We start from the raw sequence: 144179 nt of genomic DNA, 5'->3' as shown, positions 1-144179 counted from the left end.
GACCGCATTCCACCGTCTAACCGAAGAGGAGACAGAGCCGGCAGCCTTTTAAAACTGGAGACGAGATGGATACACTGTCTCAACACTGTAAAACCATGGGGCCTTAATGACCGGTTATCCTTGTCTGTGTTTCTTTGAATTTGGCTTCAATTAATATCCATTCCAGGTTTTCTGACAATAGACCATTTTCCATCTCCTTTTTCACCCTAATATTGCTTAGTGTTCTAGTTACCCTCTGAATTAAGCAAGGTCTGATAAACAGACCATGGACATTGCGATTTGCTTACAGCTTACAGTTTGATAATACACTGTATTTTCGGAGTATAATATATCATGACACCATTGTCAAATGCATGAGGCTTTCCTTTCTACATTTTATTTCTTTATCCTGCGCCTTTCCTATTTTTACACCTGTCAACCTATTTTCTTTTATGTGCACAGGCTACAGGTTTGCAAAGGTGATATAATTATTGCATGCTCAGCTTATCATCTCGTAAATTAATTATTCCAGGACTATTGCGCATCGATCCACTGGTCACCATTTTAATGTTTATTTCTCATTAATTCCTTATCTTCACTATATTCTCCCTTCAGGGAGATCTTATTCCTTTCACTTTATTATGTATACCGATTCACTTCCAATATGCACTATGTTTGATTCACAGCACCGAGCTCTGAAGAAACCCGATGGCTGACGCATACCGTTAACAGCAAGGAGCAATACTCTGTTCCAGGAAGCGTCTCCCTGACAACAGGGAGTTTGTGTTCCACACACCCCAGCGACTACCGGCGGAACTATGCCACACATGCTCTGACACACTTCCGGCAGCGGGGTTTGCGGCGAGCGCCAGCCGCTGGAAGATTGGGTCTCGGTGCCATCCTTATTTAAGGGTAAGCCACACAGTTTGTTGTTTGATTGCAGTTTATTCACTTGTATGCCTTGGCAAAGGGGTGTTGTAGCCCTGAAACATTGGCCGTTTTTATGCTGTGAAATACATATTTTTATCACCATTGAAAAGACCCTGGAGTGCCATCTTTTTTCATCTGGATATATATATATATATATATAGTATTTGCAGCTATTTGGAGTGGCAGCTTGGGAGACACAGCTGTACTATCGAGAGGATTGATGGACAAAAACCTCTCCATATCGCCCATTTGCCCCGTTCCATTTTGAAATTGAGATACTGTTCTAGTCGGTTCAAGAACTAACTGAGGAACCAGCCTAGTCGTTTTTAATTGAGAGCTTATGCCTATTTGATTCATGTATGTTACACCCCTGATGAAGTCTGTGTGACGAAACGCGTCGGGTTATTGTGACTGAAAAAACTCTGTTTTATGAAAGTGTTTATCTCCATCTGAATTTTAAAGTGGTGGTGGTGATACAACAGAAGGCGCACTCTATATCCTCTTTGCTCATATATATATATATATATATATATATATATATATATATATATATATATATATATATATATATATATATATGACAATGTTATAATAATAAACATCGAAAACATTTGATCTGCATACCGCAGTTTTGTTGTCTATATTCATTTGCCTCCGGGTGCCCCTATACGAACCTGTCCTACATTTGAGGTGTCTTATCACTCTAGGAGGGCACATATATATTATGCAATTGTTCTTGATAAAAGACTGGAACCATTGAGTTCTGTGGTGTGAATTCCTCCTCACATCCTGTGGGTGCCGCCATCTACATCATATATATATGGCTGAAACCTGCGGAAGTCGCCATGTTTGGAGGGGTGAATTAAGTCACCCCAACTCCGGTGCAACCAGGGCTTAGGAGGTGACAAGGTGACAGCGATCGTCAGAGGTAGTGTCAAGAGAAGATCTAACTACAAGGGCCTACCTGGGAAAACAACCTGCCTAACAGCACCAGGCCAAGGACGGGGAATGTGACCTAGTGGCAGACACCTGGCGAACCTCCAGCAATACCTATGCTGGAAATACAGCTAACCAATAACGTAAACAATAGCACAATAAACCGGTACCCCAAAACTACCAAACCAAGGAGAACAACGTGCCTCGCCACACTGGGGAGGACTGAACAGAGATAATCCCAAATTAATGAGACAAAAGGGAATTGGCTGCTTGCCCAATAACAAGAATAAAGAGACAGAACCAGGCTCCAATGGAGCACTTACATGACCTCACCCAGGTACGGGTGGACCTGGAGACTTCCAGCAGCTGTAGATGGGAAGAATCAAGCTCAGACAGACAGGAGCAGACTGACAGAATTCCAGAATAGAATGGAAGCAGGCTGAAACTGCAAAAGGCCAGGAAAGACTGCACTAGGCTATGACCAGGGAGAAACAGGCTAAGGACCAGCAGATGGCTGGTGAGCTCCGAACAGAGCAGTAACCTGACAGGTGACCAGCAGGAAACAGGAAACGATCACCGGTGGGGCAGTGCTGGGGAGAATGCCTTAAAAAGGGCTCAAGTGATCAATCACCTGGGAAAGATCCAGCCCAGCTCCCCAGTCCTAATGCTGCCAGCTGAAGCTAGGATAACGAGGTCATTATACCACCGCCTTGTGCATAGAGCAACTCACAGCGGATTATGCTGCAAAGGCACAGACTCACCACCAGAGGCCACCAGAGAGTCCATTACCAGAAACAGACTGGAAAGACCACAGAAATGACATGAAAGTAATGAGCCATAATAATGGCTCATGACATATATATTTATATATACAGTTGTGCTACTAAATTTACATACCCTAGCAGAATTTGTGATTTTCTGGCCATTCGACAGATAATATGACTGATAACTCACAAATTTTTTCTTTCACTCATGGTTAGTGGTTGGGTGAAGCCATTTACTGTCAAACAACTGTGTTTACTCTTTTTAAATCATAATGACAACAGAAACTAACCAAATGACCCTGATCAAAAGTTTACATACCCTGGAGATTTTGGCCTGATAACATGCACACAAGTTGACACAAACAGGTTTGAATGGCCACTAAAGGTAACCATCCTCACCTGTGATCTGTTTGCTTGTAATCAGTGTGTGTGTGTATATATATATAAAAGGTCAGTGAGTTTCTGGTCTCCTGAAAGACCCTTGCATCTTTCATCCAGTGCTGCACTGACGTGTCTGGAGTCTGAGTCATGGGGAAAGCAAAATAATTGTCAAAGTATCTGTGAGAAAAGGTAATTTAACTGTATAAAACAGGAAAGGGATATAAAAATATACGCAAGCAATTGAGAATGCCAGTTAGCAGTGTTCAAACTATAATTAAGAAGTGGAAAATGAGGGATTCTGTGGAAACCAAATCACATTCAGGTAGACCCACAAAAATTTCAGCCACAACTGCAAGGAAAATTGTTCGGAATGCAAAGAAAAAAATCCAGAAATAACTTCAGCTGAAATACAGGATTCTCTGAAAAAAAGTGGTGTGGTTGTTTCCAGATGCACAATAAGGAGGCACTTATTGGCTGCATGGTTGAGTTGATAGAAGAAAACCATTACTACACAAATGCCACAAAGCATCCTGCTTACAATAATTCAAACAGCACAGAGACAAGCCTCAAAACTTCTGGAACAAAGTCATTTGGAGTGATGAGACCAAAATTTAACTTTTTGGTCACAACCATAAATGTTACATTTGGAGAGGAGTCAACAAGGTCTATGATGAAAGGTACACTATTCCTACTGTGAAACACTGAGGTGGATCACTGATGTTTTAGGGATGTGTGAGCTACATAGGCACTGGAAACTTGGTCAAAATTGATGGCAAGATGAATGCAGCATGTTATCAGAAAGTACTGGAGGAAAATTTGCACTCATCAGCCCGGAAGCTGCGCATGGACATCCTTGGACGTTCCAACATGATATTGATCCAATACACAAGGCCAAGTTGACCTGTCATTGACTACAGCAGAATAAAGTGAAGGTTCTGGAGTTGCCATCTCAGTCTCCTGACCTCAATATCATTGAGCCATTCTGGGGAGATCTTAAACGTGCAGTTCATGCAAGACAGCCCAAGAATTTACAGGAACTGAAGGCTTTTTGCCAAGAAGAATGGGCAACTTTACCATCTGAGAAAATAAAGAGCCTCATCCACAACTACCACAAAAGACTGTCATTGATGTTAAAGGGGGCAATACAAAGTATTAAGAACTGGGGTATGTAAACTTTTGATCAGGGTCATTTGAGTAGTTTCTGTTGTCATTATGATTAAAAGAGCAAACGCAGTTGTCTGACAATATATGGCTTCACCCAACCACTAACCATGAGTGAAAGAAAAGTTTGTGAGTTTATGAGCACAACTTATGAGCACAACTATGTGTGTGTGTGTGTGTGTGTGTGTGTGTGTGTGTGTGTATATATATATATATATATATATATATATATATATATATATACACACATACATACAAACAAAATCAGAGATCATTTGTATTTAAAGTTTTCAAAAATGTTAAAGTATGGGAGCACAGAAAGAAAAGGAGAACAACAAAATGTAGATTCATAAACTATGCAGACACCACATAAAACAAACAAGAACAAAAATAGAAGAAAATTAAATAACAATATAGTATATGATCCCTATCTAACACTGAAAGGAGATCATTGGGACCTGTGAGCCAGGGCGGTGATCTCTTGCATTACTAGTCACATTTTCGTGCCATAGAAACCAACAGACTATAGGAGAAGAGGCAGTGTTGGAATATGGGAGGCCAGAAGTCTCATTTAATGTTTAAGTTTATAAAAACATTTTGCTGTACACGATACAGTCTTCACATTAAATAATGTAAACATTATTGTATGTAATAACTTACCACTGGTTTACCAAAGATTTTCGCTAGCTCTTCTGATGCAAGCAGGTCTCTCAGTAAGAAAGGACAGTTTTTACCAACAGTTAAATACACCTAAAACAAAGTTAACATACAAAGTGAACTATAAGATAAGTAGGTACTTGTTTAGTTTCACAGCGGCAGATATATCGCATGCAATATCGCATGCGATCGGATGCTATTTTTTTACCTGTTCATAACCCCACTATCCACTACGCATGGAGTTGATTGTATATAGTGTGGCGAGCGCAGCGAGCCACCAAGCCCGAAGCGTGGCGAGCGTAGTGAGCCCCGCGAGGGGATGCGGATTACTTTACATGTATTCCGTGCCGAGCACCGCGAGCCCCGCAAGGGATTTGGGTGGGGTTTTACTTCAAAGTGAGATCTATATTGCAGTGTAAAAATAAAGCAGTCAGTATTTTCCCTGCACAGAAACATAATAATTCACCCAAATCTAATTCTCATTGCACATTTTACATCTGCCCCCCTGCAGTGCACATGGTTGTGTCCATCTAAGAATGAATTTGTCAGAAAGAGCCAAAATAAGAACCAAAATAACCCCCTTAGCCTCACTTATTTTCTCTTTCTTTACCTTCCCAACCTCCTGACCCTAGGCCAACATTGTTGTGGGACCATATTATGACCATATCATACAGCCCACCAAGAAATTTTGCTTTTATCGGACCATAATGAAAGAGAGAACACATTTTCTTGTATATCATTGCCAATTTGCCTGTATATTGTAAGATTCTAAGCTTGCAGCAGGGCCCTCCTAACTCCATGTCTATCTGGTTTTAGACAGTTTGTTCTATCACTGTCTACAATTGTAAAGCACAAAGGAATTTGCTGCGCTATATAAGAAACTGATAATATATTGGTTTGGGTGCACATCAATTCTAGCGGATCATGAAAAGAAAAGGGATGGAATACTCACATCCCCTAAAGAAAACTCCAAGCACGATGTCATCTTCATCAAGTGTAAGGAGATTTGTGTTCCATCCAAGCTCTTCAGTACACCCAATGCTCTAAGAAACAACTGAGAAATCAAAAAATTATAACATTTGCATGATACTAGGAAGTAATAAATATGTTATAAGAATTTAGGCACTCAAAGTGAATCCATAGAAGCGACGCATCACGGATCCATAGACCATAGGGGATCCCAGTTTTAAGAACCTTTTCATTTAACCATTGGACTTTAAGTTGATTACCAGACCTACTACACCAGGCATGTCCAAACTATGGCCCTGTAGCTGTTGTGAAACTACACATCCCAGCATGCCTTGCCACAGTTTTGCTATTAGGGAATGCTAAAACTATTGCAAGGCATGCTGGGATGAGCAGTTTCACAACAGCTGGAGGGCCATAGTTTGGACATGCCTGTACTACACTATAAAATCCTTCACTTATTTTTTATCTTTTATGTATGAGAAATCTGCATTACGTTGTTAAAAGATTTAGAATATATTAGAAGGCTGTGCCCCACCCGGGAGTCTTTTTTCGATATCCTCCCTTGGATATCTAACCCTTTTGACTGTTGTTAAAAGATTGTCAGATTTGGAGTCTGAAATTGCACATATGTATATTTGATGTATGTAATCACACAGTCGGCGCAACCACAGGTGGTTTTATTCTTTTGCTTTTTTGTATCTAGTTCATGTTTTTGGTGACACATCTTATATTGCCACCACTGTTTCTGCCCACTGCAGTGTTTCTGTTCTATCTGTATTGGAGTGCGTGAAACAGCCCTTAGGGACTGTGTGACTGTAGTATAAACAGCAATCCCAAACCCCGGACAACAGTCAGCCTACTCTGTCCCTGGCTGTCAGCCCGCAATCATAATTGGCTGCCAAAGCCTGATACCATTTCAAATGTAGCACCACTAACAAATTTTGACAAAACGGGAACGGCTGCATGCATGCGGTCTGAACGGCAACGGGTGGGCACCATTAACTCCTTGGGCCCGATACGCTGCACTGGCAGTAGTCCCCTATCTCTCCCCCTGCGTGCCTCTCTCGCTATCTCTCCGGGCTGCAAAACAAGGGGCACTGCTGGGGGCATTATGTGTAATGGACACTACTGGGGTCATTTTGTAAGGGGCAATAATGGGGGTATTAACTGTATAATCAGGAGTACATGTAGCATATTGTTTAAGAGGCATTACAGTGTGTGTTATGATGTATAATGGGCATTACAATGTGTGGCATAATATGTCATGGGCATTATTGTGTGCATCATAATATGTAATGGACACTATGGTATGCGTTATAATGTGTAAATTGCATTACAGTATGTAACAATGTGTAGTGGACATATGTGTGTATTGGCATTCAGGGAAAGTGGGCATTACATGTGTGGCATAATGTGTAATGGGCATTACAGTGTGAGGCATAATGTGTAATTGCCTTTAAATTTTACGTAAACAAAACATAAAAAGACACAATGAATTTTTTACGTGTGTGTTTGGAGGGCCCAAACCATATTTTTGCACCTGGGTCCACAACTCGCTTGTTCTGCCTCTGAACTAATAAAAAGTGGGGAAATGAGCGCTAATTAAAGATGAAAGGATTAAGGAAAGGAAAATAAGGAAAGGAAAATAAGTAAGAAAAACACCTGAAATAAAAACGGGTAAGTATAAAATGCTTACAGCTCTTCTGAGCCGGTGTGAGTGTCCGTGGAGCGTGCTTACTATCTTTCCCTACCTCTGGTTTCAGCACCAAGTGTTGCGGGTTGGAAGATCAGTGTTCTGCGGCTGGTTGAGACGCCGCACGTCCTCTCTCTTCTCCCGTCGGCACGATCGGTGTGTCTTGGACGGCGGGTGCCGTTTGAGCTCTGTTGGTGTGGAGCTTTCTTCCAGGGGTGGGGAGCACACTTGGGGGACCACGGAGCAGCCTTCAGAGAAGGCTGCTCCGTGGTCCCCCAAGAAGAAAGCTCCACACCAACAGAGCTCAAACGGCACCCTCCGTCCAAGACACACCGATCGTGCCGACGGGATAAGAGAGAGGACGTGCGGCGTCTCAACCAGCCGCAGCACACTGATCTTCCAACCCGCAACACTCGGTGCTGACACCAGAGGTAGGGAAAGATAGTAAGCACGCTCCACGGACACTCACACCGGCTCAGAAGAGCTGTAAGCATTTTATACTTACCCGTTTTTATTTCAGGTGTTGTTCTTACTTATTTTCCTTTCCTTATTTTCCTTTCCTTAATCCTTTCATCTTTAATTAGCGCTCATTACCCCACTTTTTATACGTATTCAAAACCAATTGAGCTGCTTTTTCTTTTTCACTCCAGCGCAGTGAGTAACCCCCTTATTTTATACTGCCTCTGAACTAAGTTTATCTATATTTAAAAAAGCCCTACACATGTGGAGTCACTATTTTTGTAATATCTTCTCACCACAAACAAATCTCTTTCCTGCAGTTATTAAATGGTTTAACTCTCATACTGATATTCTTAATTTGTTCTTCAGGTAACAGGGACTAAAAAATCCACTCAATAAACTGGGCTGTCAGGACAGCGCTGACTGCATGAGACACAAAACTTTATACAAATTGGGCTACTGAAACCATCAGAATTGTTACTTGTGCCAAAGAATATTCAGAGAACTTCCTCTTACCTCACACTTGTTAGTCCACTGAAAATAATCTTGAAATGCTTCCTCATACTTCGCATCAGACAATGACATTAGATGTGTATGAACTGCGTCACACAGTGGTCCCAGCTGCCTTACACTTTCAGCATAATCCAAACCCTGATCTGGACAGAAAATACAAATACAGAATGTTTTTAATCACTAGCAGTCTGTTACTTGCAAATAGTCTAGACTTTTTATTATAATTGATCAATTCATAGATAGGTAACCAAATATGAACTGTTTTAGGATTACTTGTTATAAATACATTTTAACCCCCCCAAAAATAAACAGTACTAGTCTATATGGCAACTCTCTTTACTGATTGTTACATTAGATTGTTAAACTAAACATTACTTTTAGGAATCTAGAAATTCAAAATTAAATCCTAAGGTTTATTAATACACTCCTAAAATAACAAGCAAGTAAAGAATTTTGTGACAAATGTGAAAAGAGGGAGTGTGTGGGTGTTGAAATAAAAAAGGTCTCCAATCATGCGTATTGTGGTTTATACCTACTGAACTGGCATTCAAGTGGTGTCTGGAAATAACTAACAATATTTGGTGACCTTAAAATCATACGTTTAACCTTCCATGTCTGGTAAATTGTCTTTCTTACTAAACAGGCTAATTAATAAACCCGCCATCGATTCTCATAACACCTTGTTAGATAAGTCCTTATATAGAAGATATCAGTACAATTGAGTACAATTGTAAAAGTGCAGTATCACCTTAAGTTGTATATTCCATGCGTACCATGTGTGTTTGTAAAGTATATTCATCTTGTATACCATCATCACATTACATGATTAAGGGCATGGATGATAAAACTCGGTATCACTGTTGCTACTTAAGCTGCTCATACTGTACATCAGCAATGGACTGGGGCTATTTGACATATGATTGCCATAAACCACTACTGATGTATGGGCTTCCCAAATTGATGATTGTGGCCAAAAAGTGATCCCAATCGCCACTGCAGATTTCCCAACTATCCACTACGCATGGAGTATATTTTATATAGTGTGGTGAGCGCAGTAATCCGCATCCCCTCGCCACGCTTCGGGCTCGGTGGCTCACTGCGCTCGCCACACTATATAAAGTCAACTCCATGCGTAGTGGATAGTGGAGTTATGAACAGGTATAAAATCGCATTGGATCACATCGGATCGTCTGATATATCGGCCAATATCGCATTCGATATATCGGCCGCCGTGAAACTAAACAAGTACCGAAGATCCTTATGTGAAGATAAAATAAATAAATGGTAAATATCTGTAGTGTATGGAGGCAGATCGCAAACTGTGCAATCGTGGAATAAATTGCAAATTATGGATTGCAGATTGCGGATGTATTATGGATTGCAGATTGACAGTGTGCTATTTCTCATTCAAAAAAATGCAAAGTCTTCCGCCGTGAGTAAGTGACTTAGTTTAAACCAGTGAACCCGAACTAGTTATGAAAATGCTGTCGCTTCCCGTTTATTGCTGCTGTTCTAAGGGGGAAAGCTCAGTGCCCCGAGGTAGCAAGCAAAAAAAGACAAAAATAGAACTGCGCAATATGGGGGGTAACAGCACTTGCAATTTATTTGCTCTCTACAATGGAAAAAACATACAACATATCAAACATACATGTAAGTAGTAAAAATAAATATACATACAATTGTAAAATATTAGATAATCTAAAGAATTATGCACGACCGGTTGTGTCTATATATAGCATGCAGAGGTTTTTGTTAAAACATGATAATTAGAGTTGCACTTCCCTTGAGGGTATTCACAGTCATGTTAGTTTCTCAAGGAGAAAGCCGCTGATTCCGTGACTGGAGGCGGGGAAACGCGTTGGTACACTACAAACACCGCACCAGAGGGAGACCATACAGAATCAAAGCAGACCACCCTACTGCTATTCTTTTATTTTAGAAATAACTTTGATCCATTTTTAAACAAAATCGACATTTGACAAACATAAGATGACCGCCAGAACAGTGGATCCCAGACAAACAAAAGATGGCTGCCAGAATAGAGCATCACAAGCACATGACCGGATAAAACCATGTGATCGGGCAATGGAACGCAATATTGAGGAATTAATGAGCCTCATACACCAGGTAAATGAAAGCCGCGGCGGATATGACGTCACCGGAAGTGACGTATCGCAACTACACGGCAAAAAACGAAAAGAAGATGGCTGCTAGAACAGAGAATTAGAAGCACATGACCTTAACAAGTCATGTGACCAGAGAATGGAACGCAATACCCAGGAAACGATGAGCCGCATATACTTAGATATGAAAGCTGCGGCGGATATGACGTCACCGGAAGTGACGTATCGCAAATACCCGGAAATACGCCGCCAGAACCCCGAAATCTGTTTCAGATAAACCAGAACGTTTTTCTCTATGGGAGACCCATTACATATACATTGTACTAATGAGGACTGTCCAGGAAGTATGCTGCCGGAACCCCGGAGCATGTTTTAGTAAAATCAGGACGTATTGTCTGTATGAGGAACTTATTATGAATACATTATACATTACAGCTGCCACACATTAGATGATCAGTGTGCTATATAAACCCCTAACAGAAGAGTACCTACACACCTTGACAAAGATCTATAACAGATCGAAACGCGTTGGTGGGGACTCTTCTGTTGCCATTGCAGTGTTGGGGACTGGCTCTTATTGGAAGCGGGAAGGACATCGGGGCCCCGATTTTTTACTGAACTTTACATCTTGGGAAATACCTGACCAAACCATTAGAGCTAAGTACCCCCATCATATTTTTATCAATGTTCATTTGTATATTTTATGAATAAAAATCATTTTAAAAGATCTACTTCAGCACCTACTTTTTGCTCTAGAAAATTCATTGGGAGCATAAGAGTGGAGTGGAGAGAGAAAAAGACCCCCATGACATGCTGTTTTCCCAGTGATCCACTGTGAGTAGATTGTGTAGGAGGGTTACCTCCGCACTCCAAAACCACATATCGGTGGTCCATATACTTGCATTATTCCATAAAAATTATAGTATACAACCCTTGAATACCCCATTCAGTATTGCACGAAGATACGTGCGTTGTGTTCCCTTATATCTTTCATATATCCCGAGAGGAGAAAAACACAGGAGAGAGGAGGGGACCGTAAAAGACATTTACAGGGGAGTAAGAAATTTTTCCTTTTATTTCCAAAGCGCCTATTGTTAGTGACACTGAGATTTACCTTTTTTCCATTAGATCAGAATCAGAATCTTTATTGGCCATGTATGCTTGCGCACACTAGGATTTTTTTGTGGATTACAGTGCAGCCTCAAGCGAGGAAGAAGGGGGGGGAGACATTACACGCAGGGAACACATGCCCGCCAAGCTGCACTGCACCTAGGCAGCCATCAGCGGCGCCACTGGTCGCCACAACAGACAGGTAGGTAACAATACAAATAGATACGGTACAGTTAGGTTGCTATGCAGTGTATGAGACAGGGGGAACACACAGGGGGTACATGTGGCTGAGTTGCACAGTTCCTAGGCAGCCATATGCGGCACCATCTTAATCATGCTGCTCACGGGTAGCAGCAGAAGGGCTCAACAGACCATCTCAGGGCCCTGGCTGGAGCACGCGCAAGGAGAGGGGGAGACAGTGAGGGAAAGTCAGTCAGTGAGGCCGGGGCAGGAGGTTGAGTTTGGGCCCTCACACGGCTGGGGACCACTGACGGTGCCGGAGCTATACCTTCTCCTCCGAGGCCTCCTCCTTGTACCCAGATTGAGTGGGGGGAGGGTGACGGGCTCCCTTGGATCACGGCCGGAGCCCTACTCTGCACACCAACAGGGCATGATGGGTGCCCTTCTCGCCACTGTCTTTCACCTTTAGTAAGGCCAGGGGAGCAGCCCGATGCAAAGGGCTGTAGAGCAGTGGAGCAGCCTGAAGCAAGCAGGGCATGCTTGGTGACCTTCGCGTGTGGCGTCCCGGCCGATGGGGGGGGCGCCGCCGCATCCTTCCACTGGGGGAAGTAGATAGAAGTACAGCCAGGAGAGGGCAGTATCACACAGACCGAGGGAGTAGCAGGAGGTGTCAATAGCAGATGTACCAAGCCGAATAAGCAGAGAATAAGCCGAATAAGCAGAGAATAGTGGAAATTGGATTTGGAGGCAGTGGGGAGGGGGGGGGCGCATTGCAGCCTTGCGAATTTCTGAACATCCTGTCACAATCACCCATCACTTGCTCTCCCCCAAAACAGCTGGTTTTGTCTGTGTTTTCCCTCATCACTCCTTTAAAACCGCCTGGTGCCAACCCCAAATTCTGTCTGCCTGTCAGTCTCCCTGCATAAGGCTAGCATTGAAAATCTGATACTGGCTTTTAAGCACAGGGAGACTATGATCCGTAGGCATGCACAAGAGTTCTATAATTATTTGGGCAGCGAAGTCGCAGCCCAACTATCGGGTCTGAATTAGGCCCAAGATCACTGCATACTTTAGCGATGTCAGGTTTGGTGGAGTGGAGTGGAGTGGAGCGGATAAAAGCCAGACTGAAATTAGTTAAGAAGGGAGTCGGAGGAAAGAAAGATGGTAAGGTGGTTGTAGACAATCCAGGGGGCCAAATGTAATAGAGTGCCAATTTTTATCTGTCCAGATGCCAGTGAGAAGGAAGTCAGAGTAGGTAACATTGAACGGGAAGATGAGGAAAGGCAGGCTGTGAAAAGAAAGTATAGGATCCACCAAAGGCAAAAAACTGGTAAGCCGGGGGCAGGGTATAGGCGAGAGTGGAGCATGCTGGGTACAAATGTGTAACCCTTTAGTGTCCGCACTGCTACCTCACCTCTCTACCCAGCGTAATGCATACTGTTCTCCCTACTGGATGATAAAAAAAAACAGTGATAGGGACCATATATGGCAGCTGCTTCAATGTTAAGAGGCTGTAAGAGGCCAATAGAACAAAAGGGGTACTACTCCTACCAAATCTAAGATAATGATTTGGTAGGAGTAGCAGGAGGATAGGGCAACACCTTCACCACCATGCTTATCCATCTGCATAGGTGGTAACCAGCTCTGTGCCGTTATTCCTTTTTAGATAGAAGGGAAGCACTGTTCATTTAACATCAACATCACAGAGTTTCAGGTGATAACAGTGAGTGACATATCTCTCCACCAATGTACACAACGATAAAACTGACCTGTTGCCAGATGTGATACCTTCCCACAGATTGTGGGCCAGCACACCTGATTGTCACCGTCTAAAATATTGGATATATCAACACTGCCTTGGACCTCAAATCCAAGTTCACACACCATCTTATATACTGCTGGAGACAGACACGTGGTGAGAGGATTAGATTCCAGCATCTGAGAAAGCAAGGATAGTCACCAAGAAGAGACAAAATAAGATATGTGTTAATATGAAAGTTTATATTTTAATCTTGCTAAATATTCAGCACATTGTTACAGGAAACTGTCCTTTACCATACATAAGCAGGTTATGCGTGGGGGTGTCCACACATTTTTGTGTCAATGTGGACAACTGTTAACATGGACCCCCAATTAGCGTAATGTGTACCCTTGCGTGGTCTCCCTCTATACCAGGCTTTCCCAACCACGGTCCTCAAGGCACACCAACAGTGCAGGTTTTAGTGATATCCAGGCTTCAGCACAGATGGTTTAATCAGAATCCCTCAGATACTAATTAAGTCACCTGTGCTCAAGCCTGGATATCTACAAAACCTGCACTGTTGGTATGCCTTGAGGACCGTGGTTGGGAATGCCTGCTCTATACCAACATGGATGGTAAAGTAAGAACAAGTCATTTTTTTGTGAAAAATTCATGAAAAAGTAATGTCGACACGTTCACCCTGTTGACCTATTGCATGTTGACCTATTGACTATCTTTTTAGACATTGTGGGGGAAATTTACTAAAGGAAATTTGTAAAAAATAGGTGTAAAAATAGGTGTATTTGTATCCAGAAATACACTTATTTTTGACATTTACTATCCCGAAAATACCACAATTCGTATTCGTATTGATAGCACATCAATACGAATACGAATTGCCGTATTTTCGGGATAGTAAATGTCAAAAATAAGTGTATTTCTGGATACAAATACACCTATTTTTTACACATTTCCTTTAGTAAATTTCCCCCTGTAGATCTATCAACCGGAACCAACATGGAGGACAATGTTACACAGCATTAAAAAGAAGTGCCTTAGGGCCTTATTCTAATTCACTCTTTCTGACAAAATCCTTCCTAGATGGACAAAACCATGTGCACTGCAGGGGGGCAGATGTAAAATGTGCAGAGAGAATTCGATTTGGGTGAGTTATTTTGTATCTGTTCAGAGTAAATACTGGCTGCTTTATTTTTACACTGCAATATACAAGGTAGATCTCACTTTGAAGTAAAATCCCACACAAATCTAATTCTCTCTGCACAAGTAACATCTGCTCCATCTGCAGTGTACAGATGGGTCTGTTCCCATCTTTGCAGGGGATGGCGCTGGCATCGCCAGCCGCCATCCCCCGCCAGCGCCATGGCGATCGTGAGAAGGGGACGCGCGCGCACGAGAGGCGCGCGCGCCCCCTTCCGACGGCGCTTCCAAACGTTTCCCCGGGTCCCCGCCGGCTTGCCGGCGGTAACCCGGGGTCCCCGCCACCTGCCCGCATCCCCCCTAACCCCCCCCTAACCCCGTCCGTCTCCCTGAGGCGGAGACGGACAGGGTTTCCGCCACGCTAGCGACGGAGACTGAGACGCACGCGCGTCTCAGTCTCCTCGCTGGCGAGGCTGCTGGCGGGTCGCCAGCGCGTACGTTCTGGCGACCCGCCAGCAAGGATGTGCATAGGCACATACTGTACATGGTTTTGTCCATCTAAGAAGGATTTAGTCAGAAAGAGTGAACTAGATTTATGCCCTTAGTATGGTAGATTCTAGTTATCCAAAGGGCAACAGGATTAGTACTTTCATTCAGTAGCTAAGGGTCCATTTATCATATAATATTTGCAGCTAATTAGTCAAAGATATTAAATATCCCCCATATCATGGAGGGACCGCAGCAGGAATCTCCGATCCCTGGTGCAATGACTCCTTCCCCGGTATGGGTTTCTATGGGGGATGCGATGCTGCTCGATGTATGAATATTAGGCAGCATCACATTGGGTCCGAGGGCTACCGCCATTCTGAGATGGCAAGAACCTATTGACCTATGAGCTATAGACTGCACCGCTGGCGGGGCTGTACGGTCAGCGATAGCTGCGCATGCACAGACCCCCGGTGAAGCCCCTGCCCTGCATCAGGGAACATACATTCATCCGAAAGGATCGCATATTGCAATGTGATCCCGGGCTGTAGAGCCTTTAATAAATGCGCCCCTTAAGGCCCATACACGCTGGGCGATTTTGAGTGTAAAGCAGCTCAAAAGCCACCCAGTGTGTACGGCCCGGCGATGAGCACTTATTCGCGCTTCTGCATCATACTCGGCCACCGTTCATCTGCTGGTATTATGATGGGGGGATATGCCCCCCACCCCCGGGAAAATCGCTCAGTGTTTTTATGCAGAGAAATTTTCAGCCCAGCGATTTACCCCATCATCGCTGTGTATACAAGCTGGGCAAAAACGCTCAGTGTGTATGGACCTTTAGAGAGGGATGATTTGCTAATGTTAAAGTAACATGAAAGCATATAGAGGCAAATGTACTAAGGCATACCTCCCAACTGTCACGATTACAGCGGGACAGTCCCGATTTTTGGGTCCTGTCCCGCTGTCCTTCCCGCGGCAGGCATTGTCCCGCTGCGGGGGGTGGCAGTTGGGAGACCCCCCAATCTAATAGAATAGACGCTGTGCGCATGCGCACAGCGTCTATTCTCGTATGAAAATGATGTTGCGGCTAATTAGCATAAGCCGCACCCTCATTTGCATATCAGCACAGAAGTTGGGAGGTATGACTAATGCAGCCCACACACGCACCGATTCCAGCGTGCGTTGTGGGCTTAACTAGCACACACAGCATCGCATCGTATGCCTTGTGCATACGATGTGCATGCGATGCGATGCGATGCTGTGCTAGAAAAAGCTAGTACAAAAAGTATGTGCAGCACATACTTTTTGTACTGTACGATGAGGTGCCGCGGGAGCGCGCACCCCATCGTACAGCATCGCACTGCCGGCATCGGCGCGTGTGTGGGCTGCATAAGCCACGACAAAGAGATCAAGTGGCCAGAAAGAAGTTGCAACCAATCAGCTTCTGACATTTTTCAAACACAGCCTGTAGTATGGCAATTAGTAACAGATTGGCTTAGTAAATATGCCCCCACTGTTCTGTAGTAGACATCTAGTCTGCATACCAGTCTTCCATACACAAACTATTCTCCTGCATTTATCCAATAATTATATAGCAGCCCCCCATATTATGAGCACCTACAGTTAAATGGGTTTTCATCTGCTGGAACCATAGCTATATTTAACACGTGTCTATGTTACAGGAAATGTGTTGCATAGTTAGGGAGGACTACACATACTATCTGCTACAACTAACGTTAGAAACCAGACACAAAGCCGTATGTGGGTCATGCCTGCAGTGCAGACATCTGCAACTTCAAAACCAACTATATGTGATCTGTCAAAATTCAGTACGTAAGAACCAAAACAACACACACCTCTCACTGTGTTCTGGGTAGTGTCTAGTTCCTTCTCTTTACTCGTATCAATATGATGTCACATACCATGTGACCACACCATGTGACCATCATTTTCAACCAGGAAGTCAGTTTACTAGCTGTCTGATCTGCTGTTCTGCTGTGGACTTCTTCCCATGACAGCACTTTTAATTACATGAGCAGGCTGCAGGGCAGAGGTTTCCAAACTTTTTTGAATCACGGCACCCTAGAGTATCAGAATATTTTTCAGGGCACCCCTAGGCCAAAGTTTGTTACCAAGATTAAAAAAATAATAATTTAATGAAATAAGCTGTGCTTAAATGTCATCCATTGCCCATAAATAATTTGAGGTACCCCTGTAAGTGCTCCTAGGCACCCCAGGGAGCCTAGGCGCACAGTTTGGGAACCACTGCTGCAGGGGATAGCACATGGGGAGCAGGCTGGACAGGGGGAGCACATGGGGAGCAGGCTGAAGGGGGGAGCACATGGGAAGCAGGCTGCACAGTGAGGGCACATGGGGAGGAGGCTGCAGGAGGGAGCACATGAGGAGCAGGATACACAGTGGGGGGGCATGGCGACAAGGTCGATAGGTCATTAGCCCGACACAAGCATTAGGTCGACATTTGGTTTTCCAATGTTTTTTGAGCCGACATGTGCTGACAGGCGGTATTTCATTCCCTACCATCCACTAGGGCGTGGTGGGAGAATAAAATAGTGTGCCCGAAGCATGGCGAGCCATGCGAGGGGATGCGGTGGTACGTTTCGGTGTCCATGTTGACACGACATGTGCCGACAGGCGGTGTTTCATGCCCTACCATCCACTAGAGCATGGTGGGAAGCATAGCAAACGCACGCGGGGCACTTAATCCTGTGTCCATGTCGACTGTGTCGACATTCAGGGGGGAAAAAAACAGTAAAAAAACCCCATGTCGACCATTATATAAATTGAGCTACATACCTTTCAAATTTAGTATCTGACCAGCAGGGGGGCTAAAACTTACATAAACAGAAATGATTCTAGACACATTATATTAATTTGGCTAAATCCACTTCAGCTTTAGTATCTGACCAGCAAGGAGGAGGAACTAGCTGGGATAATTAGGAAGTGCTATTACACAATGCAGTAACTGTAACTGAAGGGGAACTATCCTTCTGTGTATGTTGTTCCTGCCTCTCCTCCCATACTCAGGGTAACGTAGTGCACATGCACTGATGCAGCGCAGTCCTTTAACACAGCGGTAGGGAGTAGGACAGCAACGCTGATCAGTGATGAGTAAGCGACACGGCAGTTTTACGTGTTGAAGGATTTCTAATAGAAATTATATGTGTCCTATATTTCTAAAGATAATAATATTTTTGTTTTCGAGGTAGGCTTATGCAATAGTGGAGATTAAAGAGCATGCACATAGATTCTGTGTTTAACAGGATTTATTATACTGCATAAAATAAGGGATTGGGTGACAATTGTAACGGTGCTGACCTGCTCCCTGTAGTAGTTATGGACATCAGAGTACGGTTTTTATTTTATTTGATGTTAGTGTTTTTACCATTAGATGGCGGTATTCCGATGTTTGTTGCTATCAAATGGCAAACATTAAGGGGTGTTCCTGCCATGATGATTAGATCTCATGATGATGATCGGATGTCTCATTAATGGACATTTGCGCATATGCAAATCAAATGAATGATGTTTTTTGCAATTATTTTTATGCAAGCTTGTAATGTCCATTCCTACCCTGCAATGACTTCAGCTGCAGCTATTACCACGTCTGTCCTGTATTTTGACATTTCCCATCATACTTTGGGTACTCGTAGAGACACTGTGCCTAACACCTCGAGAGGGCCTCTAATAACGTCACATCCTTGTCAAAGAAATGAAGTGGATCTAGTCCACATGTTCTCAATCTCAGTCCTCAGGACCCCACACAGTGCATGTTTTGCAGGTCTCCTCACAAAATGACAAGCAAAATACTTAGCTCCACCTGTGGCTCTTTTAAAATGTGTCAATGAGTGGAGGGGGGCGGGGCCACGGTGGCAATGGAGTAGCACAAGTGTTGCTGTGCTCCTCCTGCAAATCCACCTTTACATCCTGATATTCGACTCCCCGGGGCTCGGAAGCCTCCTCTATTGCTGGGGGACTGTGTGCTCTGCCTCCCGTGGTGCCAGCTGCCTGCTCTCCCTCCAGACACCGCACTCCCTTCTCCTGGAAGACTCTGCGCAGTCCGCGCCCGGTGACACGCTGCCTCCTCACATCAGCGGCGGCTGGTGATCGGTTCCTACTCTCCCCTGCTGCTCTGGGCCCTGGCCGTGCTGCCTCTCCTCGACCTCTGCAGGACCTGCTGTGTCAACAGGTACCTGGGGTTGTCACCCCCACCCTTGGGCTGCGGCTCTTGGGCCTATGGTGTAGGCTGACTCCCACAGGTGGCTCATTGTCTGCTGATCTGCTCTGCCAGTCCCTCCATTGGTTGCATATATGTTACCGTATTCAATATAAAATACTTCTACTCACATCTTTACTTATCGCAAAATATCTCCCCTCTCGACTGCTCTGCGCAAGATCTGAGTCTCTCTTCTGCATGGATCACCAGCTCCCATTCACTATTACAGGACTTTCATCGGGCTGCTCCCACCCTATGGAATGCCCTTCCATGCACAATAAGACTCTCTACTAGCCTCCAAACTTTCAAGCATTCCCTGAAAACTCACCTCTTCAGGCAAGCCTCATATTTAAGTACTACACGCATAACCCTCTGAGGCACTTATGTATTATATAGCTTCCCTTCTGGACTTGCAACTTGACTGCCATGCTATTACTGGTGCCTGTCCTTGTGTTTCCCTCCTATATCCCTATAGATTGTAAGCTTGCAGCAGGGCCCTTTTACCTCTAAGTCTGTCTGTTAACCCAGCTTATTTTATGTCTACAATTGTAAAACGCAACAGAATCTGCTATATAAGAAACTGTAAATAAATAAAATATAAACAATACATCATTAACATACTTATTTTACGCAAAATCTATATAGGGACAGCCTGGATGGTGACTTCAGGTAGTTAATGGTTAACTAAATTATAGGCCATGAGTGATATGTGTATACTAGCTGAAATATTTTAAATAAATCTGACTGTATATGACTAAACACCATATGTTATTATGCAGTACACATGATCCAGTGAACAGTGTGTCAGTCAACCACCTGCCACATCATACAGTATATCTCTTAAGCTGGCCATCCACTAGTGCGAGGTATTGCATGCGATACCTCACATGTGTTACCTCGGTAGCTCCCAGGTGACTGGACTGCCCCCTATACATTTTATGCGGCCCTTTTGCTTACAATGTATCATATGTGATTCCAGTCATGACTGCGGAATACGATAAATATTCAATGCAGCCATGACAATCTGCGACTCCAATCCGAGGAGAACAGGAACACGGCTCGGATAAGAGTTGGGAGGAAAATTATAAGGGATATGGCCGCTTTTCATCTGATCCCTCACTCAGGAAGCTCGGAATCAGATGAAAAGTGATCATATCACAATAGTAGATGGGGGCCACAAAGCCCCATGCACACTAGAGGATATTGTGAACAATATCGCTCAGAAAGGGCAGTCTGAGCAATATTGTTCACAATGTCTTCTAGTGTGTTCACCCAATATCGTTAACGAAGCACGGTCCCGTGCCCATTAATGATAATTCAGGTGTTTTAAACATGCATCTCAATTTGGCTATATAGCCAAATGTCCTGACTGTCCATTAGGTCCAAGGGAGGTTACCGAACGTTATCATTACCAATATTGTTCATTATATCGGCCGCGGACCCTGCTGTTTAGTGTGTTGTTTTGCCAATAATGCTTTGACTTCCTACTGTTGCATTGAAGGATATAAAAATCTGTAAAGTGATATGCTGGAGGAATGGAGAAATGTGAAACACTTTGCTTGTGTACATGGAATTCTAGAGAGAACATACCAGCTAACTCTCCAATTATAAAGTATGCTGTGCTAGTTTGGAGAGGATCCGGAATCTTCCCCTTCATACTCAACACTATTGCGTTAGTTCAGGTAAGAACTTTCCTGCTACTTTTTAACAAATATTTAACTGTGATTTCCCCATTTGAATGAATCTATACAGAAATATGGGATATGACTACATGAATATTTTTTATTTATTTTTTAGCCGCTTAGTAGTTGACTACATGGAGCGAACTTGTACACATGGTGCAGCGGATTAGAGCGTTTCAAAAGAATGTAGTCATATGCAGTCTTCATGCTGATGGTGGTAGAAAAGACATTGATCCTTTATCTTATTCAAGATTGACCTTACATGAAAAATAAGCAGATCACACTTCTGAACGGATTATTTAATACCGAAAGTGTAACGCGATCGAAAACACCTTAAGGTAAGTTTTTTTCTTTTTTACATGTCACATTTCTGAGGAAGATAATGGAGTTGTCATTCTGATCACCACCAATGGTTCTTTATTGAATAACATCTATCATTGTTTGTATTTTCCCATGTAAGTTTAGTCTGCATTTCATTTTTGTCCATGGCAGGTATCATACTCGTCATTGTTGAAGCCCTTTATTGTAACATATGCTGCTTCCTCTGTACTAAGCAGTAGCACTGGCCTTGCTCAATATCAGTGGCCAAACTGAATCACCTTGAACTGGTAATGGTGGTTCTGAACAACAAATCGGAGAATGCACAGATGATCCACCCTAATTAGAATATGTAAATATGAATCCTTAATGTTAATCATAACAATTAAGTCACATTTCAATATACTGTTTAAGACCTTAGAGACTTAAGAGGTCTATGTACTTAGCCTTGGAGAGAGATAAAGTAGCTGGAGATAGAGGGTCTGATTCAGATCTGTTAACAGGGCTGCAATTTACCCAGACAAAACCATGCTGCACTGAAGGTGGGTCAAAAGTGACATGTGCAGAGAGAGTTCGATTTGGGTGAGGTGTGTTCAAACTGAAATTACTGTGTAAAAATGAAGCAGCTAATTTTAACCCTGCACAGAATCAAAACCCCCACCCCCAAATCTAACTCTCTCTGCACATATTACATTAGCCTCACCTGCAGTGCAGCATGGTTTTGTCTATCTGCAAAAATTGTAGCCTTGCTAACAGATCAGAATCAGACCCAAAGTACCAACCAATCATCTAACTGCCATGTCACAGGCTACCTAAAGTACCAACCAATCATCTCCTAACTACCATGTCACAGGTTGTGCTTGAAAAATGAGTTAGGAGCTGTCTGGTTAGTACCAGGGCCGAAAGTAGAGGGGGGCAGCGACCTGGGCACTGCAGCAGTAGGCCGCAATCTGGAGGACAAAGGAGCGGGAGGGACCAAACAAGTGGCACTAGGGGAGAGGAGAGCTGCAGACTGCGAGCTGGAGAACCCCGGAGAGGGCCAGAGCAGGGGGACCAGGTAAGTAGCACCAGAATTTGAAACAAATCTAAAGTTTAAAACAAACCAAACAAATCATCCTTATTGCTAACTCTCTTGAAGAAGAAATTGCTAATCTGGAAAGGAATGACTCCTAAGGGATAAAATTATCATAATCGGAAGTCTCTAATGGGGCCTATACACATAGAGATTTGTGCCAACAGTTTAGCATGAGAGATTTCCCTTGAGATTCCCCTAATCTAGATTGCTCAGTAAGTGCCAGCAATGTGCATCAGCGATTAGGCACAGCTATTAAGCATGGGAGATTTAGTTAAGCAAATTAATGCAGGTTGCTGATCTCTATAGCCCACTGCTAAGCAATCTGAGTCAATTTATCCAGCAGGCTGATTATACATTTCCCAGCACTCCAAAATGTGGGGCAGTGTATTAATAGTCAGTGGTACTGACCGTCCAGACACCTGCAGCCAGGGCTTAAAGTGGTCCTGGAGAGGTGGTGGAACTCCGCTCCCCTAACACCGCCCCCCCTCCCCCCCCCCCCCCCCCCCCAATTAGGCAGAGCCTAGAACAGTGCTCAGGAATTGTGCCCTACCACCCATAAAGGGGTAATGGTCCCACCATACATGGTAGCACAATCGTATACACATTACACTGCATGTAGTGCCCATGATTCATATTAAATCACACAGTAATTCCCCTTATACACATAGGGCCAAATGTAATAGGGGGAGAGTTTCAGAAAGTGAGAGATTTTGGGAGAGTTTTCCCATGTTTTTTAAAGCAGCAATCAATCACATGGCAAAATCAACCTGGTTTTGCAGTGTAATTGATTGCTGCTTTAAAAAAAAGGGGAAAATTCTCCCAAAATCTCAAATTTTCTGAAACTCTCACCCTATTACATTTGGCCCATAATGTCCACAGTTGTTCATCTTAACTTTACATTATATACGCCGTGCCAGAAGAAGAAGCCGACGGGACAGGTTTTCTGTTGGAGTTACTGTTCAGGGCTGTGGTGGAGGTGGAACTCAGTTCCCCCTACCATTAGAGATGGTGGAACTCAATTCCACCCAGTCCCCCCTCACTTTAACCCCTGCCTGCAGCTATCAATTTCTACAGCAGAATGTGTCGTTGCCCATTCACTAGAGCAAGCTGGGGCGCCTGCCTTCTCCGGGCTGTACTGTATGTGAGATTTTGTGATAGTAGGGAAATCTTTCACATGCCCAGTGGAACTGACTGGGGGGGGGAGGGGGAAGAGAGTCACAGCACATCAGAACTTGGCTGGTGCACTGTGGGCTATACAGTGATCGCAAGAGAAGGTAGTTTTCACTCCTCAACTTCAGCATCCAAGTTGTTTATGCTGCTTCGCCTTGGTAAATATGCAAAGCAGGAAGCACTATACCCGCATGATAATACATCTCTCCCAGGGTGCTTCCGATCAGAGGGGAGAAACTTTTGACTGGTGCCGGACGGGGTCCCGACAGGCATTTACCTGACGTTGGGATCCCGACTGTCAAAACACGATAGCCGGGTTCCCGACGGCCACCTGCTATTTTCCCTCATGGGGGTCCACGAGAATAGAATAGGTGGTGAGCGTAGCGAGCCACCGTGCCCGCAGAATGGCGAGCACAGCAAGCCCGCAAGGGGCTTTGTTGCACTCACCATGCTGTCGGAGTCCGGCCAGTCGGGATCCCGATGTCCGGCTAATGACTGTCGGACCCCTATACCACACCCCTTTTGACAGGTAGCACAGTTTTAAATTTCCCGGACTCCCACCAGTGCCAATATACCATAACACTATTAGGTGAAATAAAAAAAGGATCACTTAAGATCAGAAGCCTCACATTAAATATTTCATGGTATTATTTTCATATCAATTCATTATATTTGCTTACATAAAAAGGACCACTAATTAGTAATAAAAAATTAACACAATTTCCTTAGAACTTAATTATACACAAAAAAACATATCATGCCATGCTTCAGTACTCACCTTACCATAAAAATTTGTGAAATATACATTTAAAAAATTTGTATACAGTATTTTGAAATAAAAATGATTCAGTTGTGTTCAGTTTGTTCATACAATGACATAACTATACACAGTGGGGTATCTACAGGGGTCGCAGCGGTCGCACCTGCGACCGGGCCCCTGAGCCAGGGGGGCCCAGCCCCCGCCACTGTCCGGCCGTCCTGGATGAGGGTAGTGAACAGTAGCACCCGTTCCCAGTGGTGCTTTGCGGGCCCGGCCAGCGTGCGTCGCGCTGACGTCACGCGGCTCTGGCACGTACCCTCCCGTACTCCTCTGTTGGCGTATGGTCTGCTGAGGCGCCATGGATTAGGAGGACCTCCCACACTCCTCCGCGGGCGCATACTCTGCAGAGTATACAAAGCGCCGTGGAGCAGAAGGACTGTGGAGCACCTGCGGCGGCTGGCGGGAGTCTGGACACAGTGAGAGGGGAGCAGTGAGCAGAACACAGAGTGAGTGGGCAATTGCATACATATAAATGTTGGAGGCTTCACCTTAAACTATAATTTTATCTTGCCTGCACCTTTGTGAAGGATAACACATTAGTTACAGACAGTGTTATGGGGATCTCACATGGAACTTGGAAGAGACTAGTTAGTGGTAACAATGCATGCACTGGACATTCTAATGGGAGTAATTGCTTGTTGCCACTATCATTGCATGCAGTGCTGCGATGTCACTGCAGACTGTCCTTCCCTACTAGGATTGCATTTTGAAAAGATTGAAAGCCAGGAAACTGCTAACCTGGGCCTCTCCAGTTTTATAATCTTTGTTCTTTTAATATTTTATTTAAATAAACTACTATCCTATGTTTAAATGTTAGTTCTATTATTAACATAATATACTTGATGTATTAAAATATAAACAGACTGAGATTTTAACCCCTTACCGCCGCAGCCTGTTTTTGCCTTCCTGACAGAGCCCTTTTTTTCAAATCTGACATGTATCACTTTATGTGGGGATAACTTTTTATTGCTTTTACTTATCCCAGTGATTTTGATACTGTTTTCTCGTGACACATTGTACTTCAAGTTAGTGGTAAATTTTGGTCGATACAGTCTGTGTTTTTTTGTGAAAAATACCAAAATGTCGTAAAAAAATTGAAAATTTAGCAATTTGCAAAATGTTAAATTTTCTGCTTGTGAGACAAATAATCCTACCACTCAAAATAGTTAATAACTAACAAAGACCATATGTCTACTTTATGTTGCCATCATTATTTCAACCTCCTTTTAATTTTTTTGGACACTAGGAGGCTTAAAATATGAATAGCAAATTCTCAAATTTTCAAGAAAATTTCAAACACTGATTTTTTTAGGGACCAGTTCAGTTCTGATGTGACTTTGAGGGACTTGTATGTGAGACACCTCCATAAATGATGCCATTTCAAAAACTGCACCCCTCACAGTATTCAAAACAGCATTTTGGAAGTTTGTTAACCCTTTAGGTGTTTCACAGGAATTGAAACAAAGTGTAGGTGAAATTTCAAAATTTAATTTTTTTTGCAGATTTTCAATTTTAATACATTTTTCTAAGGAACACAGTAGATTTTACTAGAGAAATGTGACTAAAAATTGATTCCCCCAATTCTTTTGTTTTCATAAATATCCTATATGTGGCCCTAGTGTGCACGTTGACCCAACCACAGGCTTCATAATAGAAGGAGCACCTACTTGATTTTGGAGCCTCCTTTTTATGAGATTATTTTTTAGGCACCATGTAGGTTTCTAGGCACCATAAGATGCTAAAAGTTAGGAACCCCCCCACAAGTGACCCCATTTTGCAAACTACACCCCTCAGGGAATTCATCTAGGGGTATAGTGTACATTTCAAACCCCCAGGGGTTTCACCAATTTTGGTACAACTGGGCTGTGAAAATGAAAAATTACATTTTTTTACACAAAAATGCAGTTCTGGCTCAAAATTTTTCATTTTCACAAGGAATGAAGGAGACAAAGCACCCCGAAATCTGTGCCGCAATTTCTCCTGAGTACGGCAATGCCTCATATGTGACCAAAAAATACCATTTGGGTGCATGGCAGGACTCAGAAGGGAAGGAGTGATATTTGGATTTTGCAGCACAGATTCTGGTGGAATGAATGGTGGGTGCTATGTCGCATTAGCAAGACCCCCGAAGCACCAATACAGTGGAACCCCCCACAAGTGACCCCATTTTGCAAACTACACCCCTCAGGGAATTCATCTAGGGGTATAGTGTACATTTCAAACCCCCAGGGGTTTCACCAATTTTGGTACAACTGGGCTGTGAAAATGAAAAATTACATTTTTGTACACAAAAATGCAGTTCTGGCTCAAAATTTTTCATTTTCACAAGGAATGAAGGAGACAAAGCACCCCAAAATCTGTGCCGCAATTTCTCCCGAGTACGGCAATGCCTCATATGTCACCAAAAAATACCATTTGGGTGCATGGCAGGACTCCGAAGGGAAGGAGTGATATTTGGATTTTGCAGCACAGATTCTGGTGGAATGAATGGTGGGTGCTATGTCGCATTAGCAAGACCCCCGAAGCACGGTGAAATGATGAACCTAATAATCCATAGATGTGTGGTATATTTTAAAACACTCCTTCATACATAGGCCGGGTTTGTCGGGGCAAGTTTCACAGTGGAAAATAGTTTGCTTTCTTATTCCCTTTTTATAGCAAACTTTGCACCTTTTTTGTGTCCTGCCCTTTTTTCCAGTGGAGGGGATTTCGTTAGGAAAATGCTGCCCTGATACAATACGGGGGCCAGTACTAGAAGTACTGGGGCCAGTACTAGAAGTACTGGGGCCAGTACTAGAAGTACTGGGGCCCTCTGCCTGCTGGTTCCCAAATATTAGGCCCTTTATGACTTCCTCTTGAAAGTGCATAAATGTCCCCGTCTGGCTGGTAGAACGGAATAGTACGTAAGCGTTATACAGTGCCATCTGGATGATATACACGGCCAGCTTCTTATACCATATTTTTGTTTTCCGCAGGGCACTGTACGGCTTCAGTACCTAATCTGAAAGATCCACTCCCCCCATGTACTTATTGTAATCTAGGATACAAATAGGTTTTGAGGTGTGGGTACTGGTACCTCGTACAGGGACGGAGGTGGTACTGTCTCCGTGAATTGTTGTCAGTATAAGGACATCCCTCTTGTCCTTATATTTGACCAACAACATATTTTCGGTGGATTGTGCCCTGCTTTCACCCTCAGTAATTGGGCAACGTGCATTTTAGGGAGGCCTCTTTGGTTCTTGCGCACAGTACCGCAAGCTGCTGTACCTCTTGAACCAAGGGCCTTAAACAGGGGGATGCTGGTGTAAAAGTTATCCACATAGAGGTGATAACCCTTATCCAGGAAGGGGTGCACTAAATCCCAATCTTTCCACTAACACCTACGAGGGAGGGGGGGCATTCTGGCGGTTCAATTCTTGTGTCCTTCCCTTCATATACCCTAAACCTGTGGGTGTACCCTGAGGTACTTTCGCACAGCTTATACATTTTTATGCCATACCTTGCCCTCTTATTGGGAAGGTACTGGTGGAATTCAACCCTTCCTTTAAAATGTATAAGTGACTCGTCTACACAAATTAATTTTTCGGGGATGTACATCTCAGCAAATTTGGTGCTGAAATGATCAATGACCGGCCTGACTTTGAATAGCCGGTCAAAGGTGGGATCATCTCTGGGTGGGCACTGTGCATTATCGTTGTAATGCAAAAATTTAAGGATCGTCTCAAAACGAGTCCGGGTCATGGCCATACGATGAAGTGGGGTGCTGTACAGAACATCTGTACTCCAATATTGCCTAATTTCTGGCTTTTTAACTATGCCCATATGTAACACCAGACCCCAAAACGTCATCATCTCTACTGCATCTACAGGGGTCCACCTAGCAAATGATGACGTGGGGTTTTGGGCAATAAACTGCTGGGCATATAAATTACTTTGGTCCACCATTAAATTTATAAAATCATCAGAGAAAAATACTTTGAAAAAGTCAATTTCTTTGAGGCCTGTAGTATCAAATTGGATTCCTGGGTTGGCCAAAAACTCAGGAACCTGGGGCTCAAAATTGTCTGGTGGTGGGGTCCATACGAGATCAATCATTGGGGGGGGGGGGGGTCTCAGCTGCTCTACGGGGGCGTCTTTGAGGGGGTCCCTCATCACTAGAGGAGGAAGAGGAGCTTAAGACGAATGCAAATTCATCGCTTACTTCACTGGCTGTGTCAGTGTCAGAGGCAATAAGGGCATATGCCTCCTCCGCTGAAAACAGTCTTTGGGATGATTGGGACATTTTTATTATTTTTGTGTTTGTGTAAGTGTAGTGTTTCAACACGTGTATAGTGTAGGGGGGGTACAAACTTTATTTCAACACGGGGGGTATGTAGTGTGTATGTAGTGCTTTAACACGTGTAAGTGCACTTAAGGGGCAGCAGCTTCAAGGCAGCTTTTGGTACAACCTTGAAGGGGTTAAAAAAAAAAAAAAAGCTCCTGCGCCAAAAATTGAGCACAGATGTTGGTCAGTAACGTCCGTCACTGATCAGCGCTCAGCGGCCACAGGAAACCCACAAAATCACCGTGGGTGTAAAAAATTTTTTAAAAAAAGACCCCACAGCACCCTCCAAAAAAAATAAAATAAAAAAAAACTGCTGATGAGTCAAAGGCAACAGGAATTTGATCCAAAAAAAAAAGATCAACCCTGTGCCAAAAATGCTGATCAGTGATGTACGTCACTGATCAGCGCTCAGCGACCACAGGACACCCACAAAATCACCGTGGGTGTAAAAAAAAATAAAAAAAAAGACCTCACAGCACCCTCAAAAAAAAAAAAAAAAACTGCTGATCAGTGATGCAACACTGATTAGCAGTGAGGGGCAGCAGGCACACAACTTTTGGTGCAGCCTGACGGGGTATATATATAAAAAAAAAAAAACCTGCACCCCAAAAAAGTTGCTGATCAGTTAATTTATACTGATCAGCACAAAAGGGGGGCAGCAGAGACAAAATTATATTACACAATATTATATTAAATGACACAATGACGCCGCAGCAGCAGCAGCACAACAAGCAGCAGCAGCAGCACAACAAGCAGCAGCAGCAGCACAACAAGCAGGAAGCACCAACAACCAGGAAGCACCAGCAGCAGGCAGCACGGATGCCACCACACCACAACGCTGATCAGGTCAGTATAAGAGGACAGATGGGCACGGAGACCGCTCTGCACGCTGTTCCTGACCGGAATGGCGGCTGCAGGGCTGTCTCCGTTATTTCCTCTGAGGTGTAATGGCTGTGATTGGTCCGTCGGTCCGACGGACCAATCACAGCCTTGGGGGCAGGTGGGGTGACCACCAGTGACCCCTTTACACCCGGTGGTGATTGGTGCTGTACTTAACAGCACCAATCACCACCGATCCCTGTGTTACCGAGCGTCGTTATTCGCCGGTACACAGAAAACGCTGCAATTGGCTGTTCACATTTGAACAGCCAATCACAGCGATCGCCGATGGGGGGGGCATCGCTGCCCCCCCTGGGCCACGAGGGAAGATGTCTGCTGTCAGGGACAGCAGCCATCGTCCCTCTGTCACCGCGTCTATAGACGCGGTGACACTTTAAAGTCATGACGTACATTTATGCCATGCGTCGGGAAGTACATCCCGACCATGACGTAAATGTACGTCAAATGTCTGGAAGGGGTTAATTTTGTTGTATGTAGGGGGGCCCCAAGCTGACCTTTCGCACCAGGGCCCATGAACCCTTAGCTACGCCCCTGACTATACAATAACATTGTACTTGATTTTTATTTTTTTTAATACTGTGTTATTTTGTATTATGCCCTAAACAAGCAATGACAAAAAAAATGATCTAGTTTAAAGGTTACATTTATTTTTGTGTGTTCCGTTTAACGTTTCACTTTTTTTTCCAGAAGTTGAAGTCTGTGCATTTGGTTGTTACCTCTCCGTTATCAGAATGGAACATAAAATTATAATAGAAGAGCAAAATACATAAAAAACGACACTTCCTGATCCCAAGATTTTGTAAGATTCCACCCGGATATCAAGGAGGACCTGGGCTGGAAAATAGGTCTTATGTTTATTGTAGATGTACTGTAGCAATGTGTTCTTTTTGCATCTTAAAAAATATGAAATGGGGGAAGTTATTCAGATACAACACTGTGATAAATGTTCACTTATCTAGTATGATAAGCAGTGTGATAAAAAAAATCCCTTCTAGTAAAGTGTGACTTTTTGTTAGTGCAATCAGCTCTGTAGCACCTCATTTTGATAAACAGGCTGTCAAAAATTCACAAAAAAGCCATATATCCGCATTGGGGATTTGTTCTTGTGGCTTGTTATTCTGGCATAGTAATTAGTCATAAAAATTGACCTTTTTTTTTTTTTATCAAGGTGGCTCCTCTTTAGCAGAGAAAAAAAAAAAGAAGTCCCATGTTAATACTACTATAAATATAATTGGTGATAAAATTTCCAAATAAATTTATTGCATCTCGTCTCCAGACCACTTTGTTGCGGAGATTGCAAGTGACTGGAGAACCAGTCTGCAACTAACTGGCATTGGCACATTGTCTCACACGATTTTCAGATATCTTAAAGTTGTGCTAATGGTAGCTTTTGTACAGGCACCTGTAGCCCTACAAAACAAAAAAAATTACATCATTATTTAAAAATCATGCATAGTAAAACCAATACTATGGTACATGTTTAAATCAATCTAGCTTAAGTATGCCTAGGAAAGCTTTTAGAACTATAAGTGCCTAACTGCCAGTCTCAAATATAGTTCAGATAGAGGATACCATTTATTGTACAGTAAAACATTACAGAGATCACTGAGCAAATTTAATATTTATAGACAACTGAACTTTACATGTGCCAAAGTCATAATTATGTAAGCATGCACTAAACACAGCTGGCCAGATGGTTTACAATCTTGTATCTCTTCCTGAGCCTTCAAGGTCTAATTTTACATATAAGTATTTGGTCAAACTTTATAATATTAGGCCCAAAGTATCAACAGCATGATCTCTTCAAAGATTAAAAAGCGTTTTATTATGATCAGAAGATGACTGTACAAAAATGCCAATGGTCATTTGATTTTTATAAGTTTATTATGTCATTTGTCCAATATTACTGTGAATATAGCTGCAATAACTGGCACTTATTGGGTATTATAACCAGACCTCTTAGCTGCAAGAACACATAGGTCCGGGAATTCTTTTTTGCCCTATAACCTATATCCTATAATTTGATAGCCCAATAATAGCTCTTTTTATTGGCTGAAAAATTATCGGAGCAAATTGGAACACCCCTTTGTGTGAACTTAATTTACTACTGAACAAAAAAACAAACAATAACAGATTAGACCGAAATAAAGTGGCAAGAGATAAAGCACTAACTAATCAGGTCCTAACTGGCATTTTCCCAACACAACCTGCAAAATGTAAGTTAGCAGCTGATTGGATAAAGAAAAAGGCGTAACCAATTTCTCTCTATATACTTTTATACATAAATACAACCCTTTTAAAATAAATAAAAAATAATATTGAGAAACTAAATAAAAGGAGTAGTATAAAAAATATACCAATGAGCCTTACCGAGTTCTCCTGCCATTTTCACCAAGGCTTTCTTATCTACTGTGAAATTGGTCCCACTAAGAAATCACAAATGTATGTTATTAAACAGGGTACACATTACAAAAGCACACCTTAATAGTGCAAGGTTGCTTTAAATTTCTTGATACATATCAATTTAAAGTCAAATGTTGACAGGGTCCTGTCGGGTTCTGGCACTGTCCGCCACTGTCTTTTTCTTACCATGTGACTACTCTGTGCTCCTCTTTTGTCAACTGACTATTACAACTAAATCGCATCCTTCCAGCAGGTATAAAGCTGGATGGCTGGAAGGTTTCTGTGGCAGTACTTTGTTCTTTGATCTTAGCTTTGCTACATGGATCCTGTGAGCTCCTGCTAACTTCTCATGTTGGTGACTCCAGTGCTATTCCTACATCCACACTCACTGGCTTTATCAGTTCAGTCCGACTACCTGTGCCATTGGTTCAGCCCAACTACCTGTGCCACTGGTACAGCCCAAATTTCTGTGCCATTGTTTAATTCCGACAATCCATTGGAAGTAGCAGGGTTAATCTGTATTTCACTGGTTTTAATCTCTAATCCCCGCAATCTTCCTCTGCTCCTAGTCCCTACTCACCTCATCAGTTTGTGAACCTAGCCCAGCCCAGTACAGCAGTTATATTGCCTCTACTCAGCCTGAGAACTTCCTGGTGCTCGTTCTGGGTGAGCAGAAATGTGTGCACTGGAATGAGCAAAATCCAAACCACCTTGCTAAGCCCCCTCCCCATGTTAGACTCCACACCCCTAATCTGGGTCCGCGTCAACTACCCAGTATCAGTGATTGGTTGAAGTAAATCCATGAGAAGTTACATTATATTAAGCCAGCCACTCTAAAAGCTCCAACTAATTTGACATGCAAGACTTGTATATCTGTATACAACTGAGTCTATAAATGAAACACAATGAGAAAAAAAGCTGTGGTCGATGCATCTAGCACTTCATATACAGATTCAGACACCCAGTCACACACAGATATACAAATGTCACATATCAGATAATCAGTGCATTCTCCAGGGGCGTTTGAGATGTATCGTAGTGTAACTAAGGCTCTTTTTTTTTTTTTTTTTAAAGTACGCAAAGACTTTCAACACTAGCAGAGTCTTACTGAGGCGATATCTGATGCAACTGCAGAATTGAGGTAGGACGACATTTTAAGAATCGCATGATAGCATAATAAAAACTGATTATTTGGTTTTCAAATTACAGTAAATAAAATAAGATCTATAACATGTTGGAGCTATGGAGTTCTACAATAAAGAGCTGAGTGTTCTATTTTTTACCATACATTGTGCATTGCCAAAAATGACTACCAAAAAGAAGAGGATGAATATTATACTCACAATTTACAAACTTTCACAATTCCCAACTGTACAAAGGATGACAGTGTGTTCTTTTGCATATCAGAGGATAAGGCTTCATAACATCTTGTGACTCCTGTAAAAGTATTACATTTTTACTTAATTTCTATTCTGCAATCAGTAGTCTGTAAATTAATAAATACAGGAAATAGATTCACAATTTTACCAGCGAAAACATTATTATTTTTTCAATCTTAAAAAAAAAAAAAAAAAAAAATCCTTCTCATTTTGAAGCCATTTCAAGAATTCTAACTAGTTTTGCCTTTTCAAGGACTGCAACCTAAAGACTAGTCAGTCTCACCAGAATCTCATTCCTGCCTGAAGAGGCTCATAATATATAAAAGGAACTACTGACCTAGTTGTGTTTTCTACAAAATTGGATTTATAGAATGTGTCCAGTTCAGAGGTGTAAGTTTATCTCAGTTGCCTGGAGGCAAGTTGGAATTTGGTGCCCCCTACCCCTTAAAAAAAAGGGTAAATATGGTGTGTGTGAGAGTGTATATAAGACACGGACAACTTACAGAATTATATAGACCGCACTCTCAGCCAGTCTACAGGGACAGGAGCCATCAGTGAATAGGAAGGAACAGTGGATCAGACTCATGAAATTCAGCTATCAGCATTAATACTCAGCGGTTACCAGTGTGTCCCATCTCACTGTCCAACAGCAGCGGTGAGTGCATTGTTGCACCACAGACTGAGCAATACAAGGTGGGAGCTGACCTCTCCAATATTGCAGGTGTTATTAGGGCTTCTGGGATAGAACCAATTAACTCTGCAGCAGCTGTTGGTGCACCCTAGAGCTCTGTTGGAAGAGCAGTGGTCACAACTGGTTCTTGCGGTGAACCACATAGGCGCTGCTTACGGCTTGGAGCTAGGTGTCTCCATTGCCTCTGGTCCATTTTTTCTATTGCAATATGTACTCATAAGTAGCCAATTCAGCTGGTGTTGGTCCTTTCATTACCAAAATGTGTACACGACAAGAATAGTGCCACTTTAATGCAAAACTATATAAAAATACATTTCAATGAGACTGTCCACAAAAAAATATACATTTTCACACAATGGGTGCTATTTATTAAACCAGTCTGTGACTGAAAGTATTAGAACGAATGGTACTTGCACTTCAACAACATTTGCAATTGTGTGCTGCACTGGGAATTTTTCAAAAATTCAAGCAACATAAGTGGAACATATCATTGGCGAAAGATCTGCTAACACACATAATTTCAATGAATAAGAATAAAAAAAAAAACAGAAACAAAGCTGTGCTAATTCAGCCCCTTTCCTTGACATAAATAGTTAACAACAAGCAACAAAGATATACTGTAAAATGCATGAATACTTTTATCACTGTACCCAATAATGTAACAAAGTACTAGCACTTACCAGCTATGATGCGTTGTGTGATAAAACTCCTTACACCAGATATGTACTGTTTTTCTGTTATGCACTCGGTCACTTCTTGTGAAAGATACATGTGGGCTACCTGGAAAAAATTGAAAAGCAAACTGAACAACCAATTTACAGTACCAGTTCTGTATAAAATAAATTTTTTTTTTTTTTTTTTTTGTTTAAAACATCGTAAAATACAATTTGGAATAATGCATTTTATGAACAAGTAGAATTAACTGATATGTATTGCTCCGTTATCTTCATAGTGTGGTACGTTACTTTCTTATAGACTTTTGTTAAGTAGTATATATTTTGGGGCAGTAGGGATGGTGTTATGGTAAGCATTACTGCCTCACAGCACGGAGGTCATGGGTTCGATCCCCACCATGGCTCTAACTGTGCGGAGTTTGTATATTCGCCCCGTACTTGCGTGGGTTTCCTCAGGGTACTCCGGTTTCCTCCCACAATCCAAAAATATACTGGTAGGCTAATTGGCTCCCAACAAAATTAACCCTAGAATGTATGTGTTTGCGTGTACATGTGGTAGGGAATATAGATTGTAAGCTCCTCTGGGGCAGGGATTGATGTGAATGTTCATATATTCTCTGTAAACCTCTGCGGAATATGTATGCGCTATATAAAAGAAACAGTTAATAAATAAAATAAATACAATTTTGAGCTTACTTAATTATAAAGTGCAAAAAAGATATTGCAAACTTCCAAACAAAATGGGAAGATATTGTAGTACCAGATTAAACATAGCTATGTTAAAAGGATAGTGGGAAATTAGAAAAGAAAGGGAAAAGAGATGTTGGGGTGAATGGAGGGGATCCTGCTTGAAGGTGCGCCAAAGATGAGGAGGAGCAGTAGATCTCTGTTGGAGATCACGCCAACCACAGTGATAGTTATCATAGCAAGAGGGATAGGATTAAAAGGGAAGCAAATATAGCACTATTTAAGACTTGGTAGGGTGCTCAAAAAGCACAATAAGACCGACAGAACAGTAGGTTCTGTTGGGAGCGAGGTAAAAGGATTTTGAGAGTAGTTTCACAGGCCTTCAATCTTCACAAATGTAAAATATCTACTATTAAAAGATATGTAGTTATCTTATCCATACCCAACATTTGCCAAATTTTCTTGATAACTAAGCAAAGAAGAGGGGCTTCCATGCATTTCCATTGTAATGCATCTAGGCACCTGGCTACATTCAATACTTGAACCCCCATTTTATTGAAGGGTGAAATTGCTTAGTAATTGTGGGCAATGTCCCTAATCCTATTCTAGTCCAGTGCAATCTTGGGGCAAGTCCGCCAAATGTGGATAAAAGAGCCCAGTACGTCACAGCCCATCAAACACTGAGAGAAGACAAGAAATATTTTGCGTAGTGGGGACCAAGTACCAACTGTAAAATATCTTATAGGCATTTTTTTACTAGAATTGAAATAGATGGTTTGGCATGTCTGAAATGTCTATTTCCAGGATAAGACTGCTAATCAGGGGGAGAACACAAGTTCTTTTCCCATTGGAGCTCAAACACTGTAGTTAAACGCTGCCTATAGGATAGGGAGGAGAGAGTTATTAGTACATCAGGCCAATTATATTAAACCTTAACAAGTGATAAAGTGGAGAGTGAAAGAGAAATAAAGCACAAACGAATCAGCTTCAAACTGCCATGTTACATGATGTATGAGAAATGACAGGAGCTGATTGGCTGGTACTTTATCACTCTCCAATTTATTAATTGTTAAGGCTTAATACATTTGGCCCACTGTGCCCTGAGTTATTGGCCTGTATTTTCACAAAGATTCCAGAGTACACCGGGAGCACAGGGATGGATGCAGGGCCAGCTAGCGAGGCAACAAAGTGTCTCATCTGAAAACACATAATTGGGTTACTTCCAGGATATCAAATATCACTTGGATGTCGGCAAGTGACATACACATGCCATTGCCTAAAAACACATATAACTAAAGTATATATTGCTATGGAGGCAAGAACGGGAAAGTATAAAGGATTGGCAAGCAGAGATGAAGGAGATAAAATGAGATAAAGTGATAATGCAGTAATCCCAGATTAGGAAGGTAAAATTAAGAATGTTGTGTGAAATAACACAGGGAGATAAGGACTTGGAGGATATTAGGATAAGAGAGGCCAATGATGCTGTGTACCTCAGGTCCAGCTCCAGAAGAAGCCACCTATGAGAGTTGGCCAACATCAATGTGAAGAACAATAAGAACATGTCCAAGGGTTCAATGGTTAAGGCAAAGATCAGGCGTGAGAAATGGCACCCCCGTTTAGTGTCATTTGTAATCTTCAACGTAAAGGAAGCTAATTCATTTACAGAACTCTGGCCGAGGAGACCAAATAAAGGCAGATCCCTGTTGAGAAAATCTCCCCTAAACCCAAAATGTCTAATCCAAGGGGATGGAAACTTTTTTACCTTTCACCCCAAAATATAATTAGATACGCCGACGTTACACCCTTGATTTGAAAGGAAGAAAATCATATAAAATGTAATACACACTGTACCCCCAGAAATGTATGCTATACCCTGCTAGTACAGTAGACAGCCTGGCAGCTATTGATGGTGATAATGATTACCATGTATGGTACAAAATTTGTACTACACACAGCCAAACATGGTAATCATCATCATCATCATCATCAATGGCAGCCAGATTGTGTGTGGTATATCCATTGATAATGTGATGTCAAGGCAACTATTAGTGTCAGTATTTCAAGATGATGCAAATATCTTTCCGTAGACTAGAGATGGGTATACCTTGACAGGAGCCTATAACCAGGAAAAGAAACGGCGCAGCAGCAACTAGTCAACATGGAAGCGTATTATACACAATGGCCTGACACACTGCATTGCGTCAGTATATATATATATATATACATACATACATACATACACACACACACACACATACACACACACACACACACACACACACACACACACACACAATGAAATGAAATTCCTAGGGGTAATGGATGGTCGTGCTTCCGAGACACAGACTTGCATGCATATAGATTCATATGTATGCCCGGCTGTGTCTCGGAAGTGCAACCGTACATTACCTCCAGGAATTACATTTTTACCCCATTTGGGGTAATTTACGGGGTGCGGTCATTTGGTCTACAGCATGATGGTCGACAGTCATTAGGTCGCCACCATTGGGTAGACATGGGAAAAGGCAGACATGGTTTGAGGTTGACAGGTCATTAGTTCGACAATGTCTAGGTCGACAGTCAAACGGTCGACATGGGGTTTTTCACTGTTTTTTGAGCCAACATGTGCCGACAGGCGGTATATCATGCCCTACCATCCACTAGGGTGTGGTGGGAGAATAAAATAGTATGCCGAGCGTAGCAAGGCACCATGCCCGGTGCATAGTGAGCGCAGCGAGCGATGCGAGGGGATGCGGTGCACTTTAAACTGTGTCCATGTAGACTGTGCTGATATTCAGGTAAAAAAACAGTGAATAACCCCATGTCGACCTTTTGACTAGATATTGTCGAACTAATGACCTTTCAACCTCGAACCATGTCGACCTAGACCCATGTCTAGCTTTCCCCATGTCGACCATCATGCTGTAGACCAAATGCCCCAACCCTAATTTACCCCTGTTCCCTGACCACTGGTCTAAGGGTCTCAAAAAATGAAGGGTCAACTTAATCCATCAAAATGCTTTCTGCACATGCATAGGAAGCAAGTGAGTATGCAGAGATTATAAAGAATGGAGGAGGCGAATAGTGTGTCTGTTATCCTGTGACTATCTGGGTCGAAACCCACTTGCTTGTTATGCACAAGCTAAGGCAATACAAAGTTTAAACACAGAGCCAGGAGTTGAAGATATAATTTAATATAAGTAAAGACATAGGTCTATAACTAGAACAATTTGTTGTGTCTTTAACATCTCTAGGTAGAATGATAATGCTGGCCTCAAGAGCTGATCTAAAAAAGGAAGCACCTTATAAAATACTGTTAAATAGACAGGTGGAGTAAATGGCATGGCCAATCAAATCAGTAACTATTGCCACACAGATGTCAAACTAAACATACCTGGTAACCTTCTAGGAAGGGCTGAAACATTCCGAATAAAAACACAGCTGTGTCTGTCCCTTTCGCAGTCATGACCACTTCATTTGGTGTTACATGAATGACCTCACATTTGGACAGTAGAAAGCAGCCTTCTTCAAAATCCTGCCAAGAAAAAATTGTCATAATTCGCAATGGTTTACCATACTGGGCCTATACTGAGCATAGGGTGACCAACTCATCCTTTTAATCTGGGACACATTAATTACACAGGTTCTGTGTCAGTTAAAAACCAGGTGAAAGCCAGCCACAGAACCTGTGTAATTAATATGTGTCCCGGATTAAAGGGATGAGTTGGTCACCCTAACTGAGCATCAATGACAAACTATACAGATACTGTATGACAAACTACACACATAATGCAGTGGTTTATATTAACCCTTTGAGTGCCAAGAAAATGTGTCAAAATCGGTGTGAAAACTGCCAACCAAACTTTTTCATTCATCTTAATGATCTGTAAGGTTTACCTTATTTCGGAAATCTTTTTGTTACACAACATTTTTTAATTTAAATTTATATAACAAATGTGAGCGACGCTGGCATTTTTAGTGGATATTTTGCACATCTCTCACAGAGATGTTGGCACTCAAAGGGTTAAATACACATACCATGTGAAATAGAACTCCTATCTTGTCAAATGTCATCTTCAGAGAAACTCCCAGCAGAAAAAAACAAAAACCTTCCTGCCCCATAATGGCAGATCATTCCCTGGATTACAATTCTATTGTGCATTTCTCAGATCAGAAGACCATGTACCTGTTGTTGTACAAGTGCAGCCCACATTCATGAGTCAGAAGTAAACTATTTTCCTAATAATAATACTGTAGTGACCTATCTTTTAAAATAAAGGGCCATAAGGTTCCATAGCATCATACATGACGGTAGTGATCATCTCTCTAATCTACAAGAGTTAGATGCTTGTCACCTTTGGGAGACTTAAACTGAATTAGATTCTGGATCATTTTCAATATATAATTATATTTATACACCTTCCCATTAATCTAATTTCCTTTCTAATTTCCTTTAGTGCATTTAAAATTTTACTGGAACAATCTTTACTTTTCCATGTCAGTATACATTCAGCTCTCCTTTATGTTTTCTTCAACTGCAGAACATTTGGAACAAAACAGACATACTTAGGAGTACAAAGTACATATAATGGTGCAATCTAGGGTAGTGGGTTACATACTCAACGAGGACTCAAGAGCGGTGTATTTTCCAACTTGCCACCCACACTGTCCTGCTCCCGTCACCTGACAACCAAAATCAAGACCATCTTTAATTACATTACTATGACTAATAGAGATACATCACCCCATCTTAATATGGCACCATAAGAGATCTGCATGGCCCAGTTACTACTTATTGAGAATTGAGTACTTTAAGAAGAAGAATGTAGTTTGAATGGTGAAAACAATGCATAGGGGCAGTGGCCAATCCAGGATAGTGGGGGTATCAAAAGGTCGGAGGTCGCGTACCGCTGCGAGCTCGCTGCGCTCGCCATGCTTCGGGTTGGCGTTAACAATGGGGGGGGATTTAACATAGTCATTACCCATCAGGGTGGGTGTACAATCAAAAATCGGGTCTGGGGGGGAATTTACATAGGAATCAGGCATCTGGGTGCCTGTACGATTAAAAATTGGGTCCAATCGCGTCGCATCACATGCAACGCTATTTTTTGGTTGTACAATGCCCTACGATGGAAAATGTGGGCGCCGTGATAATACACAAGTACCAAACATGATTGTGGCCTCAAAAAGCAAGAGCTGTAACCAGTGGTGCAAGTAGATATTATTTCTTAGTGTTTACAGAATAGGGTTTGGATTCACAAATAGTGTGCTCTCAGGTGGGCAGCAAATGTGTTAAGGAGATAAATGGAGGCAATTCCACAACCCCTCCAAGATAAGCTTTTAAGAGAAAATATTGTCTCCAACACTTCTGCACCTTAACCCTTCAACATGGAAGGGTTGAGGCGCAGAAGTGTTGGAGACAATATTTTCGCTTAAAAATGATTTCTTAGTGATACTAACAAGTGGGAGAGGTCACGTTTTGTGAGGAGGCGTGGTTATATGAAACTAGAGGAGTGGCTACATGACAATAGGGGCATGGCCACATTATGCCACACACCATAATGAATCTTGCACATTTTGCCACAAACTGTAATGCCCATTACACATTATGCCACACTCCATTTTGCCCATCATACATTATGCCACACGCAATAATGACTCTTGTACATAATCCCACAAAAGTAATGCCCATTACACAGTAAAATTACATTTGGTACTTGTTTCCTAGAACGGCCACACCGATTTTGATCGGGTCGGAAAAATCGCGTCGGTCGCATCGCATGCGACCAAATCGCATGCGATGCGACCGACGCGATGGACCCGATTTTTACATTGAATCAAATGTGAATAGGGTCCCTGGGACCCTATTTTACATTGGATTCAATGTAAAATTGTCCCCAGACTCCAAATGGCCCCATTGTGAACGGCACCCCACGATTGACGCCAACCCGAAGCGTGGCGAGCGGCGGCGGTACGCGTCCTCCGACCTTTTCATACCCCTACTATCCACGTTGGCGTGGAGTTGAGAATATAAAGTGTGGCGAGCGCAGCGAGCCCGTACCGTGGCGAGCGCAGTGAGCCCCGCGAGGGGAAGCGCATTACTTCACAGGTATACGCGTCCGCTCGCCACACTTTATATTCTCAACTCCCCGCCGACGTGGATAGTAGGGGTATGAAAAGTTTGGAGGACGCGTACCACCGCCCCTCGCGGGCTCGCTACGCTCGCCACGCTTCGGGTTGGCGTCAAACGTGGGGTGCATTAATTTATAGGCATGACGGGGGCATATACAATGAGAAATGGGCCATATTGGCCCATTTCCCATTGTTAGCTATGAAAATGTGCTTAATCGCGTCCTGTGCCATTATAATGGCACAAGACCGACGCGATGAATGCGATAACAATGTTAAAAATATTTTAACATTGAACCCTATGGCAAAATCGGGTCCATCGCGTCGGTCGCGTCGCGTGCCATGTTAATGCACGCGACCGACGCGATGGACCCGATTTTGCCTTTGCCAGCAAAATGGGCCTGATTTCAAAGGAAATCGGATCCATCGCGTTAATCGTGTACCTTAAGTTAAGGTACACGATTACTCCCGATTGTGGCCGTGCTAGGAAACAAGTGCCTTACATTTAAAGTAAGAATTTTAAATTTAATTTAAGCGTGCAATGGTGTAACTAGAGATTTTGTGCCGCACTGCCAAAAAAAAAAAAAACCTTTCTGCGCCAATGGTGGGGTGGTAGTCCTGGACATTGACTATTACAGACAGGAGATTCTGTAACAACTTGTGGATGTTAATGTTTATGAGAAACTCCCAGCAGACTCCACTAGTGCCTATAAGTGCAAGAGCAAACGATGACTGCAAGAGGCCGCCAATTAAGGGGTGTGGTACAGGGGTCCGACAGTCGGGATCCCGACAGTCATTAGCCCGACGTCGGGATCCCGACAGTCATTAGCCCGATGTCGGGATCCCGACTGGCCGGACCCAGACAGCATGGTGAGCGCAACTAAGCCCCTCGTGGGCACGGTTCTATTCTCCCTCTATGGGGGTCATGGACCCCCACGAGGAAAAATAGCAGGTGGCCGTCGGGATCCCGATGTCGGGTAAATGCCTGTTGGGATCCCGACTGTCGGGATCCCGTCCGGCACCCCAATACAGGACTGATTACATGCCAGTACCATATTATGCCACACACTCTAATGTCCATTACACGTTATACCAAACACCATAATGCCCATTACTTTATCCCAAGCACTAGGTAATGCCCATTACATATACCATACAGATTAATGGCTATTACATATTATGCCATATAAGTGCTGCTACCTACATGTTAATTACAAGGGCCTTCATGCTCGATGCCAGGGCATCAGAACCCCAACACATCAAGAATGTTTAGGGGGACACCAGTAAAACCCCAGATTATCAACACTTTTGGGGGGGAGTGAATACCCATGCCCCTACCACCCAACATGGCAAAATCTTTTTGGGGGATGCACCAATGATCCCCCATAATGTCAATACTTCTTGGGGTGCATATCAATATGTTTTGGGGTAGGGGTGCTTAAACGCAAAAACATGTAAAATTATTCTACAACCCCCTACCCCAAACATGTCAGCACTTTGAGGAGCACCTATAAACACATGCATGTCAGCCCAGTAACTACTTTGGAGGTGACATCTGTGACCCCACCAAGTTAGGGGTCTGCAGTAAGTTCTAAAGGTCCGTTACCCCAGAACCTCCCCCCAGACCCCTGTGCCACAGTGAGATACTGCAGCAAGCCCAAGGAGCAGACTCCTCTCGGTGTGCCTGCTGCCAGCCGGGGCCCTGACTTCTCCTTGTCCACCTTATTGTTAGTTGAGTGACCCCAGCTATGGGAGTGGAGGTTTGCCCGTCCGTGAGGCAGGGTACTCACGATTCCCGCGCAGTAGCGTGTCAATGGAGCCCCCACCGGGCGCTGGTTCCACTCGGCTTCTCCTGTGGTGCCGCTAACAACATGGAGCGATGCGGGGAGACGTGGGGAGAGCGAGGTGTTGATGCCCGGTGCCGCCGCTCCAAGTCCTGCTCACAGCGGTCAGGTGCAGCCGCTGCTCTCCCTGAGCTCCCGTCTGAACTGAACTGAACTCACTGCCATCCCTGGATGATGATGTCACCGGGTCTCCCGTGTGCAGGCGCTGTCTGTCCTTGTTGTATACAACGCTTTTCGGCTCATTTGAGCCTCCTCAAAAGTTAATTCTCAGAGCGGCTATTAACTGTGCAGGGCGCAGGGCGGCTGAAAAAGGGCAGGGCGGAATTCGCCGGCTTGTAAAGGGGCAGGGCGCAGCGCCCCGTGAAAGAAGCCTAGCGGGAACACTACACTTGCCACTGTATCTCAGGAACACACATGAGACTGTGGGCTAAACTCTAGTAACTGCAGACTGAATCTAGCAAGTAGTAGAGGTCATTGAGAGCCATATATAGATAGCCCTGGCTGCTGATAGGTGGCAGCAGCACATGGTAACATAAGAGTACAGCCAGGTTGGCATGTGACAACATACAGTATTTGGCTTGACCTTTACTCTTGTGGAGAAAGGTGGATTGATATCGCTTACCTTCTCTTCAAACCCAGGAAAGAAGATGAACTCTTTGGAAAAAAGATTTCTCATAAAGCAAAATGTTTTATAAACATCCTCTGTAAAGTAAAAAAAAAAAAGAAAAAGGAAGTCAGAAACGACTTAATAATCATTGCAGCAGTTACATACATTTTTATACATTACACATCACAAACTAAGGCTTATAGTGAAAACTCACAGTGCAAATTATTTTTGTGACACTACATTAGTTTATGTAGTAGTATCTGCTGGTATAACAGTTTACCATATTCAAAATAAGAATTGGGTGGATTGGGATGGCATTCCTTGGACAGTACAGATCAGACCCATGTTTCCCAAACTCTGCCATTACAGTCCAGATTTTAAGGATCTCTATGCTTAAGCAAAGGCAAATTAAACAGTACCTCGTTTTTTAGCCATTTAAACTAAAGCATGGATATTCTTAAAACCTATGGGCCCTACACACATAGCGATGTGTGTAGGGCGACCTAGCTATGCTAGGTCGGGCTGTGCTGCGCCGCTATCGCATAGCACACAGAGCTGACAGCCCATACACAGAGCGAGCGGTCAGCTCTGTGTGCTAAGCGAGCAGACAGCGCCAGTGTTCTCCGGTGGGAGAACCCTGCCGAAGCCGAGAATGATGGACACTGTCCATCAATCTCGGCCAGCGATAAAGACGCGCGGAGACTCGCACTGCTGCCGATATAGCCCCCACACATACACCGATGTGAGGGCATTTGCTAAGCGACTTTGCCAAACTAAGCAAAATCGCTTAGAAAATGCCTTAATATCGGCATGTGTGTAGGCCGTACTAGACTCTAATGGCAGAGTTTAGAAAGTGTCTATTTAAGATTAGATCTTGAGGTATATATTTACTAAAGCTAAAAGCAACTGGAGGGGATGAGTTTCCCCGCCACTTTTGGGTATCAGTGGCTTCCTCAGATGATGAGCTCATTTCCAATGATCGATTCATGAGCACCAACATCTCTGCAATACAGGGGATCCCCTCCAAAAAAGCAAGTACTAAGGTTTCATTGCTAATGGAGCTCTGAACAAGGAGGTCGAGACTAAAGGCCCAGGTAAAGGGAGGGCTTTTCCCCTCTATTTCATTCATTTCTGTCTGGCCAGACAGGGGACAAGAGCTGTATTGTAGCTTTTTTTTCCTTTTTCCTCTCTCTCTCCCCCATAAAGTGGACACAAATACCCATTACTTGACAGGACAATACAAACATTACATGGACACTAATAACTACTAATACAGTCGTATTATAAATTACCACAGCAGCCAAAAGATGACTTAGAATATTAATTCCATAGAAATATTATATGTTAATATTTTAATTTTTTTGTGTACAGTTTGTGTCACTGGCCAGTGAATTCTAATTTAATAAATATTTTTTATATACATTGTTTCTAGCGCAATTTATATTATTTTTCACTGGTAATATATGCAATTGTGTTACTAGTTGCACTCTAGTTGTTTTTTTTTTTTTTTTTAAGTGCTTTTTATTGAAAATTTTCTATTTTTTCTTACAGACAAAGGCAAGAACAAAAAAACAAATAAAACAAAGATCAAAAGCAAGATTCAAGGAATCTCACAAATTAACAAGCAGTCAACATTCCTGCTTTTACATGTTTGCTGTTATACTAGATTTTTTTGTACATTTTTCATGCAATAATAAAATATACTTAGAATTACATGCAGAAGTAAGGGTGTTCTATTAAGCAATCTAAACAAAGTGTATTCAATCATAATTCCTACCAGATTTGTGGTGCAAACAAACGTGGCGTTAGTAGTATATTTTGAATCTTTAATTAAGTGTAATGGGTGGTCTGTCTGCATCAGTTTTTACCATGATGGCTCGTCGGCGTATGTCACTGGTACAGTCAGAGAAGAATTGCCATGTTGTAACCTGACTAAGGCTGCACATATAGGGGGGAGGATAGCCATCTGTCCCATACTCGTAGATATTTGGTCTCAGAGCGCCTGGACATATACACAAACCTCTCATGACAAGCTGTGTCATTAGTAAGTGATACCCACGCAGCAAGAAATGGGCCATTAGGGGCCAGCCAGGCCCTTGCTATACAGACCTTGGCCAACATACAGAGGTTATTTGTATATCTTTGGGTGTCATGGTCCAGTGCGTCACCTCCAACGGCCGCCAGGATACATACTGTGGGTGAGAGTACGTTGGGGGGGATCCCTGTAGACGTTATAGCATGAATAACTTGGTGCCAGAAGGTCTCGACCACGGGACAGGACCATATTAGGTGCCAAAAATTGGCATCCAAATGGGCACACTTGGGGCACCTAGAATCAGCCCTTCCTCCTATACTAAAGAGGCGAGCCGGGGTGAGAAACACTCTATGTAGGATGTATAATTGGATTTGATGGAAACGTGAACAGGAGGTCGCTACACGAGCACTGGCCATAGCTAGTTCCCAAATTTTAGGGGTAAGAGATACCAGGTCCTCCTCCCAGCGTGCCTTCAGGGTTGGGAGTACATTGTTGTGGTGAGCGGTGAGTAGTGTGGAATATATGTTGGATATTAAGCGTGAATCTCCCAAAGTTTGCAGAAGAGATTTAACAGGGGCCGCATGAAAGTCAGGTGGATTTTGGGGGAATTGTGCGTTACAAGTGTGTCGCAACTGTAGGTATCGGAAGAAGTATGAGTTGGGTATTGGGTGAACTAGTTGCAGTTGCACTATAGTTGATGTATTTGTTAGCCCTAGTTTTCTATGGTCTGCTTATAACAAAGGAATAATTATTTACACCAATAATTAGATTATCACTTTAGGTAGCCCATACTACCAAAGCAATCTTTCTTTATTGAAACCACAGGGGACACTAAATGGTTGAGCTAATAAGGGTAATTATTAACCCTTCTAATTACTCCCTGCTGTACGGCGAGCAATGAAAAACTGACAGGAGTTCGTCCCAGCAAAGTATCACCTGAGATGACACTTGGGAAAGTAGTAGGGACTGGATATTACAAAGACCCCACCAACTTCCCTGGGAAGTACATTCCCAGAGGAAGGGTTAGGAGTTTGAGAAAGGTGGACTATTATGAGGGTTGGGGAGAGGAGTCAATGACCCTAGACTAAGAGGGGATACTCTGCCATGGATTCACTGTGGGAACTGTTGTTATGGATTGTATTACTGAAGAGTGCTGTGTTGTTTATCATTCATTGTGTTCAATAAACTATCATTGGTTTTCATCTATAACAGTGCCTGAGTGATCTGGAACTCTGCAACTACACAGATGGTACCAATCGCTCAATGTATGCAACATGTTTACTAAATTCACTGTAAGCACTTGTTATTATTATTCTTATAATTTTATTTGTAAGGCGCCACAAGAGTTTTGCAGCACCGTGCAAAGGTACAGTACAAGGAGACAAAACTTGGCATAACATAGAATAAGTAACAAAAATAGAGTACAAATAAAGAGCGCCACAGTTCAATACACATTACAGCTTAAATATAAGTAATGAGGACTCAATCAACATACTATAAGAGGCTTGCGGCCAATGATCTAGATGAGTATGCGGACGAAGATGGTCATTGAGTGTTTGAGTATAGGAGAGCTATGAGTGAAATGTGAAGAGAAGAGGGCTTTGACAACAGGAGGGAAGAGGGCCCTGCTCGGAGGATCTTACAATCTAGTAGGAAGGGGAGACAGACAGATTACGAGAGGTGCAAGCAAGTGGGTGGTGGCTAGATAGCAGGATGTAAACAGGCAAGGGGTCGGGGAATCAGCTAGTTTATGCAGTGGAAGGGTACGCTTTGATGAATAGGTGAGTTTTTAGTGCCCGTTTGAAGCTTTGCAAGGTCAGGGAGAGTCTAATGGAGCGAGGTAGTTGTTACAAAAAGAATTGAACTCATATGATGATAAATGTGATGCTTTGTACTTACCTCTTCTACAACTCCGTGCCATTTTACTAGCCAATACCACCAAGGCAGGTCGTACATATACATTTGCCATCTGGTTCCTGTAAGAGGCACACATGAGCACAGTCACTGCTCTGCTGAAAACCAGCTCTTCTGTAAGAATGCCACTTGGATTTTGTTCAAACATTTCCACTTCTCCCTTCCAAAGCCTCAAAATATTTGAGTGGAGGTCTAAGCTGGACTGAACCACTTTGCTGGCAGACATATGATCTAAAAAGGCATAACAATAAGCACAAGTAGATCAAGGGAAATATACCACTCAGAGGAATTACTTCATAGGCTCCACATTCATTACAACACACAATCATATAGATTATATCTAGAAGGTGATATTTGACAACGATCCCATTTTCTCCCTTCATACTTAACCAAAATCGATAAGGGGGCCATTTATCATTTAATATTTGCGGATAAATCAGGGTTAGCCGAAAATATTAAGTATCACCTGAATGTATGTAGGAGGGACAGCAGCAGGAATCACAGATTCCTGCTGCGATCCCTCCTGCACCGCCGCTGGCCGCATCCCCCATAGGTTACTATGTGGGATATGAAACTGCCCAATGTATCAACATCGGGCAGCTTTGCTTCGCGTTCCTGGTCCATCTCAGAACAGTGGTAGCCCATTGTAGCCTATCGCGGTCGGGACAGTGTGGTCAGCAGGGTCGGTGGGGGTTCAGCACTAACCACGCGAATGCAGACCCACCGGCACCCGGCTGAGTGCATTGCATGGACGGGCTCCTTTTGGAACCCTGTTCCTGCGTGTGCAGGGTAATACATCCACACTATAGTATAGCATATTACAATGCATTTCTGGGAGATAATATTCTGCCCAGATCCCTTTGTAAAGAAAGCCATTGTGGTTTGCAAAAGAAGTAGCAAGTATTGTAAAAGCAAAAAAAATGGCCTTTAAGAAATTTAAGCAGACGCAGAAGAAAGAGGACAAAGAAGTGTATCTTGTTAGACAGAAGGAGGCTAAGAAGGTAATCAGATGTGCAAAAGCACAGGCTGAAGAGAAAATGGCTCAGTCAGTGGGTAAAGGGGGGAAACTTTTTTTAGGTATATAAGTGAAAGGAGAAAAACAAAAAGTGGAATAATTAGACTGAAGACAGAGTGGAAGTTTTCTTGAGGGGGACAATGTAATAGCAGATAATATTAATAATTATTTCTGCTCAGTATTCACTGCTGAAAGAGAGGGGAAGGGGCCACAGTTAAGTTGCAAGTATAGTCAGAAAACTGAGGGAGAGACAAGTACATTTACAGAGGAGAAAGTCCTCACAGAACTTTCAAAACTGAAAGTGAATAAATCAATGGGGCCAGATAGGATACTAAAAGAGCTTAAAGGGGAGCTGGTAAAACCAATAACAGAATTATTCAACCAGTCACTAGCTACTGGAGTAATCCCAGAGGACTGGAAAAACAGCGAATGTAGTCCCACTGCACAAAAGTGGAAGCAAGGAAAAGGTAAGCAACTATCGACCAGTGAGCCTTACATCAGTAGTAGGGAAATTGATGGAAACACTCTTAAAACAAAGAGTTGTAGAATATCTCAAAACCAGCAATTTACAGGATCCAAAACAGCATGGGTTTACTGGGGGAAGATCATGTCAAACAAATCTTATTGACTTTTTTGACTGGGGATGTATTCCAGTTTAGCTTTGCGGAGTATATTCACCTCCTGTTAGTTCTCATTACCAGAATGGTATGTTGTAGGCTGGATTCATAATGGTCTCCCGATATTGAAGCCAAAATTTGGTCTGGAGGCTGGTCCGGTCTGTCAGGGCTTAAGGCAGCTGTATTGGGTGGTATTGAGGAAGGTCAGTCATTTCAGGTATCCACCACCGCATTTCGCTCTATGGTAGAGCTTTTTGAAGGTGTGAAAAAGCTCTACCATAGAGCGAAACGCGTTGGTGGATACCTGAAGTGACTGACCCCCCTCAATACCACCCAATACAGCTGCCTTAAGCCCTGAGAGACCGGACCAGCCTCCAGACCAAATTTTGGCTTCAATATCGGGAGACCATTATGAATCCAGCCTACAACATACCATTCTGGTAATGAGAACTAACAGGAGGTGAGTATACTCCGCAAAGCTAAACTGGAATACATCCCCTGCCATCCAGGTCCTTGCAAAACTGAGGCGAAATAGGAACGGATCCTAGTGGGCTCATCACCCTTTATTAACCCAGCTGGACATTTTAATACGGTACCGTATGGACATTCAATACTTTTTTCAGTCACTTCACCCATTTTTTTAAGAGCTAAACGCTCTCCCAAATTTCCCTTTTTAATCCACTATCATGTTATATGCTAAATTTCATGCTACTTATTGTTTCTAATATGTGCTGCTAAATTTCATTTTTTATATTATATAATAAACATTGTACTTTTTATGAAGGTTACTTGCATTTCTTAGTATCAGATTCCACCCCTCTAATTGGGGCTGTTGATGTATCTTATCTAGACTTTAGTAAAGCTTTTGACACTGTCCCACATTGGAGACTGTTAAATAAACTTGAAAGCGTGGGATTGGATTCTAAGATAGTTGAATGGATAAGAGCGTGGTTGCAGGACAGAAAACAGAGAGTTGTAGTAAACGGAGTACAGTCAAAGGAGGGAAAGGTTACAAGTGGAGTACCCCAGGGATCTGTACTTGGACCAGTGCTTTTTAATATCTTTATTGGTGATATTGCAAATGGAATTGAGGGTAAAATGTGCCTTTTTGCAGATGACACAAAGGTATGCAACAGGGTAGATACACCAGGAGGGGTAAAACAAATGATTGAGGATCTAGGCAGATTAGAGGAATGGTCAAGAGTATGGCAACTACAGTTTAATGCCAAAAAATGCTAAATCATGCACTTGGGTCTCAGAAATCCAAAGACTAAATATAGAATAAATGGCACTATAATGGAAACTACTGAGGAAGAGAGGGATCTAGGTGTCACCATTTCAGGGGACTTAAAAAGCAGGTAGGCAATGTAACAAAGCAATGAAGAAGGCAAGTCAGATGCTTGGTTGCATAGGGAGAGGTATCAGCAGTAGAAAGAAATAAGTAATAATGCCACTGTATAGGTCATTGGTACGACCTCACCTAGAGTATTGTGTTCAGTTCTGGAGAATATAAGGAGAGAGCAGATTTGTCTCGATGGTGGTGCACCACAGATTAATTGTACACTTTAAAACTTAATAACTTTTATTAAATATGCTGAATAAAAAAGGCTGCGAAAATATGACAATACTACATATAACATATAACAAGTACAAGTGTGAGATGTGCAGTTTAAAAACTAGGGCTCATGCGGCGTCCCTTAGCACTCTGTTCCCTTTAATTTCAATTTATTAATGTTCCTGTTTATTAGATGTTGTCTTTCCCTGCGTGTCGGCTATGTTGCCTAGACCACGCCCAGGGGACAGATCTGTTCACAGTAAATTAGACCAATATCTCCCTGTCTGTGCACTATGTCTTTTCCAAAGTTCTCAGCTGTGGTGATATTGAGTCAGTCGGTTTTAATTGACACTGTCCTGTTCAGTAAGAGGAAATGAGTCACCCAAATGCCGCAGCTATAGGGTGTTCACATTGGATATTATACTTCTTGTTACTGTGTAGCGTATGGGTCACTCAATAGTGGACCACCACAGTTATAAAGAGTCTATACAAATTGCGGGCAAATATCGCCTGGTGTGTACTCTTTACCCTGGTACGCAAATATCATGGGCTAATATAGCGCTTCAACATTCCCTTTCCTATAAACCAATATCCCACGGTTTGTGGCATCGGGTAAGAACCTCATATATGATTGTGGGTTGGCTTAATAGGGTGGTGTATGTGCGTCGAGGCGGGTGAGCCGGGCTATGTGTAACCCGCTCCACCAGCTAGGATTAGCCACTGAGATAGCAGCGTCACCAGGGAACAGGGTAGGTACAGCAATACGGACTGAATAATCACAATAAAAATAACAGTTTTAAGCTAGACATTAGAGTCCTGAAAAGGACTAGAAATGCAGTCAGACAGGGGTAGGGAGAGCTAAGTGAGCGGCCGCACGGCTATGGAGGCCGGCGTATGCTTCGCAGTTCTTCGTCAGGGCCCTGCATTTCTAGTCCTTTTCAGGACTCTAATGTCTAGCTTAAAACTGTTATTTTTATTGTGATTATTCAGTCCGTATTGCTGTACCTACCCTGTTCCCTGGTGACGCTGCTATCTCAGTGGCTAATCCTAGCTGGTGGAGCGGGTTACACATAGCCCGGCTCACCCGCCTCAAAGCACATACACCACCCTATTAAGCCAACCCACAAGCATATATGAGGTTCTTACCCGATGCCACAAACCGTGGGATATTGGTTTATAGGAAAGGGAATGTTGAAGCGCTATATTAGCCCATGATATTTGCGTACCAGGGTAAAGAGTACAAACCAGGCGATATTTGCCCGCAATTTGTATAGACTCTTTATAACTGTGGTGGTCCACTATTGAGTGACCCATACGCTACACAGTAACAAGAAGTATAATATCCAATGTGAACACCCTATAGCTGCGGCATTTGGGTGACTCATTTCCTCTTACTGAACAGGACAGTGTCAATTAAAACCGACTGACTCAATATCACCACAGCTGAGAACTTTGGAAAAGACATAGTGCACAGACAGGGAGATATTGGTCTAATTTACTGTGAACAGATCTGTCCCCTGGGCGTGGTCTAGGCAACATAGCCGACACGCAGGGAAAGACGATATCTAATAAACAGGAACATTAATAAATTGAAATGAAAGGGAACAGAGTGCTAAGGGACGCCGCATGAGCCCTAGTTTTTAAACTGCACATCTCACACTTGTCCTTGTTCTATGTTATATGTAGTATTGTCATATTTTCACAGCCTTTTTTATTCAGCATATTTAATAAAAGTTATTAAGTTTTAAAGTGTACAATTAATCTGTGGTGCACCACCATCGAGACAAATCTGCTCTCTCCTTATATTCTACCTATAAAATTGTCCAGTGGTAGCACACCCCCTGGGAATTTACACAAGATAGAACAATTATACCAAAATCTCTCCTTTTGTTAAGAAACATGAATACTAATCTTTGCCCTGTGCGAAGGACCAACCCAAACCTTGCATACTGTTCAGTTCTGGAGGCCATATCTCCATAAGGATATAAATACATTAGAGACTGTACAAAGAAGGGCAACTAAAATGGTGCATGGCCTACATCACAAAACATACCAGGAAAGACTAAAAGATCTTAATATGTATACTTTAGAGCAGAGAAGGGAAAGGGGGGACATGATAGAAACTTTCAAATATATCAAGGGTTTTAACAAGGTACAGGTGGGAGACATTCTTTACAGGAAGAGGAGCAACAGAACACGAGGACATGCACTGAAACTAGAGGGAGGAAGATTCAGGGGAAATGTGAGGAAGAATTACTTCACAGAAAGAGTAGTAGATAAGTGGAACAGCCTACCATCAGAGGTGGTAGACGCAAATACAGTAGTACAATTTAAACATGCTTGGGATAAGCATATTGATATCCTTACAAAAAAAATAAGGATCAAATATGGTTAGAGGTAACATGTTTAAAAAAGGGCCAAGTGGTTCTTATCTGCCATCAAATTCTATGTTTCTATGTAAATGTGATCCTTAATAAATGGCCCCTAAATGAGGTAGCATTTTAAAGATTAAATTCTCAGTTCTCTTTTGTAGAAGTTGTCTTTTGGCCCTAGAGTTTTTTCCCTGGATGCGTCGTTACGGTACAGCTAATGGGGCCTACACACGTAGCGATTTAGGGGCATTTTCTAAGAAGTAGGGGCCATAGCGATGCGCAGCGCCATCGCCTGGCAATTAATATCTAGCAAGTATATTGCCGATTTTTTTAGCCTTTAAAAAGGTTAGAGCTGCAGTGTGAAAGCACCAGTTTAAAATTACTGGTTCAAGAAAACCGGTCATTCAAAACAGGTAAAAAGAAGTTATCCTGTATAAGTTATAAGAAGACCCATTATTTGTGCAGTGTGAATGGGTCTGAACAGTTATATTGGATCTCACACCGGTATCCCCCCTTGCCAGCGCTCCCCCCCCTCCCCTGGTACCCCCTGCAGGCTGGCTGTACAGTTTGTAGCGGAGTTGCCCGCACTGGTGCGGCATTGGGGATCTGGGGTTATGAGAATGTTAAGTCAGTGGCGGGGTCCTTGCAGCGGATGGGAACTAGCTAGTTAAGTTAGCCTGCACCTGCTGCAGCCTCCTCCTAACATGCACCAGCCAGGCAAATGCAGACTAGCAACTCTTGCCCTGGCACACCCGCTGGACTATGCCTACCTAGCCCTGTGCCCACACACAGTATTGCAGTGAAGAGGACAGGTACCAGGGGAGGAGGGGCAGGGGTACCAGCTGCCAGGGGAGCAGGGGGGAGTGGGGGTACCAGGGAATGGGTGGTGAATTAACGTTTTTGTACCTTTCACAACGGGTTCAATGTGAAAGGTACAAAAATGGCAATTAACCAGTAATATACGGTTTACAACACGTCGTGTGAAAGGGCCCTTATGGCTCAGACCCGTTTTAAGTCCCGTTTACAAATACTGGGTCTTTACCCATTTCTGCAATGTGAAAGCAACATCAGTCTCCGATATAAACCTTTTTGGTTCTCTTATCATCTGCAAATTGGTATGCTTGTAATAAATTGATATCTCCTTTCTTGTCCCAATATTAGTTATTTAGGCATGATCAGCATCAGGTAAGTATAAGGAAATTAATTTGTGCCTATATGGCAATTGTTTGATCATGTAAATACTTTTTGTACGTGATCTTACAAATTATATAATTATAATAGTACTGACACATGTAAGTGCACAGGTTTCCACACAGCTCCTGGCCAGTCTAGGGTTATAAGAGATCATTAGCCGCCTGAAGTGTGGAACCGCTATGGCACTATTTATACACTGCTTTTGGACATGTCCAAAAATCAGAAAGTTCTGGTACAAAACTTTGGGGTTTATCAATTCTACCTTTAAATTGCAATTGACATTAGATCCACTGGCTATACTAATGCTAAACTTCTCTATTTGGCACCTCACCAAGAAACAAAGACATCTGATTCCGTTACTATGTTTAATCATAACTATTTAATCCTAAGCCGTGCGGACCCCACCCAGACTTGACACGGAGCGCTCACATACTTAAAACCCTATACCTTGAAAGGCAATCCACCCTCCCGAACATAGAAGCTGATGGGCACCGTTTCTATAAAAAATGGAGCCCGTTTATTGAATCCCTAGACCCAAGCCAGCAGGACCAAATTATGGCCTTGGAATACTTGCCGTCAGCTATCTCTGACTTCACGCCCAACAACCTTGTCTGCTTAATCTATTTATTCCCTTGAATACACCTACATTACCATATATAATACGAGGTATATCAACTTATGTATAAGTTATTGACCCTGACCAGGAGCACTTCACCCTATGTTCCTCCCTCCTCATGATTGGTCTCTTTTATAATTTTATTGATATGTTTAATGTATAAGTTTTTTCTTTCTTTCTCTTTTTATTACTACTTGATACTGTTCGGTTGTCAATAAGTGTATGTGTGGAAATTTCCTCTAACCAGCATTGGCTGTGTTATTTAATTATACTAGCGGAAGGTTCGCAACTCTATTTGGAATGCAGGACACATGTTATTGTTTTCATTAATCCGGAAACTCCTTGCGGTTCCGGTCAAAGCTTGGTTCGCATCTACTTTCCCTGCGGGCGGCGTTGCCAGCCGGCCATGCTGGGGAGACGATTGGATGTGAACTCCTTTTACAAATAGACAATGTCTCAACATGTGTTTTGTGAATGTCATGCTAATGTTTATTTCCATCTGTTAACTTTGTACTGCACGTACCACTTTGCTTGTACAAACCAAAAAAATTTGAAAATTTCAATAAATATATAAAAAAAAAAAAAAAAAGACATCATTAGCCACCAGAAGCTTGCTGGAGGAGTCTGGGCATGGCATGTGCGGGGTGTGGGAAGGGCAACAATAGGACCTCATCCCTCCGCCGGTGCACAGTATATATATTAAGCTGCTGAGCCAAATATCTTCCTCCTCCTTGCCCGCATCATCTGCAGCCCCAGCACTAACCCCTCCTCCTCCCGATGACAGCACCTGTTCTGTGCGCTGCAAGACCATCGGGTGGTTCCTGCCTCCGTTTCCTGGTTACTGGCGGCTATTTGTTGCTGGGTCCGGGGATGACAAGTAACTTGTGGTGCAGCATAGTATATGGAGAGGGGATGCAGAATATACGGTGTATGGTGGAAGCAGTATATGGAGGAAAGGAAGCCCTGTACTGGAGATGGGGGTGCAGTGAGTATATATAGGGACAGTATATGTTGATTATGCAGTGTACTGAGCTCTTTTGGGCGCCTTCAAGAGGTGGTCATCAGTACCACAGATGGGTGAAGAAGTGTTAGCTACATATGACACTTGTACAGAAGTGTGCATATACTCATACACCTGTCCTAATATTGTACCAAATATTCATAAACTTTGCTACTGTACTTAGCTGTGTCACAGCACAAATTTTAAGTACTCCATTCACTATAAGCAGACCATGATGCAAAAATGTAGAGGAACGGAGGAAAATTGCACAGCAAAGAAAACAAGCCATATACTTCATATACAGATTCAGAGAATCAGTCGCATACAGATATGTAAATGTAATAATAAATTAATTAGCACAGTCTCCTTATGTGTCCTAGTTACATTGCAATACAAAACAAAAAGGCAAAAAAAAAAAAAAAGAATAGAAGAAGATGCCTGATACCAGAAGATACTCAGGCGACCTGGAGTGCCAAGAGGTGATGTTTGGCATGACTGCAGCAAAGATGAATGAGGACAGATCTGTATGTACACAAATTATTCCAATCATAAGAACAAGAATAGGAAAAATGCACACGCTCCACTAGAACATAAACAGGTCAAATTTCAAATGTTCAAAATTACTGTTTACATACCTGGCCATTCTAGACATCCACCAAATGCCTCTGTTAAATCTTTGAGCCAAAGGGTTTTGTCAACTAATACATTGTAGTTCATTGCTGGACAATTCTGTAATACAATTGCTGCTATTAGCACGCCAGGGCTGAGCACCATGTTGGCTATTTGGTGAAGCTCTACTTTATAGGCAACATCAGAGATAAACTTTTGCATATCCTCTGTTGGTCGATGAGAAAGATGTCTGAAACAAGCAAAATACCTCATTGCTAATACTATTTTATGTATTGTATTCTGTACTGTTTCAAAAGAAATGAACACACACACATAAAAAAAAAAACAACAAAAAAAACACCTTTCACCAACATTAATGCTTCTCTTTAAATTTGTTGTCAAATATATACCACTGTTCAAGTTAATTTTTTGTTGATGCTTTTGGTCACCACTTTATTTTTGCCCAAATCGCTTTCTGTTCCAGAAAGGGATAGGCATCCTGTCTCTGTTTAGTGTGGTTTACACATACTGTGGTTGCCAAGCTGATTATATGGATATAAAGAGTAAGGAGCTTTTTTGCGGTGGCATCCAATGTTCCCAATGAATTGAATCAGACATATGTAATAATACCTGGGAATTAGGTTATATTGAGATCGGTTAAGTCTTCCAGATGCCAATGATCGTAAGGACATGGGCTTTCCAAAAAACACATGGATACTTCCAAAGTTGTCACTTAGAATTTTCCTAGCTTTTAGCAATCCCTGAAAGAAAAAATAATATGCCAGATAAATATAAGTGATGCTGTAACTAGCAATAATGCTCCAAAGGAAGCAAATCTTACTGATGTGGTTTCTTTGGGTTTGGGCACTCCAAGAAGTTCATAGGCATAAAGAGTTTCCTCCAGTATTCGTTCATAGCTTATGCTGACAGGTACCAGGTAGGTATCAAACACTTCTCCCTTGAAGAATGGCTCCATGACGACACTTAGCAGACCTACAAAAATGACAAGTAATAAAAACTATTTACATAAATAAGTAGTGAATATTTAGACAACTCATACACAAGTCAAATGACAGTACAAGAAGCTTTGTGTGGGCATGATGTACTATCTCTGGGCAAGATTTTCAATTAGATATTTGCATTGGCCAGTATAAAGGGTACATTGGCCAGAGGCGTGTAAAGGGTGCGTCTAAAATTTAGACGCTATAGCGTCTAAGTACAGCACCGGCAAACCGCTAACAAAGGGGCGTGTCAAAAATGTAGACGCTCTAGCGTCTAAATTTAGATGCTCTGCAAACCGCTTACAAGGGTGAATCTAAATTTAGATGCTGGAGCGTCTAAATTTTAGTCGGGTATAGTGGTGCAGCATTATTCCCAAAAAATAGACAGACCAAAAATTTTTTGAAAAACACTAGTAAACCTGTCGACAATGACACTTGTCAATGTAACAGCTGTCGACCTTGTTTATTCTACTATCCACGCCAGCCTGAAGCGTGGCAAGCGCAACGATCCCCGCGAGGGGACGCGTTACACGTCCTACAGACCTGTTCATACCCCCACTATCCAATTCAGCGTGGAGTTGATTTTATAAAGTGTGGCGAGCGCAGCGAGCCCTGCGGATAACTGCACATGTTTTCCGCATCCACTCGCCACGCTTCGGGCTCGAACGTGGCGTGGATAGTGGGGGTATGAAAAGGTCGGTAGGACGCGTAACGCGTCCCCTCACCATACTTTGGACTGGCGTGGATAGTAGGTGTGTTTCAGGAACACATTCACACCTGCCATATCATACACCTGAGACATTAATGATGACATGTGTTAACTGGTAACTTGATTTTAGTTAAGATTAAGAAGAAGATTTAAGGAAAAATGATGAAATCACAATACAATGAATAAGAAGAAGAAAAAAAGAAAAAAAAAAATGAGAAGTCATTCCTCGAAAACTGCATTGGCAGAAACAGCAGCCGAAGTCGACTCAGTTGTCTCTGCGGCGTTGCCATTCTCTGCCTGGGGGAGCAGGGTCAGCGCGTGCAGGATGCGCTGGAAGGGGTCTTCTGCACCAAGGGTCTTCCCCCAGATGAACTCCTGCAGTTGGAATAAATTGGCCTGCCAGCAGTTGGAATAAATTGTGGTCCCCGGTGGCACGTGCCTCTCGATGGCAGCCATGCTGGCATCACGTCTCTCAACTGCCATAACAAAGAACTATCCGGTCTCCCTGGAGATGCCCCCCGAAGATCCACTGCTGGGGCAGCATGCGGCAAACGTGGCTCTTCCGTTTCATGAACAGGCTTTTGTCGACTTCCACGATGGTGCCTGGGCGACCAATTGGCCATTGAGGCTGCGATAGGATGTCGACAGTGGAGGCCTCCCACATTAAGTTCTTATAGAGGACAGTGGTTGCCTGTGAGATGGACAGATGTCGCCCACAGAAGCGGATGCTGGTTAGCTCCTCTGGCCAACAGAACACGAACCGGATCAGGGTGACAAAAGGTCAGATGGCACCCTCTGATCCACTGCACAGCCCTGACACTGACCTACTTGCCACAGCTGCGGATATGGCAGCGCCACATCCGCTCCCTGACACGGAGCCTCATTGGGTGCTCTGGCATGTCTATCGTATGGAATACATGACAAACATCATTAATAATTCCTCCAGATCATTTGTGGAGCCATGGTTGGCCTATCAACAAGCCCCTTCCCCTATTGCCCAGCAATAACCAATTGTACAAAATAATCCTCTTCTAGACATAATCCGATGGCCCATCCCAGAGATTGTCCTTTCTTTCTCCCCCCCCCCCCCCTCTTTTCCGCTTTTATTTTGCTTTCCTATTTCTTCATGCTGGTTTTCTTTTTATGCCTGCCTTGGCCTATTTCAATGTTGTGTATACCAAGTTTTTTCTTTCTTATTATTTGTATTATGGTTAAAACGGATCATAATTCTCATTTTAATTCATAGACCTGACTTCTTTATTACTCAATCTATGAGATATTAAGATCAGATTGCATTGGTCTCGATTGTTCACTGTGATCTATGCAATAAAAACAATATAAACACACACACACACACACACACACACACACACAAAATAAAAGGTAATCACTAATATTGTTAGCAGCAAAAGGTTCTGGTGGACTATGGCTTCCTGAAGTTTGTCTAAATTGAATCAACCAATAAAATGCATATAAAAATACATATAAGAATCCAATATGTTAAAAAAAGTATAGGGAACCATAAAAAGATTGTATCTTATTTATTGCAGGTTAGATGAAGAAGCCCTTATACATATATACATATACATGCTGTACATACCAAACTTGGGATTCAAGGTCTTGCCTGTTCTGCTCCTTTGACCTTCAACAAAGAACTCCACTGGAGCATATCCATTCTGTAGAAGAGAGATTGCAGTTATAATTACAGACAAGGGATGCGGCAAGGAAATGCAACAGACCTTCACTAAACATTTACTGCCGAAATTTAAAAATTCACAGGTATTCAAAAATGTAGTTGTTTGCTTAAACATTACTCCTATGAAAAATTATCTTGTTTTTTAAAACAATAATCTGTAGCAACCTTTAAGAATCCTGATGTGTTATGTACCATTTTTCATTGGCTTGTGTTTTCTGAGTGCTACAACCAATTTTTATTCTGTACAGTTCCATGACAATCATTCAAATTATATAGTGAACAGAGAGGCTTTGAAATGCCTCTCTGAGCTCAGTTTTCACCATATTTTACATCTTTTCCTATAACATGCTGAGGAATGTGCGAGCCTGTGCCAGCGTATCTTTGCAGAAAGGTTATAAAAAAAAAAAATGAAAAATGTATTTACTTTATCCCCCTCTCCTCTCCTCCTTCCTCTCAAAGCAACTCATCTTTTATTTTTTGTTGGTGTACTTCCTAATTTATCTACTTTTATTTCTCTATGCTGTAAGCCATGTTTACCTTTATATATTTTCATAATACAGGTTGAGTATCCCCTATCCGAAATGCTCGGGACCACGAGCATTCCGGATAGGGGAATTTTTCGGTTTTTGGAATACATTTTTTTTGCCATACTTACCTGTCCCCTGATGGTGTCCGGTGGTCCCTCGGCATCCACGCAGTCCCCGGGCGTCCACAGCAGGCCTCCGGCATCTTCTCTGGGTCTCCAGCGGTCCCAGCAATGCATTGCGCGGGTGTGCGTGCGCACCGGTGACGTCACTCGCGCAATGCATTCCTGGGACCCCTGGAGAAGATGCCGGAGGCCTGCTGTGGACGCCCTGGGACTTGGTAAGTATGAAAAGAGGGATAATGGATGCCCGGATACAGGATACTCAACCTGTACTTACATTTGTCAGTTACTTTTTATGATGATGATTGCCTTATGATATAGCGGTCCCCATATACTGGTTTGGACTTATTTAAGACATATTTGCAGTGATAGGCCTTGACTTTTTTTTCCCAATGGTGTATTGTCTACTTATTTGTATATTGAATCTACTGGAAGGCACACGTGAAAAACAAAGCCATATAAAATTTTTGTTGCCTTTTGGCTTTGTCCATCATAGTTCCATGTTGTCACGATTTGTATAGCTTATGTAGGTAGAACAAGTACCCAGATACACAAAATTTATATGCAGGTTTCAAATTCTTTTTGAAAGGCTTTAGCTGCAGAAGAGAGGAATACTGCACCAGCCTATAAGCCTTGCTGTAGGTTCCAGAAGAGAGGAGTTTTCCTTTCTTCTGTGAAGTCCAGCAGCTACAGTGCAAACAATTGTGATGCTCTGGACGTGGGCAGTTTGAATAGTCATTACAAAGTTAAAGCCTTCAGTTATTTACAAAACAGTCTTGATTTGGTTCTGGTTGATCTACAGGGGGAAATTTACTAAAGGAAATTTGTAAAAAAAAAATAGGTGTATTTGTATCCAGAAATACACTTATTTTTGACATTTACTATCCCGAAAATACGGCAATTCGTATTCGTATTGATAGCACATCAAAACGACTACGATTTGCCGTATTTTCTGGGGAGTAAATGTCAAAAAATAAGTGTATTTCTGGATACAAATACACCTATTTTTTTACAAATTTCCTTTAGTAAATTTCCCCCACAATGTCTAGATTAGACAGTGAATAGGTCTACCCCAAAAGGTCGACATGCAAAAGGTTGTGAGTCAAAACTAGACATGAGGGGTGAAATGTAATAGGGTGAGAGATTCAGAAAGTGAGAGATTTGGTAAGAAATCTCCAGTTTTTTTAAAGCGGCAATCATTTACACTGCAAAATCAAACTGGTTTTGCAGTGTAAATGATTGCCGCTTTAAAAAAACTGGAGATTTCTTACCAAATCTCTCACTTTCTGAATCTCTCACCCTATTACATTTCACCCGAGGTTTTGAAGTTCTTTTTTCTTCTTTTCTTCTCACTTCACCATCCATGTTGGTATGTCAGGAGAATATAATAGAGTGTCAAGTATAGGAAGGCACAGAGCCCGAAGCATGGGGAGCAAAAAGAGCCATGCAAGGGTACATTTTATACTAAATGTGACATTGTTCTATCTAATAATCTACAGCCCTTTTGATTAAAGGTTATAAAGAGCAAATCTGTTCAGTGCGATGGTCAAAAAGCGAAACGGTCAGAATTCTAGCATCACAAGGCTACCAGCATTGCATATATTACATTACATTACACAAACAAAATAGTAATAATAGTGACAAACCCCATACTCAAATGGTACACACTTATAAATGTTTATGCAAAGAGACAATCCTCTGCTACAGTATATGCCCCATATATGGCAGTAACTGGCGATCACTACCTAAGGCCCGCTCACTGATTTTGCCATTAGTACATAATCATGACTTTCAGGACGGCAATGTGGATGTGATTTCTGAGAGCTGGCAGCAACAGGGCACAAGACTTGTATACCAGTTTTTGGATAGTGAATACAAGTCGTTACATACTTGGTCTCTACTTAAAGAGCTATTCCTTAACACCCATTTTCCTATTTTTTGCTTAATTTTTAACTATTCTCCCTGTAGCTGATAAATTGATTACATTAATAATTGCTCATAAACATAGACTTCTGTCTAAATCGGTACAGTACATGACCAAATTAGGAGAAGAATAGATGTTACCGCACTTACCACAGAACTGGTAAAATGGCGCAACTCATTTCCTGACCATACATTACTGAGTATAATTAAAATTACATTCCGGCTAAACAAACAATTGGTTTCTGCCTTGTTTGCAGAAATTCACTATAAAATCCTCCATAGGGCCTGCTATACACCGAAGTTATGATATATAACTGGTGCATCTGATAACTCTATGTGATTTAAATGCTCCCTACCTGACACAGACATTGTCCATTGTTTGTGGACATCTAGCAGGGTGCAACAATTTTGGACCGAAGTCCAATTATACCAGGCATTCCCAACCACGGTCCTCAAGGCACACCAACAGTGCAGGTTTTTAGTGATATCCAGGCTTGAGCACAGATGGTTTAATCAGAATCCCTCAGATACTAATTAAGTCACCTGTGCTCACGCCTGGATATCTACAAAACCTGCACTGTTGGTGTGCCTTGAGGACCGTGGTTGGGAATGCCTGAATTATACTATTACTAATACCTTACACATCTCTTTCAAGATTAGTTTGGTTTTGGCACTGTGAAGTTACTACTTCCCGTCGTTTAACCCCCAAACTAAGTGCCGGGGCATGTCTCCTTTTAGCTAGGGTTTTATACTATCCAAAAGGATAGCGTCTGACTATATACCACCGTCCTGCATGCTACCTGGGTTAGTACACATGTATCAGATGGATTGGGTTGAGTGTGCCTACATTTTTTTTTTTTTAAATCTGGCTACCCTATGTTTTGATTCTTCCCACTGGGGAAAAAGATACCGTCAGGAAATTTGTCAGTTTGACTTCATGGTACAATATGGCCACCTGGGAGGGAGGGAGGGAGGGAGGGTCCCCCCCCCCCCTCCCCCCATTTTTTTTAGGTCATCCTGGCTCTCTAGACCCCGGTCAGAGCCAACTTTGCTACATGCTTCACACTCAATTTTTGCTCCCCGTCTTTTGATTTATTTTCACATGGACTGCATTGTTTCATTGTGTTCTGTATATGCAACTTTCAAGTTCCTTTCTTGATTCAACTTTCTGTACATTGTTTCCCTGTGCTTCTCAATAAATTTTGATTGGTGCCGCCCACCTGAGGTATAAAAGTCCACACCTCCCCTTCCTCTGTCTTTTGAGTGTCTCCTACTTGTGGCCTAGAGAAAAAAAAAAATCACAAAACTCCGAATGGGAGGGATCTTTTTGTGGCTGCCATGGGATCTATAAGAAGAAATGGAATTATCGGTGAGTATAATTCGTTGCTTTCTACTACAATCCCCATGGCAGCCATACTTAGGGACATACCAAAGCAAAAAAGAGGGAAACCATATCCATGCAATTATTTATTTAAAGCACCCAACACATTTTCCCCAAAGTGGGCATAATGCTTAAGGTGCCCATACATGTTATAATTATTGTATCCAATATCGCATCTCATCGAATCTCTGTTTTGCGATGAGATGAAGTACAAAAAGTATGTGCTGCACATGTATGGGCACCTTAAGTATTATGCATTAAAAAAGAGCCTAGAAAAAGAGTCCATTTGACGCGAAACGTGTTGGCCTATACTGCACTAAACCAGGACCCAGCACAGTGAAACTCTTGGAGCCTTGCGGGGTATTGTTCCTGGGAACACTCCACACACAATACCATTCTATGCTGGCCACACATCAGACCAACTTTCCTCCAACCATCCAACTAGTTGGTTGGTTGGTCTGAAAATCTGGTACTGTATGGGGGAAAATGCCAATAAGCAATGTGCTCACAAACTCAGGAGCATGGACAAAAACATTCAGTGAAATTGTTTAAATCAAATAGGTCCAACTACAGTACATTGTCTGAGTGACAGTTGTTGTCCATTTTTCCGATTTGGGAAACAAATTACTTAAATACAAATTGCATTTGCTCCTATCCAGTGCCAGGTTTTTATTCCATCCAACCAACTAGTTGGATGGTTGGAGAAAAGTTGGTCTGATGTGTGGCCAGCATTAGGCTCCATCATTATTGCTGGGTAAGGTATTATCCTGGATTTGTATTTATATTCAATGCCGTGGGCGAGCGGTGACTGCGAGCAGGACTTTTTGCTCGCAGTCACCGCTCACCCTGTCAGTATTCAACTGACCCCCCTCATACGCAAATTCCCCCTCGCTCCGTTTTTTGAGCGAGGGAGAATTGGCGTATGTGCCTCCAAAAACTGTGAGACACGCGGCTAAATACAGCGAGTTTGCTGCACTAGCCGCGGCTCTCGCAGTTTAGGGGAATCCTCGCCGTTCTGTGACGGCGAGGATTCCCCCGGAACGTTGCATAGTGCGAGCGGTCGGCGCGGGGGTTAAACTGCAAGGATCACTGGTTTTCTGTGATCCTAGCAGTTTAACCCCCTCGCCGGCCGCTTGCACTGGCATTGAATACCTGCCAATCTCTTGATTGAGATGAAACTTGGACAGGACCTTAGGTAGAAAGTCCGGATGTGTCCTTAACCCCTTCCCGACATTTGACGTACATTTACGTCATGGTCGGGATGTACTTCCCGACACATGGCATAAATGTACGTCATGACTTTAAAGTGTCACTGCGTCTAGAGACGCAGTGACAGAGGGACGATGTCTGCTGTCCCTGACAGCAGACATGTCCCTGCATGCCCAGGGGGGGCTGCGATGCCGCCCCCCCGTCGGCGATCGCTGTGATTGGCTGTTCAGTGTGAACAGCCATTCACAGCGTTTTCCTGTGTTACCAGCGAATCAGACGCTCGGTAACACAGGTGTCAATCACCGCCGGGCGTCAGGGGGCATGAGGGGGTCATCGGTGACGACGACACCTCACCCCACCTGCCCCCAAGGCTGTGATTGGTCCGTGGGACCCACGGACCAATCACAGCCAAGGCGCGACATTTAAACTAACGGTGACTGCGCTGCAGACGCCATTCCGGTCTGGAATTGCGTGCAGAGCGGTCACCGTGCCTATCTGCCGTGATACTGACCTGATCCTTGCAAATACTTACCTGATCCTTGCAAATACCTTACCTGATCACCTGATCACTGCTTGTAGCGTGCTGGATGCTTCCTGGATCTGACTTCTTGTGACTTCCTGCTGCTGCTGCAGTGTGATAGAGAGATAGAGAGAGATAGAGAGAGATAGAGAGAGATAGAGAGAGAGTGATAGAGAGTTCTATATTTTGTGTCTGCTACCCCCCCTTTTTGGGGCTGCAGGTTTTTTTTTTATATATATAACTGTCAGTGCTGCTGCTGCAGTGTCATAGAGTGATAGATAGTGATAGATAGTGAGAGATAGAGAGATAGTGATAGAGAGTGCTATATTTTGTGTCTGCTACCCCCCCTTTTTGGGGCTGCAGGTTTTTTTTTTATATATATATAACTGTCAGTGCTGCTGCTGCAGTGTCATAGAGTGATAGATAGTGATAGATAGTGATAGATAGTGAGAGATAGTGATAGAGAGTGCTATATTTTGTGTCTGCTACCCCCCCCTTTTTGGGGCTGCAGGTTTTTTTTTTTATATATATATATAACTGTCAGTGCTGCTGCTGCAGTGTCATAGAGTGATAGATAGTGATAGATAGTGAGAGATAGAGAGATAGAGAGATAGTGATAGAGAGTGCTATATTTTGTGTCTGCTACCCCCCCTTTTTGGGGCTGCAGGGTTTTTTTTTTATATACAGTATACCTGTCAGTTGCTGCCAGTTGCACTGTCAGTTGCACCAAAGGTTGTGCACCTGCTGCCCCTCACTGGTAATCAGTGTCGCATCAGTGATCACCTTTTTTTTTTTTTGAGGGTGCTGTGGGGTCTTTTTTTAATTTTTTTTTTACACACACTGTGATTTTGTGGGTGTCCTGTGGCCACTGTGCGCTGATCAGTGACGTACATCACTGATCAGCTTTTTCGGCACAGGGTTGATCTTTTTTTTTTGGATCAAATTCCTGTTGCCTTTGAGCGCTGTTCAGTGACGGACGTTACTGACCAACATCTGTGCTCAATTTTTGGCGCAGGACCTTTTTTTTTTTTTCTGCACTACATACACACTACACACTACATACTACATTGAAATAAAGTTTGTACCCCCCCTACACTATACACGTGTTGAAACATTTCACTACCAGAAACACAAAAATAAAAATGGCATCCCAAATGTCATCCCAAATGTCATCCCAAATGTCATCCCAGTCATCCAGAAGAATGTATTCAGCGGAGGAGGCATATGCCATGCTTGCCTCTGACTCTGACACAGCCAGTGAGGCAAGCGGGGAATTTGAAGGATTCGTCTTAACCTCATCTTCCTCCTCTAGTGATGAGGGACCCCCTCAAAGACACCCCCGTAGAGCAGCTGAGACCCCCCCCCAATAATTGATCTCGTATGGACCCCACCACCAGACAATTTTGAGCCCCAGGTTCCTGAGTTTTTGGCCATCCCAGGAATCCAATTTGATTCAGCAGGTCTCAGAGAAATTGACTTTTTCAAATTATTTTTCTCTGATGATTTTATAAATTTAATGGTGGACCAAACTAATTTATATGCCCAGCAGTTTATTGCTCAAAACCCCACGTCATCATTTGCTAGGTGGACCCCTGTAGATGCAGTAGAGATGATGACGTTTTGGGGTCTGGTGTTTCATATGGGCATAGTAAAAAAGCCAGAAATTAGGCAATATTGGAGTACAGATGTTCTGTACAGCACCCCACTTTACCGTATGGCCATGACCCGGACTCGTTTTGAGTTAATCCTTAAATTTTTGCATTACAACGATAATGCACAGTGCCCACCCAGAGATGATCCCACCTTTGACCGGCTATTCAAAGTCAGGCCGGTCATTGATCACTTCAGTGCCAAATTTGAAGAGATGTACATCCCAGATAAATTCATTTGCATAGACGAGTCCCTTATACATTTTAAAGGAAGGGTTAAATTCCGCCAGTACCTTCCCAGTAAGAGGGCAAGGTATGGCATAAAAATGTATAAGCTGTGTGAAAGCACCTCAGGGTACACTCACAGGTTTAGGGTATATGAAGGGAAGGATTCAAGAATTGAACCGCCAGAATGCCCCCCCTCCCTCGTAGGTGTTAGTGGAAAAATTGTCTGGGATTTAGTGCACCCCTTCCTGGATAAAGGTTATCTACTCTATGTGGATAACTTTTACACCAGCATCCCCCTGTTTAAGGCCCTTGGTTCAAGAGGTACAGCAGCTTGCGGTACTGTGCGCAAGAACCAAAGAGGCCTCCCAAAAACGCACATTGCCCAAGTAATGAGAAGGGGTGAAAGCAGGGGAATATGCACCGAAAATATGTTGTTGGTCAAATATAAGGACAAGAGGGATGTCCTTATACTGACAACAATTCACGGAGACAGTACCACCTCCGTCCCTGTACCCACACCTCAAAACCTAATTGTATCCTGGATTACAATAGGTACATGGGCGGAGTGGATCTTTCAGATCAGGTACTGAAGCCGTACAGTGCCCTGCGGAAAACAAAAATCTGGTACAAGAAGCTGGCCGTGTATATCATCCAGATGGCACTGTATAACGCTTACGTGCTATTCCGTTCTACCAGCCAGAGGGGGACATTTATGCACTTTCAAGAGGAAGTCATAAAAGGCCTAATATTTGGGAACCAGCAGGCAGAGGGCCCCAGTACTTCTAGTACTGGCCCCCGTATTGTACCAGGGCAGCATTTTCCTGATGAAATCCCCTCCACTGGAAAAAAGGGCAGGACACAAAAAAGGTGCAAAGTTTGCTATAAAAAGGGAATAAGAAAGCAAACTATTTTCCAGTGTGACACTTGCCCCGACAAACCCGGCCTATGTATAAAGGAGTGTTTTAAAATATACCACACATCTATGGATTATTAGGTTCATCATTTTACCGTGCTTCGGGGGTCTTGCTAATGCCACATAGCACCCACCATTCATTCCACCAGAATCTGAGCTGCAAAATCCAAAAATCACTCCTTCCCTTCTGAGTCCTGCCATGCACCCAACTGGTATTTTTTGGTCACATGTGAGGCATTGCCGTACTCGGGAGAAATCGGGGCACAGATTTTGGGGTGCTTTTTCTCCTTCATACCTTATGAAAATGAAAAATTTTGAGCCAGAACTGCATTTTTGTGTAAAAAAATTTAACTTTTCATTTTCACTGCCCAGTTGTATCAAAATTGGTGAAACCCCTGGGGGTTTGAAATGTACACTATACCCCTAGATGAATTCCCTGAGGGGTGTAGTTTGCAAAATGGGGTCACTTGTGGGGGGGTTCCACTGTATTGGTGCTTTGGGGGTCTTGCTAATGCGACATAGCACCCACCAAAATTCCACCAGAATCTGAGCTGCAAAATCCAAAAATCACTCCTTCCCTTCTGAGTCCTGCCATGCACCCAACTGGTATTTTTTGGTCACATGTGAGGCATTGCCGTACTCGGGAGAAATCGGGGCACAGATTTTGGGGTGCTTTGTCTCCTTCATTCCTTGTGAAAATGAAAAATTTTGAGCCAGAACTGCATTTTTGTGTAAAAAATGTAATTTTTCAGTTGCACAGCCCAGTTGTATCAAAATTGGTGAAACCCCTGGGGGTTTGAAATGTACACTATACCCCTAGATGAATTCCCTGAGGGGTGTAGTTTGCAAAATGGGGTCACTTGTGGGGGGGTTCCTAACTTTTAGCATCTTATGGTGCCTAGAAACCTACATGGTGCCTAAAAAATAATCTCATAAAAAGGAGGCTCCAAAATCAAGTAGGTGCTCCTTCTATTATGAAGCCTGTGGTTTGGTCAACGTGCACACTAGGGCCACATATAGGATATTTATGAAAACAAAAGAATTGGGGGAATCAATTTTTAGTCACATTTCTCTAGTAAAATGTACTGTGTTCCTTAGAAAAATGTATTAAAATTGCAAATCTGCAAAAAAAATGAAATTTTGAAATTTCACCTACACTTTGTTTTAATTCCTGTGAAACACCTAAAGGGTTAACAAACTTCCAAAATGCTGTTTTGAATACTGTGAGGGGTGCAGTTTTTGAAATGGCATCATTTATGGGGGTGTCTCACATACAAGTCCCTCAAAGTCACATCAGAACTGAACTGGTCCCTAAAAAAATCAGTGTTTGAAATTTTCTTGAAAAATTTGAAAATTTGCTATTCATATTGTAAGCCTCCTAGTGTCCAAAAAAATTAAAAGGAAGTTGAAATAATGATAGAAACATAAAGTAGACATATGGTCTATGTTAGTTATTAACTATTTTGAGTGGTATGATTATTTGTCTCACAAGCAGAAAATTTAACATTTTGCAAATTGCTAAATTTTCCATTTTTTTCCGACATTTTGGTATTTTTCACAAAAAAACACAGACTGTATCGACGAAAATTTACCACTAACTTGAAGTACAATGTGTCACGAAAAAACAATCTCAAAATCACTGGGATAAGTAAAAGCAAAAAAAAGTTATCCCCACTTAAGTGATACATGTCAGATTTGAAAAAAAGGGCTCTGTCAGGAAGGCAAAAACATGCTGTGTCAGGAAGGGGTTAACAGCACTCTATTCACCAAGCAAATCAGGTCCTTTTGCCCATAAGGCTTGGATTTCACTAATCCTTCTGGCTGAGGTTATAGCAACTAAAAAAACTACATTCCATGTGAGAAATCTTACATTCTGCTTGTGACAGGAGTTCAAATGGTGATCAGGGCACTGAAAATATGAAGATCCCAGGGTACTACCATAGACTTTCTGGGAGGATTACCCTTCTTAACAGCTCTGCAGAATATGATGATCAGATCTTCTTTGTCTAACTATTTGACACTTTATAGTGGATACAGCCAACCCCAGCTGAAAACCATCATAGATGAATTGGAGAACTTGTGCAGTAGGAGTTTCTGACATAACAGTGGAAACTCCTTGCCATGATAAGAACTTTCGCCAAATTCTGTAATAGTCCAAGGGGGATTCTTTTCTTGCCTTAATTAGGGCACTAACTACTTGGTTAGAATACCACTTTGTTAGAAGTGCTGCCTTTCAATTTCCAGCCCCTCAGACAAAACATGTTAATGGCAGAATCAGAGGTTCCTGGGCCGCTAATTTCAGGAATGTGGGAAACCAAGGTCTTCTAGGTCAAAAGGCGAGAATTGCTATGCTATGTCTTTCCATATCTTCTTTAAGACATGGCCTATCAACTGAGTCGGAGGGAACGCACACCCCAGCTGAAAATTCCATTTGACTGAATAGGCATCCGTCACTAAGGCTCCTGGAAGATAGAATCCTGCATAGAATTTCTGCACCTTGCAATTCATGTGCGTAGCCATAAGATCTATTTCTGGCCTTCTGAATTTCTTCACTACCATCTGGAAAACTATTGGATTCAATTCCCATTCTCTGTGATATGAGCTCCCCAGCCCGTATTGCTTGCATCTGTTGTCAGACTGACAAATTGAGGACTCCAGTCCTTGCAACCACCAGACTAGAGAATTTCTTGTTTCTCTTCCCAGAATCACCTTTGTTTGATTGCTTCTTGCCCATTTCACATAAATAAGGAGCCTCCATTGAAGTAGTCGCATTTTCCACTGTGTCCAGGGCACTACTCCAATCACAGAGGTACTCATCACTAAGAGCTGGAGCCCTTCTCTCAGGGTTATGGTCGGTTTGTGAAGAAATTCTAAAGCCAGCCTCTGGATCTTTAACACAACTTTCCTGGGACAGAGAAATCTGGAACTGAGCAGTATCTACTGTATAATGACACTCAGAAACAGAATTCTCTGTGTAGGCTGCAGATGACTTTTTTCGCTGTTTATTATAAGCCATGCTTCTTCAAATAGTTCAAGACGATCTTCAAACTATCCTCTACTTCTGATGCGGTGCTCCCTACGACCAGGAGATCCTTCAAATAAGGCCATATTTGGACACCTCCCTCTCTCAACCAAGCTAGTAATGTGATGATATTGCCAGAGATTGGAGTGTGCACCAGGGATAAATCGCCAGGTGCGCGCTTCCAGTTTCAGCTCCTCCGACCAGCGACTTCCCCTGCCTCTTCTCCCGGCAGTGTGTCATTTTCATCAGCGACCATCTCTGGTCGCAGAAGAAAACGGGACACTGAGCAATATGATTGCTGAGCAATATGATTGCTGAGCAATAATATTGCCCCGTGTGTACACACCTTTAGGTATAGGATAGATCTGAAACCTCCTGTATGTTTTTCGACAAGGAAAACGCCACCGTCTCTCTGGAACCAGTTCTACTGCTTTTAAGGTCTAAAAGATGTTGTTGTAATATTTTCATCAGTGCCAAACTTTCTATATTGTTCCCAGGAGGTTGAGACTTCTTAAATTTGTTTGCAGGTGGATGGTGCTGGAATTCTATATGATAACCTCTTCTTATTACTGATATCACCCACTTGTTTTCCACTGTCCTTTCCCAGATTTTTGAGGAAACCAAAAGTCTTGCTCCCACTTGAAGAGTGAACCTCTTCAAGTGGGAGCAAGACTTTTGGTTTTCTCAAAAATAATATAGTCATTGTCTTGTGTATACTCTAGATGAGCCACAAAAGGAACTACGCAATGAGGCGCCTCCTCTTCTGTTATATTGGTGCCCAGGACTGTAACTTCTGGCCTCTCTGAATGGCTGTCTAGAAGAAACTGGCACAGGAAACGTATTTTTCATATCTTGTGGAAGCCAAAGCGATTTCAGTTATTCTCTGGATCCTTGCACCAATTTGGGGTCGAATAGAACGGCTTCATTACCTTTCGAAGGAACCAAATGATTCTTTAAATGTGTGTCAGCACTCCAATTCCTCTACCACTCCTGCCGCCAAAGACTTAGGGCAGTATTCAATGAGGATAATTCACCCTGTTTCATGGCAAATTTGTGCTATTATCGCGTTGGAAGGTGATTTTTTGGGTCAGAAAGTGAATCACCCTATTCAACGTGCACTTCTCGCCGTGTGTCGCCGTGTAGCAAATCGCCATCTTTTCATGGTGAAGTGGAAAGTGAACTTTTAAAATAAAGTTGTTGTTTTACATTTGGTGTCAAAAAATCAGGAATTTTATTCTGTGAAGGGGCATGCTATTTTTATTCATGTGCTTATAGCACATGAATATATATTTAATAAAAGCAGGGGGCCGGGAGCCGCTCATTAGATATTCGTATATTCACTGCTCCCGAACATTACATATGCACGATCGGGTGCAAGTGAATACCCGGTCCCCTGCTGGCTCTCCCGGGGGGCAGCCTGTGCTGCCTGGCTCCCAGGGAGCCCACCTCCCCCCCACATACGTTCTGGGGCCGTCCTCAGTTCACATTCGCGGTCAGGGGCAGCGAGCCCCTGCCTCATTGAATACTGTGTCAGTGAGGGCTCCAGCCCTCCGGAACACGGCGAATGTGCAGCGAATCCTAAACAGGATTCGCTGCACATCGTGATTAGGGGCATTTAATACTGCCCTTAGAGGTGAAGGACACAATATCTAGAGAAACCTTACATATATACTGGATCATTTTTTAAATGACCTTCAGATTCCTCAAAATAGTACTGTCTCTATCTTTCTTCCATATCTTTGTGCATTTCCGTGCTCCATAATCTGAGCGCCCTAACCGAGGAGGCTACAGCTGTGCCAGCGTTTAAAGAAACTGCCAATGACAGATGTGATTTCTTTAAGGAATTTTCAAATCTCTTACCCATAGTATCTTTAAAGTAAGCCCCAGGGGAATTATAGATTTAGACAGGACTTTAGAAACTGCCACGTCTACTTTGGGTACTGTACACCAGCTTAACAACTGTTCGCTTAACAACTGTTAGTCTTTAAAATGGATACAATTCCTCCAATCTTGGTATCCTACCTAATCTCTTGTCCGACTATTACTTTAAGATCATATCCTTCATCAGCGATGAACTGGAAACACCTCCCAGTCTTTACGCAATCCTCAAACAGAATATCTCGACTCAGCTGGTTCTACTGGCTCCTCATAATCAATCGCCTTGAGAATATTTTTTAACATGCATTGTACTAACTCTAAATTAAAAAAAAACTAGTTGCCTCCTTAATTTCTCCAGACTTCTCGCTGGAGGAATTATATATTTCTTCACCTCAGATGAGGTTCTAGCATCATACTCCAGAATGGTTTGCGATCTGGATCTTTGACGCGGTATTTTTAAACGTTTCTAAAAACTGGTCAGACATCTTAAACCCCTTTCACACCACATTTTACCAATTCAATGCTGTTTTTGTGGTCTGAAAGTTTACCATTCTGGTGTGAGTTTACACCCTATGCACTCCGTGCAGGGCCGGAATAAGGTCTGGGCGTCCATCCCCAACGGACAGAGGAATTTCCAAACCCCCACCCCCTGACGGAGGCATTTAGAAAGCCACCCCCCCCACCAATGGAGGCATTTACAAAACCCCACCCCCACACGGAGGAATTTACAACTCTACCCCCACCTTTCATGGATGCACCCCCTAGGGACCCTGCTGATGATCTCACATCCGCTGCAGGGACCCCCTGCCCGCCAGCGCAATCCCTTCCCTGCGCTGCCCGGTAGAAGGGGGGAGGATGCCTCAGTGTGTGTGTGTGGGGGGGGGGGGGATGCCTCCATGGGGGGTGGGGGCATATGTGGCGTATGTGAGATCAGCAAAGGGTCCCTGCAGTGGATGGGAACTAGTATTTCCCATCCGCCTCAGGGACCCGGCCAATGATCTCACATACGCTGCAGGGAACCCCCTGCCCGCCAGCGAAATCCCTTCCCTGCGCTGCCCATGTAGGGGGGAGTGCCTCCATGGGGGTGGGGGGAGAGTGTGGATGCCTCAGTAGGGGGGTTGTAAATACCTCCATCAGGGGGTGAGGGGCTTTTGATAATGCCTCCATCAAAGGGGGGGGGGGGGTAACGGTAAAATCACTGTGGATGTTTCAGACTGCACATATTACCGCTACAAACAGTAAAAAAGCAGCTAATTACTAGGTAATATGTGCGGCCTGAAAGGGGCATTAGAGGTCTGCAGTTGAGAAAACTCCTCCTTAGTAACAGATCCATTCCATCAGTTGTGACAAAACCTCTGGCTGAGTAGACGGAAGGGGTGAAGGTCTGGCACAATCTTCAAGTGCCCTTATGTGATTTTAGAAATTATTTTCTTGATTGGAGAAGGAGGCACACTGTAACAAGATTATATCTTTGTAACTAACTATAAAAAAAAAAAAAAAACATTTCTAATTGCCCAAAATATAAGGGCTTACCTAACCAGGGCAGAATCAAGCTTTTGGGATGGGGAATGATCCATAATGCACACAGGAACCGTGATGTAGTATAGATGACTGACAGCACTGCATCGCTGCCTGTTTAATAGCAGACCACAACCCGGAAGTGCTCCTCCAAGCAGGTAACGTGAGATGAATAACTCTATCCTCAGTGCCTGCCCTCAGGGTGCTCTATAGCCGGAAGTGCGTCCGCTGGGAGAGAAGAAAGCCGGGGAGGCAGCATGCTCCGCTGTCAATCATGCTGGGACAGACAGCCGGGGAGACGGTGCTTCATGCTGTCAAGACCACCCACAGCCATAGATGGAAACATTTGATATGGTGTCCGGTATTTAATTGGGCGCTCCTTTTGGGGGCTGCTTGTCAGCTAACCGCAAATTCTAACCTTTAAGACTATGCAATGAGAAGAGGGGGATGGTAAACCAAGCTAAGAGCTTCCCTTATCTGGACACCAAATGTCATAAATAAAAAAATACTTCCCTATTTAGGGGATTTTGGGGAAGGATTCCTATCGTCCACTAATGTCAATCAGTTACTTCTCCAGGCGTCCATGATACATGAAAAGAAAGCCAAACAAAAGAACCAATGTCTATACCGGTTTGCTTTGTATTTTCACATTGACTATGGTACGCCTAAAAAGGTGCGTACCTCACTTACTCAAGATATATAAGTGCAGGATGGAAAGCTTGAAAAAGGCCATCCTACGTTTCTTCTTCCCCCTGGGCAGCCCTCAGAAAATAAAATAACAGCCCTACCCTGTTTAAACTATTAGGAGACAGGAAAAAAAGACAGAGTAAGGGGAGGAGTGGACTTATATACCTCAGGTGGGCGGCACCTATCAAAAAAAAAAAATGATAATAATAAATCAAATAACTGTCTAATCCTAGGAAATATACCTAAGTATGGCTGCCATGGGGATCGTAGAAGAAAAAAAGAAAAAAAAAAAAAAAAACAACAACAACAACAACAACAACCCACCTTTAGAAAGTTCACAAAGCTGTAACATGCATTTTTTATATATATTTTTGTATGTGCTTTATCATTCTATCTTCAAGTCTATGCAAGTGATAATGAGCTATAATGATTATATAGGGATTAACTGAAATGAAAAAAAATGCATACTAACCCGCAGCATAGTCTTCACATACTCCGCAAATATTGCCCAGTAAAGCTTGTTCCCTCGAAATGTACGTCGCATGAAGAAAGCACCAGACATGCGGAGAAGCTCACCCACAATTTTCATACTCATAAAGTCTACAGAAAATAACAAAAATAAGAAACTGACTTTGTACAGGGCAGAATTATTAACATTATAGACTAAGAATTCTGTGACAGGTAACAGCCTCAGGAGGGAGTAATCCATAGGTTCCCAAACTGTGTGCCTAGGCACCCTGGGGTGCCTTGGGACACTTTCAGGGGTTCCTTGGATTGGTGGTGTAGGAGAAATTCATAATAGTTATGGGCAAAGCAATAGTCAAAACCAGAGTTGGTGGCCGCCAACCATTAAATATATGGCCAAACAAAAGCTGGTTCCTCACTAAATAATTGATCCTAAGGATGACATATAAACACAATTTACTTAATTTGATATCTTTTTTAAATTTAATCAACAAAAAAATTTTGACCTAGGGGTACCGTGAAAAATATTATGATATTCTAGGATGCCGTGGTTAAAAATGGTTTGGGAACCACTGGAGTAATCTATAAGTGCATGGAGGGAAGAACTCCCCTCTGCCAGACACCCCTCCCTGTTAGTAAAAACAGAACCCTGTTTTGAGTTAGACTTTGAGATTGAGCAGAGCTGGAGTATCTGTGCATTGGAAACAAGAGAAGATGAGAGTGTGTAGTGAGCAGTAGCAAAAAAGAAATAGCTGAATAGCAGCTAAAAAAAAATAATCCTGACTGTCCTGGTCAGGGGGGGTGGGTATATGGCAGCTGGAGTTTCAACTGCCCTGAAAGTTTTTTTAAATAAATATTATTTATATCCCTTTTACACCGCCGCAAAAACCTGGGTCATCGGCAGGGTCACCCGGGTCATGCTGTTTTGACATGGGACTTCTACCCAGGTCCTAACCTGGGTAGGACACGGCTAGGACCTGGGTAGAGGGCGGTGAAAAAGGGTACGCCAGGTCATCCCACCCGGCTCCCGTTTACATAAATGGGGGACGTCCAACCTGTGGGGCACAACCAGCCTGCGCTGCTATCTGCTATACTCTGCAGAAAGCAGCGGCAGCAGCGGAGGAGGTGAATAAATGCCCTTCACCTCACGGGCGACAGCTGGGGAGGTGCACAGGGGCTGGGGGCAGCACAGCAGCTTACCTTGGTGCTGGGCTACCCCCAGCACAGCGATCAGCAGTCCCGGCGGGGATGAATGCGGTCCCGGTGCTTGGAGATGATGTAATCTCCAAGCGCCGCCTCCATCTACACTGCGGGTAAGCACCGCAGTGTAAATGGGGTAAATCCCAGATTCGACCCGGCTTGGATCCGGGATTTTTGGTGTAAAAGGGGTATTAAAGAGCTCATGAAAGTAGTCAGGCTGAATACATGAATGTCCATATGGATGTAGATAGCACTAACAATGATACACATATTTCATTGCAAAATTACAATAGCAATAAATAAAACCAAAAGTAAATAAAGAAATACAGAGCATTTTGAAGTGCATCATATGATGCGCAGAAAGCAGGGGTGTAACTCCCAGAGGAAATGGAGACTACTGTATCTGGCCTCCGACCCCTGAAGGGGCACCTGCGTGTAAAACAGCACCTTTGTGGTTCTTAGCAGGATTCAAGTGTGGCCACTGCTCTTCCAACAGAGCTCTACGGCACAACCACTTCTGCTGCAGTATTAATCCGCTATGTCCAAGGAGCCCAGTTAACACCTGCAATAGGGGACAGGGTGGCTCCCACCTCGTACTGCTCAATGTGGATAAAGAATGCAATGGTGACACTTGGGTGAACATGTGGCCCCTATTGTCAATCTAATAAGTGATATATTCCATCGTTGCATTATGCCAAATTTGCAATTTTAAGGCATAGAGGAACAGGAGAGGGTTTTTTCTATTGAGAGCTATCACCACTTTGGCAACTACTAGAAAGTGAGACAATAGCTTTACAGAGAGATTATAGAGGTCAGTGAAGGGCAGTGTAACAAAATTACAGGGTTAATCCCTGTGCTGTGGCACCATCTTTACATGAAAGTGGGCACTTGACATGTTTAAAATGTGTTTAAACATTTTATATGTATTCCATGGATATGAAAAGTCTGCTGCTGGGCACAAGGCACAAAGTATATGTATTTATGATATGTACAGCATTTACTGCCAGCGCTCACCAGAATGTCCCCGCTTGCGAGCGCTGGCAGAGAGGGACTCCAATAGACTGCAACGTCCCAGTCAATAGGCAGCTGGGCGGGGGGGACCCTGCCCGTCTCCACTTCAGGAAGACGGGCAGGGTTGAGGAGGGGGCAGCGGAGACCGGCGTCTCATGTGCACGTGCCCTCTTCCGACGGCTAGCGGGGCCTGGCAGATGACGGGGGTTGGCGATTCTATCGCCAGCCCCTGCAAGCATGAGACCGGCTCCATCTGTATGTTCAGCACTGAGCTGGGACTGTACCAAATATTTCTTGCCAGGTGCCTCCTGAAGATTCTCAGGTTGGACGCTGAGACCTCAACATAACCATCGTAGCAGTGGCACTCCGGACTTAGAAGAATAAACGAGACAGGAACACAGTTCAAAGTGCAACGTTTCAATGCTTTATTTGCGTTTTCATCAAGACATGTTTAATGTGGTTACAAACAGGGTTTAAATACCAATAGCACCACCCCTTCCGTTCCTGATCCAGCAATTTTTTGTATGGTATGTATATAGTTGTAGGTGTATTGATATGTGTATCAGTGTATAACTGTAATTGACTAGTATGTGATTAATGCACTTATGACACTTATAAATGTTTGTGATACATTTAATATGAATTGTTTATCACAAGTTGATTTCCCCCACCTGTTGCTCAGTGTGTAGGAGTAACCGAGTTGATGAGGGGAGGCTTTATCAGGAACGGAAGGGGTGGTGCTATTGGTATTTAAACCCTGTTTGTAACCACATTAAACATTAAAAATGCCCCTACATCGGTGTGTGTGTGTAGGGGCTATAGCGTCCCCGTGCGTCACTGGCTGAGATTGAGGAGCAGTGTCCATCAATCTCGGCATCGCCAGTGTTCTCTCACCGGAGAACACTGGTGCTGTCCTCTCGCTCAGTACACAGAGCTGACAGCTCGCTCTGTGTGTGGGTTATAAGCTCTGTGTGCTGAGCGACAGAGGCACAAAACTGCCCGACCTAGCAAAGCTAGGTCGCCCTACATACATCTCTATGTGTGTAGGGCCCATTAGAAATAAGAGAAAAGTTATCTCCAGGACTGAGCAATAAACATCCTTTGCCTCAAGATGACCGCTGAGCTACAACATATAAAAAAGGAGAATTATACTTGCACATAAAAGTCACCAACTAGGTCAACAAGCATTAGGTCGACACCACTAGGTAGACATGCATGAAGGTCGACATGGGGTTAGGTTGACAGGGTCATTTGGTCGACATGGGGTTTTTCCGCTTTTTTTTTTTTACCCGAATGTCGACACAGTCGACATGGACACCAAAATGTAGCACCGCGTCCACTCGCATGCTTTGGGCATGGTGCCTTGCTATTCTCCCACCACGCCCTAGTGGATGGCAGGGCATGAAATACCGCCTGTTGACCGAATGCTTGTGTTTGACCTAAAGACCCTGTCGACCTAACCTCATGTCGACCTAATGCTTGTCAACCTAGGGACCGTATCACCTCCAATTTATAACAGTTTGGACACAAGGTGCATGTTTTAAAGGAGGTGCCTCACAATATTTAACAAAAGAAATAAAGGAAATGAGAATCAACTACTCTAGTAAAATGCTAAACGCAAGATAGTTACAATTGTTTTGTAAGTGAATACTTGCCCATTCCAGCAGCAATGACAGGAAGTGCCAGGTCATAAGTATATAGTATATATGACATCATCAGGAAGTCAATGTAGCTCCGATGACTGGGCAGCAGCACAACTGGATGTTCTTGAATAGCTTGAGTCAACTACCAGAATAAGAATAAACATGCAATAAGAGGTTATCCAAAATGGTTAAAATGGAACTTCAAAAAGGGATTAGATAACATTTCTGTATCTTTTAATAACCCTGTCTAACGGGAAAGTTAACCTGGTGCCTGGCAGGACTTACCAACTGTATGCCCTCCTCATTGACACAAACTTTTTGGAAAAGTCTTTTGAAAATCTTGCTCAGGGTGAGGGCAAACATTCGTATAGCGGCAAGGCTTAAATTTTGTCCCATTTCATCGAGGATCACAGTGGCTTGATCCTGAATAACCTCAGTGGGTTCTCCAGATTCCAAACTAATCTACAGAAAAATGATACAAGGTGAAGGATATACATAACAAACCATTTCCTTGTTGTGTCTCACTAGACAGTTGACGACTTGAAAAATGCCACCTATTATGACAAACCTACATTTTTGTTGCAATATGCAAACGTTAGGGTCACAAATTAATGTAAACACAATCCAAGGATCTTTGACACCATGCCATTTATTCACACTCCAGCAAATGAAATATTTATAAATCTTGGCTCTACTACTTCCTGCACATTGGTAAGCAGGAAACGCTATACACACACACACACACACACACACACACACACGATACCACTTCTGTGGAATTGGGCTTTGTGTTGTGGGTTTTCTTTTGTTTGCAAAGTGAGTTGACCTTGCTTTGCATTCATGCTTTTAATTCTATTAATATCTGATTCATTGATATTATTCAAGCGACCGTGGGTGGAGCTAGACAGTTGATGAGGACGTCAGATCTGCCTAGGCTGACTTCCGGAAATCCCTTACACAGCTGTGACGCCGCGCTCCTGCATCCAGAGTTACCCGCACTACACGCTGTGTCACCACGCTCCCATACCCGGAGCTATCCAGATTACACGCTGTGTTATTGCGCTCCTGCACTCGGAGCTACCCGTATTATACGGCTTCACTTACAAGCGCACAGTCTGTGCATCCTGCTATACCGGAGGACATCACCACCTACCACCCCCGGGTTGAGCCGCAGAAACATCTGGCTCCCCGCCTACCCCAAAAAACAACACAAGGAGGAGAGGGTGAGATACGCTATTGCCTCTGTAAATTAAGGATACACATATATGCTTGGACTTCATGCGTTTACCATCTACCCGCTAACCAGCTTTGTATGCGCTTCCACTAACCGTTACAAATATCATCTGTTTGTCACAAACCATCTAACCAGCATAAGGAATTAACCCCTGATTAACTCTTTTTTATTAAATCCGGAAAAAGACATATTATCATCAGCCTTTTTTTGATTATCATAATCTACCAACGCCACCTTGCTTGCTAAATTATTTTTAATAATTTATTGTATATTATGTTTTGTATGTATGTCTAATTATTTAATTTTATATAAAGCTTAAAATTGTTTAAGTGTGTCCAGTACTCTTTTTGTTCGGCAGAAATTCACACATATGCTATTATCCACTGAGCAGCGCAAAGTGTTTTTTCCAACCCTTAGACAGTTGATGAAACTGATTACAATGACCACACTGTCACAGCACTGGTCAAAGCTTCTTAGCTTCTCACAATAGGTCCTTGTTTATTTTCATCCCAAGGCTCATGTGGCCCTTATTCGTAGCAAAAATAGAAAGCAGATAGGTGTCGATGCATAAGTGACTGGGGCACCATGGACACTGAACTATGAGAAAACTGATTAGCCCCATGTATGGGCATTTAAATGTACCCAAAAGAAAGAAATATTTTAAGATACGTAAAAAGAAAGGGGCAAATTGCACCAAATAGCAATCAATTTACATCCAGCGACACCCCACTGAGTACTAGCCTTGTACAAGAATACAAGAGTACAACAACATGTGTACATATGTAGGTTCAGCAGTGGGTTGAAATACAGTTTTGGCATGTGAACATCTAAATCAGTACAAACAGTTCAGGGGAGTAATATTTGTTCACTGCCACATTATTCTATATCTCAGACACAATTGGGAATATCAAGACATATAAACCAGAGATATTGGGGGAAATTTACTAAGATGTGTATTCTACTTCAGATGTGATGTTGCTATGGGCAACCAATCAGATTCTACTTCTTATTTATATAGCACCCTCTAGACCAGGCATTTCCAACCACGGTCCTCAAGGCACACCAACAGTGCAGGTTTTAGTGATATCCAGGCTTCAGCACAGATGGTTTAATCAGAATCCCTCAGATACTAATTAAGTCACCTGTGCTGAAGCCTGGATATCGACAAAACCTGCACTGTTGGTGTGCCTTGAGGACCGTGGTTGGGAATGCCTGCTCTAGAAGATAGTAGACAGGATCTGATTGGTTGCCCATAGCAACATCACATGTGAAGTAGAATACACATCTTAGTAAATTTTCCCCATTGTATTTCGAGTCTGACTGGCCACAGCTAACAAGAAGTATAGCCAACCGACTTCTATACAATAATAGGAGGACAATTAATATTATTTATTTTAAAACTCTATCTTCTTACTTTTGCACTAATAAAGAGTTTTACTTTTATATTGTAACTGATCCCAGTGCCCCAAGACATTACTCAACTTATCTTTTGCTACAAATTGTACTATATAGTAGTGGGTGGCACCTCATGAGAGCCTCATATAAATGTAACATGACATAATGTTATGAGAGGCATCTGGGAGAGTGGACAGTAAGATAGATTAGAGTGAGAACTTTATACTGGTGCAGGATACTCCTGGCTATAACCATCATGTGGCCCTTAATCTGCCTCTGCTGTGACCTCTGACTTTAGACTAAGCATTGTCTCTATGTACAGGATATCCTGTACATAGAGACAGGAAAGCTCACCTGTTTGATAACATACTGTAGCTGATCAGACTGCAACACCATGGCTTTTAGAGTACTTGGTTTGCATGGAATAAGGCTCTTGTAGATCACTGGTGAAAAACATTTCATGGCATATCGTAGATCACTCGACTGACGTCGCTCCTCAAGTATATCCTCAAAAACCTCTCTTTTTTTGCTCTTGAATTCTTTCTGCTGTGCATGAAACCAAAAAAATAGTCAAAAATAGTCATTATATAAAGAAACGGCAAATACAATTTAGCAACACATGGTCGGTCAGCAAGGCATCAAGGTGTTTATCACTTCCCATATGAGAACAGTACACATTTCTGCTTCTGAACTTAAACAATGGAAATCATGCCTTGATTTTTTTTTTTTTGTAGAAAGAGCAAACTACACTGCCTTGAAATAGCTGTCCCAAGTGAAATGCATTTCCCCTGTTTCTGTATTAGGGTGTTATAAATATGTTTTGTCCACCTACTATAAAAGATGCACTCCTTAAAGCGTTAAGGTGCGTACCCACGGTACGATTTATGTTCCGTATGATATTGTATACGATTTCCCAGGAAAGTCCCGGTGGTCAAAAGCATAAGATTTGTGCTTAAAATAACACAATGTGCATAAGATATCATATACGATATGATATCACAGCTGTACTACACTATACTATCTTATGCTTTCTAGCCAGATTGAGTTGCATGCTCACCTGAGCAGCTCCCTGCCAGACGACCGGCGGGAGCGCGCATTGTACGTCGGATAGTGCGTACACACGGTAAGATATAGTGCACTATCTAGCATGCTATTCCAAACTAGCCGTGGGTACGCACCTTAAGGACTAACTTCTTGGTACTGTATAACCTCAAAATAGTCTCCTCTGGGAATCCACTGTTTTAATGTAACAATTTTATATGTACTGTAACTAAATGTTTATCCTACTTATTTATAGATGTGCAATGATAGTTAGAACTAATAGTCACCCTTTTTGATTGCAAGTCCACAAACAGCCATACTGTAAATCAGAATCCACCCATTTTTGGGGTAATGGAATGATGTTTAAATGCAAATGTCCTCACCCACTTGTGATGACCGGGCCTTTAAGGAGGTGGCGTGCCTCCAAGATGTCTTGTGCCGCAGAGACTTCATCTGCTGAAAGGGGGCACTTTTTGCACCATAAGATGTGATTGGATGCGATGGACATCGCACTTTGATGTTGCATTGAATTCGATCACATAAGTGTATGGGCATCATCCCACATTAATTGTACATCTTATATTTGGTTATATATAATATTCAATTGCATTATGTACATTCTTTTTTTGTGTATTCACATGAACAGTTCTACAATAAAACGTTTAAAAAAATGTTTTGTTATTAACATACACTAGTTCAGGCATGTCCAAAGTCAGGCCCAGGGGCCAATTGCGGCCCTTGCTGTCATTTCAAGCGGCCCGCAGCCTCCAGCTGGAAGCGGGCAGAGCATCAGATGTGGGAAGCACAGCACAGAAACTAAAGGTGCGAGTGCGCCTTTACCTTGCTGTCTGCTTCAGTGAGGAGGTGCCGGCCACCACAGTCAAATGTGTTTGGCATCCTACCCCTGCTGCTGCAATCATATATCACCCTACTCCAAAATCACAGTGACAGCATTCATACAATGAATGGAGGCACTGATGGACATTAAGAGAAGGGGGCAGGCTGGGGGACAGAGTGAATGGGTGCAGACTGGGGAACATACAGTGAATGGGGGACAAACAGTGAAGGAGGGGCAGGCTGGGGGACATACAGTGAATGGGGGCAGAGTGGGGGGACCATTCTGATATGATCAATGCATCAAAGAATGTCCGGCTGAATGGTCGGCCCCACACATTTACACTTCACCAAATCTGGCCCTCGTCGCAAAAAGGTTGGACACCCCTGCACTAGTTAGAAGTCCACACTGGGCAGGATACCTGGGAGAATGGACCCAGTTCAGCTACCCCATGTACACCACCGCTGACCTGTTTTTTTGCGGTGGTGTAAAAGGGGTATTAGTTGCTTTGAGATGAGTTTGACACTGGCAACATCTCCAGTTATAGCTCATCCTGCAGGCTGGTGCCTGTATAATTAATAAGTAGTAAAGTTGCCCTAACCAGTTATACATCCACAAAGTAAAGGAGCTTTAATAAAAATCTGGTGTAAGAGAAAATGTGTTAAAATTATAACCCATGGTTGTGTCAGACTTTACAACATAGATAACTTCACAATAAAATGCCTTATTGGATGCAAATCTGCCACCTATTCGTATTGCATTGGCTTTACAATATGTGTTGTTTAGCATGCATATATGGTTTGTTAGCCACAAACAGAACCGTGAAATGACTATGCCCGGTCTCATTCATTACTCCTATAAACAGCAAACATTGCTAGGCTGCCAGACCAGGTGTAACACGCTTACCAAATACGGTGTACCCATGGCTACCGCGTTCTGTGTGTGCTCCTCGCCGTCAGCAATAGTAGTATCTCTTCTGTGTTACTGACATCACCGGGTACGGGTACCCCCGTATACGGTAAGAACTTAAAGTTGCCAAACAGACAGAAGACAGGAAGAGGAGGAGATCTGTGCTACTGGCATGGCAAGTGCCATTTTGACAGCTATGGAAGCTTTGTGGGACAAAATTCATAGATAGCGCAGTGTGTTCGGAATGTACGGAAGCCGGGATGGGTCCTGGCCCTTGGAAGGAGGACTGAGTTTTCTAGCACGTGGTGGGCGGCTGTGTGTTCGGTCACTGCCTGGAAGTCAATTTAGAGACGAGGGGCATTAAAGTGTAAAAACTGCTAGGTAAGGGAGATCACCTATCCACACATCTTGTGGCGGCACTACAATGGCAGAGGAAACGGGAGATGCATCTGGAATTCGAGACCGTCTGGATTCGGTGCTGAGCGACCTGTACGATTTCGGTGAGTTATTCGCTGTTTCGCTCTCTCGCTCCTTCTCTGACCGCTTGTTTCTTACCCTGCTTTGTCTTAAATCTTGAAAAAGAAAACTGCAAACAGTTGATTATAGCAGTGCACTTAATAAGCACTAATAATGTTCCCTCTACTGTAATGTGTACATTGTATATGGTACAGGAGCTGGTGAACTTGTGTGCTCGGAAGTATTCTTTGCTGATCAAACCTGCACCAACAGTGCAGGTTTTGTAGATATCCAGGCTTGAGCACAGGTGACTTAATTAGTATCTGAGGGATTCTGATTAAACCATCTGTGCTGAAGCCTGGATATCACTAATGCCCCGTACACACGGGGGAGATATATTGCTCAGCAATATATTGCTAGCAATATATTGCTGAGTGTCTCTCCTGTTCATCAGCGACCAGAGATGGTCGCTGATAATCAGGAGACTCTGCCGGGGGAAGAGGCAGGGATAGAGCTGATCGCAGGAGCAAGCTCCTGCGACCATCAGGGGCTGCACACAGGAGCGCGCACCCGGCGATTCATCGCCGACAGCACACACAAATCACTGGCAATATGGTCGCTCAGCGACCATATTCCCAGCGATATGTGCTGAAATTGCACCCGTGTGTGCGCACCTTAAAACCTGCACTGTTGGTGTGCCTTGAGGACCGTGTTTGAGAATGCTTGCTCTAGCTGTTGGAGGATGCAAGGCTTATGTAATTTAGCAGGGCAGGGAAAGCACCCTCCTAACAGAGGATGCACACTTCCGATATTAGGCTGAAGTTAGATTCTTCAAACCAAACAACAAATAGAGAAAAGTCCCAAGACGCTATTAGTCCAGTCAGCCTCAATCCCCAAAGGAGGACCACTTCGTAAACTTCACTGCAGGTATTCCAGAACAAAACAAGAAATTGTAGGCGCTTGACTTGTGTGTCCAATGATGTGAATTTCTTAGGATGATGGGAAAAACATAAACAAAATATGTGTCAGTGACACCAAATACGTAATGAATGATTAAAGGGTTAAGGGCCCTACATACGCAGAGATTTGTGCCAGAGATTCATAACGTGAGATTCAGCATGAGAGATTTCCCTTAAACTGAATTTTTCAGATAATGAGCCACACGCACACAGATTTGTGCCAGAGATTCATAATGGCAGATTCAGCATGAGAGATTTCGAATCTCTCACAGAAACTTCAGGGTAATAAAAAAAAAAAAGTATTCAAATGTAAATAAGGGGTTGGAATAAAGCCTGGGGGAGTGTCACCTGTCATTGGTGGCAAAGTGGTATGCCCCAATGGGGCTTAGCTGTCCCCGGCATGAGGGGAGCAGGAGGTGGCAGGAAGGTGACGGAGACCTCCCGCACACCACACCACACCACAGTACAGGTATCGCAGGGGGCCTCCGTCACCGCAATGCCAGCCGCATATGTTAGTGTGTTTTTAATACATCCCGCCCAAAGAGTTAATATCCAATTCAAAAGTGAATATTTATTTGTGTAGAATTCAGTAGAGACTCTTATTTTTCTATACACTTGTGGCTTGGAATGTTCTTTTCTCTGTCACAATGTTGCAACTAAACTATTACAGTTGTTTTATAACTATTGCAGAAAAAGACAGATTTGTAGCTTCAGGAGTTCAAAGGCTCCTTAATAAATTGTATCACTTTATTTGTCATAGTTTAATATGAGCCCTTTATTTCTGTTATGGTTTGCAGATGTATATTAATGGGTTGGAATAGAGCCTGGTAAAGTGTCATCATCTTCTATAATAGAAAAATAATAATGGCGTGGGGTCCCCGCCACAAGTATGAAAAAAAAAATGGTAATCTCTTGCATGCTTTATACCAGTGGTTCTTAAACTGTGTGCCTAGGTACCCTGGGGTGCCTCAGGACACTTAAAGGGGTGCCTTGGGTTGGTGAACCAGGATCAATTCATATTAGTTATGTGCAATGTAACAGGCAAAAGCAGTGCTAGTGGCTGCCAATATGCCACATATGTGGACAAACAGGAGCAAATCCTGCCCCTCACCACATAACTGTGACCTATAAACACAATGTACTTACTTTTATATTTTTCCTGAATTTCTCAATAAGAAACATTTACCTAGGGGTGCCTTGAAAAATTTTGATGTTGGGAACCCCTGCTTTATACTATACTTTATTCTATACCTGGACTGCTACATTTTAGTTATCCTTCATTTTATGGTATTGTTTTTATGTTGATTGAATATTCAGCTTTTTTTTTTTTTTTTTTTTAATAGTATTTACTGTTTGCCACTTCCTTTCTGTACAGTATTGTTGTTTATGTTGGTGCCATATAATTACTCTAACTGTAATTTGTATTTTAAATAAATCTCACAGGTGATGACTTTGTTACTTCCAAAACAACTACATGTGAAAGTTGGCAACAGGCAGACAATCAAGTGGAAACTGAAAAAGCTAATGACTCTGAAAAACAACCCAATCCTGTATGCACTAAACGAGGGAAAAAATGTGTATCTCTGTTTTTTGATTCCATCAAAGATGAACTCCATAGCCAACCTAAGTGTACAGATTTTCCTGGAGGTTCTTCATCAGAACGTCAAATTGAAGTTGTGACATTTGTGAGACGAAAGAAGCAAACCAAGGGAAAGGAACTAAAAGGCAGCAATTCTGAGGTAACTGTACTGTACTGTACATGTACTGGCAAAGCTGTAGGAAGCCTATCCATTACAATAGTAGTAGTTCTACAATGCCACAGTTTTGATGTGGTGCACACATTTTTATCTGGGCAGCCAAAAGAGTAAAACAAATGTGCACAACTCATCTCTATAAGGGCCTGCACCAGGAAACTGCATTATGAATGCTTGCAGTTTCTAATGTATGAAAGACCATGGGGTATATTCAATAGAGTTCGAAACTGCCATCTTGCCGAAAAGATTCTTTTTTTTTTTCAGGCATGTTGAAATGTTTCGACATTCTGAAAAGCAGGTGGATTGACAGAAGACCGCTAATTCACCTGCTTTTGACGGAAACACAGCCAAGACTGAAAGGTTTTGGCTGTGTTTCCATCATTCTCAATCCGGCATAACAAGATGCCGGATTGAGGCAGGGAGGATGGCACCGTGTGAGCAGCAGCAGCTTACACAGCGCTGTACGGTGCAGCCCGCACCCTCACACCGCTGCCCGCACCCTCCCACCGACTCCCGTACATAGGGCCTTATTTTGGTTCATTCTTTATGACAAAATCCTTCTTAGATGGGCAAAACCATGTGCACTGCAGGTGGGGCAGATGTAACATGTGCAGAGAGAATTAGATTTGGGTGGGGTTTTACTTCAAAGTGAGATCTATATTGCAGTGTAAAAATAAAGCAGTCAGTATTTTCCCTGCACAGAAACAAAATTACTCACCCAAATCTAATTCTCTCTGCACATGTTACATCTGCCCCCCTGCAGTGCACATGGCTTTGTCCATCTAAGAAGGATTTTGTCAGAAAGAATGAACCAAAATAAGGCCCATACTCAGCTCCATCCAGGCTTCCTCTCATGGGTCCCGCTGCTTCACGCCTTCTCCCGCTGCCGCGCTCACCCAGTCCGAGCGCTGGCCGGGTGAGTGTCAATCATCGGCCAAATCCGACATCTGGATTTGGCTGCTGAATTGAATAATGGATGCCGGATCCATTCCAGCAAAAGAATGTCTGAATGGATCCGGCATCAATTGAATATACTCACACGTCTCCTTATAGAACCCAACCCTTTCACACATTCTTGCTTGTGAACAACCAGTACCTCTCAAAAAATTCATTTTTCTTCATCCATGGGGGGTCACTGGAACACTGGGTGTAGTGAAAATGATGAGACTGGGTGCCAAACAGTTAATCTTTTTTCCTAGAGCCAGTGTCCCATTTGATACACACAAGCTTGGTATGATTTTTTGGGGCACATACTAAGCAGCAGGTACTTTTTTTTTTTTTAATTATTATTATTATTTTACATCAAATATTCTGAGCTGGCAATGCATCAGCACCATAGATGTCCCAACTGCTGCTCCAGTCTCCCCAGTTCCGGCAACAGGGTCTGTGTCCATGGCTAGTTCCCGAGTACACAGTAGGAGCCAAGTCACTACCAGGACAGGGAACAGACAAGGCAGCTCTCTGCTCTTCGGGGAGCTGCACCATAGTTGCCGTCTCCACCACCAGTGAGTGAGGCCAGACTGTCGCAGTGCACCCTCACTAGATCACCATGGACACTTCACTACAGTAATTCATGCTTTTAGTACCTGAGGTCTTCCAGAAGGGATAGGACACCTTACCCTGTTGTTTCCTCTCCCAAACCCCGGGCTTGTAGCCTGAACAAACCCGTGCAGAGATGCAGGGCAGCCATTTTCCCCAACTACTGTTACTTTAGTGAACACCTATTTCTCTATTTGTGTTCACATTAAATCAGTATTCCTTCAATACTGTTTAAATTCAGTACTGTACGTTGTTAGTTTATTTGTTACTCGGTGACCTCCCTTCTGTACTGCACATTTTTCTGTGATTACAGATGTGCTTTCATACATCTGGGGGTTATTTTGGTTCACTCTTTCTGACAACTCCTTCTTATATGGACAAAACCATGTGCACTGCAGGTGGGGTAGATGTAACTTGTGTGGAGAGAGTTAGATTTGGGTGGAGTGTTGCTTCAAAGTGAGATCTATATTGCAGTGTAAAAATAAAGCAGTCAGTATTTTCCCGGCACAGAAACAAAATAACTCACCCAAATATAATTCTCTCTGCACATTTTAAATCTGCCCCACCTGCAGTGCACATAGTTACATAGGGCCTTATTCTAGTTCACTCTTAGAGGCAAATTCCTTCTTAGCTGGACAAAACCATGTGCACTGCAGGGGGCAGATGTAAAATGTGCAGAGAGAATTAGATTTGGTGAGTTATTTTGTTTCTGTGCAGGGAAAATACAGACTGCTTTATTTTTACACTGCACTATAGATCTCACTTTGAAGTAAAACCCCACCCAAATTTAATTCTTTCTGCACAAGTACCATCTGCCCCACCTGCAGTGCACATGGTTTTATCCATCTAAGAAGGGTTTTGTCAGAAAGAGTGAACCAAAATAACCCCCTATGTTTATAGTAGCTAATCCCTTGTTGTATAGTATGTTCTGATATTTTAAAGACAGATTATGTTACTTATTCATACCCGTGGATGTTTTTAACCAATAAATGTTTATCCAACCTTATTTTAAATGTATTTATAGTGTCTGCCGACCCCACTTCTTCAGGAGAGAGTTCCAAAGTTTGACTGTTCTGACTGTAAAGAATTTTTTTCTTCCAGATGAACAAAATCTTTTTTCTTCTAATCTAAACTCGTGCCCTCTTGTCCTAGATTCCTGTCTAGCAGAAAAAAGGGTGTTTGACAGTTCCTTATATTGGCCCCTGATATATTTGTACATGTTGAGCATGTCCCCCCTTAAACGTCTCTTCTCTAGTGTAAATAGTTCCAGCTTGCTTAATCTCTCCTCATAGCTTAAATTCTCCATTCCCCTAATAAGCTTAGTTGCTCTTCTTTGGATTTTTTCTAATTCTATTATGTCCTTTTTATAGTGCGGGACCCAGAATTGTACTCCGTATTCGAGGTGCGGTCTAACCAATGATTTGTACAGAGGCATAATTACTTTTGAATCCCTAGTTTCCATGCCCCTTTTAATACATGATAGAGTTTTATTGGCCTTTTTTGTTGCTATATTACATTGAGCACTACACCCCAGTTTGTTGTATATTTGGACTCCTAGATCCTTTTCGAGTACTGAATTACCCAATCATCCCCACATAGGTTATAACTAGCACACTGGTTATGTCTCCCAAGGTGCATGACCTTGCATTTGTCCACATTGAACCTCATCTTCCACTTTTTTGACCACTCATCTAGATTGTCAAGATCATTTTGAAGCGTAGTGACATCTTCTGATGATTTAATAACTCTGCTCAGTTTTGTATCGTCCGCAAAGATGGATACATTGCTGAGTAACCCTATCCCAATATCGTTAATAAAAATGTTAAACAAAATGGGCCCTAGAACCGAACCCTGTGGCACTCCACTTAGTACTGGTATCATATTTGAAACTGCACTGTTCACAACCACTCTTTGTTCTCTATTACACAGCCAGTTCCCTACCCATCTGCAGATATTGCCCCTAATCCCAGGTCCTCCATTTTATTTATCAACCTCTTGTGTGGTACAGTGTCGAAGGATTTAGCAAAATCTAGGAAAATCACATCTACAGCGTGTCCATTATCAAGGTTTTTGCTAACCTCTTCATAGAAACCAAGTAGATTAGTTTGGCATGAACGATTTTTCACGAACCCATGCTGGTTATTACTGAGCGAACTATGAAGGTCTAAATATTCCTGGATCCCATCTCTTAAAAATCCTTCAAATAGTTTACCCACTATTGATGTTAAACTAACAGGTCTGTAATTAGCGGGATCCTCCTTTTTTCCTTTTTTGAATAATGGCACTACCTCTGCTATTCTCCAGTCTTTTGGTACCTTTCCTAATGATAGTGATTTATCGAAGATATAATGTAGATGGGAAGCTAATTCCTCCCTTTATTCCATTAGTACCCTAGGATGAATCCCATCGGGCCCAGGTGATTTATTTGTTTTGATTTTGCTGAGCCTCAATATTATTTCCTCGGTAGAGAAATCAATATTGAGGTCCGGCTTGTTCATCCCATTTGTGGTATGTGTGCGTTCCACAGTCTGCTCTCTCTTAGTAAACACTGATGAGAAGAACTCATTTAACAGTTCTGCTTTTCCCTTATCCTCCGTAAAACTTTTCCCAGTGATATTGGTTAGTGGGCCTTTGTTGTCCTTAATTATTTTTAATTAACGTTTACTATTTATGTATTTGAAAAACTTCTTGGGGTTAGTTTTACTTTCAGTGGCTATGTGCTCTTCATAATCCCTTTAGCTACTTTGATTGCCCCTTTCCAAATTTTGTTTGATTCTTTGTAATTGGTGAACGCCTTATTTTTATAGAATTTAATGGTTTTGTCCATCTAAGAAGGAATTTGTCAGAAATAATGAACCAAAATAACTCCCTTAGTGACCACTAGTCTCTGCACACTGATTCAGACACTTGTACAAAGATATGTGTCCTATATCTATTTCATTAGCACAGTTTTCTGATGTGTCCTAGGCAGTGTGCTGCTTTACTCTCACAACATTAAGGTCTTGGGTTTACTTCCCACCAAGGCCCTAATTGCGCGGAGGTATTGATGTTCTTGTCATCTTTTACATGGGTTTCCTCTGTTAATGGCGATTAAATATGACCAGAGTGACAATAAGTGAAAAGTGTTGGTTACGTAATAAGTCCGCAACCAACGTACCCTTTATACCTAACTACGTGCGAACAAAGGGTAGCGCAGCGTAGTGTACCTTTTATTGTATTATGTACACAGAGAACCAGTACCTTAATCAGAGATTCCTTCGCAGTACTTTGTCTCTAATCTGCGAATATACCTTATCGGACAGTGTCCGTAATATACCTTGTCGCTATTATGCGAATAAACAGACACGACCACTGTATAGAAATAAGGAGATAAGAACTCCGTAAAAAGGTTGTATTTAAGTCCCTAATGGACAAAAGGGGGTTACAGAAATAAGGATAAACAGGTATAACAAGTGATACAATATACTAACAATGAATACTAAACAGGCTCAGCTAGGGGGAAAGAAAACAGATACAAGACACAATCAGCCAATCAATACAATAAGAATAAATACCGTTAATGCAACCGTTACCGTTCTCATCAAATATGCGAAGCGCAGTCCGGTCAGAGCTCGCTATCGTTCAGGAATGAACTATAGCCCGGTGGTAAGTCAGGGAAAGGTAGATGTGCCGAAGAGACTTGGCTGCTCTAGGTCGCCTATCTTATAGGGTCAGAAAGGGGAGGTCAAAGGCCGTTCTCATTGGTCAGAGGTCGTATGTCAGGTCAGCTGTGATTGGGGGGTTAGATGATACTCCTGGTTTGGCTAGGTCCAGGGGAGTGAACTTTAAGAGTCCTTTGTTTGGTGGTTTCGGCGTCAGCAGTGATAAGAACTGGTTTCATCTGGATTCCTTTGTTACATACTTTCAACAGAAAAGGATGGGGTGAGGGTTAACGTGGCGCTGGGATGTATGTTTTATAGTTCGCCCGTCTGAATTTCCTGGGGTCTTACCCTATATGATCCCCAAAAAACAGATTATTTTTAGCGGGATGAAACTCAGTTTCTAGGCGCTCTATATACGGACGTAGCCTGGATCTTAATAGTGAGCAATCGGGTATTGGAAAGAGAAAGTACTTCCCTTAGTTCGAATTTCTCCTCTGTCAATTTCTCTCTCTTTCTCCACTTAGATCTTTTTCCCTCCTTCGTCTCCTCCCAACCTTCTCTCCTCCAATGGAAGGGTATGTGGAAGAAAATATAGGATGGTGTTATATCTTAAACACGACTAATTTATTCCATACACACTTTTTTCAAGCGGTCTGGATGCGTACCAAACTCACAATAAAATGTGCATGAGAAAACATATCAAGGTGTCTTTCTACTGGGTGACACGCACCCGTACTCACGATGTAATCTGCTTTTGATAATCTCATCAAGGTTTCTTTTTCCAAAGATTTTATTGATAGGTGCAAAAAACAAACAATATTTCCTAAAAATTTTTTTTTTTCACTTGCATAAAACTGTTTGAACCGCAATGCTTCTTTCAGACGGTGTTAACATGTCATCCACACATCCAAATGGAATTCCGGACCCAAATGGCAGCGAAATGACACATATACACTCACCTGAAATCAGCAGTAGTCCCCCAGTAGGTGCACAGTTAGATCTGAGTCGACATGTTTCGAGACTAGGTGTCTCTTCCTCAGGGCTCAGATCACTATGTGCAGTTTCCTCCTTTTATTCTGTAAGCCCCTCCCACTTCCGGTCGCGATGTCTCAAATTGACAATACAACCATCCAGCATAACATTGCATACATATAGAACTGCCCAGCGATCATGTCTATAAACAGTCCCCTTTTCGCTGTATGTGTTTGTTGGTATTAAGTCCTGGCACGCTCTTTTCTATTACAGCGTGTTTCCCCCGCCGCATGTGTCCGCCGGATGTACTTCCGGTGGCGTCTTGCGTCACTTCCGGTCGTTCGTGTTTCCGGAAGTCACTCTGTTTACATGCCGGTTTTCAGGACTTAATCTCTTGCGTTGTCCAGCCTTCTATATGTCCCCCTGAACATTTTATCTCTTGATATTAGTTCCGTTTTGCACTGGCTTCTTTTCCCTTTTCTTATTTTCAATGGGTGCATGTATGTATTGTGTTTAGTGATGTTATCTGCAACACATAATTATATATGAAAATCTGATATCTGCAGGTTATTTCTTACTTCAAAAACACAATTGTGGATGAATGGATAAATAAATATGTAAATATATGAATAAATAAATAAGCATATATACAAATAGATGAGCAGGCAATTCTATGGGGGAAAATCTGTTTATGTGCAAAATATTTTTGGGAGAGGATTTTTTCTAAAAAATTCATTTTAAAATCATTGTTCTATAAAAAGGTGTTTCTTAAATTCATAAATATCCAAATTTATGTATAAAATATATAAAAAATGTAAAAAAAAAAAAAAATTTTATATACAATAGGGTGGGTGGATTATAATTTAATTCAGAGAAACCATTTTAATTCAAAATCTTGGTTAAGACCTAAAGGAGTAAGTGTTTTAAACTTGTAAATCAGCTTCATTTCAGTTTTTGCTAATCTTTTCTCCACATTCCGGTCTTTCCACGTTGCCACAATCTTTTGTATCCCCAAAAACCTTTTAATTGAATCTGTCGAACACTTGTGTTTGTCCTTAAAATGACTTGAAAGGTGATGTGTTAAAAGTCCTTTTTTTTTATGTTCCGCAAATGTTCGGAAATCCTGACTTTCAGTGGCCTTGTTGTTCGACCAATGTAAAAAAGGCCGCACTTGCACTCCACCAAGTATATCACATTAGATGTATCACAAGTGATAAAATCTCTAATCTTATGGGTTTTTTGGTTTATAGTGACTTCTGTAGTTTTTGATTTCTCTGACTTTACATTCCTGCAACCAATGCAGGTTCCACAGCGATGGAAGCCCTTGGTACGAACCAAAGACTTCCTATCTTCTGGTAGGCAACTTTTTACTAGGGTGTTCTTCAGATTTGCAGATTTCCTATAGATGAACTTAGGTCGTTCAGGCAGGAGGTCTTTTAGTATGGGGTCACATTGTAGAAGATGCCAATGTTTTTTAAAAGACTTTTCCAACTCTTTGTGGCATTGGTCGTACTGTGTGAAGAACGCAAATTGGAAGTTATCGTGTTTCTTCTCCACTTTAGTGTTTCCCTGGAGTAGCAATTTTCTATCTTTTTGATTTGTTTCCTCAATGACCTTCTCTAGCTCTGAGTTTTTGTAGCCTTTTTCTAAGAACTCATTTTTGAGTTTCTCATTGGTCGAACAACAAGGCCACTGAAAGTCAGGATTTCCGAACATTTGCGGAACATAAAAAAAGGACTTTTAACACATCACCTTTCAAGTCATTTTAAGGACAAACACAAGTGTTCGACAGATTCAATTAAAAGGTTTTTGGGGATACAAAAGATTGTGGCAACGTGGAAAGACCGGAATGTGGAGAAAAGATTAGCAAAAACTGAAATGAAGCTGATTTACAAGTTTAAAACACTTACTCCTTTAGGTCTTAACCAAGATTTTGAATTAAAATGGTTTCTCTGAATTAAATTATAATCCACCCACCCTATTGTATATAAAAAAAATTTTTTTTTTAAATTTTTTATATATTTTATACATAAATTTGGATATTTATGAATTTAAGAAACACCTTTTTATAGAACAATGATTTTAAAATGAATTTTTTAGAAAAAATCCTCTCCCAAAAAAAAAAAAAAAAAATATTTTGCACATAAACAGATTTTCCCCCATAGAATTGCCTGCTCATCTATTTGTATATATGCTTATATATTTATTCATATATTTACATATTTATTTATCCATTCATCCACAATTGTGTTTTTGAAGTAAGAAATAACCTGCAGATATCAGATTTTCATATATAATTATGTGTTGCAGATAACATCACTAAACACAATACATACATGCACCCATTGAAAATAAGAAAAGGGAAAAGAAGCCAGTGCAAAACGGAACTAATATCAAGAGATAAAATGTTCAGGGGGACATATAGAAGGCTGGACAACGCAAGAGATTAAGTCCTGAAAACCGGCATGTAAACAGAGTGACTTCCGGAAACACGAACGACCGGAAGTGACGCAAGACGCCACCGGAAGTACATCCGGCGGACACATGCGGCGGGGGAAACACGCTGTAATAGAAAAGAGCGTGCCAGGACTTAATACCAACAAACACATACAGCGAAAAGGGGACTGTTTATAGACATGATCGCTGGGCAGTTCTATATGTATGCAATGTTATGCTGGATGGTTGTATTGTCAATTTGAGACATCGCGACCGGAAGTGGGAGGGGCTTACAGAATAAAAGGAGGAAACTGCACATAGTGATCTGAGCCCTGAGGAAGAGACACCTAGTCTCGAAACATGTCGACTCAGATCTAACTGTGCACCTACTGGGGGACTACTGCTGATTTCAGGTGAGTGTATATGTGTCATTTCGCTGCCATTTGGGTCCGGAATTCCATTTGGATGTGTGGATGACATGTTAACACCGTCTGAAAGAAGCATTGCGGTTCAAACAGTTTTATGCAAGTGAAAAAAAAAAAAATTTTTAGGAAATATTGTTTGTTTTTTGCACCTATCAATAAAATCTTTGGAAAAAGAAACCTTGATGAGATTATCAAAAGCAGATTACATCGTGAGTACGGGTGCGTGTCACCCAGTAGAAAGACACCTTGATATGTTTTCTCATGCACATTTTATTGTGAGTTTGGTACGCATCCAGACCGCTTGAAAAAAGTGTGTATGGAATAAATTAGTCGTGTTTAAGATATAACACCATCCTATATTTTCTTCCACATACCCTTCCATTGGAGGAGAGAAGGTTGGGAGGAGACGAAGGAGGGAAAAAGATCTAAGTGGAGAAAGAGAGAGTGAGAAATTGACAGAGGAGAAATTCGAACTAAGGGAAGTACTTTCTCTTTCCAATACCCGATTGCTCACTATTAAGATCCAGGCTACGTCCGTATATAGAGCGCCTAGAAACTGAGTTTCATCCCGCTAAAAATATACTTTCAACAGAAACTGTCCCTGGAATATGGATTATGTCCATAACTATCGAGCCGTGTATATTGCGAAATATTCGCAATGACCGGAATACTACGCATAAGAAACGGAACGGTACTAAACATGATACAGACAGATGTATGCAGGGCTAACTAAGCTATGTGTGGCGTTCTAAACCTTTAACTACATTTTACTTAGTGTCAGTATGTATTTATGAATTTATGTGTGATAGTATGGCTACTCTTCTGGTCCACTTTGTCACACATACTCGGGTATGGAAACTTTATTTGCGCAACTCTGCGAACCAAAATGGCGGCCATACTAACCTAAAATGGCGTGTGTGTAACTCGACTTCCATAGTCCACCCTTTAACAGTAAATATAAAACTGTTACAATACAAAACATTTCACACGATAATACAGAAATTCATAATCCTAACAAAGAAATTGGGATCCATGAATTAAACATATAAGGGGAGTAAACCATCTGCTCTTGGCCGATCCGGGATCACGGATAAACGATGGGCCGCATTTATCGAACAATCTACTCAGGGTCACGAAGGATAATGTAAAATTTTGGGATAAAAATAAAAACAAGGGTGGTTACAACATATACACGTTCACAAATATGGTTTCTTTAAAGGGAGGTGGTTTCGATTCTAGGGTCATATACCAAACCCTGGTCTTCCTCTGTATCTCTCGTTCTTACACTCATGATTTCGGTACGTTTTGTCTTTCCCCGGGTCACCACCTTTAAACATTTGAACAATAGCACAAAGACTATGATGGCACCACCGATACAGAGGAGGAGTTTTCCTATGCTAGCTATGATCCCTTGCGCCCATTCTCCTAAACCAGAGAACCAGTGCATTGGATTCAACCAGGAGGTCCATTCACTAACTTTGTTACCTATTTCTGCCAGGCTGATATTATGTTCCCTTCTAAATTCCCATTTAAGCTGAAGAATATCATCCATCCGATGATCGATGATTTCTACTGGGTCTTCAGTATTGTTGGTGATATATGTACAACATTTCACCCCAAACTGTGTAGAGAGGGTGACACAATATCCTCCTGTCATAGCTGTCAGATAGTTCAGCACCATCCGATGTTGGACTAGCTCTCTTATGCTTGCAACTCCTTCCCAGTGTATCTAAAGGTGTCATCATAAATCTCAGTGATGTTATCTACCAAGCTGGCTAATGCTTGTATATATTTAAAATTTATGACTCCTCTGGCGGTATGGGTGATATCTAAAGCAATGAGGAGTTGGATACCGAACGACTCGTGACTGCCTAGATAACAAATACCAACGTAGTTCATGGAGAGCCATTTGTACGCCCTCCTACCACAAATATAATAAACATCGTCAGGGAGAAAATAAGGGACAGAGTATTTCATGATCTTGTCACACACTATCCATAAGAACATCCCCGTCCCCTGTTCCCTGACTTGTTCCTCACAGATTTCTGGCTGTAGGGTTACATTACAGTAGCCGGCTGATACTCTGCCGGCCATCATTTTACTTTTCTTCACCGTGTAAACATATTTATAGTGTCTCCCACTGGTTCGGATTTTTAACAACAATTCTTTATCAATAGGCTCTCCATCTGGACGCTGGGAGTAAGTTATTGTCTGGTTATGCCATGTCACTTCCCAAGTACCAATCGCTCTGGAACTCGAGAAGTTCATACATACTAGGGATTTATCCACTTGGTATGGGTGTAATCTAAGACTAGGGGACCTGGTATACAGGTATCTCTTATCCAATGGCCTCCCCTTATTTAATACGCTTATCTCTGAAATATTAAGCGGGTATGGGACTAGGCCTACACTACTCCTTTTATGTAACACTTGTGAACACACCCAGCATTCTGTTTGGTTTAAGACCTTACCCACTAGTGAGTGGTAATCACTCAAAGGATGTCGGCCTGTAGTTGCCTTACTTGTCGACTGACATCGCTGGATGCATTCTTCTTCCATTTTAGGTTGACAATATCTACAGACACAGTACTCACCAGACAATAACTCATCACATAGCCCTTGAACTACGTTTCCCTCATACCTTTTACCTTCTCCTGTCATGGGCAAAGTTTCAAGCTGGTTTAGGGATTCTACCTCACCCATATCTGGGTCCATTATTACACTGTCAGAACTCCGCTCCGATCGCTCTAGAATGTGGCAGCCACCGAGTATCTTGGGATGAAGAAAAGAACACAGAAAGAAAACAAAGAAGTATATGCATAACTGTGAACCTGTTGCTTGGAGTCCTTCCATCATCTCTACCCAGGAGACTTTTATTTTGCTCTGCTCTTGGACCTTTGTTCGCTCAGGTTGCTCGACCTTGGCTGCTTCTCAGTGTTCCCGAAACAATGCTTCTAGCGACACTTCTTCTCTTTCGCTCTCTGCACACTGGGATTCTGGGTTACTGGCTTTCTTGCAGTGGGACGAATGTATCCAAGTCTCTCTCTCTGCGACTTTAATTGATGTAGTGCTGGTCAACAAAACTTGGTACGGTCCTTCCCAACGGTCTATCAAACAACCTGAGCGTAAAAAATTTCGGATCATAACAAAGTCTCCTGGTTTAAGATTATGACAATTCTCGGTAGGCATATCAGGGTTCAGTAAATTCAGCTGCTTTTGTTGCTCCCTTAGCTGTTTGTTTAGCTTTAGGATATACTGTACAGTTAGCTCATTGTTACATTTGAGATCATCCTGTGGGTCTATCATGATGTGTGGCTGCCGACCAAACAATATTTCGAAGGGGGACAAGTTGAGCGGAGTCCTGGGAGTGGTCCTAATGCTATACAACACAATAGGCAGTGCCTCTGGCCATAACAACCCTGTTTCAGCCATAACTTTACCCAATTTGTTCTTAATAGTACCATTCATTCTCTCAACTTTGGCGCTCGCCTGGGGACGATATGGAGTATGAAGTTTACTATTAATCCCCAGGAGTTTACACATGATTTGGAAGACCTCTCCTGTGAAATGAGTGCCTCTGTCACTCTCAATGACCTTTGGGATACCATACCTACAGACAAACTCCTGACATATTTTCTTTGCTGTAAAGGTAGCAGTGTTGGAGGCAGCGGGGAAAGCCTCCACCCAGCTGGAAAACATGTCAACACAAACTAATACATATTTCAAATTTCTACAGGGTGGTAACAGTATGAAGTCGATTTGTATTACCTGGAAAGGGCCTTTTGTAGGAGGGATGTGGGATGGCTCTGTTGGGATGGCTTTTCCAACGTTCTTCCTCAAACAGGTGAGGCATGACATTGCCACTCTACCTGCTTGAGAAGCGAACCCTGGTGCACACCAGTAGGCCTTTACCAGCTTGCACATACCTTCCTTCCCAAGATGTGTCAGCCCATGGGCCGCCTCGGCTAGACTAGGAAGGTATGCCCTGGGGGCCACTGGTTTCCCGTGTCCATCTCTCCAAAGTCCGGTAGACTCTTGGCCACATCCCTTCGACTTCCATACTGCTCTTTCCTGTGGGGAACACAAATTCTGCATGTCTATCAGTTTGGATGTGGATACCATGTTCAGTGTACAAAGGTTGGTAGGATGGGTGAAAATATTTACAGGGCATGCGGCCCTTTTCGCTGCCTCATCAGCGCGGCTGTTACCAAGTGACACCGGGTCCTTCTCTGATGTGTGAGCTTTGCACTTGATAACAGCCACTCTGTCTGGAAGCTGAATAGCTCCCAGAAGTCTCCTAATGTATGTCGCATGCGCCACTGGTGTGCCAGCCGCCGTCATGAAATTTCGGAGACGCCATAGGGCTCCAAAATCATGCACTACTCCGAAAGCATATCTGGAGTCGGTATATATGTTAACTGCTTTTCCCTGGGCCAGTTCACATGCTCTGGTCAGTGCCACCAGTTCCGCTACTTGTGCTGAGTGAGGTGGTCCCAAGGGTTCAGCTTCCACAATACCTTCTCCATCTACTACCGCGTAGCCTGTGCACAGCTCTCCCGTGTCCGTCTGTCTATGACAGCTACCATCAGTGAATAAGGTTATGTCTACCTCACTTAATGGGCTGTCGCTTATGTCAGGACGTGCTGTGAAGGTCTGATTCAGGTAGGTCATGCAATCATGCTTGTCCTCACTCTCACTAAACTCTGCTTTACCATATTCAGCAACATTCCCATCACCCTCCACCCTTTGTGCCTTGGAGGGCACATGAGGAAGGGATGTGGCTGGGTTTAGTGTGTTGCATCTTTTGATGGTAATATTTACTGGGGCCATCAGCGCCAGTTCCCACTTAGTGAACCGTGCTGAGGACACATGACGTGTTTGGGCAGAATTTAGGAGGGCAGAGACAGCATGGGGAGCATGAACAGTTAAATCGTATCCCAACACTACGTCCTCACTCTTACTTACTAGTTGTGCTATTGCAGCCACACTTCGTAAGCAAGTTGGGAGTGAGCGTGCTACTGTGTCCAGCTGGCCACTGTAGTACGCTATTGGTCGGTTGGCATCACCATGTTTTTGTACAAGTACTCCTGCCGCACACCCACCTGATTCAGTTCCGTACAGTTCAAAGGGTTTCCCATAATCTGGCATTCCCAGTGCTGGGGCCTTTGTTAGGCTCACCTTTAGTTCCTCGAAAGCCAGCTCAGATTCCTCAGTATGAGAGACCCGATCTGGCTTAGTTGAGGAAACCATCTCTTGTAGTGGTAATGCCAGAATAGAGAATCCTGGGATCCAATTGCGACAGTATCCACACATACCTAGGAACGTACGGATCTGATGCTGGGTCTGTGGCAGTGTCATGTTCTGAATCGCTTGGATTCTGTCGTCGGTGAGGTGTCTCAGCCCTTGGGTAAGGCAGTGGCCCAGATACTTAACCCTGGTCTGGCATAATTGCAGCTTATCCTTTGATACTTTATGTCCTGTCTCTGAGAGATGCATCAGCAGCTGTCTAGTGTCATCCACTGATGACTCCAGTGACTCAGAACACAACAATAAGTCATCAACATATTGTATCAGTATCGAACCACTCATGGGTTGAAAGGATTGTAAACAATCATGCAAGGCCTGGGAGAAGATGCTGGGGCTGTCTATGAACCCCTGGGGAAGTCGTGTCCAGGTATATTGTACTCCTCTGTAGGTAAAGGCGAACAGATACTGGCTGTCAGGGTGCAAAGGGACGGAGAAGAACGCTGAACACAAATCAATGACTGTGAAATGAGTACAGTGAGGTGGGATTTGCATTAGGATGACAGCTGGGTTTGGCACTACGGGGAATTGGCTCTCAACTACTTTGTTTACCCCTCTTAAATCCTGCACTAGTCTGTAGCCCCTCCCCCCGCTCTTTTTCACAGGAAAGATGGGACTATTGGCCGTGCTGGAAGTTCTAACTAGGATTTCCTGTTGGAGCAATCGTTGGATCACTGGGAATACTCCTAACTCAACTTCAGGTTTTAAAGGGTATTGCGGTATTTTTGGGGCTATCCTGCCTTCTTTTAAGCGGATCTCTACTGGAGCTACATTTGCCATCAGCCCAGCATCCTGTCCATCTTTAGTCCAAAGGGAACCCGGTATTTGTGCTGTAATTTCAGCTACCCTAGATGGATTTGATTCTACAACAGTGGAATACAACATTAGCCTCTGAGGACTGTCCAGCATATCTTGCACTTCTTGTGTAAGATTTCTAGGAGTGTCCAGAAATACCCCATCGGGGGTGCAATAGATGACACATCCCATTTTGCATAGTAAATCTCTACCCAGGAGGTTAGTCGGGGCTGCTGCAGCCAACAGGAAAGAATGTTTGGTATGCAAAGGCCCGATTGTAACCTCCGCTGGTTTCGTCAGTGGGTAATGTTGTATTTTTCCTGTTACCCCAATTGCCGCTACTGATTGGTTAGTGAAACCCAAGTGAAGAGGAGTGTTGAGAACAGATCTGGCCGCCCCTGTATCAACCAAGAAGGTTTGCCTTACTCCAGCTATATCAACCTTCACCTGAGGTTCCTCTCTAAGGTGTTGAGTTAATCTAACTGGCTGTAGGATACAGGTATGACCTGTTTCCTATTGTCTGACCTGGGTTGCCCTTAGCACAGTGTCAGCCATCAGATGGGGAGGAGGCATGTTGCGTGACCTGTCTGTCTCCTCCCATTGTCTAGGGGCTGGGTATCTCCGTGTCTCACCTTTGTGAGATTCCCATTCTCGCTTATGTGTCTGATAATTCCTGGGGTTTCCTAACCTACAATGAGCTGAGTAGTGACCTTCCCCATTGCAGTTGTAACAGATAATTGGTTTTCTACCTGTGTCCCTGGTGTTTCGTTGGTATGCAGTTTTGTTTGGGGCATTAGTAAGGGCTTGGATGCTAACCATCATCAGTTTGTCAGTTTGCAGTTCCCTGTGCTTCTTAATGTTGCGGTCGTGGTCCACAGCAGATTCCCGTAGGGCATCCACTGTCATTCCACGCCAGTTTGGGAAAGAAGTTTGGACTCTGGCTCTCAGGTTTTCCCTAAGCCCTTCCACCAGCACAGAGACAATCATCTCCCTCAGGTGGGGGTCGTCCTTAGGCTCGGAGACACCAGTGTACTTTGATACCTCCAGTAAGGCCTTAGTGAAATAATCAGCAGCAGTTTCGCCATCCTTTTGTTTGATGGTGAAAATCTTGCTATATTCCACTGCCGCAGGAAAATATACTCCCAACTGTAAGTTGATTAGGCGTATATTTTCCTGGTTGATCTCATCATTTATCTCCTTGTCCACTTTCAGTCCACTATCCTGAATGAATTTCGGGATGTCTATGTGAGTGGGGAGACAGGCCCTCAACATGATTCTCCAATCCTTGTTGGTGGGCTCATCAGAGTTTCCCAGATCCCTTACAAATTTCCGGCACAATGCTAGATCTTTCCTAGGATCAGGGAAATCTGAAATGATGGACCGCAGCTCTAACCGTGTCCATGGGTTTAGCATGGTCATCTTTCTGGTAGGTATCACACCCTCTCTGTCTGCCTTACCATAGGGAACCTCCAGTGTGCGCATAGGATATGTTTGTACCACATTCGCATTACTGGGACCTGCTTGGGAGTCGTCTGTGTCTGTGCTGTGTGGTGCATCATTACCTGAGTCCAATACTATGCTGTTGGCATCAGCCGTCTCCTCCTCCTGTGCTGGGGCCTCAACAGCGGGTTGAGCTTTTCCCTCAATCATATTAATTGCATGAGAGACGGCCAGTGCCAACAGCTGCTCGTTTTCCTCTCGGGTTTCCTTGTAAGGGGATAAGACAGGGTACAGGTTAGCAACGGATACATTATTACTTATGCCTTTCTTATGAGTCATTAACCCCTTTGGCACATATGGGGGTGGGGGAGCTGATTCTATTGTGGCAGCGGTTGCATTTATATTGTGGCTGATTGCGTCTGGTATTGCCAGACCTCTGCTTCCCCATTGTTCCTGTCCTTCCTTCTGCCACAATTTAAGAATATCTATATGCTTCACTCTTTACTTACGACTGGAGAGTAGGCATATTTCATCTTTTACTGCCGATAAGATTTCCGGATCGAAGCTACCAACACTGGGAAATTCTAACTTGCTGCCTTGTGTCATTTTTCTCCATTTATTTTGGTAAACAACTGCGAGTTCACCGTGCTTCCTGCACATAATAAAAGCAGCCGATCCTTTTGGCCGGCTTGCTTCCTCCCTAACATGCACGTTATCACAGCGTGACCCGTTATTACCCATAATTACAGGAATAAACGTTCACAGCTTAATAGATATCGGTGGGTTATTAATTATCTGAGAGCTCCCCAAACACTCACTTCTACAGCTTCCTAGAACATCCCACAGTCAAGCAGGTGCGAAGGATACGAGGTACGATACTCAATCACCAAGTCTTTCAACTAGCAGCGAACTTCTAGCCAACTTGCTTGGTGCGGCACAATTTTTCCAGGGTATAACAAACTTGTTTTCCTATACCCCCAAAAATTGGATTTCTAAAGTAGCTAATCGGAAACAAGTGCGTTCCGATGTATCTTCTTGTACCCTCCTAGCGGAATCAATTCCACTGAAGGGGCAGTTCCTATGGGCACGTCGTCACGTGAACCCTGTCCTACCTGGACTGTCCTACACTGGACTACACTGCGCTTGAGTCGTGTCGTCACACACCCGTTCGCCTCAGTTATTTTTCACACTGGGCGCTGGTTACACCTTGGTCTTATGCATATATTTGAAATATTTCTGTACAGAAAATCTTCCCAGGCTGGTAGCTTTTCACTAGATACTTATGCAGGTATAAATCCCTTATAATACGCTATAGGAATCTATTAAAATAATGCTTGAGTTGCTTGTTTATGAGAAAAATGAACAAAAAGAAAAAAACTTATTTTCTCTTTATTAAATCACCGCCCCATCCACAGTATATTACTATACTGTTTTAAATAAGGCTAGTGGTTTAATACTGTTCACCTTTGAGTTCCTATGTGTGCTGCATGTGCAGTACCAATGAACAGCCACGTGTGTACGTGCGTTGCTCACAGGCCGCCGATGAATCGGCCACCCACGTGTTCTATAGTGTATTTGCAAGGTTGCACTCGGGTTTCGCTATACGCAGTAATTGCGCCTAAATGTGGAATAAATCCCTTAACTCCGTCCGAAAGTTACGTATCAAGATGCGAAATAAATCCCGCACTTAATCCGTAAATCACGTACAAAGATGCGAAACTTTCCCGATATGGGCACGTGCGCGCGCACCTTGCGTAATACACAATAGACGCTTTACGTTACTGCAAAAGGCCCAGGGCTTGTCGCCACGTGGCGGAGTCCCTGTTTTTGCAGTAACTAACAATAAACAGTTATAGTTTTGCACAGAGGGGATCCTCTATGTACTATAATAAACACAGACTCCACGTGTGCGAACCTTATCGCACGTGGTACATATACTATAATAAACAAGCAGCCCAAGACACTATACCCCGTTAAACTACTTGTGGCAGGCAGAAGTACAGTTTACTAAACACTTAGGTATGATATACTTTAAAACACGTGGCTTTCACTTATTGTACGCCGGGTTCAGCGCTAGCACTTCCCGAACCCCGCACCGCCGCGGACTCGGCCTATCCAGCAATGGAACCAAATAAATACTTCCACCCTTTTGCTGGTATAGGTCGGGTCGCACGCCTGGTACTGAGTTCTGGAATGTGGAGCGGACGGACGAGCCCTCAATTGTTAATGGCGATTAAATATGACCAGAGTGACAATAAGTGAAAAGTGCTGGTTACGTAATAAGTCCGCAACCAACGTACCCTTTATACCTAACTACGTGCGAACAAAGGGTAGCGCAGCGTAGTGTACCTTTTATTGTATTATGTACACAGAGAACCAGTACCTTAATCAGAGATTCCTTCGCAGTACTTTGTCTCTAATCTGCGAATATACCTTATCGGACAGTGTCCGTAATATACCTTGTCGCTATTATGCGAATAAACAGACACGACCACTGTATAGAAATAAGGAGATAAGAACTCCGTAAAAAGGTTGTATTTAAGTCCCTAATGGACAAAAGGGGGTTACAGAAATAAGGATAAACAGGTATAACAAGTGATACAATATACTAACAATGAATACTAAACAGGCTCAGCTAGGGGGAAAGAAAACAGATACAAGACACAATCAGCCAATCAATACAATAAGAATAAATACCGTTAATGCAACCGTTACCGTTCTCATCAAATATGCGAAGCGCAGTCCGGTCAGAGCTCGCTATCGTTCAGGAATGAACTATAGCCCGGTGGTAAGTCAGGGAAAGATAGATGTGCCGAAGAGACTTGGCTGCTCTGGGTCGCCTATCTTATAGGGTCAGAAAGGGGAGGTCAAAGGCCGTTCTCATTGGTCAGAGGTCGTATGTCAGGTCAGCTGTGATTGGGGGGTTAAATGATACTCCTGGTTTGGCTAGGTCCAGGGGAGTGAACTTTAAGAGTCCTTTGTTTGGTGGTTTCGGCGTCAGCAGTGATAAGAACTGGTTTCATCTGGATTCCTTTGTTACATACTTTCAACAGAAACTGTCCCTGGAATATGGATTATGTCCATAACTATCGAGCCGTGTATATTGCGAAATATTCGCAATGACCGGAATACTACGCATAAGAAACGGAACGGAACGGTACTAAACATGATACAGACAGATGTATGCAGGGCTAACTAAGCTATGTGTGGCGTTCTAAACCTTTAACTACATTTTACTTAGTGTCAGTATGTATTTATGTGTGATAGTATGGCTACTCTTCTGGTCCACTTTGTCACACATACTCGGGTATGGAAACTTTATTTGCTCAACTCTGCGAACCAAAATGGCGGCCATACTAACCTAAAATGGCGTGTGTGTAACTCGACTTTCATACCTCCCACGATCCTTAAACAAACTGGTAAGTTCATTGTCTTCTGGCAAAAAAAAAAAAGAATCCTAATGGACATGTGGTAGGGAATATACACTGTTAGCACCGCCGGGGCAGGGACTGATGTGAAAAGCCAAATATTCTTTGTAAAGCTCTGTATGTTGTATGTAATTTGAGTTACTGTTAAGAAATAAATCAAGCAAATTCTATTTGTAAGGCATACTTGCTCATCAAGTTCATAAGAAGCAAATTTGATTTATCTGATTTGACAGTGATAAACGCATTTGCTATTTGACTTGATTTAATTGAAAACCCTAAAACACCTTTTTATAATGCATCCGGTATCAACTTCTTTTCTCATGTAGGCTTCAGAAGTGAATTTGAAAGTCCTGGTGACCATCACCTTCATTGTGTGCTGCTAATATTGTTTTTGGGCTACTGACAACCGTACAGTGCGAGTCTCAAATCACCCTTATAAAAAAGACATCCTTTTACTTTAGTTTTCATTACGGGCCCCTTCACTTTCCCATTGTAAAATCAACATCGTCTTATGGGTGTGGCTGTTAATGAGCTATTCCAAAATACAGGGTGCTAAAGGCTGGACACTTAGGAAATCTCATTAAATATATATTTTTTTAACTTCACAGGTTAAATATGGCTTTTTTGAAAGAAGAAATCATATTGGCTGTTATTCATAAATATTCCAATTAAATAACATGTTAAAAATGTCATTAATTTTTCTTGTAAATATGCATTATTTTTTACCTATGTGGCCAGACACCTTGTACTGTATGTTGTCATCAGCAATTGTTGTAAGTAAAATTGTTTATGCACATGTAGCAAAACTGCAATAGTCATATAAACAGTGTTTATTGTATTTATAGCAGGTTGTCACCCGTAGTTAAAAAATGTTTTCCATCTACGATGCATAATATACAGTATTTTCTCCAAGTTATTTCATTTACATATACATTTAATTTGTGCTAGTATCCTAGAGCACCCTCTGTACTACATTGCAGTGAGTGTGTACAGTCCAAATTTCAAACTAAGGAAACTAGTGTATGCCCCACTCTTCTGAGCCACTGTGCAAATTTGACTTTTTAAGGCAAAACAATGTCACTACATTATGTGGATTTTTTATTTTTTTTATAGATGGATGTTGGTGTAACAGATGAAGTGAATGGTGAAACCTTTAATTTTGAAAAGGTATGTACTACTTTTTTTGTTTTGTTTTACTAATTGGACACCACATATATTTATGGGTTTTATCTTGGCCACAAAAGTTGCTGAAACAAGTAAAGCTGAGTACACACTAGACAGACATGTCAGTGGAACCAACAGAATGGCATATTGCATTGCAGCACAATTTGTCCAGGTGTACTGTTACTGCTTCCCTGATTTTTATTAATTTTTAATTATTTTTATTTGCTCTAATCTCTTAATGTCCAAACATGCCACCATTACTTCTGAGTTTACCGTCTTAGGGACAATTTTGCAATCTTCGGTGGATATTGTTGAAATGCTTGAGAGAACAGGAAAGTCTTAAGTCTATTTTTTTAAGGATTCTACAGTGGTGGCCTCTCGCACTGTGTGGGGAAGAGTTCCACAGAGTTGGAGCCACAAAGCCGAAACCTCTACCCCCGGATGAGTTCAGGCAGATTCTAGGTATTGGTATCTTCTATTCCATTAGTCTAGTTCTACTGCAGTTCGCAGTAATTGGGATGGGCAGTAAGGAATCAGAAGCTGCTTCAAGTACCTTCTTGGCATCTGGTCATGAAGGGCTTTGAAATTCATTAAGCCAATCTTAAAAGCAATTCACCATCTTAAAGGCAGCCAGTGAAGGGAGTGAAGAATTAGTGTAATGTGGCTGGAGCGGGCTGGTTCGTTGCAGCCTGGCAGCTAACATTTTGTACCATCTGCATTTTGTACCATCTGCAAGAGGTGAAATTCTTTTGCTGGGAGACTATAGTAGTATAGTTTTGATATGACTGCACACAGATCTGGGGGAATTAAGTGCTTTATTCTGGCTGTGTTCCTTAGATAAAAGAATGAGAATGCTGGCAGCGTTATATGGGAGAGGACCTGTGAATATCAAGAACTTAGCTGATTGGTGCCTGGTCCTCTACAACCCCGATGAGAACCACGAACCTCAAAGAAATAGGATTTGGTATCATGATCTATCCATGATATTATTTGGAATCATGATAAATCTATTATAGGTTTTGGGATCATGATATGGTTGGGGATCATGATATATGGTTTGATATTGTGATATGGTTTGGTATCATAATATGGATTGGGATCATGACATATCATGATATGGTTTGGTATTGTGATATGGTTTTATATATCATGATATGGTTTGGTTGTGTGATATGGTTTTGGAATCCTGATATATTTTATGGTTTAGGGATCATGATCTATCATGATATGGTTTGATATATCATGATATGGTTTTGTTTCGTGATATGGTTTGGAATCACTATATATCTGTGATATAGTTTGGTATCATGATATGGTTTGGGATCATGATTATGGTGTTGAATATAGTTTTGGAAACATGATATATTGTGATTATCGTGATATTTTTTGGAATCATGATATAGTATGAGATCGTGATATATCAAGATATGGTTTGGGATCGTGATAGATCATGATATGGTTTGGGATAATGTTATATTGTGATATTGTTTGGAATCATGATATGGTTTGGGATCATGTTATATCGTGATATGGTTTTGGCATCATGATATATCATGATATGGTTTGGCATCGCGATATCATCATTATATGGATTGGGATTGTGATATATTGTGATATGGTGTGGTGTTATATCATGATATGTTTGAGATCGTGATATGTCATATGGTTTGGGATTGTAATATATCATGATATCATTATATGGATTGGGATCGTGATATATCATTAAGGGGATTGGGATCGCGATATATCATGATATGGATCGGGGTCGCGATATATTGTGATATGGATTTGGGATCGTGATATATCATGATATGGTGTGGGATCGTGATATATCATGATATTGTTTGGGATCACGATATATCATGATATGATATATCATGATCATGATATGGTTTTGGGATCGCGATATATCATGATATGGTTTGGGATCACAATATATTATGATATTGTTTGGGATCACGGTATATCATGATATCGTTTGGGATCGTGATATATCATGATATGGTTTGGGATCGCGATATATCATGATATGGTTTGGGATCGCGATATATCCTGATATGGTTTGGGATCGCGATATATCATGATATGGTATATCATGATCATGATATGGTTTTGGGATCGCGATATATCATGATATGGTTTGGGATCACAATATATTATGATATTGTTTGGGATCGCGATATATCCTGATATGGTTTGGGATCGCGATATATCATGATATGATATATCATGATATGGTTTTGGGATCGCGATATATCATGATATGGTTTGGTATCATGATATATCATATGGTTTGGGATCATGTTATATCGTGATATGGTTTTGGCATCATGATATATCATGATATGGTTTGGCATCGCGATATATCATTATATGGATTGTGATATATTGTGATATGGTGTGGGATCATGTTATATCATGATATGGTTTGAGATTGTGATATGTCATATGGATTGGGATTGCGATATATCATGATATGGATTGGGGTTGCGATATATCATGATATGGTTTGGGTTCACGATATATTGTGATATGGATTTGGGATCGTGATATATCATGATATGGTTTGGTATCACGATATATCACGATATGGTTTGTTTTGGGATTGCGATATATCATGATATGGTTTGGGATCACAATATATTATGATATTGTTTGGGATCGCGATATATCCTGATATGGTTTGGGATCGCGATATATCCTGATATGGTTTGGGATCGCGATATATCATGATATGGTTTGGGATCACGATATATCATGATATGGATTGGGGTCGCGATATATCATGATATGGTTTGGGATCGTGATATATCATGATATGGATCGGATCACGATATATTGTGATATGGATTTGGGATCGTGATATATCATGATATGGTTTGGGATCACGATATATCACGATATGTTTTGGGATCGCGATATATCATGATATGGTTTGGGATCACGATATATCATGATATGGATCGGATCACGATATATTGTGATATGGATTTGGGATCGTGATATATCATGATATGGTTTGGGATCGTGATATATCATGATATTGTTTGGGATCACGATATATCACGATATGTTTTGGGATCGCGATATATCATGATATGATATATCATGATCATGATATGGTTTTGGGATCGCGATATATCATGATATGGTTTGGGATCACAATATATTATGATATTGTTTGGGATCACGGTATATCATGATATCGTTTGGGATCGTGATATATCATGATATGGTTTGGGATCGCGATATATCATGATATGGTTTGGGATCGCGATATATCTTGATGTGGATTGGGATCACAATATATTATGATATTGTTTGGGATCGCGATATATCCTGATATGGTTTGAGAACGCGATATATCATGATATGGTTTGGGAACGCGATATATCATGATATGGTTTGGGATCGTGATATATCATGATATGCTTTGGGATCGTGATATATCATGATATGCTTTGGGATCGTGATATGGATTTGGGATATGGATTTGGGATCATGATATGTATTGGGATCGTGATATGGATTTGGAATCGCGATATATCATGATATGGTTTGGGATTGTGATAGATCATGATATGGTTTGGGATAATGTTATATTGTGATATTGTTTGGAATCATGATATGGTTTGGGATCATGTTATATCGTGATATGGTTTTGGCATCATGATATATCATGATATGGTTTGGCATCGCGATATATCATTATATGGATTGGGATTGTGATATATTGTGATATGGTGTGGTGTTCTATCATGATATGTTTGAGATCGTGATATGTCATATGGTTTGGGATTGCAATATATCATGATATAATTATATGGATTGGGATCGTGATATATCATTAAGGGGATTGGGATCGCGATATATCATGATATGGATTGGGGTCGCGATATATCATGATATGGTTTGGGATCGTGATATATCATGATATGGATCGGGATCACGATATATTGTGATATGGATTTGGGATCGTGATATATCATGATATGGTGTGGGATCGTGATATATCATGATATTGTTTGGGATCACGATATATCACGATATGGTTTGGGATCGCGATATATCATGATATGATATATCATGATCATGATATGGTTTTGGGATCGCGATATATCATGATATGGTTTGGGATCACAATATATTATGATATTGTTTGGGATCACGGTATATCATGATATCGTTTGGGATCGTGATATATCATGATATGGTTTGGGATCGCGATATATCATGATATGGTTTTGGGATCGCGATATATCATGATATGGTTTGGGATCACAATATATTATGATATTGTTTGGGATCGCGATATATCCTGATATGGTTTGGGATCGCGATATATCATGATATGATATATCATGATCATGATATGGTTTTGGGATCGCGATATATCATGATATGGTTTGGCATCGCGATATATCATGATATGGATTGTGATATATTGTGATATGGTGTGGGATCATGTTATATCATGATATGGTTTGAGATTGTGATATGTCATATGGTTTGGGATTGCAATATATCATGATATCATTATATGGATTGGGATTGCGATATATCATGATATGGATTGGGGTTGCGATATATCATGATATGGTTTGGGATCACGATATGGTTTGGGATCACGATATATTGTGATATGGATTTGGGATCGTGATATATCATGATATGGTTTGGGGTCACGATATATCACGATATGGTTTGGGATCGCGATATATCATGATATGATATATCAAGATCATGATATGGTTTTGGGATTGCGATATATCATGATATGGTTTGGGATCACAATATATTATGATATTGTTTGGGATCACGGTATATCATGATATCGTTTGGGATCGTGATATATCTTGATATGGTTTGGGATCGCGATATATCTTGATATGGATTGGGATCACAATATATTATGATATTGTTTGGGATCGCGATATATCCTGATATGGTTTGGGATCGCGATATATCATGATATGGTTTGGGATTGCGATATATCATGATATGGATTGGGATCACGATATATCATGATATGGATTGGGGTCGCGATATATCATGATATGGTTTGGGATCACGATATATCATGATATGGATCGGGATCACGATATATTGTGATATGGATTTGGGATCGTGATATATCATGATATGGTTTGGGATCGTGATATATCATGATATTGTTTGGGATCACGATATATCACGAAATGTTTTGGGATCGCGATATATCATGATATGGTTTGGGATCACAATATATTATGATATTGTTTGGGATCACGGTATATCATGATATCGTTTGGGATCGTGATATATCATGATATGGTTTGGGATCGCGATATATCATGATATGGTTTGGGATCGCGATATATCATGATATGGTTTGGGATCGCGATATATCTTGATGTGGATTGGGATCACAATATATTATGATATTGTTTGGGATCGCGATATATCCTGATATGGTTTGGGAACGCGATATATCATGATATGGTTTGGGAACGCGATATATCATGATATGGTTTGGGATCGTGATATATCATGATATGCTTTGGGATCGTGATATATCATGATATGCTTTGGGATCGTGATATGGATTTGGGATATGGATTTGGGATCATGATATGTATTGGGATCGTGATATGGATTTGGAATCACGATATATCATGATATGGTTTGGGATTGTGATATATCATGATATGGATTGGGATATATCATGATATGGTTTGGGATCGTGATATAGTTTTGAATATGGTTTTGGAAACCTGATCTGTCGTGATATTGTTTTGAATCCTGATATGGTTTGGGATCATGGTATGGTTTTGAATATGACTTTGGAAACATGATATATCATGATATTGTTTGGAATCATGATATGGTTTGGCATCATGATATATGGTGATACCGTATGGAATCATGATATATCATGGTATTGTTTGGGATCATGTTATATCGTGATATGGTTTGGAATCATGATATAGCGTGATATGGTTTGGAATCATGTCATATTACAATATGATCGTTTGGAATCATGGTACTTGTGTATTATCACGGCGCCCCCGATTTACATCATAGGGCAGGGGTGGCCAACCGGTCAGAGGTAAAGAGCCGAAAAATATCAGTAGTCAAGCCAAAGAGCCAACATCATGCGCGCGCCGAAGGCGCGCGCGCCAAAAAGGGGCGTGATCGGGGGAGTGGTCAGGGGCGTGGTCATATGACACAAGGAGAGTGGCCACATGACAAAACTTTATGCCCCCAGTGCCAGATATGCCCACCACAGTGCCAAACATCATATGCCCCCCCACAGTGCCAAACATCATATGCCCCCCACAGTGCCAAACATCACATGCCCCTCACAGTGCCAAACATATGCCCACCACAGTGCCAAACATCACATGCCCCTCACAGTGCCAAACATAGGCACATGTGGGAGCAGACGGCCAGGCAAGGCACAGGTGGGAGCAGACGGCCAGGCAAGGCACAGGTGGGAGCAGATGGTCAGGCAAGGCACAGGTGGGAGCAGACGGTCAGGCAAGGCACAGGTGGGAGCAGACGATCAGGCAAGGCACAGGTGGGAGCAGTCAGGCAGGACACAGGAGTACATATATTGTGACAGTTGATAAGGGAGGGGTACATACTGTATGGGGGCAACTGGTCAGGCAGGGCATGGGGCATTTGGTCAGGGTGTATTAAAAGTAGGTGTACATGTCTGAACCGATGAGGGCAGTAAGTGAAGCAGGGGACATGGATGTGAGAATATGGACCCAATAATGTCTATTAAACATGATGTTATGTATTGCTCATCTACCCACACTGCTGGAGGCTGCAGCATGAAAAACCCAGCCAGCCAATGCCACACAAGCAGTTTACCTAGCAGTCACAGCTGGCGTCCTCATAACTCCCTCGAGCTCAGCAGCTCCGCACCGACCACATTATAGACATAAGTTGCCCAAGCGCTCTTTGGACGTGATCAGTGCGTCCCCTGCGTCAGCGCGCGATGCTGTGACGCCACAGCGCTGGTGGTGGGCTGGGGAAGATGATCTCTACTTTTTCTCTCTGCGCGCACCATATATCACGTACGCCGGCAAGTAGCCTGCTTCCAAGTGCGGTCGCCAGGGCCTCCATGGTCCTTGCCACTATATGCGCCGGGTCACTGTTATTTGTCACGCGGTACTGTGTATGCTGGAGCCGCCGATTCACCGAGCCGCAGATCAATGGCAGGAGAGCCGCATGCGGCTCGCGAGCCGCGGGTTGGCCACCCCTGTCATAGGGCATGTATCACATCGCATGCGATCCGACCCAATTTTTAAGTGTACAGCCACCCTGATGGGTGATTACTATGTTAAATGCACCCCCATTGTTAATGCCACCCCCCTATCAACACCAACCCGAAGCGTGGCGAGCGGCGGCGGTACGTGTCCTCCGACCTTTTCATACCCCCACTATCCACGTTGGCGTGGAGTTGGGTTTTATATAGTGTGGCGAGGGGACGTGGATTACTTCACATGTATTCCGCGTCCCCTCGCGGGGCTCGCTGCGCTCACCACACTATATAAAATCAACTCCACGTGGATAGTGGGGGTATGAAAACGTCAGTGGACGCGTATGGTCGCCGCTCGCGGCCTCGCAGCGCTCGCCACGCTTCGGGTTGCATTGATAGTGGGGCGGCGTTAACAATAGGGGGCATTTAACATAGTAATCATCCATCAGGGTGGCTTTACAATTAAAAATTGGGTATGGGGGTGCATTTAACATAGGAGCTCCCCTGCCGCTAAGCCAGTCACAGTCAGCAGTGACCACAGGCGGCAGGTTCTGGGATGTTCGTGGCGACTCGGGAAGACTCCCGAGCCACACCGAACATCACCGAGCCATCACCGCCGGCAGGGGAGCTCTGGCATATGATCACCAGAGCAGAGAGGTGAGGGGTTTAGTGACTGTTATTTGAAGTTCAAAGATGAACATTATTTGAAGTTCAAAGATGAACATTTTATAAGGCCTTGCACATCAAAAACAAATGAATATCTGGAAATTGAGAAAACTGTTCAAACTGAACATTAACTTAGCATATATCTGAATGATATCCTAAATTGGAAAAGTTGACAAACTGGAGGTGTTTTTTTTTTTTTTTTTGTATTCAATTCTTAACATTTAACTTTAAGATGATTCCAAGGTTTTCCACTGCTGAGCAGAAAGAAAAGCAGAAGTGAATTTGTACGGACATTTATATAAATGCTGCAAAGCAAGAATGACTTCAGAAATAGTTCATTTATTTTTATCAATTGACAAAAATAAAAATTAATGAATGAACACGGAATCTAAATCAAATCAATATTTTGTGTGCTCCAAACTGTTTTTGGAATAAAGTGGGTTATTCAGATCTGATCACAAAACAAATTTTTTTAACATATGGACAAAACCATGCTGCACTGCAGCTGGGGCGAATAAATCATGTGCAGTTATATTTTGGGTAAGGTGTGTTCAAACTGAAATCTAAATTGCAGTGTAAGAATAAAGCAGCCAGTATTTACCCTACACATACATAAATCGGTACTTGTTTCCTAGCAGGGCGCCAATTACGCCTGTACAGTGCTATTCTCCGTAGCAAAATCGCATTGCATTGCATCTCATTGGCCATTATAGTGCGATGCGATTTTTTTAAATGTAATTAAGGGGCCCATTTATCAAACCGTATTTGCGGCTAAATCCCCGGAAACACCAGTTTTTCGGGAGTTAGCCGCAAATATTAAGTATCCCCAAATGTATCAAAGGGGGAACGCAGCAGGAATCTCCGATTTCCCCCCCCCCCCCTGCACTGCCGCCGGCCGCATCCCCCATAGGTTTCTATGGGGGATGCGAAGCTGCCCGATGTATCAACATCGGGCAGCCCGGCTTCGCACCCCTGTGCTATCGCCATTCTGATATGGCGATAGCCCATTGTAGCCTATGGCTACACATCGCACTGCTGAGCGGGGCAGTGCGGTCACAGGGGTCAGCGCATAACCGCGCATGCACAGAACCCCCCGGCTTCCGGGTCAGGGTTTTCGCAGGGACGGGCTCCTTTCGGAGCCCTGTCCCTGCGCCCTCAAAATGATAAATCCAGGCGGTATTATAAGGAACCGCAATGCGATGGCCGGATGCGATGCGATGCCATTAGCTCTACACTTGTATGACATACAATGAAGTTTCACTGCCCCCCCCCCCCCCCCCCACTATCCACACCACCCCTGAAGCGTGGCGAGCGGCAGCGGAACGTGTCCTCCCGACCTTTTCATACCCCCACTATCCACGTCGGCGTGTAATTGATTTTATATAGTGTAGCGAGCGGACGCAGATTACTTTACATGTATTCCGCGTCCCCTTGTGGGGCTCGCTGCGCTCGCCACACTACATAAAATCAACTCCTCGCCGATTTGAATAGGGGGGGGTATGAAAAAGCAAGGTTATTCACAAGGAATAATCAGGCGCCTAATGCAGAGCTGAGTCTCCAAGTAGAAGCAGCTGCTCAGGTGTGGGGGTAGTCACTCCCCACTTGGTTGAAAACGAAAAAGGAATGACACGCACTAGGCGCGTCGAGCAGCGCTTGACACAATGAATAATTACCACTGGGTATAAGGATAACAATTTTTACTGTTAAAAATATACACAAATAATACAATAAATAAATAAATAAAAAGATTTAAGGTGGGGAAATAAACGTAAATTGGAATTAATACAACCAATAATAAAAAGATAAAAATTGAAGAATATGAATCCTCGTCTCAGTGGACACAGCTGTGGAGTGTATAATTCATTTATAGAAGATTGGGTAAGTGCACATTACCAGGGTGAACAATGATGTCCCACGGGAAGTGTGGTGAAACTGGGAGTCCTCACGATGAAAATGGCCTGGTGGAATGGCCACTGGAGGAAATAGTTGAATCGGATGGAGAACGTCCTCTGATAAAACAGCGAGAGAAGATGTAAATTCTTAGTCTCGGATCGCCGGAGGGTCCAAAACGAAATGCCCAGTAGATGTTATTTATGGTGGGTTTGGCTTCCGTGTCTACAGGGACTCACACTGGTATAGATGTAGTGACCAGGGGTCGCTGACCACGGTGTCCGCCGTTTTTTGAAGAAACCACAGTGGGGATGGTAGATGGTAATGTTCACAAATAGTAAAATGTCCACAGTGAAGTCCAAGGGTATGAGGATAGTCACCTAACGCGTTTCACTGCGTCCTGCAGCTTTATCAAAGGTGTGGGGGACTGGTTACCTGGTACAGGTATATATACCCCTGCTAATGGGGGAAGTGATACACCTGTGGGATACACTTATCGGTTTATTTTAATGCAAATCAATATGAAAAAGAGAAGGCAGGCATACATCATAATAAAAAAGCTAAAAGCATTTAATGCATCATGAAAAACATAATAGAAACTGTAAAATACGATATTATCTTAGCTGGTAATTCCGGTCATGTGACTAGAGCCAGGTCACATGATCGGAGAGATAACTACATAATCAGCAAGGTTACAACCCAAATACATAACATAGCGAAATTCTCACTTTATTAGGAGTGGGATAATGCAGCGTCTTAAATGGGAAGAAGGTACATATAATTGATCGCCACATAATTATTATAATAAACGTGGTTATAGCGATGGAACGCATTATGCGTTCCAGCCATATACATGGATCACTTCCGCTTCCAACCTGGAAGTGATCCATACGTCAATGCGCTCCGTATGTGTTGGAGCCCCGTGCTTGTGGGGCGAACGTCAGTGTGGTTGCCATGGCGACAGATGCGGCGTCTAAGGCCGGGGACGGAGTTAGAAACAAACAGACGTCACGTGATCATGTGACGTACATTGATACCAGCATAACTAGATGCTTCCTATATAATGGAGCGCACATGCGTTCCAAATGGATAGTGCATGATTTTAGAGTTATAATGAGAGAATATTCAAAGGAAAAAAGGTTTATAAGAAAAAATATTACTAAACAAGAAATATTTTAAATCTTTTTTGAAAAAAACCCTTTTTGTATTGGACTCAGTAATTTTAGGGGATTATTATTCTCTTAGAGATATATTACATAGACAAGAGGAGTGGGAAAGAGCCGTCATAAGGGAAGGACGAATGACATAAATTCCAAGGTACATAACGGGAGAAGCAGTATTATAGTTTTAAAACATTATGAAATTATTATAATAAATACAGAATATACTCAATTTATTTTAGCTCTCAACTAGATGGAAATTATTTAAATTGTCACATTATAAATAACCTCATTTGAGACAAAGAGTCAAAAAATTATTATTAAAAAATGTATATCAGGAAATATATTATGTATGTGTAAAGGACAATAATTTCTCTTCACACATGGGTACAGAGGGGCGATGGTGGAATTCATACTGTAATCCGGTAAATTAATTTAAATCATTCAAAGATGTATATACCGGCCAGAAGATGAATATTATATTATCCCAACACATACACATACATCTTATATTACCAGACTACATTAAAGGACAATATTAAGTTCCATTGCTTCGTTCAGACCCCTTGGACCCCTCAAAATGGACTGCCTTTTTCCAAGGGGTCTGAACGAAGCAATGGAACTTAATATTGTCCTTTAATGTAGTCTGGTAATATAAGATGTATGTGTATGTGTTGGGATAATATAATATTCATCTTCTGGCCGGTATATACATCTTTGAATGATTTAAATTAATTTACCGGATTACAGTATGAATTCCACCATCGCCCCTCTGTACCCATGTGTGAAGAGAAATTATTGTCCTTTACACATACATAATATATTTCCTGATATACATTTTTTAATAATAATTTTTTGACTCTTTGTCTCAAATGAGGTTATTTATAATGTGACAATTTAAATAATTTCCATCTAGTTGAGAGCTAAAATAAATTGAGTATATTCTGTATTTATTATAATAATTTCATAATGTTTTAAAACTATAATACTGCTTCTCCCGTTATGTACCTTGGAATTTATGTCATTCGTCCTTCCCTTATGACGGCTCTTTCCCACTCCTCTTGTCTATGTAATATATCTCTAAGAGAATAATAATCCCCTAAAATTACTGAGTCCAATACAAAAAGGGTTTTTTTCAAAAAAGATTTAAAATATTTCTTGTTTAGTAATATTTTTTCTTATAAACCTTTTTTCCTTTGAATATTCTCTCATTATAACTCTAAAATCATGCACTATCCATTTGGAACGCATGTGCGCTCCATTATATAGGAAGCATCTAGTTATGCTGGTATCAATGTACGTCACATGATCACGTGACGTCTGTTTGTTTCTAACTCCGTCCCCGGCCTTAGACGCCGCATCTGTCGCCATGGCAACCACACTGACGTTCGCCCCACAAGCACGGGGCTCCAACACATACGGAGCGCATTGACGTATGGATCACTTCCAGGTTGGAAGCGGAAGTGATCCATGTATATGGCTGGAACGCATAATGCGTTCCATCGCTATAACCACGTTTATTATAATAATTATGTGGCGATCAATTATATGTACCTTCTTCCCATTTAAGACGCTGCATTATCCCACTCCTAATAAAGTGAGAATTTCGCTATGTTATGTATTTGGGTTGTAACCTTGCTGATTATGTAGTTATCTCTCCGATCATGTGACCTGGCTCTAGTCACATGACCGGAATTACCAGCTAAGATAATATCGTATTTTACAGTTTCTATTATGTTTTTCATGATGCATTAAATGCTTTTAGCTTTTTTATTATGATGTATGCCTGCCTTCTCTTTTTCATATTGATTTGCATTAAAATAAACCGATAAGTGTATCCCACAGGTGTATCACTTCCCCCATTAGCAGGGGTATATATACCTGTACCAGGTAACCAGTCCCCCACACCTTTGATAAAGCTGCAGGACGCAGTGAAACGCGTTAGGTGACTATCCTCATACCCTTGGACTTCACTGTGGACATTTTACTATTTGTGAACATTACCATCTACCATCCCCACTGTGGTTTCTTCAAAAAACGGCGGACACCGTGGTCAGCGACCCCTGGTCACTACATCTATACCAGTGTGAGTCCCTGTAGACACGGAAGCCAAACCCACCATAAATAACATCTACTGGGCATTTCGTTTTGGACCCTCCGGCGATCCGAGACTAAGAATTTACATCTTCTCTCGCTGTTTTATCAGAGGACGTTCTCCATCCGATTCAACTATTTCCTCCAGTGGCCATTCCACCAGGCCATTTTCATCGTGAGGACTCCCAGTTTCACCACACTTCCCGTGGGACATCATTGTTCACCCTGGTAATGTGCACTTACCCAATCTTCTATAAATGAATTATACACTCCACAGCTGTGTCCACTGAGACGAGGATTCATATTCTTCAATTTTTATCTTTTTATTATTGGTTGTATTAATTCCAATTTACGTTTATTTCCCCACCTTAAATCTTTTTATTTATTTATTTATTGTATTATTTGTGTATATTTTTAACAGTAAAAATTGTTATCCTTATACCCAGTGGTAATTATTCATTGTGTCAAGGGGGTATGAAAAAGTCTGCTGCGCTCGCAACGCTTCGTGATGGCGTGGATAGTGGGGGGGGTCAGTGAAACCTCATTGCATCTCATACAAGTGTATAGCTAATGGCATGGCATCGCACCCTATAAAATCGCATGCGATTTTGCGGGAGATGCAATGCAATCCCCTAGGGCCAACAGAGCAGTGAATAAATTACATTAAAAAATCACATGGCACTATAATGGCCCATGAGATGCAATGCAATGCGATTTTGCTACGGTAGCTTACGTAAGAAAACTGGGCACCCTGCTAGGAAACAAGTACCCATCAATCTAACTCTCTGCACATGTTACATCTGCCCCACCTGCAGTACAGCATGACCATTTTCTAAAAAAAAAGTGTTTTGCGATCATGTCTGTATAACCCTGAAAGTCTCAGATTTAGTTCAACTTTCCTGGAACCTACAACTTGTAATAGTGGTCTGACATGCCACACTTATTAGACCTTTCTATCATTACCTTATTTATTATTTCTTTAGTAGAGGTATCTTTTTTGTGTAGTTATTTGGCTGATTAATACCAGTGGTTAGTACACGTTCCCGTGATTGTCCCTTGTAGCCTGGAAAACAAATGTAGTGTAGTTAATTACAGTAATTCTGTCACTACTGTTCTCCATACTTGGAGCAATTGGACATGGGTAGTCTATAACTGAAAGTTACAATCATTTCTACAGGCTCGTTTGGAAGTGCACAAGTTCGGGATTTCAGGCTACAAGAAAGAAAAACAAAGAAAGTTTGAACAGGAAAGAGCAATTATGCTGGGTGCAAAGGTAATGGTTTGTTTTTTGTTACTTGGAATTAGGTTATCATTGATTGCCTTAGATTAAATTTGCAAAGGCTCGCTACATATCATTTGTTTCCCTATTCAATAAGATATTACATTCAAAAAATGTTGAGGTGCATAGATAACCTGGATTAGATATCCACTGCACCTCTAATAAAAATGTGTAATCCGTGGTTCTGATCCTCTTCAGTGTACTCGGGGAATATTTATTTTCCCTCATCTTTCCTAGAATAGTAAATGCACAGAGGCTACTGTATAAGCACTTAATTTCGCGAGCTGTAATTTTCGCGATAATGCCGATATCACTGATTTCGCGGGCTGAAAATTTCGCGAATAACTACTGTGCCTAATGTAAATAACTCTGTTGCATACAGTAAGGCATTTTACTGTAAGAAACTTCCTTTTGTACGAAAAATATTCCCCCCTTCTCCCCATCGCTCTAAAAACAACCCGCGGTGCTTACATTACTACTGTACTGTATCAACTTTGACCTTGGCTCAATGCGCGCATTCCACCCCAAACAAGTGAGAGAGAACGTGCCATCAGTGCCTTAAAAATGTGGAAATACCTGTACAAGATGACGGATAAGGGAGAGAAAATTCCTATAGGAGCTCCACCACCGGTAGGACTACCGGATGCAAGAAACGCTAAGTCCTTAGTTGAATCAAAAGAAATAATATCCTCTAATACGGAGGTTTCTACTGCTTTGAAAGAAAAACGTGGAGCAAAACGTGGGCAGTATGCAGTTTATGACGAAGTGCTGAGGTCCAAAATAGGCCGATATGCTACTGTGAACGGAAATTCTGCAGCAGTGAAACACTTCACCTCTGAACTGGGAAGGCCGGTGAGTGAATCAACCGTTCGCAGCATAGAGAAACAGTACATTCAAGCATCGGAAGAAGGTAAAGCCGATGTAACAACTTTACCACACGGTAATCGTGGTCGCCCCTTAAAACTTGGTGATCTCGACGCAAGTGTTCAGACATATATACGTAAATTGCGGATTGCTGGTGGAATAGTGAACCACACTATTGTTATAGCAGCTGCAAAAGGAATTGTGAAATCACATGATCCCTCTCTTCTAAACTCTTTTGATTTGAGCCCGAGTTGGGCCAGATGCCTGCTGATAAGAATGAACTTTGTCCGTAGAAAGGGAACCAAAGCTGCGCGAAAACTGCCCCCAGACTTCCCAGCTATTCGCGACGAATTTGTTAATCGTGTTCGTACAGTGATTGACAAAAATGTTGTTCCCCCTGAGATGTTCCTTAACTTCGATCAGACAAATGCAAAGTTTGTGCCTACATCTGAATACACATTGGAAGAACGTGGTTCAAAACAAGTGTCCATAATCGGCAAGGAAGATAAAAGAGAGATGACTGTTTTGTTAGCATGTTCCCTTTCTGGAAACCTACTTCCACCACAATTGTTGTATGCTGGAAAAACAACAAATTGACATCCAAAGGTTACATTTCCCGTGGACTGGGATGTGTGGCACACCGATTCACACTGGAGCAATACTGACACAATGATTTGATACATCGAGAATATTCTTGTACCTTATTACGACAAGCAGAGAGAGCTTTTCGGTCTAGTTCCAGAACAACCTGGTGTAGCATTGTTCGACGTTTTTAAGGCACATCAAGATCCTCTTTTTCTGGCTGAACTAGAGAAGAGGAATATTATTCCACTTTTTGTGCCCGCTTCCTGCACAGGAGAGCTCCAGCCTTTGGACTTAACTGTAAACGGCGAGTTCAAGCGTTTGCTCAAGAATGAGTTTATTGAGTGGTATTCTAATGAGCTTAAATTTCTAGAGGAAAAAGAATGTGTGGACCTGCGAATATCACGACTAAAACCAATTCATGCTTCTTGGCTTGTGCGCACATTTAACGGTGTTGAAGCCAAACATGAGTTAATTTTGAATGGCTTCAAAAAAGCTGGTATAAATGTTGTCAGTGAATGAGCAGCATTCTACAATACTGTACAGTAGTATTACAGTAGTTCTATTGTTTTTCTTCAAGTAATACTGTAGTTGTATAGTACAGTATTCAAGAAATAGTTGTAAGTACTGTATTTAAGAAATGCTTGTTCTTATTTCTTACAGTATTTTCTTACAGTATTTAAGTACAGTAACTCTAACCATTAACATTTGGTTACTGTAAGTGAAAAGTGTCGGATTTTTTATTACCGCATTTATTGAGGAGGGGGGAATATTTCGCGAGGCTTAAATTTTCGCGATCACGGGAGGCTCGCGAAAATTAAAGCCTCGCGAAAATAAGTGCTTAAACAGTATATCCCTAGTTCTGCGCTTTAAAGGCAGCCACAAATGAAAACGCTCTGAAGGAAATTTCTAATCCTTCTAAACTACGTGCATGTATAAAGAAAGGTGAATGTATAATCTCGGGCGCCAATATAAGTGAACAGCATCAATTAATAAGGTGAAGGAACATAAAGAAAGATACTTCCATTTATGTGATTTCATTCCATCCTGAATGTATGGTAGAAGTTCAGCCAAAGTTGATGGTACAGTATATGTAGGAAGAACTGGATATGGTGAAGCCAATTTTTTTAATACATACAATAAAATACAGTAAGATACAATAATAACAAATTATAAAATTCGCACATCTTAGGAACTGAGAACAAATTGGAGCAATTACCAGCTGTAAGTAGAGAACTGGTTTTAAAGCAGTTCTAAAAGTATAGTCACCAGTCCAGTGTCCATAGAACAGGGATTAAAACCTGGATAAAGCTGGAACCACCAAAGTCTTCAATTCCTCCTGGTGCCACAAAAATGCTTCCGATATGCTTCGACCCTTAAGCCATGGATCTCTCTCAAGGCTTGATAATTGTGGCTATCCAAAAGCTGTCCATTTTTTATCCTACTGATGTCCAATCAGGAAGTGGAGGGACGGAAAGTACCGCCCACCACTTTCCTGCCATTCTACCACCCAATTGCCTGGTGCAATTCGTCCAGTGCACATTGTGTGTGCAACACTAACTTACTGCGGTCTCCTCTCTCGCAGTGGAAACCTGACTTCTGGGTTCCACGATGTCCAGGACGTCACTTTCGGTGAGTGGAACGCAGGACCTCCATCCTGCGTTCCATGGCGGGTGATGGTTAGTCCGATGTTTATTGCAGACGTTCAGCTTCCGGGTTCCACAATGTCCAGTACGTCACTTCCGGTAAGTGGAACGCAGGTCCCCCAACCTTTTTTCCACCGGGGGCGATGATTGTCTTTGTAGTGTCCCAATATTTAATTAAAAAGTCCATATAATGGGTACTCTACAACATAATAAATTAAAAGAGCATCTCAGAAATGAGCAAACACAGATATTTTAAATACAGAGAAAATATATTCGAAAATAAACATTAAAATATGTGGAAAGAAAGTTTAAAGTGCTGAAGTGCAAAAAACATTTTAGTTCAAAATCGACATTAAGGCCGTTTGCTTTTAAGGTGTTAAATTCATATATACTTTGCATTTCAGCTTTTGCTAACAAAGTCCTCAAATTACGTTGTCTATTAATAATTTTTATGCCCTTAATTGCTAAAAATCTTTTAATAAAATCTGTGGAGCTGCCATGAATTTCTTGCTGGGATAGTGCATGTGTGGGGAGGCCTTTTCTAATATTACGTAAATGTTCCCCAATCCGTACTTTGAGGGGTATTGAGGTACGCCCTACATATATACAAGATCACATGTACATTCAACCATGTAGACAACATTTTTGGTGTAAGACATAAAAAATTCTCTAATGGTATGTTTTTTGGTACTTGTTTCCTATCTGGGCGCCCACGATTTTAATCGCGGGCATCAGGGGTAAAATCGGGGCCATCGCGGCCGATAAAAAATCGGCTGCGATGGGCCAGACGCGATGCCCGCGATTTTCCCATAGAGAACAATGTTAAATGCCTCAATTTACCCGCGATGACCGCGATTTACCATAGGAAACAATGTTAAATGGATCAATTTCCCCAAATTATCATAGGGAACAATGGGAAATGGGGCAAAAACAACCCTGAACATAAAAATGTCCCCCCAAAAGTAGTTGACGCCACCCCGCCATCAACGTGAACCCGAAGCGTGGCGAGCGGCGGCGGTACGCGTCCTCCGACCTTTTCATGCCCTACTATCCACTAGGGCGTGGAGTGAGAATCGAATAGTGTGGCGAGCCCCGCGAGGGGACGCGGATACCTTCACAGGTAAACGCGTCCCTTCGCGGGCTTCCCAGGTGTCCGCGTCGCCATGGACACCTGGGAAGCCCGCGAGGGGACGCGTATAACTGTGAAGGTATCCGCGTCCCCTCGCGGGGCTCGCTGCGCTCGCCACACTATTCTATTCTCACTCCACGCCCTAGTGGATAGTAGGGCATGAAAAGGTCGGAGGACGCGTTCCGCCGCCCCTCGCGGGCTCGCTGCGCTCGCCACGCTTCGGGTTCACGTTGATGGCGGGGTGGCGTCAACTACTTTTGGGGGGACATTTGTTCAGGGGTGTTTTTGCCCCATTACCTATTGTTCCCTATGATAATTTGGGGAAATTGATCCATTTAACATTGTTTCCTATGGTAAATCGCGGTCATCGCGGGTCAATTGGGACATTTAACATTGGTCCCTATGTAAAATCGCGGTAATCGCGTCGGTCGCATCGCATGTCATTATAATGGCATACGATGTACCCGCGATGGGCGCCCAAATAGGAAACAAGTACCTGTTTTTTTATTATTAATGGTGATTTCTTCCATTTTCCTAAGACCGTCCCCTTTTATGCTTTTACACCCCAGACAGGTTCCACATCTGGGAAAACCTGTTATGCGGATGCATCCCTCTTTTTTTTCTTTGTTGGAAATGCACTCCTCACCAGTTTGTTTTTAAGATTAGGGGCTCTTTTATATATAAAATATGGGCTTTTTTGGTATCATTGGGCCAGTAACTGGGGTCCATGGTTAGGACTTTCCAATGCTTCTTAAATGAGGCTTCAATATACTTATGTTGGGCTGTGAAGTAAGTGATAAATGCCCATTCCACCTTATTCTCCTTGGCTGCTTGATTAATCTTAACTTCTAATAAGCTTTCACGTTTGGTAATATCAACTTCATTCCTTGCCTTTTTAATGGTATTTTATTTATACCCACTTCAAATTAACCTTTTTTAACTGGTCTGCTTGTTTTTTAGATGTATGGTCATCCATACATTTACGCTTTATTCTTTTTAGTTGACCACCAGGAGACCAGTTCTCATGATGACTACTGTGATTCTCAATAAAAGCACCTGAATCTGTAGGTTTAGTAAAAGTTTTGGTACAGATTTTACCTACCTCAATAATAATAGAAATATAAAAAAAAAAATCCACGGAAATCTTGCTTATTTTAAAAGAAAGCTCAATGTTAAGTCTTCTGGTTGAGGTAGGTGCAGAAGGCCTGTAGGTACTCTCGTCCACCTCTCCACAGGAACAAGATTTCATCTATGTAACATTTTCAGGACACCAGGCTCGGTTATTCCTAGAATAACCCGTCCCTTTCATTCACTTGTGAAGGACCATTTAATTGATTGAGCAGATGCCATTTTATATTGACTTAGTTTGCACCTGAGTCCTATCCAGAAACTGACGTGGAAGCATCAAACAAGGATTTTATTTTTATTTTTCACATCATTCATTTTTTATTGAAATAAAGAAAAAACAAACCGTTTCGTCAAGAGGGTACAGAAAAAAGAGATGGGAAAAGGAAAAACAAACATGTACTGAGAAGTTAAAGGGGGGGGGGGGGGATACAGGATCAAAGCAAACATAATATTCCAATAGTGCATACAGAAATAGCATGCATTCACATTGAGTTATACATACACTGGTGTTAAAACATAAGCAAATGCACTCTAACAGGCGGAGAGGTCAATCAATTTTAAGGAGAGCCAAGAGCTCTCTCGTTGAGGCTAAATTGCATAGGATCGGATTGGGATGGTTTTGGGAAGAAAGGAGCTCCATCTCCGTCTGTAGTTAAATCTTGCCAAGGTGACCAAAGTACTAGTGGGGATGAGGTATGTAAGAGTAAGGCTTATACTCTTTTGTGTATGACCTTTAGTACGGTTGGAGGAGATGATTGCTTCCATAGTTGTGCTAGTGTGGCTCTTGCTGCTATAAGGATTTGTTCAAGGACATAGCGTTTATAGGTTAAAATGTCATCAGGAAATAGATGGAAGGAGATCGAGAAAGCTTTAAATGTAGCACATCATTAATTAGATTAAATACATCCAACCAGAATTGGCAAAGAACCGCACATGACTAAAAAAAAACATGGAAATTGTGGCCAATCTTGCCACATTGGCGCCAGCAATATATGGAGGAGGGGGGCCAAATAGTGTGCAATCTGTCAGGGAAATTGAGATTTTAAATTAAGTGGCTACAATTTTGTTCCATTGGGTTTCAGACAGGGTCATCTGCAAATCTACTGCCCACTGTTGAACTTTATATTCTGGGACCGGGGCTGAATCTAAAAGAATCTTGTGCCAATGCATTTCTCCTTTAAGTTTGGGATGAGAAATGCGAGCTAAAACTGTAGGTATGAGCGGGTTAATAGAACTAAGTGGCTGATTTATATTTTTCCACCAGTGTTGGAATTACTAGGTTCTTTCCAAGTCAGGGATTTGATATTTATGTTGCAACGTAGAGAATGGTAGTACAGTTTAACAAGTCTCCAAATGTTTCCACACCGCAGAAGACCCATTTCACAAGACTCAGGCTAGTTATAAGCTTGTCAAGGGATTTCAATGCAATGTGTATAAATGGGATTGTAAACATGAAGTTCTTTTATTGTGCATTTAATTTGGCAAATCTTTTACCCTAGCTGAATTATAACTTTTTTTTTATTTTTCAAGCCTCCCAAAAGAGAATATGTGAATTACAAAGTCTATCAAGAGAAAATCAAAGAACAGGTTCAAACACAGAAGGAAAAGACCTTAAAGGTTTGTAAAGAACACATTCATAGTTTTCCTTTGCCCAGGTGGGTATGTGCAGTAGAGTACCCACCTGTGAACTAAACAGACAGTCTTCTATCCCTGACCACTTTAAAGCCCATACGCACTAGATGATATTGCTCACAATATCATTTAGGAAGGGCTTTCTGAACAATATCGTCCAGTGTGTATGCTGTGCATTGTTAAAGATGTTCACTCCGGTGCATCATTAACGACCTCCTCCCTCATCCAGCATGTCCGGACGAAGGAGGTCATCGTTATGATGGCCATACGGCAGCACGGCTGTCGCTCCCCCACCACAGTCTCCTTCAGCTCAAAAGCCGCCCAGTGTGTATGGCCCGATGATGAGTGCTAATGCTCGCTCTTGCATCATCGCCGGCCATTACCAACCGACGAGCGGCGGGTACATGGCTTTTCATAGTGTCCTTGCATCATCCCGGCCAGCAGGGCCCCCAGCTTCTACACCCCCTGGGCAGATGCCGATGCACAGAGTAGGATCCTGGCCTACAGGGAAAGACCATACAGCCCTCAAGTGGACTGTGAAGCCCATGCGGGTGAACCCAACAGCCCAGGTGGACCCACCAAGGTCTACCTCCGCTGCCCCCAGAAATTGGGGGCAGCGGAGTTAGACCTCAGCCCAGAGAAGGCCCAACTTCGGCCCCAGGCCTCACTGACTCTCTCCTCCCCACCACCTCTACCACCCACACTGGCTTTCCTTCCAGACGCGGCTGCAGCAAGGGTCCCTGGCAGACTGACACCCCCCGCCCCAGCGCCACAGTAAGACAGCCTCTGGAGCAGCCTCTGGAACTCAACCAAGCTGACTCCTGTGGTGTACTAAAGGGGAGATTGCCTGTTGAGCCCTCCACTGCTGCCCTGCGAGTAGCAACATCAAGATGGCGCCGCTGATGGCTGCCTAGGATCCCCTGTTTTGTTCTATATCTGTACTGTTTTTCTCTTGCTACCTATCTGGCTGTTGATATCGCCAAGTGGTGCTGCTGAATAGCTGCCTGGGTGCTGTACAGCTCAGTAAATATATGTTCCCCATATCTATGCCCCTTCCCAGGGTGCATCTGGCGCATATCTGTACTGTTTTTACTTGTCTACCTATCTGGCTGGTGCAATCACCCAGTGACGCCGCTGAATGGCTGCCTGGGTGCTGTACAGCTCAGTAAATATGTTCCCCATGTCCATGTCCCTCATCAGGATACGTCTTGTGCATATCTGTATGTGTTATGTACTGTCACTGTTTTACTTGTTCCCATCCTGGTTGTTGCACAGCAATCCACATCTAATTACTAGTATATACAAGTATAACTGGCCCATTAAAGCTGATTCTTATTCCTATTCTTTGCTTGGACGGGCGAATATTGCTACATGGTTTGACAGGCAAAAATACAGAAATTTGCCCAATCGCAAGTTTGAGGTTTTATAGATGTGTAGCAGTGGTCAACAACACGTCGCTCGCAAGCTACCGGTAGCTCCCCTGAGCAAAACTGGTGGCTCGACCACTATTGCCCGACTGCGACTCCTGTCTGGCCACCCCTGTGTCTGGCACCCGCTAGTCCGTAGCTTGACCTGGTGGGTGGCATGCAGCGGGGTATGGCCGCACAGAGTCGGGTAGCGCTAGCAGGCAGGGGGTCCCTGCAGCGTATGTGAGATAAGCGGTGGGGTCCCTGCGGCGGATGGGAACTACATGTTCCCATCCGCCGCAGGGACCCCGCCGCTGACTTCACATAGCCACAAGGACCCCCTGCCCGCCATCGCTACTCGACCCTGCGCTGCCATACCCCGCTGCATGCCACCCACCAGTGGGCAGTGGGTCCCCTGCAGCGTATGTGAGATCAGCGGCGGGGTCCCTGCGGCAGATGGGAACTAATAGTTCCCATCCGCCACAGGGACCTCGTTGCTGACTTCATATATGCCGCAGGTACTCCCTATCCGCCACGCCAATGACATGACCCCACTCTCCAGATCACAGGGTGGGGGGTTCCCTGCGGCGCCCACAGACCTTAATCCGGCCCTGTGAAGAGGTGTTGAGGAAGATGCAGGCAACAAGCAATAACCCCTTGGCAATGCATACAAGCAACAAGCAAGAACCCTTGGTAACGGACATTAACACCCCTTAGCAACGGACATTAACCCCTTGGCAATGAGTATTGACCCCTGGCAATAAGCAGGTAATTTACAATTTTATTAGAACCCTTACTTTGGGGGGCATTGTGGTGCAACTGTATTGATTTATGCCTGACATCCCGTTGTTTTTGGGATGGTCCTGCGGGAATTAGACACTGTGTATGCGTCTAATCAGGCAGGCAGGCAGGAGGAGGGGCTGCAGGGCATGGCCAGCAGTTCACACAGCACTGGCCATGCCCTCACAGCGAAAAAACGGTGCCTGCGGCACACGCATATATTCCTTTACCCACTGCCAAAGTTGGGAGGTTTGCATTAGGTGTGAGGGGCATTGCAATGTGTGGCATAATGTGTATGGGGTATTACAGTGTGCAGCATATTGCTAAGGGGCATTACGGTGTGCGGCATAGTATCAGTGGCATTGGTCAAATTTTATTAGCTCTCCGGGACGTTTTTTTTTGTTACGAGTAGCTCTCGCTCAATTAAGGTTGGTACCACTGATGTATGGTATAATATCCTATTGCAATAATAATTAGGCGAGTAGGTTTAAATATATACATTAGTCCCTTCCCTATGTGGATTTTGTTGTAACATGAGTCACGCATATAAACAATAAAATGCAACGAAGAGGTGTTTTTTTCTTCTGCTTCTTAGCATTAATCATGACTGCCTACCCCATATATTTTAATATGAGTAAAGACTAGAAGAAAAAAGATTTTGTTCAACTAGAAGAAAAAAATTCTTTACGGTCAGAGCAGTCAAACTCTGGAACTCTCTTCCTGGAGAGGTGGTGTCTTGCTGACTCAATAAATACATTCAAAATAAGGTTGGACAAACACTTATTGGTTAAAAACATCCATGGGTACATATAAGAAATATAATCTGTTTTTTAAATATCAGAACATACTATACAGCAATGGATAATCTATTATAATATATAATAGCAAGTCTTTTTTTCAGCCTTACCTACTATGTAATTACATTTTTAGTTTTTGCCGGTATGCATTCATTAGATCTACAGAGTCTAGGTTGACAGTCATAAGGTCGACCACTATTGGTCGACGGGATCAAAAGGTCGACATGAGTTTTTAGGAAAAAATTGTACCGACAGGTGGTATTTCATACCCTACCATCCATTACGGCGTGCAGGGAGAAGATAATAGTGTACTGAGCCTGAAGCATGGTGAGCGTAGCGGTACACTTTTAAGTGTCCATAACGACCTATGTCAACATAGACACCCAAAAAACATGAAAAACTCATGTTGACCTTTTGACCCTGTCGACCAATAGTGTTCTACCATATGACTGTAGACCTAGACATTGTAGATCTAATACAGGTTGAGTATCCCGTATCCAAAATGCTCGGGACCAGGAGAATTTTGGATAACGGATTATTCCGTATTTCGGAATATTTTAATATTTCAATGATGTATTTTGAAGTATCTTGCATGTATGCTGTATAAACACAATAAATACACACAAATATATTTTATTACCACATAAAATACACAAATATATTTTATTTGTTCAAAAAACAAGGTTTCAAAACATGAAACAAAATTTGTGTACTGTCTCAGATATTGAATTTGAATGCCAAGCAATCATTTTCTTGTACATATATAGTAACAGTTACATATCATGTCCTCAGTAGTGCTGTTAAAAATGTCCCCAGTGAGTTTTTAGCAAAAAAAATATATTTTTTTCACTTTCTGGAATGTATGGTTTTCGGAATAATTCGGATAACGGATACTCGGATACGGGATACTCAACCTGTATACCATAACCGTTTTTGCCTATACCTTTTTAATTTGTTGGGGATTGGCATAGGTGAAAACCGACCCAAAAACGTCCTCAAATACAACAAAACACATGGATTGGCGGCACATTCAGCGATCCACGTGGTTTTTGACCTTTTGATTTTTCGGCCCGGTCTGTCAGAATCTGGTGAAATCTGGCCAAAGTCTTAGAAATCAGTGCATAATATGTTGACTCAGTAAAACAAAAAAAAATCATAAGTAATAATGGGTTTGATAACCTGAGTTTAAGTACAGTGTGATTTCAGCCATATTTTAGATCTGTGTGGTAAAAGTAATTTGGTAATCGAGGTATTGTGGACACACTCTAATGCAGGCAGGGCAGAATCAGCCTTGGACACAAGTTTGCATGTTTGGGTAGACGTGTACAGGATACTTTATATGGGAACAGTCTAAATAAATTTCCAAATTTTCTATATTTTTCACTGAAGTTTTATGATTGATTTTTATATTGCATTATACAAATGTGTGCAGAATAGCTGAAAAGCATGGATTCAGTATTTCTGGTGGATTCTGATTTCTGGTGGATTCTGGCATGTGTGTGCAGGGGGGATACAGTGACCATAAAAAGCCATTACTCATTGGTTACGAATACCTTTTTTTTTTTTTTTTTATTATGAAAATAACATATTTGCCAAAAGATCTACACCATTCCAGAAGTACTGTGCTGCCAACAGTCCAATTATACTTCTACAGTGTGTCCATTCTCACTTCAAAAGTAAAATTTTCAGATTAGAAATGACAACATATATTCATCTAATCCCAATTAAATGTGCCTAGTTTCAATCAAATTTTATTTCATTTTTCAAAATAGGAAAATGGCTTCGAACCAGCAAAGAAAAAAAGAAAACCTGGACAAAATGACAGGCAAGTATTATGGACCCTTATTTATCCTTCATATCACAGGTCTAGATTTGTATTGTGTTTTTTTTGCAATACATGACTGAAGTTTCAGATTTTATGTTTTTGTAGAAATGTGATTCTCTAGGTGGCATATTGGAATAGATTTGTAATTTTTATTTTAGAACCTTAAACGTTAATATTGTACTTTGGTACTGTAATGTGGAACCATCAACGAAGTTATACATGTTTTTTAGTTCTTTCTGTTTATCGGAAAAGAAACACCTGGCCTGTCCCTCCTCACCAACTCTTCCTAAATAAATGTTATTCATAAAAATAAATCTGAAATCCTACATCTCACACAGAAACAGAGAACAAAAGCGCAGCCTGCAATCTTATAAAGCAGGTATCATTCCTGCACTCCCTTCATACACATCTCCCGCAGATGAGAATTACACATGTCTGGCTGCAGCAAAGCAAATCTACTCAGAAAAGTTTCTAAAAACAAAAATGTAACAAGCCTGGAACTTTACCCACAAACTCGACTGAATGCTCACAAAGCCAATTCCATCCCTCAGCAGATACTATTTGTTACAATCCAAAGTACATTAATTCTACATTTTAATGATTATTATGCCCAGCTTTATTATTTTTCTCACTTCTTTTTCTCCTTGTCCACCCAAAAATTTTCCACTTCTAAATCTGTCCTCTTGTGCCCGGCCTGGGAATGTTTTTTTTTGTTTCTTTTTCCTCCACGCTGTCTACCCATTGCTCACAAAGAGATCATCATCATTATCTCACACTGCATCTATCTGGTCTACAGGAGGTATCACTTGTGTTAGGGGTCTTTGGCTGCTTTTTCCCTACAAGCTATTGTAGACCTTCAAGAGAAGTTTTTACTAATTTACTGTCTTTTATCAATATCTACAAATTTAGAGCTTTGTCACTCCTTCTCTTTGGAATATCATGAAACTTCTTGGGAACACATGAAAATGTAATATTTGCTCCAAATCACTGCAACACAGACAATAGATAATCAAACAAATCAGTTAAAGATATTTGACTTAACAAATTTAGGTACTCTTTACTTAGAAGGGCGCCCACGATTTTGATCGTGGGCATCGTTAGTAAAAAATCTCGGGCATTGAATGCACTAAAAAATCGGGTGCGATCAACCGACGAGATGCCCGAGATTTCCCATAGGGAACAATGTTAAATGTCTCAATTGACCCAATTTTCCTGTTCAATGCCTCAATTGACCCGATTTTTCCATAGGAAACAATGTTAAATGGGCCACAGAGGCCAAATAGGCACCCTGAAGTGTATAATGGCCACCCGAATTGTTAATGCCACCCCACGATCAACGTCAACCCGATGCGTGGCGAGCGCAGCGAGCCCGCGTCCTACGACCTTTTCATACCCCCACTATCCACATCGGCGTGGAGTTGAGAATAGAAAGTGTGGCGAGCGCAGCGAGCCACCGAGCCCGAAGCGTGGCGAGCGCACGCGGACAGCTGTGAAGCCCGCGAGGGGACGCGGACAGCTGTGAAGCCCGCGAGGGGACGCGGATACCTGTGAAGGTATCCGCGTCCCCTCGCGGGGCTCGCTGCGCTCGCCACGCTTCGGGCTCGGTGGCTCGCTGCGCTCGCCACACTTTCTATTCTCAACTCCACGCCGACGTGGATAGTGGGGGTATGAAAAGGTCGTAGGACGCGTACCGCCGCCCCGCGCGGGCTCGCTGCGCTCGCCACGCTTCGGGTTGACGTTGATCGTGGGGTGGCCATTATTCACTTCAGGGTGCCTATTTGGCCTCTGTGGCCCATTTAACATTGTTTCCTAAGGAAAAATTGGGTCAATTGAGGCATTGAACAGGAAAATCAGGTCAATTGAGACATTTAACATTGTTCCCTATGGGAAATCTCGGGCATCTCGTCTGTCGCATCGCACCTGATTTTTTAGTGCATTCAATGCCCGAGATGGCCGAGATGGGCGCCCTTCTAAGTAAAGAGTACCCAAATTTATCCAAACAATAATTTTTGTCCATTTTCCAACATTTGGGAGTGAGTAGTTGATAGTTAGCTTTAAAGGGTACACGGCTAAAGATTAGAGGGGTTATTCTAATATTAATAACCCCCTTATGGTAACCTATGGGAACAAATGACAATAGACCATTTGCCCCCAAACATTGGAAAACAGAGAATGGTTGTTCTGACAAATTGGTTAAATCTGATTTAACGGTACTTATGTAGTATCTGGGCGCCCGATTTTTTGATTGTATGCCTTAAGTTAAGGCATACAATCAGATGCGATGCGATATCGCATCGCATGCGATGCGATGACCCGATTTTTCCATAGGATTCAATGTTAAAATGGACTGAGTCCATTTTAACATGAAATTCAATGGGAAAAAGGGGTCCTTTTCATACCCCTACTATCCAAGTGGGCATGGAGTTGGATATAAACCTGTAGCGAGCCACCGAGCCCGAAGCGTGACGAGCCCCGCGAGGGGACACAGAATACCGTCCCCTCGCGGGGCACGCTTCGCTCGCCACGCTTCGGGCTCGGTGGCTCGCTACGCTCGCCACAGGTTTATATCCAACTCCATGCCCACTTGGATAGTAGGGGTATGAAAAGGACCCCTTTTTCCCATTGAATTCTATGTTGAAATGGACTCAGACCATTTTAACATTGAATCCTATGGAAAAATCGGGTCCATCGCATCCGATTTGGTCGCATGCGATGCGATGTGCCCGATCCGACCCGATTTCTAAATCGGGCGCCCAGATATTACATAAGTACCGATTTAACAAATTTATAGCAACAATCGTTTTTGTCGGTTTTCCAGCATTTGGAAGCAGATTGAACAGCTGATATTGGCCATTGTGTACCCAGCATTAGAAATTTTAAATTTGCAGTAACTTGCATTTTGTTTGTTTCAAGGTCAGTAAAAGTAGAGGGGGGGGGGGGGGGGAGTCTGATTTATAGGTTTACATTGCAAAAACCTCTCATTTCATTAAGTGTGTGGATGTTTTATATCCACTATTACTTCACCAATATAGATACTGTATTTCTGTGTATCTTCCCATTTCAGAAATGCTGCAGTTTAACAGTACATAAATATACATCACTGTGATTTACTGATCAATCAAAAATACAACTTTATTTCCTTTGCAGGAACACAAGAAAGCCGAAAGGATCAGCCGTGGTGCCATCTGGGCAAATTGGAAGGTTTAGAGATGGGGCATTAATTCTCAGTGGCAAGGACATTCAGAAAATCAAACAGTCCAGAGTTATTAAATAAGAACTACGCGCTTCATCTTTGGTCCCTGAAAGTAAATTCAATTTGAGAAACCTGCAATGTTTTGAAACTATGAATTTGTAAATTGATCATACCTAAATTCTGCGCTTCCAATGCACATGACCTACCAACAAGACCTATTTTAAGGATTTCATTTTCAACTTTTCTGTTCTGTAATCAACTGATATTTATTTACAAACCAACCATTGCCAATCTTGCATCTAAACATGCTGTTTTGAAAATACTATACATGCCTCAAACTTAAGAATATGAACATATAGTATTTATATATTGATTTATGTGAAGCTGGTTACACAGTAGGCGATATATCAGACATTCGGACAAATAGCCGGTATATCACAAGCCTGTCAGTGGATGTGCAGCACCGATTGATAGTACAGGTCGAGTATCCCGTATCCGAATATCCGTTATCCGAATTATTCCGAAAACCAGACATTCCAGAAAGTGAAAAAATTATTTTTTTTTTGCTAAAAACTCACTGGGGACATTTGTAACAGCATCACTGGGGACATGATATGTAACTGGCACTATATATGTGCAAGACAATGATTGCTTGGCATTCAAATTCAGTGCTGACATAGTACACACATTTTGTTTCACGTTTTGAAACCTTGTTTTTAGAACAAATAAAATATATTTGTGTGTATTTTATGTGGTAAAATATATTTGTGTGTATATTATGTGTTTTATACAGCATAAATGCAAGATACTTCAAAATACATCATTGAAATATTAAAATATTCCAAAATACGGAATAATCCGTTATCCAAAATTCTCCTGGTCCCGAGCATTTTGGATAAGGGATACTCAACCTGTATGTCTAAAGATATATTGGCTCATCTGGGCAGGCAAACTCAAATGCCAGCACAGTTGTTTGTCTTAACCAATATATCAAGTAACAAACCGCTAAAGGTGCGTACACACGGGGTAATATGATCGCTAGCAATATATTGCTCAGCAATCATATTGCTCAGTGTCCCGTTTTCATCTGCGACCAGAGATGGTCGCAGATGAAAATGTCACACTGCCGGGAGAAGAGGCAGGGGAAGTCGGTGGTTGGAGGAGCATGCTCCTCCGACCAGCAACTATTCAGGGGCTGAAAACAGGAGCGCGCACTCAGCGATTTATAGCCGGTGCACACTCCCATGGCTGGCAATATGGTCGCTCAGTGACCATATTTCGAACGATATTAGACAAAATCGCCCCCGTATATGCTTACCTGAATAGTCTGCTCTGTTGGCAAAACATCAGACACACCATCAAGTCATGATGGTGTGTACCCAGATTAAGTGATTTATTGTATTGTTGTGTTTAATACAAACTCTGCATATAGTTGAAGCATTCTCAACAACTGAGATACTGTATATGGTATAATGCATTCTCTACACCAGGGGTGTTCAACATGCAACTGTTCAGCTGCTGTGTAAGTACACATCCCTGTATGGCCTATCACAGCAGATGGAGGACTGCATGTTGAATTGCCCTGCTCTAAACAGAACTTGAATTGACAGAGACTCTTACTCATTACTAATCACCATGACCCCAAAAAAAATAATTTTATTTGCACAGAATATAATTCTGCCTGTTTTCTGTTCTGTTGACTCTGCTTATTGCAGAACAGTGTTGTATTCCCCTTCTGCTGTTATTTTACTTAACTTAATAAACATTATAAGATAGTTTGTTGTGGTTGTTGCATAGCATACCTCTGGTGTGGTTATGCACACATAAATACCTTTTAAGAAAGAGTGTACAACTGTATATACTATTGTATTGTGGTCTAACACACAAAACAGGTTTAATTAGCAAAGAAAAGATATAATAACAAATATAGATAAGCACAGTAGGTATGAATATTTTCAACAAACAGATACTTATAGCAATCTAGATAGGATAAGTATCTCTTTGCTGTAACTTAACAGCCAATATTATTACAGCAGATGTATCTAACATAAATTAGAATTTTAACCAACAAATATACATACGTATGCAAGCGCGTCCGGGATCCAGGGATATCAGTCTTCAGTCATCATGTAGGTGTGTTGCCTTATACCTCTGTTGCCTGATATTTATGTACTGTATACAATAACACACAATGCACTCATGGAACCTCATTTCATTGGTCTAAGAGACACACACCCTCCAAGTCATCAATTGTCCATAGGCTGGCTTTGTTCAGTATATAGTTTCAGGGTCCCACTTTGCAACTCATCTTGATCATAAATATCTTTGTACAAACATATCTACTTATACTCATAACTTGCGAATGCAGTGTGCGATTATTCATCCGCAATAACTGGGTTACTGCTGGTAAAATACTGATTCATTTGAGACCAAACATGATACAAAAAACCTTTGGATATATTTATAGCTGGATAAATGGGGGAACTGTATTTTTAAATCTTAAGTATAATATATATAATAGAATGCAGTTGTTTGTCTGGCTTTTCCCAGCAATAACATTATATCGTAATGCACGTGAGCAGCAAATCTATGCAAACATTTGCATTAGCATTTAGTGTGCTATCCTTTCAGACGCAGTTGGCTACCTCACAAAGGTAGTTTTGCATCAAGCAAATATCATAGTTCCTGCCTTTCAACCCTAATCGGCTAACCATATTCCCTAAAGTAAACCGAATAGCATAACTTAAACCACTTAACACACCGTAATTCTAACCCTAAAGAGCAGACAGGTTGGGCCATATGGTTGTTATATACCATCAAATTCAATATTTCTATCTATCTGGGGAAAGAAGACACATCCCCTCCCATATCTCCATATGCGATGCGATCAAAATGATGATTTAATTGTCCATGCACCCTGATGGGTGATTAGTATGTTATATGCACCCCCATGTTTAACGCCACCGCCACTATTAACGCCAAGCCGAAGCGTGGCGAGAGCCCGCGAGGGGCGGTGGTACACGTCTTCCGACCTTTTCATACCCCCCACTATCCACGTCTCCGCGGAGTTGATTATATATAGTGTGGCGAGCCCGAAGCATGGCGCTCACTTTCTGAATCTCTCCTCCTATTAAATGTCACTCATATTCTCTTAAAAGCGATGTGTTGAGAGTGACTGACTGTTTCTGCTGACCCTACAATTGCATTGCTCCACCACATTACACAATTTAGTGGGGACAAATATTCTTGGCACATCCTAATTTGTACAAAAGCTACCATTGTCAACTTTAGAAATCTACCTCAATACCTTATTGTAAATAAGGTTCATTAACTCTTTTTTTTATTTGAAACCACTAACTGTAAATACTCCTCTTTTGGCCTCTCCAATTTTGAGATGTTTTAAATGTAGAGAATATCGGGAGAGACAGGGTCAGTCCATAATATATTGTGATCCTATCAACTTTTCGATTCTACACTCTTCTAGTCTTGAAAATCAGTAAGTTGTTGGTGTAATAGAGCATACACACGGTGAGATATGCACTATTTTTCTAACGATTTTGCTTTGAGATGCAGAATCGAATAGAAAATCCAATGTGCATTGAATGTTTTTTCTGCATTCGATGCAGATTCCATCCCAATGCGCACTCCCGTGTAGTGTTAATCAAAAAGAAAAATAGTCTTGGCAGCCAAGACTATATAGTGGAAATCTAATGTGTTCACTGCAGAATTCAATTCAATGTCCATCTCCTGCATGAAGCCAGTGTAGATCTAATAGCAAATCGAATGGAAAAATCGAATAGAAAGTAGTGGAAATCGAAATAGAGTAGAAAATCGAATCAAAAACGGACTCGAACCGTGTGTACGCACATTTAGGTACAACTTTCATTTATATTGTATCTATTTGTGTATGTGTCTTTTACCCTTTGTTTAATTGTTTAGAAACAAGTGTATATGTTTTAGGATTTTATATACTATAAACTGCGGTCTTTGCTGTTTTCTCATTACTTGTATTTTGGTTTCATTTTTGTCTTTGTCTTAATAAAAATGTATTATGTAACCCTTTGAGTGCCAAGTGAATTTGTCAAAATAGGTGTGAAAATTGCACGGCAAACCTTTTTAGTCATCATAATAGTCTGTAATGTTTACCTTTTTTTTTATAGAAAATATATACTTTTTTTTTACTAGACATCATTATTTGAATTTATATAGTGACTGGCATTTTTAGCAGACATTTTGCACATCTCTCACAAAAGTCTGGCACTCAAAGGGTTAAACATGTTCCTTCACTTGGCTTAAGGGCCCAAGCTAAACAATTTATGTACCCTTGGGTAAAGTAGATTTCCATAATATGTGGCCAATTTATTTACACCTTCCAAAATGGGCAGTGACCCATTATGCTCCCAGAACAAGCCTTTGTTTCCGTAGAATATATTTCTGTAAAGGGTTTTTTTCATGGCAAAGTACAAGCTTTAGTTAAATAGAATTTACCTACTGAACTAAATGCCATCCCAAAGATATTTGGTATTTGACATTTTTTCAAATATTTACTAACTTTCAGTGCTGATGGTTCTTTTTACTGTTGACTAAAAAAGGGTGCTGATCTATGATCTCATTATACTACTTAAAACCTGAGCTTTTTTTCTAACCAATCATTTGTTTTAGCCACCATACGTCATCTACAAAATTAATTTTTTTGAATTTGACACCTTATCAAATCCAATGTCTG

At 42.3% G+C, this 144179-nt stretch overlaps 3 protein-coding genes across 5 annotated transcripts in view; 1 reads left to right on the top strand and 2 right to left on the bottom strand.

Annotated features, from left to right (window-relative positions):
- Window positions 1–17981, bottom strand: part of ERMARD (ER membrane associated RNA degradation) — a 118612-nt gene extending 100631 nt beyond the window's left edge. Inside the window, exons 1-5 of one of the 2 annotated variants that reach the window (XM_083176362.1) lie at window positions 17097–17981; window positions 13625–13793; window positions 8446–8585; window positions 5761–5862; window positions 4812–4901 (exon numbers count right to left, since the gene is read on the bottom strand). In XM_083176362.1, coding sequence (XP_083032488.1) covers window positions 4812–4901; window positions 5761–5862; window positions 8446–8585; window positions 13625–13793 — 501 coding nt within the window. In that variant the 5' untranslated portion in view covers window positions 17097–17981. Of the gene's footprint in view, window positions 1–4811; window positions 4902–5760; window positions 5863–8445; window positions 8586–13624; window positions 13794–17096 lie in introns of those variants that run through there. The other variant, XM_083176363.1, reaches the window with a different exon arrangement.
- Window positions 17982–30390: 12409 nt separating this feature from the next.
- GNPAT (glyceronephosphate O-acyltransferase) lies at window positions 30391–86354 on the bottom strand. Of its 2 annotated transcripts, none has more exons than XM_083176360.1 (16): window positions 85818–86354; window positions 83390–83578; window positions 80692–80868; window positions 80419–80548; window positions 76560–76687; window positions 60418–60493; window positions 57949–58100; window positions 57738–57868; window positions 57134–57357; window positions 48115–48360; window positions 44196–44275; window positions 38995–39135; window positions 34917–35016; window positions 33510–33603; window positions 32134–32189; window positions 30391–31173 (listed from the first exon to the last, which is right to left on the bottom strand). In XM_083176360.1, exons 1-16 carry the CDS (start codon window positions 85833–85835, stop codon window positions 31130–31132), a joined length of 1986 nt encoding a protein of 661 aa, XP_083032486.1. In that variant the 5' UTR covers window positions 85836–86354; the 3' UTR covers window positions 30391–31129. The 2 variants fall into 2 exon arrangements, with proteins under 2 accessions (XP_083032486.1, XP_083032485.1); XM_083176359.1 differs by having other exon boundaries at window positions 83390–83581; window positions 85818–86352.
- On the top strand, window positions 85985–141288 carry FSAF1 (40S small subunit processome assembly factor 1). Its single transcript, XM_083176361.1, has 7 exons — window positions 85985–86320; window positions 88679–88974; window positions 110083–110136; window positions 124370–124465; window positions 131351–131437; window positions 136208–136260; window positions 139408–141288. The coding sequence occupies exons 1-7, from the start codon at window positions 86245–86247 to the stop codon at window positions 139532–139534; spliced, it is 789 nt and encodes a 262-aa protein (XP_083032487.1). The 5' UTR covers window positions 85985–86244; the 3' UTR covers window positions 139535–141288.
- The last annotated feature ends 2891 nt before the right edge of the window (window positions 141289–144179 follow it).

The sequence above is a fragment of the Crinia signifera genome, chromosome 3, assembly GCF_055691185.1.
Source record: "Crinia signifera chromosome 3, ASM5569118v1, whole genome shotgun sequence".
Classification (NCBI taxonomy): domain Eukaryota; kingdom Metazoa; phylum Chordata; class Amphibia; order Anura; family Myobatrachidae; genus Crinia; species Crinia signifera.
This window is presented reverse-complemented; position numbering and strand designations above follow the sequence as displayed.

Coding starts and splice junctions, on each gene's coding strand:
- GNPAT (XM_083176359.1), bottom strand. Junction 80,549..80,691: donor ATGAGGAGGGCATACAGTTG/GTAAGTCCTGCC, acceptor TTATTCTGGTAG/TTGACTCAAGCTATTCAAGA. Junction 33,604..34,916: donor CACACAACGCATCATAGCTG/GTAAGTGCTAGT, acceptor ATACTTTTACAG/GAGTCACAAGATGTTATGAA.
- FSAF1 (XM_083176361.1), top strand. CDS start 86,245: ATGGCAGAGGAAACGGGAGATGCATCTGGAATTCGAGACCGTCTGGAT. Junction 88,975..110,082: donor TAAAAGGCAGCAATTCTGAG/GTAACTGTACTG, acceptor TTTTTTTTATAG/ATGGATGTTGGTGTAACAGA. Junction 110,137..124,369: donor AAACCTTTAATTTTGAAAAG/GTATGTACTACT, acceptor TCATTTCTACAG/GCTCGTTTGGAAGTGCACAA.